We start from the raw sequence: 143,856 nt of genomic DNA on the forward strand, positions 1-143,856 counted from the left end.
ACATTCCGATGTCTCAAAGCGAAAGGCGTCAAGCTCAATCCCGAGAAGTGTGTCTTCGGGGTGCCTCGGGGCATGCTCTTGGGGTTCATCTTCTCCGAGCGAGGCATCGAAGCCAACCCGGAGAAGATCGCAGCTATCACTAGCATGGGGCCCATCAAGGACTTAAAAGGCGTACAGAGGGTCATGGGATGTCTCGCGGCCCTGAGCCGCTTCATCTCACGCCTCGGCGAAAGAGGTCTGCCTCTGTACCGCCTCTTAAGGAAGGCCGAGTGTTTCGCTTGGACCCCTGAGGCCGAGGAAGCTCTCGGGAACCTGAAGGCGCTCCTTACAAAGGCGCCTATCTTGGTGCCCCCAGCTGACGGAGAAGCCCTCTTGGTCTACGTCGCCGCGACCACTCAGGTGGTTAGCGCCGCGATTGTGGTCGAGAGGCAAGAAGAGGGGCATGCATTGCCCGTTCAGAGGCCAGTCTACTTCGTCAGCGAGGTACTGTCCGAGACCAAGATCCGCTACCCACAAGTTCAGAAGCTGCTGTATGCAGTGATCCTGACGAGGCGAAAGTTGCGACATTACTTCGAGTCTCATCCGGTAACTGTGGTGTCATCCTTCCCCCTGGGGGAGATCATCCAGTGCCGAGAGGCCTCGGGCAGGATCGCAAAGTGGGCGGTGGAAATCATGGGCGAGACAATTTCGTTCGCCCCTCGGAAGGCCATCAAGTCCCAGGTGCTGGCGGACTTCGTAGCCGAATGGGTCGACACCCAGCTGCCGACGGCTCCGATCCAACCGGAGCTCTGGACCATGTTTTTCGACGGGTCGCTGATGAAGACGGGAGCCGGCGCGGGCCTGCTCTTCATCTCGCCCCTCGGGAAACACCTACGCTACGTGCTACGCCTCCATTTCCCGGCGTCCAACAATGTGGCTGAGTACGAGGCTCTGGTCAGCGGGTTGCGGATCGCCATCGAGCTAGGGGTCAGACGCCTCGACGCCCGTGGTGACTCGCAGCTCGTCATCGACAAAGTCATGAAGAACTCCCACTGCCGCGACCCGAAGATGGAGGCCTACTGCGATGAGGTTCGGCGCCTGGAAGACAAGTTCTACGGGCTCGAGCTCAACCACATCGCTCGGCGCTACAACGAGACTGCGGACGAGCCGGCTAAAATAGCCTCGGGGCGAACAACGGTTCCCCCGGACGTCTTCTCCCGGGATCTGCATCAACCCTCCGTCAAGATCAACGACACGCCCGAGCCCGAGGCACCCTCGGTCCAGCCCGAGGTACCCTCGGCTCAGCCCGAGGCGTCCTCGGTTCAGCCCGAGGTACCCTCGGCCCCCGAGGGCGAGGCACTGCACGTCGAGGAGGAGCAGAGCGGGGCCACGCCTGATCGAAATTGGCAGACCCCGTACCTGCAATATCTCCGCCAAGGAGAGCTACCCCTCGACCAAGCCGAGGCTCGGCGGGTAGCGCGACGCGCCAAGTCGTTCGTCTTGCTGGGCGATGAGGAGGAGCTCTACCACCGCAGCCCCTCGGGCATCCTCCAGCGATGCATCTCCATCGCCGAAGGTCAGGAACTCCTGCAAGAAATACACTCGGGGGCTTGCGGCCATCATGCAGCGCCTCGAGCCCTTGTCGGGAATGCTTTCCGGCAAGGCTTCTACTGGCCAACGGCGGTGGCTGACGCCACTAGAATTGTCCGCACCTGCGAAGGGTGCCAATTCTATGCGAAGCAGACCCACCTGCCCGCTCAGGCTCTGCAGACGATACCCATCACCTAGCCCTTTGCTGTATGGGGTCTGGACCTCGTCGGTCCCTTGCAGAAGGCGCCCGGGGGCTACACGCACCTGCTGGTCGCCATCGACAAATTCTCCAAGTGGATCGAGGTCCGACCCCTGAACAACATCAGGTCCGAGCAGGCGGTGGCGTTCTTCACCAACATCATCCATCGCTTCGGGGTCCCAAACTCCATCATCACCGACAACGGTACCCAGTTCACCGGCAGAAAATTCTTGGATTTTTGCGAGGATCACCACATCCGGGTGGACTGGGCCGCCGTGGCTCATCCCATGTCGAATGGGCAAGTAGAGCGTGCCAACGGCATGATTCTACAAGGGCTCAAGCCCAGGATTTACAACGACCTCAACAAGTTCGGCAAGCGATGGATGAAGGAACTCCCCTCGGTGATCTGGAGCCTAAGGACAACGCCGAGCCGAGCCACGGGTTTCACGCCGTTCTTCCTGGTCTACGGGGCCGAGGCCATCTTGCCCACTGATTTGGAATACGGCTCCCCGAGGACGAGGGCCTACAACGATCAAAGCAACCAAGCTAGCCGAGAAGAATCGCTGGACCAGCTGGAAGAGGTTCGGGACAAGGCCTTACTACACTCGGCGCGGTACCAGCAGTCCCTGCGACGCTACCACGCCCGAGGGGTCCGGCCCCGAGACCTCCAGGTGGGTGACCTGGTGCTTCGGCTGCGGCAAGACGCCCGAGGGAGGCACAAGCCCACGCCCCCCTGGGAGGGGCCATTCGTCATCGCCAAAGTTCTGAAGCCCGGAACATACAAGCTGGCCAACAATCAAGGCGAGATCTACGGCAACGCTTGGAACATCAAATAGCTACGTCGCTTCTACCCTTAAGATGTTTTCAAGTTGTTCATATACCTCGCACCCACGCAAAGTTTAGTCATCAAGGAAGGGTCGGCCTCGCCTCGGCAAGGCCCGACCCTCCCTCGGGGGCTAAAAGGGGGGGGACCCCCTCTGCGTCGAAATTTTCCTCGAAAAAAGATCTCTTTTAGCAGAATATCTTTTGTGCTTTTTGACTACTTCGAAAAGCGGATCCTGAAAACGACGGAGTACACGTAAGTAGCCAAGGCTGACCGAGCCGAGGGACTCCTACGCCTCCGGGATACGGATACCTCACTCATCACCTTCTGCGATAAGTAACTCGCGTTCGGATAAAGTGATTCCGCGGACCGAACAAGTCTTTACGTTCGGAAGCTCTTCTGCCGAAACGGTCCTTCAAGCCTTCTCGACTGAATCGGTGACAGGGCCTCATGGACGGGTGAAAATACGCATAAGCGGCAAGGCCGACCGAGCCGAGGGACTCCCACGCCTCCGGGATACGGATACCTCACTCATCACCTTCCGCGAGAAGCAACTCTCGCTCGCACAAACATCCCTGTTACCGACAAAAAGTCCAGATGCTCGAAATAAGAGGAAAGGAGACGCAGATTTACAACGCAGCGAGGGTGTGTTTTCTAGCCTCAGCGGCCGCAGAAGGCACACGCTACAAGACAATCTGATCCTGCAGGCTCGGGTCTTCACGCTGGAAGGGGGCTGTAGCACCCTCGGCATCAACGACACCTTCAGCGAGGTCCGACCTAGCCTCGGACGGCGACGCGGTCCAGGGACTTCTCCGGGAATCCGGCCCGAGCAGGCGGCTCGGCTGGTTACCCCAGGGGCCTCGGCTAACCATCTTCCAAGGGCGCCAGCCCGGTCCGAGGCCTCGGCTGGTCAACTCCGGCGTCGGTTCCGCTGACGGGCAACCCGGCTAGGCTCCGGCCAACCAGGTTTTCATTTTCGAGCCAACTCCGCCTCTGTTCATGCTGATATCGCTAGCCCTGGCCTCGGCTCGTCGAAGAGCGGCCAAGGGGTCTCTTTAACTAAGCTAGAGGAGCCTCAGACAACAAGGCCGATCGAGCCGAGGGACTCCTACGCCTCCGGGATACGGATACCTCACTCGTCACCTTGACACGGGGCGACTCATGCTTGGTGAAGCGGTTCAGATAATCAACAGGCGAGACTTAGTGCTCGAAAATGAGGAAAAAACACGGCTCCACGCCAAGATTACATACATGTTCAGGCCTCGACAGCCACAATGAACAAAGACACTGGCATTCGAAGTGCCCTTACAAACGGAACTCCGGTTCCGTCCCCGCGGGTATGAGCGACCTCGAGCCTGCGGGGCGACGAACATCGGGAGGCTCGCCAGCGACCTCTGCAGCAGCAACCATGGACCGAGGTGGACGCGGCCACCGGAGGGCTCTTGTTCGCGGTCCCGCTCAAGGGACGCGAACCAGCTATCAAAGCCAAAGAGCGGGCCGCTCCCAAGCGCACCGGCAGATCCTCGCTGCCGTCCTCGCCGCGAATGCGAGGGAAAGGACAGAATGTTGCATCCTAGCTAGGCAGCAACAGTTCGCCTTCCCCGGCATGACTGGAGGACGTCTCCGTCGCGGCGCGGGAGGACGATTGCCACCACCAGAAGCTGGAAGAGGAGGTGGTCCGCCGCCCCGGGCAGGAGGTAGAGCCCCGGCTCGCCTCGCTCCCCGCCCCAGCGAGGATGACGAACACCCCCGATGCTGAGGGCGGGATCACAGCCTGGCTTGCCTCTCCCCATCCAGGAGCTGGAGGTCACCGTCTTGGGTGACCACCAGCGGAGGGGAGCAACCGGGCTGTGTGATGAAAATCCTTGAAGCCGAACGATGGCTGAAAGGTACCAACTCCCCCGGAGTTGCGTTCCTCCAACGATGAGGCGGAAAGACGGCGGGTACCCCCCATCCAGGGGCTTGGAAGATGGAAAGACACGACGCATAAGGGAGGAAGAAGACATGGTCGCCTTCCGAAAGGGGTCACCCTCCTTTTAAAGGCAACTCTCCCTACGTGCGCCCCCAAACGTCACGGGCTGAGTCTTCTCCAACACGCTCCAAGGCCCTCCCCTGCGGCGCGGGGGCTGGGTCCCGCATGTCATGCAAACCGGCTCAGAGCAGAAGAAGCCAAACCGCCGCGCGTGGCGCACACAACCGCCCAGCAGTTACAAGCGACCCCCCACTTTTGCCCAGACCAACGGGCGGAAGGGGCAGGCAGCCATGCAGGCGGCATGCAACCGCGCCAGGTGGACGCGCTTCTCCGACTCCCAACACGCCAGCATGGAGGCCCAGGCCCACGCGTCACGCAACCGGCGCGCCAGATGCTGCGTGCAAGCAACTGCACCGCCACTTGCGCCACCACCGCGCCTCTTCGGTTGCGGAACCAATACCGCGACTCGAGGCGGCCCAGCGCACGACCCAGTAGCGCCGGTCTGGCGCGACGGTCAATGCAGCCGAAAGTGGGCCGGCAGTAATGACGGTGGCAGGCGGGCGGGAGTGGCGGTCACGTCGTCGGCCAGACTCATGTCCCATCCAGGGGCAGCAAGAGAACCCTCTCTCACGGCGTGAAGATAGGGCGCCCGTGATCCGTTCCTCGAACGGCTCGCGCACGCGCAACGGCCGCCCCGCCAACCACTCGCCCCGTCGCATTAACTCCGCGGCAGGACAGGCGACGCTTCTGGCAGGAGAAGCGGGCGACGCTTCGCCTTCGCCGTAATAACCGCGCCAAAAAAGGTACGCCACGTCGTTCGATTTCGTATCCTTTTCCTTTTTTCCTCTTTCTCTATCTCTTGCAACAGGGACCGGGAAAGGGGGATACCCCGAAAAGGATCCTTCCCTGTGAAGGAACCGGGCTCCGAGCCCCCCCTACTGATCAGAGGTTCGAAGGCTGGCCCTCCGAGGGGTTCAACAGTCGCCTCAGATCGCGTGGGCCCTACACCCACTACTGGTCAGAGGTTCGAAGGCCGGCCCCCCGAAGGGCTCCACGGCCGCCTCAGGCTACTCGGGCTCCGCGCCCATTACTGATCAGGGGTTCGAAGGCTGGCCCCCAAAGGGTTCACAGTCGCCTCAGACGCCGAGCGAGGGATGACAAGGGGTACGTTCGATACATAACCGAGGCTCGGGCTGCGCTCCCGAGGTACCCTAGGACATTTCCGAGACCAGCGGGAGCGATCTTGTAACGGAATCCCATCAGAGGGAGGCATCGAGCCCTCGGACCCCGTCGCCAGGGGACCGGGTCCGGCAGATCACCCGCAGGTACTTTTGGGCGTGCCTCTGGGCCCCTAGCCGACCCCCAACGAACGGGGCACGGACGTCCACTCGGATTACCCGCTTGCAGCTCACCGGAGACACCATGTTCGGTGCCCATCGAGGGTAACATGGCGCTCTCCCCCCTCCTCCTTGCGGAAAGGCGACGTAGGGGCGTATGTAAAAAAGCCGAGTCTGTCCCTGATCGCCCTCTCGCCCTGTGCGGAGGCTCGGGGGCTGCTCTCGCAAACCCGGCTCCGGCCGAACCGTTGACAGCGTCAACATACCAGCCCGAGAGCTTGGGCCCCGACCGTGCACCCGGGCTACGGCCAGTTCGCATGAGGGAACAACCAGACCAGCCAAAGCATTACGCAAGGCATTAAGACCTCGGGGGAGTGAAACCACTCCTCCGAGGCCTCGGGGGCTACACCCGGCGGGTGCGCTCGCGCGCACCCACCGAAACAAAATGCAACCGAGAAAGGCTGGTCCCCTTGCAAAAAAGTGCGACGAAAGCCTCCAAGTGAGTGCTAACACTCCCTTCGAGGCTCGGGGGCTACTGTCGGGGACCATAATTAGGGGTACCCTCAAGACGCCTAATTCTCAGCTGGTAACCCCCATCAGCATAAAGCTGCAGAGGCCTGATGGGTGCGATTAAGTCAGGGATCAGTCCATACGAGCGGCTCGATCACGCCTCTCCCGAGCCTAGCCTCGGACAAGGGCAGCCGACCCCGAGGGATTTCCGTCTCGCCCAAGGCCCCCCTTTAACGGCGGACACATCTCCGGCTCGCCCGAGGCCTTGCCTTCGCTGAGAAGCAACCCTGACTAAATCGTCGCACCGACCGACCGAGTCGCAGGAGCATTTAACGCAAAGGTGGCCTGACACCTTTATCCTGACGCGCGCCCCCGGCAGAGCCGAAGTGACCGCCGTCACTTCGCTGCTCCACTGACCGGTCTGACAGAAGGACAGCGCCGCCTGCGCCACTCCGACTGCGGTGCCACTTGACAGAGTGAGACTGACAGGCAGTCAGGCCTTGCCAAAGGCGCCATAGGAAACTCCGCTCCGCCCGACCCAGGGCTCGGACTCGGGCTAGGCCCCAGAAGACGGCGAACTCCGCTCCGCCCGACCCAGGGCTCGGACTCGAGCTAAGCCCCGGAAGACGGCGAACTCCGCTCCGCCCGACCCAGGGCTCGAACTTGGGCTAGGCCCCGGAAGACGGCGAACTCCGCTCCGCCCGACCCAGGGCTCGGACTCGGGCTAGGCCCCGGAAGACGGCGAACTCCGCTCCGCCCGACCCAGGGCTCGGGCTCGGACTCGGGCTAGGCCCCGGAAGACGGCGAACTCCGCTCCGCCCGACCCAGGGCTCGGACTCGGGCTAGGCCCCGGAAGACGGCGAACTCCGCTCCGCCCGACCCAGGGCTCGGACTCGGGCTCAGCCCCAGAAGATGACGAACTCCGCTTCGCCCGACCCCAGGGCTCGGACTCCGCCTTGGCCTCTGCCGAACAACCTCCGCCTCGCCCGACCCAGGGGCTCGGGCTCGGCCTCGGCCATGGAAGACAGACTCGACCTCGGCTTCGGAGGAGCCTCCACGTCGCCCGACCTAGGGCACAGGCCCGCCACGTCAACAGGAAGCGCCATCATCACCCTACCCCGAGCCGACTCGGGCCGCAGAGAACAAGACCGGTGTCCCATCTGGCTAGCTCCGCCAGATAGGCAATGATGGCGCCCCGCTAGCCCTGTGACGACGGCGGCTCTCAGCTCCCTTACGGAAGCAGGGGGACATCAGCAAGGACTCAACCGCTCCGACAGCTGTCCCTTCGTCAGGCTCCGTTGCTCCTCCGACAGCCACGACATCACACCAGCAGGGCGCCAAGATCTCTCCGGCTGCCACATTGGCATGTACTTAGGGCGCTAGCTCTCCCTCCACTAGACACATAGCACTCTGCTACATCCCCATTGTACACCTGGATCCTCTCCTTACGCCTATAAAAGGAAGGACCAGGGCCTTCTTAGAGAAGGTTGGCCGCGCGGGGATGAGGACGGGACAGGCGCTCTCTTGGGGGCCGCTCGCTTCCCTCACCCGCGTGGACGCTTGTAACCCCCTACTGCAAGCGCACCCGACCTGGGCGCGGGACGAACACGAAGGCCGCGGGATTTCCACCTCTCTCACGCCCGTCTCCGGCCACCTCGCTTTCCCCCCTTCGCGCTCGCCCACGCGCTCGACCCATCTGGGCTGGGGCACGCGGCACACTCACTCGTCGGCTTAGGGACCCCCCGGTCTCGAAACACCGACACAACCGAAACACCTTGTGTCAACCTAATGCATGATTAAAAGTGAGTTTTTGGAGAGAAAAAAATCATACAATGAAAATGCAATAAAATTAAGAACTTACCATGTACTTTAAAGTGGTGCTAAGTCGGTCTCCACACTTCTCTTGCATGCATCTAGGAGAGTTGTCCTTGCCTTTTCACTCGACGGACCTTTATAATCTTTTGGACCATTTTTTATTGCCATTATCATTTGTGAAAATTGAGGGCTCCTCAACACATTGAATGGAATACAGTTGGCACATAAAAATTTGGTAATTTCCATATCGACAGATTCCCTTTGGGCTACTCCAAACGATTTTGCCAACGGATTCGGAATGGACGTCCCTGATGTTGATCTCATATGGTATCCTTTACTATCAGCTTCTTTCACCTTTTCCCGCAAAGCTTTGCTCTTGTTGGGATCGTTTTGCAATGACATACAACGTGCAATTTGTGCCTTTTTACCAGCTGGTAATGGACCAAGCAAATGAACACGAACTCTAGTTAAACTACCTTTGTACGATTTCTTGCAATGTTTACACTGCCACTCCTTTGTTCCACCAACATTTTTTCAACTCGGAACACCAATAATATTAATTTCATCTAGTAGTGGATGTCTCATACCAGTAGCCGCAGCCGTAGCCCCATCTTCGTCACCGTTGTCTGCGTCACCATCTTGGATATCTACAGGCACCTCTTGGATGACTTGCACATCATCATCTTCTTTTTCATCCGCACGCTTCCTTTTGCTTGAAGAACCGAAAACCATGTCTGCGTTGAGGTTTCAGACTTTGAGTTGGGCTGCTGTGGCACTGTGCATCGATGAATTGAGGAGGTCTATTTAAATAACAGCCAGTACGTGTCCCTGCCTAATCGCTTCCAATGCCTCAGCTTCCTACGCGGCGGCGGCTGTCCATTCCTCTTCCTCTTCCCCACTGCAACGCAGCGGCGAGCGACCTCCTAACCCTACGCTTTCTCTTCTACCGACGATGCGCGAACAGACCACTCCTCTTCCTCTTCCACGGGCGGCCAGTCCACTTCTCTTCCTCTTCCACGGGCAGCCACGCGGTTCAGAGGCTCCTCTTCCACGGTCGACGCGCGAACGGTCAGTCTCAGTCGATTCCTCTCCCCCTTCCTCTTCCCTTCCTCTTCCCCTTCCTCTTCCACGGACGACGCGCTAACGGTCAGGCGAACGAGTTTGGCGGCGGCGGTCGGTCCCAATGCGGCGGTCGGACGACGGCAGCGCGGCCGCCGGACGACGCATCGTCCCAGTGCGTCCCAGCGCGACACGACATCCAAGCGCGGCGACCAGACGACACATCACCCAGCGCGGCGGACGGAGTCGGACAACGGCAGCGCGGCGGCGCGGCTTCCTCAAGGTAAGCATTCCTAACTTTGATAAGCTACGTTTCGCGACCGTTTCTTGCAATGTTCCGCGACGTTCCCGTTCCTCGTTTCGGGACGAAGTTCCCGGAACGCGGAACGCGCCGTCGTTCCGCGTTCCCTGTCACTAAGGAGTAACACCTGAATTTGGTGAGTATTAAAAAAGAAAAAAATTCTACCCCCAAATTCAGGACGTTACACAAGGCCAGTCAAAACGATATGGAGAAGTTTAGCTCAAAAGAGCTAAAGTTGTGTTGGTCTGGGGCTCACCGGACCAGTGGTGTACCAGATCGAGTTACCAGAGAGCTCCTCTAGAAGATTTTGGGGCTTGGGGCATTGGACCCTCGGTCCGGTGCACTGATCCCCCTATGTACGAACTTCTCAACCTCTGGAAAAGGCTTTAAAATCATCGAACCATGGTTCGGCGGTGCACTGGACCTCTTCAATAACTGCTACTTCGGGCTTCAACGGGCGGCCAACGGCTAGCTAACATGGAAGACGTTCTGGTGGTGCACCGCACCGGTCTGGTGCGCCACTGCATGCGCAGAGCAGTTTTTGGAGGCAAGTCAACGGCCATGTGGAGACTCAAAGCTATAGATATATCCTTATTTGGACCTCCATATCACACCAAGCATACCAAGAGCAATTACTTCACTCATACACGTTTGAGAGACACCGAAGAATCCGAGCACCCGTTCTAGTAAGAGCCAGTTTTTAGAGGCATAGGTAACGGACGTCGGCACAAGTGAATTAGAGGGGATCCATTACTATTCAATTTTGAATAGTATGATATTTCTTTCCCCATATATCCCTTTTAAATCCCCGGTCATCAAAACCAACCCACAAAGGTCATTGTAAATCTAAGTGCAATTAAGTGCTCATCTAAGAGCTAGGTGTTTAATGGCGAGCTAGGTATGCGATTAGATAATGTGTTTAACCCTAATAAGTTCTAACAGCATGCACTGCGCCTGCCTGCGTATATATGCATATGCATGTACGAGTGATACGCAGATGAAGCTACAGCATATAACCGCTAGTTTCGCTTGGTGAGATGCCATGCCCATGCCTGAACAGAGCAGTGATGGATGGCCACATTCAGAATCTTCAGTTTCCAGAAGACCAGAGCACTTCTTGTGACGTACGCAACAGCCATCGCATCCGGCATGCATGAGCACCCTGGCCGAACTCTCTGAAAACAACTGCTCGTTCCTGGTCTCAGCCGGCTTCTCCGATCCCTCAAGCTCAAAGTACAACGACAGTGAAACCATTATAGACGACGGCGATCGAACCATCGCTGTCGTTGCACGTACAGCGCGTGATACGATACGATACGATGCTTGTTATTTGGAAATGAGCCATGGTTTCGAGCGCATGCGTGTTGCTGTGTGTGCATGGAGGCTAAGCTAGCTAGATTTCGCAGACACCATGCTCAGATCTGATTCCAGTCAAAAGGGAAGAAGGTGGTGTGTGCGTGACACTGCCATGCATGAGATGACTGATGAAGATCGAGAGAGCCACAAATATGCTAGCTACTGTGTAATCATCACCCCCATTTATTTGCCCGTGCCCAAGTTGCAGCACAGAAAACTGAAAGCAGCAAAGTTGGAAACCACCGGTCCGGCCCCTTTTGCCCGTCGATCTGTTCTCTAGAATCTAGATCTATCCTCGGATTATCAGTTGAAATCAGAAGAATCTGGCTAGCATCAGCATCAGCAGCAATGATATGCATGCTTCTTTAGTTTCTTCACAGTATCATATCTGTACAATGGCATGGTATATGTAGGAATACGATGCTCGCGCGCACGCGCACGCGCACGCATCGAGCAATCCTCGTCACCCGGCCCGGCGCAGCGACGAAGAGCGCATCCATTAGTTTCCTCAACTGACTGACTATAGGCGACGAGGCGAGCATCATCAGGCGCTATTATTATTAGCTTTCCAGTGCAAGTGCATCTCTGCAAAAGGCGAGGAATGTGTGCAAAGCCAGACGACGATGGCCGAAAGACGGAGGAATGTATGTGAAGTTGGAGTAAACTAATCCTCGCCGGCGCCGCGGCGGCAACTTTTTTTTTCCATCGTCGACTTGCTAGCTCCTTGCTCCCATCCAAATGTGTGCGTGCAGTGCAGCCTAGCTAGCTAGCTAGTCCAGGTTTACTTAGGTCTCAACGTTTCAGAACAACAATAATGGAAGAAGAATCTGCTGCTCAAGCTGGGAGACGGAAGAGACGCGCCTAGTATCGCAGAGATCTGGTTTCGATATGCTGACGATATGATGAAAGATACATATCCTACTAGCTATAGAGATAACGGGCCGCTCGGTCCGGACCCGTTGAAGCACAGCTCACTAAAACACGGCACGATTAGACCTAGATAGTTATTCTGGTTAGGCCGGGCTCCTCGATGGGCTCAAATCTCTGAACGAGTCCGACATGGTACATGTCTAACTACCCAATAAGCCCGACCTAAAAAATTTGGTCACCATAAAATATTGAACAAATTTACAAATCATTGAAAGATATAACTAAACACGATAACATATATTACAAATAACACACATATCATAAATAAATGATAAACCTTAAATTAAATATAGTCATTTTTTGCAATGTTTGCCTTATTAAACGGGCCGAATCCTAACCCGTTTAGGAATGTGCTGTGCCCAGGCTATTCCGACGAGCCAAAAACTCTAAACGAGCCCGGTACACCGTCCATACCGGACTGGGCCCGCATTGAGCCATGCTAGGCCAGGATCGGATCGAGTCTAAATAGCGAGAGGCTATCAATCCGTTTGGATGTTGATATTGGAGAGGATGGAATTGAATTGGTTTGAATACTAAATCAGACATGGTATTCAAATGAAATATAATTCCAATTTTATTGTTTGGATGTCACTGAATTGGAGTTTAGAATTGTGTGATCTAATTCTATGCAATACTGATGAGTGAGGCTTTGTATTAGGCGAGGAGGTTTCTAGTTACAGACCAATTTCAGAGAATTAGACCTCTGATTCCAAATCTCAATTCCACATGCAACCAAACAACAAAATTTAGGAAAGCTGATTCCTATTTTCAATTTTGTGCTCCAATATCTACATCCAAACGGGGTATAAATGTTGAGGTAGAGGAGAGGGACTGTCGGCTTGGACACAAGAACCAAAAAGTTCTATAAGAGAGACAGGTGGGGTCCTGCATTCATAATGAAGATCTAACTAATATACAATTGGGTTAAATGGCAGGTTATAAGGTTCCTTACATGTAGCAGACAATTGTATTATTGAACTTGCTCTTATCTTCACTATCCATATAGAGATAGATCACATTTGAGGTATGCGTCTGAGAAAAAGTTATAACAAGCATTGATTGTGTTGTAAAGAAAATGGACCCTAGCCCATTTGATAATGTAATTTTGGTGTTTGATGATTAACATAACCTATGGACTTATATGTTTTGATGAAGACATCCACACTACTGATACATCTATACCAATACAAGTACTAATTTCTGGTCCCATTACTCGCGCTCGTGCTCGTCAACTCAACCATCAGGTGAATACACTCTTGAGTTCATTTCCATCATATTTAGACCATGGAGACCCGTGCACTCTTGTTTTTCTTAGGAACCAGGGAGAAGAACGAAAGGCAAAAGGATTTGAACATGCTGGATTCGGACTGCAGAAGAACACCAACTTGTGACGGTCACATGCGGGCTCGGATTGGAATGTTCAAGCACAACATGGAAAGCTTATCAAGTCTACTTTCATATGGATCCGGAATTATAGTCATATCTGTTCTGAGGCCGCCGTAATCATTGTTTCCTTACCGAGACATTTCCTGCCTTTTCTGCCCATGGTGCTGCGTCACCCTATTTTGGCCCAATGGGTCGTGTATCGAGTTGGGTCCATTAGGGACGCATCCTAGGGTTGCAGCACGACCCCAATACCCTTGTGGTCATCCTCCCATGTTTATAAACCTCCTGGCCACCACCAAGAATAGCGGGTTTTGTTTAGATCAAGTTTAGCTCTCGCTACTTGCTTGTAAGCGCGCGTGTTGGTTCAGCCGCCCATCTTCTTGTCTTCGGAACCCCACCATATTGGAGTTTGATTTTTAAACCTACATTTACATCTGGTAATTCAGTACTTGTTCTTCTTGTTCTTGCTAGTTCTTCGATTGCTTGCAGAACGAGTGCCCTAGTGGCCGGGGTGTCGTGCTCCACAAGATCGTGACAGCCATAGGAGGTGGTGTATCGGTTGCTAAGGCGCAGCGTCTTTGAAAGGCTGTAGTTGGGCCGTGAACGTCGTCTCCTCCACCAATTGAGTTATTCCACACCCTCTCATCGAAAGATCGAGCATTCACCCAACGGAGTGTGTCATCAAGGAGCGTTCATGTCGTTTGATCATTGATGGAGGTAGCTGCAACAACTTGGCTAGCAGTGACATAGTGGAGAAGCTTGCACTTACGACCAAATCGCACCCGCATCCATATCACATTCAATGGCTTAACAATAGTGGTAAGGTCAAGGTAACCAAGCTGGTACAAATTAATTTTGCTATTGGTTCATATCATGATGTTGTTGACTGTGACGTTGTGCCTATGGATACTTGTAATATTCTGGTAGGTAGACCATGTCAATTTGATTCAGATTTTATGCATCATGGTAGATCAAATCAATATTCTCTCATACACCATGATAAGAAAATTATTTTGCTTCCCATGTCCCCTGAGGCTATTGTGCGTGATGATGTTGCTAAAGCTACCAAAGCTAAAACTGAGAACAACAAGAATATTAAAGCTGTTGGTAATAACAAAGATGGGATAAAATTGAAAGGACATTGCTTGCTTGTGACAAAATCTGATGTTAATGAATTATTTGCTTCCACTTCTGTTGCCTACGCCTTGGTATGCAAGGATGCTTTGATTTCAATTCAAGATATGCAACATTCTTTGCCTCATGTTGTTGCTAACATTTTGCAGGAGTATTATGATGTATTTCCAAGTGAGATACCAGAGGGGCTGCCACCTATACGAGGGATTGAGCACCAAATTGAACTTATTCCTGATGCATCTTTGCCAAATCGTGCGCCATATAGGACAAATCCAGAGGAAACAAAAGAAATTCAGCGACAAGTGCAAGAACTACTCGACAAAGGTTACGTGCGTGAGTCTCTTAGTCCGTGTGTTGTTCCGGTTGTTTTAGTGCTATTAATAATATCACCATACGGTATCGACACCCTATTCCACGTTTAGATGATATGCTTGGTGAATTGAGTGGTGGTATCGTGTTTTCTAAAGTTGATTTGCGTAGTGGGTACCACCAGATTCGTATGAAATTGGGAGATGAATGGAAAACTGCTTTCAAAACTAAGTTCAGATTGTATGAGTGGTTAGTCATGCCTTTCGGGTTAACTAATGCACCTAGCACTTTCATGAGATTAATGAACGAGGTTTTGCGTGCCTTCATTGGAAAATTTGTGGTAGTATACTTTGATGACATATTGATCTACAACAAATCTATGGATGAACATGTTGATCACATGCATGCTGTTTTTAATGCTTTACGAGATGCACGTTTATTTGGTAACCTTGAGAAGTGCACATTTTGCACCGATCGAGTGTTGTTTCTTGGCTATGTTGTGACTCCACAGGGAATTGAGGTTGATCAAGCCAAGGTAGAAGCGATACACGGATGGCCTATGCCAAAGACTATCACACAGGTGCAGAGTTTCCTAGGACTTGCTGGCTTCTATCACCGTTTTGTGAAGGACTTTAGTATTATTGCAGCACCTTTGAATGAGTTTACGAAGAAGGGAGTGTATTTTAGTTGGGGCAAAGTACAAGAGCACTCTTTCAACATGCTAAAAGATAAGTTGACACATGCACCTCTCCTCCAACTTCTTGATTTTAATAAGACTTTTGAGCTTGAATGTGATGCTAGTGGAATTGGATTGGGTGGTGTTTTGTTACAAGAAGGCAAACCTGTTGTATATTTTAGTGAAAAATTGAGTGGGTCTGTTCTAAATTATTCTACTTATGATAAGGAATTATATGCTCTTGTGCGGACATTGGAAACATGGCAGCATTTTTTGTGGCCCAAAGAGTTTGTTATTCATTCTGATCATGAATCTTTGAAATATATTCGTAGTCAAGGAAAACTGAACCGTAGACATGCTAAGTGGGTTGTGAAAGTCGCCTAGAGGGGGGTGAATAGGCAAATCTGAAATTTATAAAGTTTAAGCACAACTACAAGTCGGGGTTAGCGTTAGAAATATAATCGAGTCTGAAAGAGAGGGCGAAAACAAATCACAAGCAAATAAGAGTGGATGACACAGTGATTTGTTTTACCGAGGTTCGGTTATTGCAAACCTACTCCCCGTTGAGGTGGTCACAAAGACTGGGTCTCTTTCAACCCTTTCCCTCTCTCAAACGATCACTTAGACCGAGTGAGCTTTTCTCTTCAATCAAACGGGACACTTAGTCCACTACAAGGACCACCACAACTTGGTGTCTCTTGCTTTGATTACAATGATCTTAGGAACAAGAAAGGAGGAAGAAGAAGTGCAATCCAAGCGCAAGAGCTCAAAAGAACACGACAAAACTCTCTCTTCTAGTCACTATTGCTTTGAGTGGAATTGGGACTTGGAGAGATTTTGATTCACTCTATTTGTGTCTTGTATTGAATGCACTAGCTCTTGTATTGAATGCACTAGCTCTTGTATTGAATGTGTTGGCTGAAAACTTGGATGCCTTGAAGTGTTGGTGGTTGGGGGTATTTATAGCCTCAACCACCAAAGTGGTCGTTGGGGAAGGCTGCTGTCGAAGGGCGCACCGGCCAGTCCGGTGCGCCAGCCACGTCACCCAACCGTTAGGGTTCGACCGTTGGAGCTCTGACATGTGGGGCCACTGGATAGTCACTGTTCACTGTCCGGTGCACCTTCTGGCGCCTGCTCTGACTCTGCGCGCGCAGTCGTGCACTGTTCACTATTCCTGTAGCTTTTGCAGACGACCGTTGGTGCAGACAGTCTTTGCTCCGCTGGCACACCGGACAGTCCGGTGAATTATAGCAGAGTGGCTCCCAGAAAACCCGAAGGTAGCAAGTTGGAGTTGATCCACCCTGGTGCACCGGACACTGTCCGGTGGCACACCAGACAGTCCGGTGCGCCAGACCAGGGCAGCCTCGGTTTTCTTTGCTCCTTTGGTTTGAACCCTTTCTTTTATCTTTGTATTGGTTTGTTGTGAACCTTTGGCACCTGTAGAACTTATAATCTAGAGCAAACTAATTAGTCCAATTATTTGTGTTGGGCAATTCAACCACCAAATCATTTAGGAAAAGGTGTGACCCTATTTCCCTTTCAGGTTGAATTTATCAAATCTTTTCCTTATGTTATTAAGCACAAGAAAGGAAAAGATAATATCATTGTTGATGCTTTGTCTAGGAGATATACTTTGCTGAATCAACTTGACTACAAAATCTTTGGATTAGAGACGATTAAAGACCAATATGTTCATGATGCTGATTTTAAAGATGTGTTGCTGCATTGTAAATATGGGAAAGGATGGAACAAATATATCGTTAGTGATGGGTTTGTGTTTAGAGCTAACAAGCTATGCATTCTAGCTAGCTCCGTTCGTTTGTTGTTGTTACAGGAAGCACATGGAGGTGGATTAATGGGACATTTTAGAGCAAAGAAAACGGAGGACATACTTGCTGGTCATTTCTTTTGGCCCAAGATGAGAAGAGATGTGGCGAGATTGGTTGCTCGTTGCACGACATGTCAAAAGGCGAAGTCACGGTTAAATCCACACTGTTTGTATTTGCCTCTACCCGTTCCTAGTGCTCCTTGGGAAGATATTTCTATGGATTTTGTGCTGGGATTGCCTAGGACTAGGAAGGGACGTGATAGTGTGTTTGTAGTTGTTGATAGATTTTCTAAGATGGCACATTTCATACCATGTCATAAAACTGACGATGCTACTCATATTGCTGATTTGTTCTTTCGTGAAATTGTTCGCTTGCATGGTGTGCCCAACACAATCGTTTCTGATCGTGATGCTAAATTTCTTAGTCATTTTTGGAGGACTTTGTGGGAAAAATTGGGGACTAAGCTTTTATTTTCTACTACATGTCATCCCCAAACTGATGGTCAAACTGAAGTTGTGAATAGAACTTTGTCTACTATGTTAAGGGTTGTTCTAAAAAAGAATATTAAGATGTGGGAGGACTGTTTGCCTCATGTTGAATTTGCTTATAATCGATCATTGCATTCTACTACAAAGATGTGCCCATTTTAGATTGTATATGGTTTGTTGCCTCGTGCTCCTATTGATTTAATGCCTTTGCCATCTTCTAAAAAACTAAATTTTGATGATACTAGGCGTGCTGAATTGATGTTAAAACTGCATGTAACTACTAAAGAAAACATAGAGCGTATGAATGCTAGATATAAGTTTGCTAGTGATAAAGGTAGAAAGGAATTAAATTTTGAACCTGGAGATTTAGTTTGGTTGCATTTGAGAAAGGAAAAGTTTCCTGAATTGTGAAAATCTAAATTGTTGCCTCGAGCCGATGGACCATTTAAAGTGCTAGAGAAAATTAATGACAATGCATATAGGCTAGATCTGCCTACAGACTTTGGGGTTAGCCCCACATTTAACATTGCAGATTTAAAGCCCTACTTGGGAGAGGAAGTTGAGCTTGAGTCGAGGACGACTCAAATGCAAGAAGGGGAGAATGATGAAGACATCCACAGTATTGATACATATATGCCAATACAAGTACCAATTTCTGGTCCCATTACTCGCGCTCGTGCTCGTTGAGAGCACCTAGAGGGGGGTGAATAGGTGATCCTGTAAAATCAAACACTAATAGCCACAAAAACTTAATTTAAAGTGTTAGTACGGCTAAGTGGTTGAGAGACGAGCTCTTGTGGACAAAACAATCATAGAGAGAGCAATCACAAGAGACACACGATTTTATCCCGTGGTTCGGCCAAGTAACACTTGCCTACTTCCACGTTGTTGCATCCCAATGGACGAGGGTTGCACTCAACCCCTTTCAAGCGATCCAATGATCAACTTGAATACCACGACTTTCTTCCTTAGTCTTTCTCCCGTTTCCGAGGAATCTCCACAACTTGGAGCCTCTCACCCTTACAATGATGATCACAAAAGAAGCACAGAAGTAAGGGAGGGGAGAGCAACACACACAAGACTTAAATCCACAGCACAACCACGCACACAAGTCACAACTTGAGCTCGAAACACAACGCACGGAGTTCACTACTCAAATGGAGCTCAAATCACTATCACAAAGAATCGAATGCGTGAAGTTGGAGTCTTGGAGTCTTAGGATGCTTAGTGAATGTTTGGTTGACTCCTCAATGCACCTAGGGGTCCCTTTTATAGTCCCAAGGCAGCTAGGAGCCGTTGGAGATCAACATGGAAGGCTGTCATTGCCTTCTGTCGAGTGGCGCACCGGACAGTCCGGTGCGCCACCGGACAGGTCCTGTAGATGGTCCGGTGCTTGATCTCCTTCCAAATTTGGCATATCCGACCGTTGCTCCCCTGGGCTGATTGGCGCATCGGACACTGTCTGGTGCACACCGGACAGTCCGGTGCACCAGCCGACCGTTGCAGCAGTCCACGTGTCGCACGAAGATTGCGCGGCCGACCGTTGGCACTGGCGACCGTTGGCTCACCGGACAGTCCGGTGCACCACCGGATAGTCCAGTGAATTATAGCCACGTCGCTCCTTTGCTTTTCCCGAGGGCGACGAGTTCGCCGCAGATGACTCACCGGATAGTCCGGTGCACCATCGGACGGTCCGGTGAATTTTAGCCGTACGCCGCCGTCGAGTCCTGAGAATGGCGAGTTCACGCGGACCAGCCTGGCGCACCGGACAGTCCGGTGTGCCAAGCTGAGCTAGAGTTGGCTGCACCGAGCCAAGTCATTTCGGTTTCTTTTCTTGCTGTTTCTAGCACTTAGACAACCTCATTAGTATTCAAAAACAAATGTATTAAGTCTAAAATCATATCTTGTCTTTGATTTGCACCTTTTGCTTGTTTAACACATAAAGAGTTCAAAACATTTATGTTGGACACTTAATCACCAAAACACTTATAGAAATGGCCCAAGGGCACATTTCCCTTTCAATCTCCCCCTTTTTGGTGATTTATGCCAACACATCAAAAAGCAACAAAAAGAAGTGCAACATCAATGCAATTGAAGACCAAATTGTTTTTGACTATAATTTGGCATATTTGGATCATTCTTTGCCACCACTTGGTTTGTTTTTGCAAATCAAATTCATTTTCTTATCTCTAAGTCAAACACACTTGTTTGGGCACATAAAGAGTTATTCCAAGAGTAAAATTGATCAAGTGCCGAAACTCCCCCTTTTCCCATAATCAAAATTCTCCCCCACAAGAGACCAAATTTTGCAATAAGAGTACTTTGGATAAATCAAAAATTCTAACTCTATTATTTTTGAAATTCACAAGTGGTAGCTGATCCATTTGCTTTGGCCTTAATTTCTCCCCCTTTGGCATTAAGCACCAAAATGGGATCATTCTTGGCCCTTTAACCCCATTGCCTCACAAAAAATGTCACTTAAGAGCAAAAAGGCAATGAGAGCATAAGTATGAACTTGGAGGTGAGTACACTAATACCAGAGTGCAGTGGAAGTCTTTGCATGGTCCAAGTTCACCTTTCCCTTTCAATGCACCTTTGAGACTACATCAAGTAAACTCAAACACAAAGGTTAGTCTCAAGGGGTCAAGTTGTAGCACTTCTCCCCCTAAATATGTGCATCATTCACACATGGATTTGTGAGGTCCGAGGATCCCTTGCACAACTTGAGCACCATACATAAAGCAACAATTCATATAAATGCATGAAGTAACATGATCAAAGGCATAGAACACATGTATGCTATAGATCAATCCAAGTTACGCGAATCTAAGACATTTAGCTCACTACGCAACCTGCAAAAAGTTTTCTCATCCAACGGCTTGGTAAAGGTATCGGCTAGCTGGTTCTCGGTGCTAATATGGTACACCTCGATATCTCACTTTTGCTGGTGGTCTCTCAGAAAGTGATGCCGAATGTCTATGTGCTTAGTGCGGCTGTGTTCAACAGGATTATCCGCCATGCAAATTGCACTCTCATGGTCACATAGGAGTGGGACTTTGCTCAGATTGTAGCCAAAGTCCCGGAGGGTTTGCCTCATCCAAAGTAGTTGCACGCAACACTGTCCTGCGGCAACATACTCGGCCTCAGCGGTGGATAGGGCAACAGATGTTTGTTTCTTGGAACTCCAAGACACCAGGGACCTTCCTAGAAATTGGCACGTCCCTGATGTGCTCTTCCTATCAACCTTGCACCCGGCAAAATCGGAGTCTGAGTATCCAATCAAGTCAAAGGTAGACCCCTTTGGATACCAGATCCCGAAGCAAGGCGTAGAAACTAAATATCTAAGAATTCGCTTAACGGCCACAAGGTGACACTCCTTGGGGTCAGATTGATATCTAGCACACATGCATACACTTAGCATAATGTCCGGTCTACTTGCACATAAATAAAGCAATGACCCTATCATAGACCGGTATGCCTTTTGATCAACGGACTTACCTCCTTTGTTGAGGTCAACATGCTCGTCAGTTCCCATAGGTGTCTTCGCGGGCTTGGCGTCCTTCATCCCAAACCGCTTGAGAAGATCTTGAGTGTACTTCGTTTGGGAGATGAAGGTGTCGTCCTTGAGTTGCTTCACTTGGAACCCAAGGAAGTAGTTCAACTCGCCCATCATCGACATCTCAAACTTTTGAGTCATCACCCTGCTAAACTCCTCACAAGACTTTTGGTTAGTAGAACCAAATATTATGTCATCGACATAAAATTGGCACACAAAAAGATCACCATCACAAGTCTTAGTGAAACGAGTGAGATCGGCTTTCCCAACTTTGAAAGCATTAGCAATTAAGAAATCTCTAAGGCATTCATACCATGCTCTTGGGGCTTGCTTAAGTCCATAGAGCACCTTAGAGAGCTTGAACACATGGTCAGGGTACCTGTCATCCTCAAAGCCAGGGCGTTGTTCCATGTAAACCTCCTCCTTGATTGGCCTGTTGAGGAAAGCGCTCTTCACATCCATTTGAAACAACCTAAAAGAGTGGTGAGCGGCATAGGCTAATAATATGCGAATAGACTCTAGCCTAGCCACAGGAGCAAAAGTCTCCTCGAAATCCAAACCTGCGACTTGGACATAACCTTTTGCCACAAGTCGGGCCTTGTTTCTTGTCACCACCCCGTACTCGTCTTGCTTGTTGCGTAACACCCACTTGGTTCCCACAACATTTTGCTTTGGACGTGGCACCAGGCTCCAAACTTCATTCCTCTTGAAGTTGTTGAGCTCTTCCTGCATGGCCAACACCCAGTCCGGATCCTGCAAGGCCTCTTCTACCCTAAAAGGCTCAATAGAAGAGACAAACGAGTAATGCTCACAAAAATTAGCTAAACGTGAGAGAGTTGTTACTCCCTTGCTTATGTCACCCAGAATCTGATCGACGGGGTGATTTCTTTGGATCGTCGCTCGGACTTGAGTTGGAGGGACATGTGGTGCTTCTTCCTCCATTACTTGTTCTTCCTGTGCTCCCCCTTGATCCTGTCCCTCTTCTTGAGGTACTTGTTCACCGTCTTGAGTTGGGGGATGCACCATTGTGGAGGAAGATGACTGATCTTGCTCTTGTTGTTCCTGTGGTCGCACATCACCTATCGCCATCATGTGTATTGCGGTCGTTGGAACATCATCTTCATCTATGTCATCAAGATCAACTTGCTATCTTGGAGAGCCATTAGTCTCATCAAATACAACGTCGCTAGCGACTTCAACCAAACCCGATGATTTGTTGAAGACTCTATACGCCTTTGTATTTGAGTCATACCCTAGTAAAAACCCTTCTACTGCTTTGGGAGCAAATTTAGAATGTCTACCTTTCTTCACCAGAATGTAACATTTGCTCCAAATACACGAAAGTAAGAAACATTGGGTTTGTTACCAGTAAGGAGTTTGTAGGAGGTCTTCTTGAGAAGGCGATGCAGATAGAGCCGGTTTATGGCGTGGCAAGCTGTGTTCACAGCTTCCGACCAAAACCGCTCGGACGTCTTGAATTCTCCAAGCATTGTCCTCGCCATGTCGATAAGTGTCCTATTCTTCCTCTCTACCACACTGTTTTGCTGTGGTGTGTAGGGAGCGGAGAACTCGTGCTTGACGCCTTCCTCCTCAAGATACTCCTCAACTTGTAGGTTCTTGAACTCGGACCCGTTGTCGCTCCTTATCTTTTTCACCTTTAGCTCAAATTCGTTTTGAGCCCTCCTTAGAAAGCGCTTTAGGGTCCCTTGGGTTTCTAATTTATCCTACAAAAAGAACACCCAAGTGAAGCGGGAAAATCATCAACAATTACTAGACCATACTTACTTCCCCCGATGCTAAGGTAGGCAACGGGTCCGAAGAGGTCCATGTGAAGAAGCTCCAGAGGTCTTGATGTTGTCATCACATTCTTGCCGTGATGAGTGCTTCCCACTTGTTTCCCTGCCTAACATGCTGCACACGGTCTATCTTTCTCGAAACAAACATTGGTTAGTCCTAACACATGTTCTCCCTTTAGAAGTTTATGAAGGTTCTTCATCCCAACATGTGCTAGACGGTGATGCCACAACCAGCCCATACTAGTCTTAGCTATTAAGCATGCATCTAGATCGGCCTCCTCTTTCGAAAATTCAACTAAGTAGAGTTTGCCATCTAATACACCCTTAAAAGCTAATGAACCATCACTCCTTCTAAAGACAGATACATCAACGTTTGTAAAAAGATAATTGTAACCCATGTGACACAATTGATTTATAGACAGAAGGTTGTAACCAAGCGACTCTACTAGAAATACATTTGATATGGAGTGCTCGTTGGTGATGTGAAAGGGAAATGTGCCCTTGGGCCATTTCTAGGTATTTTGGTGATTAAGTGTCCAACACAAGTGCCTAAGTGTTAAATTGTGCCAAGGACTCAAGAAGTGCAAATCAAGATTAAAGGTATGTTTCTAGACTTAGTACATTATTTTGAAGACTAATGCATTGTGTCTAAGTGCTAGAAACTGGAGAAACAATTTTGGAGAAGTTGGCTGTGTACAACCAAAAGGCTGCTCGGTCTGGGTGCACCAGGCTGGCATCTATCAACTGGCTGCTCTCGGGACTTCGACGGCGGTGTACGACTATAAATCACCGGACTGTCCGGTGGTGCACCGGACTGTCCGGTGAGCCAACAGTCGGCCAGGCCAACGGTTGGCCGCGTAATCCGCGCGCGACGCGTGGCAGAGCCAACGGTCAGAAGGGGGCACCGGACTGTCCTGTGTGCACCGGACAGTGTCCGGTGCGCCAACGGCTCTGAATCTCCAACGGTCGTCTTCACCAAAGAAGGAAAGAAATCCGCACCGGACAGTGTCCGGTGGTGCACTGGACTGTCCGGTGCGCCAGGCGATAGAAGGCAAGAATTGCCTTCCTGGAATGCTCTCAACGGCTCCTAGCTGCCTTGGGGCTATAAAAGGGACCCCTAGGCGCATGGAGGAGCACACCAAGCATTCTCTACGCATTCCTAAGCACCAAGACTTCAATTCCACGCATTCGATTCTTTGTGATAGCAACTAGAGCTCCATTTGAGTAGAGAACTCTTTGAGTTGTGTTGAGAGCTCGTGTTGTGACTTGTGTGCGTGTGTTGCTCTGATTTTGTGTCTTGTGTGCATTGCTCATCCCATCCTTACTTCCGTGCTTCTTTGTGAACATCTTTGTAAGGGCGAGAGGCTCCAAGTTGTGGAGATTCCTCGCAAGCGGGAGATAGTAAAGTGAAAGCAAAACACCGTGGTATTCAAGTGGGTCTTTGGACCGCTTGAAAGGGGTTGAGTGCAACCCTCGTCAGTTGGGACGCCACAACGTGGAGTAGGCAAGTGTTGGACTTAGCCGAACCACGGGATAAACCACTGTGCCATCTCTGTGTTGATATTCTTGTGGTTATCGTGTTATGCAAGAACTCTTCTCTAGCCACTTGGCTTTATTGTGCTAACTCTTAATCAAAGTTTTGTGGATTAAGTTTCAAGTTTTTACAAGGATCACTTATTCACCCCCCCTCTAGGTGCTCTCAATTGGTATCAGAGCCGTTCTCTTCAAGAAAGGCACTAATCGCCCGAAGAGATGGATCCTAAGGGCAAGGGGATGATGGTCAATGATAAGGAGAAGGAGTCCTTCGTCAATGATCCAAAGGATGACAAGCCTACTGACTCAGGCTTGGGCCACAAAAGAAAAGACGGGAGGAAGAAGAAAACAAGGCGCATCAAGGAGATAGTCTACTACGACAGCGACGAATCTTCCTCTTCCCAAAAGGACGACGACAACGACTATGAGAAAAAGAAGACAATTAATTCAAACTTTTCCTTTGATTATTCTCGTATTCCGCAAAGTTCCAATGCTCATTTGCTTTCCATTCCCCTCGGTAAACCCCCCCCCCCACTTTGATGGAGAGGACTACGAATTTTGGAGTCACAAAATGCGTAGCCACTTGTTCTCTCTCCATCCAAGTATATGGGAGATAGTAGAAAATGGAATGCACTTTGATAGTACGGATAGTCCCATGTTCATTAATGAGCAAATTCACAAAAATGCACAAGCTACTACTGTTCTTCTAGCTTCATTGTGCAGGGATGAATACCATAAGGTGAGCGGCTTGGATAACGCCAAGCAGATTTGGGACACCCTCAAAATCTCACATGAGGGGAACGACGTCACCATGCTCACCAAGATGGAGTTGGTGGAGGGAGAACTTGGGAGATTCGCAATGATCAGGGGCGAGGAGCCAACCCAAACATACAACCGGCTCAAGACCCTCGTCAACAAAATAAGGAGCTATGGAAGCATGTGATGGACGGACCACGACGTCGTCCGCCTAATGCTAAGGTATTTTACTGTCCTTGATCCACATCTTGTGAACAATATTCGTGAGAATCCTAGGTACACCAAGATGACGCCCGAGGAGATACTTGGAAAGTTTGTAAGCGGGCGGATGATGATCAAGGAGGCAAGATACGTTGACGATGCATTGAACGGCCCAATCCACGAGCCTCAAACCGTTGCTCTCAAAGCAACGAGGAGCAAGGAAGTGCTACCTAGCAAGGTAGCACAAGTTGAGGCGGCGGGACTCAATGAGGAAGAGATGGCCCTCATCATTAAGTGTTTCAAGACGGTGCTAAGGGGTCGCAAGGAGCATCCCAACAAGACCAAGACGAAGGGGAAGCTCTCATGCTTCAAATGTGGTAAGATTGGTCATTTTATCGCTAATTGTCTCGATAATGATAGTGACCAGGAACAAGGGAACAAGAGGGAAAAGAAGAAGGCTTACAAGAAGGCTAAGGGCGAGGCACACCTTGGAAAGGAGTGGGACTCGGATTGTTCGTCGTCCGACTCCGACAACGAAGGACTCGCCGCCACCGCCTTCAACAAGTCGACCCTCTTCCCCAATGAGCATCACACCTGCCTCATGGCAAGGGAAAAGAAGGTAAGCAATCATAATACTAGTACTTACGCTTCCTCAAGTGATGAAGAATCTAGCGATGATGAAATAGACTATTCATGTTTATTCAAAGGCCTAGATAGAACTAAGGTTGATAAGATTAATGAATTAATTGATGCATTGAATGATAAGAATAAGTTATTAGAAAAGCAAGAGGATCTTTTGTATGAAGAACATGATAAGTTTGTAGAGGCACAAAAATCCCTTGCTTTAGAAATTAAAAAGAATGAAATGCTTTCTTGTGAATTGTCTACATGCCATGACTCTATTTCTAGCTTAAAGAGCATAAATGATGATTTGAATGCTAAGTTAGAAATAGCTAATAAATCAACATCTTGTGTAGAACATGTTGCAAGTTGCAATAGGTGTAAAGATTTTAATGTTGATGCTTGTAGTGAACATCTAGTTTCAATTTCTAATTTGAATGATGAAGTGGCTAGTCTTAATGCCCAACTTAAGACTAGCAAGAGTGAATTTGACAAACTAAAATTTGCAAGGGATGCCTACATGATTGGTAGACACCCCTCAAATAAGGATGGTCTTGGCTTCAAGAGGGAAGTCAAGAACTTAACAAGCCATAAGGCTTCCATCTCCACCAAGGAGAAAGGGAAGGCCCCTATGGCTAGTAGTGCTCAAAAGAACCATGCTTTCATGTATCATGATAGGAGACATTCTAGAAATGTTTATAGAAGTTATGATGCTTTTGATTCTCATGCCATGATTGCTTCTAGTTCTTCTATTATGCATGATAGAAATTTGGCTAGGAAAAATGCTATGCCTAGAAGAAATGTTGTTCATGTTCCTAGGAAAGTAAACTATGAATTTTCTATAATTTTTCATACTTGTAATGCTTCCTTCACTATTTGTAGAAAGGATAAGAAGGTGATTGCTAGGAAGTTAGGGGCAAGATGCAAGGGAGATAAAACTTGCATTTGGGTCCCTAAGACATTTGTCACTAACCTTGTAGGACCCAACAAGAGTTGGGTACCTATGACCCAAGCCTAAATTTTCCTTGCAGGTTTATGCATCCGGGGGATCAAGCTGGATTATCGACAGCGGATGCATAAACCACATGACGGGGGAGAAGAAGATGTTCTCTTCCTTTGTCAAGAACAAAGACTCCCAAGACTCAATCATATTCGGTGACGGGAATCAAGGCAAGGTGAAAGGGTTAGGAAAGATTGCTATTTCATCCGAGCACTCCATTTCCAATGTGTTTTTAGTTGAGTCGCTTGGATATAACTTGTTGTCTGTTAGTCAACTTTGTAATATGGGATATAATTGTTTATTCACAAATGTAGATGTGTCTGTCTTTAGAAGAAGTGATGGTTCATTAGCTTTTAAGGGTGTACTAGACGGCAAACTTTATTTAGTTAATTTTGCAAAAGAGGAGGCCGGTCTAGATGCATGCTTAATTGCTAAGACTAGCATGGGCTGGTTGTGGCATCGCCGTTTAGCACATGTAGGAATGAAGAACCTTCACAAGCTTCTAAAGGGAGAACACGTGATAAGTCTAACTAATGTAACTTTCGAAAAAGATAGACCTTGTGCAGCTTGTCAAGCAGGTAAACAGGTGGGAAGCTCTCATCATGCAAAAAATGTGATGACCACATCAAGACCTTTGGAGTTGCTTCATACGGACCTCTTCGGACCCGTCGCCTATCTAAGCATAGGAGGAAGTAAGTATGGTCTTGTTATAGTTGATGATTTTTCCCACTTCACTTGGGTATTCTTTTTGCAGGATAAATCTGAAACCCAAGGGACCCTCAAGCGCTTCCTAAGGAGAGCTCAAAATGAGTTTGAGCTCAAGGTGAAGAAGATAAGGAGCGACAACGGGTCCGAGTTCAAGAACCTTCAAGTGGAGGAGTACCTTGAGGAGGAAGGAATCAAGCACGAGTTCTCCGCTCCCTACACACCACAACAAAATGGTGTGGTAGAGAGGAAGAACAGGACGCTCATAGACATGGCGAGGACAATGCTTGGAGAATTCAAGACGCCCGAGCGGTTTTGGTCGGAAGCTGTGAACATGGCTTGCCACGCCATAAACTGGGTATACCTTCATCGCCTTCTCAAGAAGACTTCATATGAGCTCCTAACCGGTAACAAACCCAATGTATCTTACTTTCGTGTATTTGGGAGCAAGTGTTATATTCTAGTAAAGAAAGGTAGAAGTTCTAAGAAACAAACTTCCGTTGCCCTATCCACCGCTGAGGCCGAGTATGTTGCCTCAGGACAGTGTTGCGCGCAACTACTTTGGATGAGGCAAACCCTCAGGGACTTTGGCTACAATCTGAGCAAAGTCCCACTTCTATGTGATAATGAGAGTGCTATCCGCATGGCGGATAATCCTGTTGAACACAACCGCACTAAGCACATAGACATCCGGCATCACTTTTTGAGAGACCACCAGCAAAAGGGAGATATCAAAGTGTTTTATGTTAGCACCGAGAACCAGCTAGCCGATATCTTTACCAAGCCTCTAGATGAGTCGACCTTTTGCAGGCTGCGTAGTGAGCTAAATGTCTTAGATTCGCGGAACCTGGATTGATTTATAGCATACATGTGTTTTATGCCTTTGATCATATTCCTTATGCATTTTGTTGTTTATGTATGGTGCTCAAGTTGTACAAGCACTCCCCGGACCTCATAAGTCCATTTGCAAGTGATGCACATATTTAGGGGGAGTTATGCTACAACTTGATCCTTTGAGACTAACTGTGTGCTTGAGTTTGCTTAATTTAGTCTCAAAGGTGGATTGAAAGGGAAAAGGTGGACTTGGACCATGCAAGACTTCCACTGCACTCCGATGAAAGAGTAACTGATTCCAAGTTCATCTTTGTACTCTTATTGCCTTTTTACTCTTAGTTGAAGATTTTGGTGAGGCAATGGGGTTAAAGGGCCAAGATTGATCCCGTTTTGGTGCTTGATGCCAAAGGGGGAGAAAATAAGGCCAAAGCAACAAATGGATCAGCTACCACTTGAGAAATTTGAAAATAGTAGAATAGAGCTTTTGGTTAGAATAGAGCTTTTGATTTGTCAAACTTCTAAATGTCTTTTTTGTCAAAAGTTGATCTCTTGTGGGGAGAATATTCGATTATGGGAAATAGGGGGAGTTTTTGAAATCTTTGATCAATTTCTCTTTGAACAACTCTCTTTATGTCTCAACAAGTGTGTTTGACTTAGAGATAGGGAATTGAGTTTGATTTGCAAAAACAAAACCAAGTGGTGGCAAAGAATGATCCAAATATGCCAAATTTGAATCAAAACAAAATTGTGTTTTCATTTGCGTTGATATTGCACTTCTTTTAGCTGCTTTATGTTGTGTTGGCATAAATCACCAAAAAGGGGGAGATTGAAAGGGAAATGTGCCCTTGGGCCATTTCTAGGTATTTTGGTGATTAAGTGTCCAACACAAGTGCCTAAGTGTTAAATTGTGCCAAGGACTCAAGAAGTGCAAATCAAGATTAAAGGTATGTTTCTAGACTTAGTACATTGTTTTGAAGACTAATGCATTGTGTCTAAGTGCTAGAAACTGGAGAAACAATTTTGGAGAAGTTGGCTGTGTACAGCCAAAAGGCTGCTCGGTCTGGGTGCACTGGACTGTCCGGTGGTGCACCGTACAGTGTCCGGTGGGGTGCACCAAGCTGGCGTCTGTCAACTGGCTGCTCTCGGGACTTCGACGGCGGTGTACGGCTATAAATCACCGGACTGTCCGGTGAGCCAACAGTCGACCAGGCTAACGGTTGGCCGCGTAATCCGCGCGCGACGCGTGGCAGAGCCAACGGTCAGAAGGGGGCACCGGACTGTCCGGTGTGCACCGGACAGTGTCCGGTGCGCCAACGGCTCTGAATCTCCAACGGTCTGCTTCGCCAAAGAAGGAAAGAAATCTGCACCGGACAGTGTCCGGTGGTGCACCGGACTGTCCGGTGCGCCAGGCGACAGAAGGCAAGAATTGCCTTCCTGGAATGCCCTCAATGGCTCCGCCTTGGGGCTATAAAAGGGACCCCTAGGCGCATGGAGGAGCACACCAAGCATTCTCTACGCATTCCTAAGCACCAAGACTTCAATTCCGCGCATTCGATTCTTTGTGATAGCAACTAGAGCTCCATTTGAGTAGAGAACTCTTTGAGTTGTGTTGAGAGCTCGTGTTGTGACTTGTGTGCGTGTGTTGCTCTAATTTTGTGTCTTGTGTGCGTTGCTCATCCCATCCTTACTTCCGTGCTTCTTTGTGAACATCTTTGTAAGGGCGAGAGGCTCCAAGTTGTGGAGATTCCTCGCAAGCGGGAGATAGTAAAGTGAAAGCAAAACACCGTGGTATTCAAGTGGGTCTTTGGACCGCTTGAAAGGGGTTGAGTGCAACCCTCGTCCGTTGGGACGCCACAACGTGGAGTAGGCAAGTGTTGGACTTAGCCGAACCACGGGATAAACCATTGTGCCATCTCTGTGTTGATATTCTTGTGGTTATCTTGTTATGCAAGAACTCTTCTCTAGCCACTTGGCTTTATTGTGCTAACTCTTAATCAAAGTTTTGTGGATTAAGTTTCAAGTTTTTACAAGGATCACCTATTCACCCCCCCCCTCTAGGTGCTCTCATGATGGCTATCGTTCCCAAACCCTTGACCTTGCCTTGGTTCCCATCTCCAAAAATAATCGTATCCTAGGAATCCTTGTTCTTGACGTAGGAGGTGAACATTTTCTTCTCCCCCGTCATGTGGTTTGTGCATCCGCTGTCGATAATCCAGCTTGAGCCCCCAGATGCATAAACCTGCAAGGAATTTAAGCTTGGGTTTTAGGTACCCAACTCTTGTTGGGTCCTACAAGGTTAGTCACAATAACTTTTGGAACCCAAATACAAGTCTTGTCTCCCTTGCATTTGGATCCCAATTTCCTAGCCACTACTTTTGCATTCTTACATGAAAGAACAAACGAAGTGTTGCAAGCATGAAAAATAGTAGTAGATTCATTACACACTTTCCTAGGCCCATGATGCATAACATGATTTCTCCTAGGCCTACTTCTACCGTGAACAAAAGTAGAACTAGAGGCAAACATAGCATGTGAATCAAAAGCATCATGATCATAACTCCTATCATAATTGGAGTGACTAGCAATTTTCCTATTATAAATGAAAGCATGATTCCTTTGAATACTACTAGCCATAGGGGCCTTCCCTTTCTCCTTGGTGAGAATGGGAGCCTTTTGGCTTGTTAAGTTCTTAGTTTCCCTTCGAAAACCAAGTCCATCCTTAATTGAGGGGTGTCTACCAACAGTGTAGGCATCCCTAGCAAACTTTAATTTATCAAAATCATTTTTGCAAGTCTTAAGTTGAGCATTAAGACTTGCCACTTCATCATTCAATTTAGTAATAGCAATAAGATGTTCATCACAAGCATTAACATCAAAGTCCTTGCATCTATTGCAAATAACTACATGTTCTACACAAGATCTAGTTGCATTTGCCTCCTCTACCTTAGCATTTAATTCATCATTTAAATTCTTTAAACTAGAGACAGATTCATGGCATGCGGACAACTCAGAGGATAGCATTTCATTTCTTTTAATTTTTAGAGCAAGAGATTTTTGAACACTAACAAATTTATCATGTTCTTCATACAAAATATCCTCTTGCTTTTCTAAAAGTCTATCCTTTTCATTTAGAGCATCAATTAATTCATTAATTTTCTCTACTTTGGCTCTATCTAAACCTTTAAATAGACTAGAGTAATCTACTTCATCATCGGAGGAATCCTCATCACTAGAAGTAGAGTACTTAGGAGAATCTTGAACACTTACCTTCTTCTCCTTGGCCATGATGCAAGTGTGGCGTTCGTTGGGGAAGAGCGACGACTTGTCGAAAGCCGAGGCCGCCAGTCCCTCATCGTCGGAGTCGGATGAGGAGCAGTCAGAATCCCATTCTTTTCCAAGATGAGCCTCGCCTTTCGCCTTCCTATAGCTTTTCTTCTTCTCCTTCTTCCCATGTCTTTCTTGCCCTTGGTCATTTTCATTATCGGGACATTGAGCAATAAAATGACCAGTCTTACCACATTTGAAGCGGGAGCGCTTTCCCTTTGTCTTATTCTTGTTGGGGTACTCCTTGCGTCCTTTAAGTGCGGTCTTGAAGCGCTTGATGATAAGCGCCATCTCATCTTCGTTGAGGCCAGCAGCCTCAACTTGAGATACCTTGCTTGGTAGTGCCTCCTTGCTGCTAGTTGCCTTGAGCGCAACGGGCTGCGGCTCGTAGAAGGACAGAGGGCTGTTTAAGGCGTCATCTACATACCTTGCCTCCTTAACCATCATGCGCCCGCTTACAAATTTTCAGAGTATCTCCTCGAGCGTCATCTTTGTGTACCTGGGATTTTCACGGATAAGATTCACAAGATGGGGGTCAATAACTGTAAAGGACCTGAGCATGAGTCGGACGACGTCGTGGTCCATCCATCTTGTGCTTCCATAGCTTCTAATCTTGTTGACCAGGGTCTTGAGCTTGTTGTAGGTTTGTGTTGGCTCCTCTCCCCTGATCATCGCAAATCTTCCCAGCTCGCCTTCCACCAACTCCATTTTGGTGATCATGGTGGCGTCGTTTCCCTCATGTGAGATTTTGAGGGTGTCCCAGATTTGCTTGGCGTTGTCCAAGCCGCTAACCTTGTTGTATTCATCCCTGCACAAAGATGCTAGCAAAACAGTGGTAGCTTGTGCATTCTTATGAATTTGTTCATTTATCATCACAGGGTTATCTGTACTATCGAAATGCATTCCATTTTCCACAATCTCCCAAATGCTAGGGTGGAGAGAAAATAGATGACTACGCATTTTATGACTCCAAAATGAGTAGTCCTCTCCATCAAAGTGTGGAGCTTTTCCTAGAGCAATATAGAGTAAATGTGCATTCGAATTGTACGGCATGCGAGAATAGTCAAAAGAGTAGCTTTGATTAATCGTTCTCTTTTTCGATGAAGAGTCGTCGTCATTGTCTGTTGGTGAAGAACAAGATGCATCGTTGTCGTAGTAGATGATCTTCTTGATGCGCCTCTTCTTCTTCCCATCCTTCTTCTTGTGACTCGAGCCTGAGTCAGTGGGCTTGTCGTCCCTTGACTCGTTGAAGAGGGACTCCTTCTCCTTGTCGTTGACCACCATCCCCTTTCCCTTAGGATCCATCTCTTCAGGCAGTTAGTCCCTTAGATGAAGAGTACGGCTCCGATACCAATTGAGAGCACCTAGAGGGGGGGTGAATAGGTGATCCTGTAAAATCAAACACTAATAGCCACAAAAACTTAATTTAAAGTGTTAGTACGGCTAAGTGGTTGAGAGATGAGCTCTTGTGGACAAAACAATCACAGAGAGAGCAATCACAAGAGACACACAATTTTATCTCGTGGTTCGGCCAAGTAACACTTGCCTACTTCCACGTTGTGGCGTCCCAATGGACGAGGGTTGCACTCAACCCCTTTCAAGCGATCCAATGATCAACTTGAATACCACAGCTTTCTTCCTTAGTCTTTCTTCTGTTTGCGAGGAATCTCCACAACTTGGAGCCTCTCGCCCTTACAATGATGATCACAAAAGAAGCACAAAAGTAAGGGAGGGGAGAGCAACACACACATGACTTCAATCCACAGCACAACCACGCACACAAGTCACAACTTGAGCTCAAAACACAACGCACGGAGTTCACAACTCAAATGGAGCTCAAATCACTATCACAAAGAATTGAATGCGTGAAGTTGGAGTCTTGGAGTCTTAGGATGCTTAGGGAATGCTTGGTTGACTCCTCAATGCGCCTAGGGGTCCCTTTTAAAGCCCCAAGGCAGCTAGGAGCCGTTGGAGATCAACATGGAAGGTTATCCTTGCCTTCTGTCGAGTGGCGCACCGGACAGTCCGGTGCGCCACCGGACAGGTCCTGTAGACGGTCCGGTGCTTGATCTTCTTCCAAATTTGGCATATCCGACTGTTGCTCCCCTGGGCTGATTGGCGCACCGGACACAGTCCGGTGCACCAACCGACCGTTGGAGCAGTCCATGTGTCGCGCGAAGATTGCGCGGCCGACCGTTGGCACTGGCGACCGTTGGCTCACCGGACAGTCCGGTGCACCACCAGATAGTCCGGTGAATTATAGCCACGTCGCCCCTTTGCTTTTCCCGAGGGCGACGAGTTCGCCGCAGATGACTCACCGGACAGTCCGGTGCACCACCGGACAGTCCGGTGCACCACCGGACGGTCCGGTGAATTTTAGCCGTATGCCGCCGTCGAGTCCCGAGAGCAGCGAGTTCACACGGACCAGTCTAGTGCACCGGACACTGTCCGGTGCACCACCGGACAGTCCGGTGTGCCAAGCTGAGCTGGAGTTGGCTGCACCGAGACAAGTCTTTTCGGTTTCTTTTCTTGCTGTTTCTAGCACTTAGACAACCTCGTTAGTATTCAAAAACAAATTTATTAAGTCTAAAATCATACCTTGTCTTTGATTTGCACCTTTTGCTTGTTTAACACATAAAGAGTTCAAAACATTTGTGTTGGACACTTAATCACCAAAACACTTATAGAAATGGCCCAAGGGCACATTTTCCTTTCACTCGTCAACTCAACCATCAGGTGATTACACTCTTGAGTTCATGTCCATCATATTTAGACCATGGAGACCCGTGCACTCTTGTTTTTCTTAGGAACCAGGGAGAAGAATGAAAGGGAAAAGGATTTGAACATGCTGGATTCGGACTGCAGAAGAACACCAACTTGTGACGGTCACCACGGTCACATGCGGGCTCGAATTGGAATGTTCAAGCACAACATGGAAAGATTATCAAGTCTACTTTCATATGGATCCAGAGTTATAATCATATTTGTTCTGAGGCTACCGTAATCATTGTTTCCTTACCGAGACATTTCCTGTCTTTTCTGCCCATGGTGCTGCGTCACCCTATTTTGGCCCAATGGGTCGTGTATCGAGTTGGATCCATTAGGGACGCATCCTAGGGTTGCAGCACGACCCCAATACCCTTGTGGTCATCCTCCCATGTTTATAAACCTCCTAGCCGCCACCAAGAACAGCGGGTTTTGTTTAGATCAAGTTTAGCTCTCGCTACTTGCTTGTAAGCGCGCGTGTTGGTTCAGCCGCCCGTCTTCTTGTCTTCGGAACCCCATCATATTGAAGTTTGATTTTTAAACCTACATTTACATCTGGTAATTCAGTACTTGTTCTTCTTGTTCTTGCTAGTTCTTCAATTGCTTGCAGGACGAGTGCCCTAGTGGCCGGGGTGTCACGCTCCACAAGATCGTGACAGCCATAGGAGGTGGTGTATCGGTTGCTAAGGCGCAGCATCTTTGGAAGGCTGTAGTCCAGCCGTGAACGTCGTCTCCTCCACCAATCGAGTTATTCCACACCCTCTCATCGAAAGATCGGGCATTCACCCAACGGGTGCACATCATGTTTGCTAGTGCTTATGTTTATAGTTTACAGGATGCAAAGAACTAAGTCATTGAGGGAGCAACACCTCAAAGAAAGACGTTGGAAGACTCATTGAAAACTTACCAACATCAAGCAAAGTCCAAGGCATAAGACTAGAAAAGCCCAAGTGAAGAAACTTGTAGAAACGGAGACTGGACTATTTTGGGTGCACCGAATCGTCCGGTGGTGCACCGGACCAGAGATCGAACCGAGTATGTAGAGAGCATATTCTTCTATGTCCTGAGCCTAGCATACCGGACCAGTCCGGTGAAACACCAATGGTGTGCCAGACCGAAGGCTCTATAGTCATCGATAAACTCCAACGTCTATTTGATGTGGCGGGCACCAGCCTAACGTGGCGCAAAGAATATGTCAGAACAGTAACATGCAGTTGACGTGGAAGCAGTCCGGTGTAACAAAGTTGGTGCACCAGACCAATCTAGTGTGACACAGAAAAGTTGTCAACCTTCTAACGACTTTGTTGGGCTTGGGGCTTTATATATACCCACCCAACCGACTATTTGAATGTGTGGAGAGATAAGCAACATTGCCATTGAGTTAAGATACTATTCCATAACTCTTAGACCATGTCCAACAGTTCACTCATATGGTCACCCAAAACACTGTTTTGTACTATTTCGCATTGTAGGATGCACTCCTCGCATAGTGGGGTTTGAATATGGGTATGAGCAAGCTGCTAGATATAGCCTTAGACACCAAATGCTAATAAAATTACTCGGTGATTAGCGTAGGTGCTTTGTGAAGTGCTTAGTTTAGTTAGACCGCTTATTATGCTTGCTCTAGGTTAAGTCCTAGTTGTTTGAGTGAGGTTAGACAACCCGTAAACACACTCGACTGATCACACCAACCACGTTTGTGGTGTGGCCACCACCGTATACTAGAGGGAACGAGGCCGTTAGCGTTTTGGTTGGAAGCTCAATAGTTGAGAAGACGGGGAGCATCTAAGAGAAACTAGAAATGAAGCACTACTGGTGCGTGGAGAAGGCCCGTAGATATCTATTCGAGATGCTTATGCCTCGTGTGGGCTTCCCTTCGCGTAGGGGCACCAACAAGAATTAGATCATAGACGTTGCTTCCTTTGGTTCCCTTATAGCTTAGATCATAGACTAGTTGATAGGATTAGAATCTAGGTTGCATAACTTCGTTTTGTTGTACAGATCACAATACTTAAACAAAATCGTAGGTGCACCAACTTGTTTAGTTATCGGTATAGGGTTTGTTTAAGAGATTAATTTGAGGCCTAGATTAGTGGGAAAAATAAAAGTCCTAATTCACCCCTCTTAGACGTCCATGTTCCTTTCACACTTGTCATCCATCTTGTTTTATACATCACTCTTAGGCGTCCATGTTCCTTTCACATGTGTCGTCCATCTTACTTGGTTTATATATCAGTGTGAAAGGGTGATGTAACCAAAAAGTTATTATACCCCTGTCAGAATGCAGGAGGTGAGTGTGACACGGTACCTTGACTGAGCCAGATGAGATAAACCTAATGTTCTCCTTTTATATCATACTTATTGTATTATGCTAAAAACTTAGTTTCTTACCTGCTTATTTTCTTAACTTACAATCTCACTCTTCAATAGATTAGTACATCAAGACCAAGACATTACAACAATCAATCATACGCTACTGAACTCGATGGATATAGTATACCTTTCTATCTTAAAGCAGATAACTTAATCTTAAGGAATATGATTGTATTAATGACCCATTAATCTAAATTTATAGGTGCTTCGTTAAACCTATGTCAACTATGTGTTTTTTGAACATATTGGGTGGGAAGAACACCGGGTGGAAGCCCTTTAGTGAGCGGATTTTCTCTGTGATTATGTGCTTAAGTTCAATTATTTGACCCCAAACTTTCTTATCTATAACATAATACTTAATGTTAATGTGTTTGACAACAACACTTGACTTATTGTTATAGGAGTAACATACCACTAGTCTCTCCCGCTTAAGGTGTTCGAGATCATACGACATTGTTAAGGCTACATTATTAGCTCCCTCAAACATTATATTACCAATATAGGGCAACAACCTTCGGTTATCAATGCTATAGTCTATTTCAGACAATACTAGTGTCATGTCTATCCTCTCCATCCAAGAGGGATGATTAGAGGCATTTAGTGGCTCAAGTCCAAAGATTACGCTCAAACTATTTGAATTCTTAGGTGATGCTTCATAAATGAACAAACTTAAATTAGTATTGTCGGCGTTTCGACCCCGGGGGGTCCCTGGACCGACGAGTAAACTGTCGCCGCGTGTCCCAGCCCAGATGGGTCGGCGCGAGACGGAGCACGAAGGGGGGGGAAGGAGACAGGCAAAAGGGGAAACTCGCGGCCTTCGTGTTGTCCTGCGCCCAGGTCAGGTGCGCTTGCAGTAGGGGGTTATAAGCGTCCGCGTGGGAGAGGGCGAGAGACTTACGCATCGGCCCGTTCTCCCGCGCGGCCAACCTTCTCGTACGAGAGCCCTGGACCTTCCTTTTATAGGCGTAAGGAGAGGGTCCAGGTGTACAATGGGGGTGTAGCAGTGTGCTAACGTGTCTAGCAGAGAGGAGCTAGAGCCCTAAGTACACGCCGTCGTGGCAGTCGGAGAGGTTTTGGCACCCTGTTCATGTGATGTCGTGGCCGTCAGAGGAGCGCTGGAGCCTTGCGGAAGGACAGATGTCGAGGCTGTCGAGTCCTTGCTGACGTCTCCTTGCTTCCGTAAGGGGCTGAGAGCCGCCGTCGTCATGGAGCACGCGGGCGCCATCATTATTTGTTTACCGGGGCGAGCCAGATGGGACGTCGGTCTTGTTCCCCGTAGCCTGAGCTAGCTAGGGGTAGGGTAATGATGGCCCCCCTGTGACGTGGTCGGTCCGAGCCCTAGGTCGAGCGAGGCGGAGGCTCCTCCGAGGTCGAGGTCGAGTTTGTCTTCCAAGGTCGAGGTCGAGTCCGAGCCCCGGGTCGGGCGAGGCGGAGACCGTCTTCCGGGACCGAGGCTGAGTCCGAGCCATGGGGTCGGGCGAGGCGGAGTTCGTCGTCTTCTGGAGCTGAGGCTGAGTCCGAGCCCTGGGGTCGGGCGAGGCGGAGTTCGTCGTCTTCCGGAGTCGAGGCTAAGTCCAAGCCCTAGGGTCGGGCGAGGCGGAGTTCGTCGTCTTCCGGAGCCGAGGCTGAGTCCGAGCCCTGGGGTCGGGCGAGGCGGAGTTCGTCGTCTTCCGGAGCCGAGGCTGAGTCCGAGCCCTGGGGTCGGGCGAGGCGGAGTTCGTCGTCTTCTGGAGCCGAGGCTGAGTTCGAGCCCTGGGTCGGACGAGGCGGAGCTTCCTAGGGCGCCCGAGGCTGGACTTAGTTGCTGTCAGCCTCACTCTGTCGAGTGGCACAGCAGTCGGAGCGACACAGGCGACGCTATTTTCTTGTCAGGACGATCAGTGGAGCGGCGAAGTGACTGCGGTCACTTTGGCTCTGTCGACTGAAGAGCGCGCGTCAGGATAAGGTGTCAGGCGATCCTTGCATTAAATGCTCCTGCGATACGGTCGGTTGGCGTGGCGATCTGGCCAAGGTTGCTTCTCTGCGAAGACTAGGCCTCGGGCGAGCCGAAGGTGTGTCCGTTGCTTGAGGGGGCCCTCGGGCGAGACGTGAATCCTCCGGGGTCGGCTGCCTTTGCCCGAGGCTGGGCTCGGGCGAGGCGAGATCGTGTCCCTTGAGTGGACTGAGCCTTGACCTTAATCGCGCCCATCAGGCCTTTGCAGCTTTGTGCTGATGGGGGTTACCAGCTGAGATTAGGAGTCTTGGGGGTACCCCTAATTATGGTCCCCGACAGTAGCCCTCGAGCCTCGAAGGGAGTGTTGATACTCGCTTGGAGGCTTTTGTCGCACTTTTTTGCAAGGGGACCGACCTTTCTCGGTTGCGTTTCGTTCCGGTGGGTGCGCGCGAGCGCACCCGCCGGGTGTAGCCCCCGAGGCCTCGGAGGAGTGGTTTGACTCCTTCGAGGTCTTAGTGCGTTTCATGATGCTTCGGCCGGTCTGGTTGTTCCCTCATGCGAACTGGCCGTAGCCCGGGTGCATAGTCGAGTCCCAAGTTCTCGGGCTGGTATGTTGACGCTGTCAACGGTTTGGCCGGAGCCGGGTTTGCGAGAGCAGCCCCTGAGCCTCCGCACAAAGAGAGAGGACGGTCAAGGACAGACTCGGCTTTTTTTCATACGCCCCTGCGTCGCCTTTCCGCAAGGAGGAGGGGGGAAAGCGCCATGTTGCCCTCGGAGGGCGCCGAACATGGTGTCTCCAGTGAGTTGCTAACGGGTAATCCGAGTGGACGCCTGTGCCCCATTCGTTAGGGGTCGGCTAGTGGCCCGGAGGTGCGCTCCAAAAGTACCTGCGGGTGATTTACCGGACCCGGTCCCCTTTTGACGGGGTCCGAGGGCTCGATGCCTCCCTCTGGTGGGATTCCATTACAAAATCGTTCCCGTTGGTCTCAGAAATGTCCTAGGGTACCTCGGGAGCGTAGCCCGAGCCTTGGTTATGTATCGAACGTACCCAGGGTCATCCCTCGCTCTGCGCGTCTAAGGCGGCTATCGAACCCTTCGGGGGCCAGCCTACGAACCCTGATCAGTAGTGGGCGCGGAGCCCGAGTGGCCTGAGGTGGCCGTTGAACCCTTTCGAGGGCCAGCCTTCGAACCTCTGACCAGTAGTGGGCGCGGAGCCCGAGTGCTCTAAGGCGGCTGTTGAACCCTTCCGAGGGGCCAGCCTTTGAACCTCTGATCAGTAGTGGGCGCGGAGCCCGAGTGCTCTGAGGCGGCTGTTGAACCCTTCCGAGGGGCCAGCCTTCGAACCTCTGATCAGTAGGGGGGCTTGGGGCCAGCTTCCTTCGCGGAGAAGGATCCCTTTCGGAGTATCCCCTTTCTCGGTCCCTGTGGCAAGAGAGAGAAAGAGGAAGTGGAAAAGGATACGAATCGAACGACGTGGTGCATCTTTTTTGACGCGGTCATTATGGCGGAGGTGAAGCGTCGCCTGCTTCGCCTACCAAAGGTGCCGCCTGTCCTGCCGCAGAGTTAATGCGACGGGACGAGTGGTTCACGGGGCAGCCGTTGTGTGTGCGCGAGTCGTTCGAGGAACGAAACCCGAGCGCGTCGTCTTCACGCCGTGGGAGAGGGTTCTCTCGCTGTAGGAGGGGACGTGAGCCTGTTGACGACTTGACTGCTGCTTCCGCCCGCCTGCCACCGCCATTACTGTCGGCCCATTTCTGGCCGTATCGACCGTCGCGCCTTCTCCCACGGCTGACTGACCCATGACCGATGTGCTCGGTTGGCACTGTTGGGCCGTGCGCAGGGTCGCCTCGAGTCGTGGCACTGGTTCCGCAGTCGAGGAGGCGCGGTACTGGCGCAAGTGGCGGTGCAGTTTCTTGCACATAGTAACCGGTGCGCTGGTTACATGACGTGTGGGCCTGGGCCTCCATGCTAGACGCGTTGAAGTCGAAAGGGTGCGCCCCCTTGGTGCGGTTGCATGCCGCCTGCATGGCGGTCCGCCCTTTCACCCGTTGGTCCAGGCGATAGTGGAGGAATGCTTGTAACCGCTGGGCAGTTGCGCGCACCGCGCCCGGCGGTTTTGGCTCCTTCTGTCCTGGGCCAACTTGCATGATGCGTGGGACCCAGCCCCCATGCGACGGCTTAGGACGCAAGTGGGGAGAGTCGCCTTTAAAAGGAGGGTGACCCCCTTGGATGGCAACCATGTCTTCGCACTCCCTCCATGCATCGCGTCCTTCCACCTTCCGAGCCCCCGGATGGGGAGCACTCGCGTCGTTTTTGTCTTGCTCTCGTTGGAGGGACGCAACTTCGCGGAAGTTGGTACCTTTCAGCCATCGTTCGGCTTCAAGGATTTTCATCAGGCAGCCCGGCTGCATCCCCTCGCCGGTGGTCACCCAAGACGGTGACCACAAGTTTCAGGGTGGGGAGAAGCAAGCCGGGCTGCGGCCTCTGCCCCTCCCTCAGCTTCAAGGATGTTCATCATCAGTGCTAGGGAGGGGACTGCACCGAGTTGGGGCCGGTCTCCGCGCGGGCAGTGGCCCGCTCCTTCCCTCAGTGATCGGGGGGAAGGGTGTTCGCCGTTCGTGGCGCTGGCAGCTGCCGCGTGTCTGGCTCTCCGGCCTGAGTGGCTTCGGCGCTGCTTCCGGTGCCACCTCCCACTGAGGCAGCCGGAAGAGGTTTCTCCGCCGACGAGATAGTCGGCGCCACCCGCGGACTGACCTTCAACTCTACGGCCTTCCGCATGTCCTCGCCCCTTGGGCGGGGACGTGGGCGAGGGCCTTGTCGCAGCAGCGTCTGCCCTGAGGTCATCGCTGCTGCTGTTTGGCCGCCCGGAGCGGAAGTCGTTGTCGCTGCTGCCGGAGCGGGCGGCGGTGAGCCACCTGGAGTCTCGTCGCCCCGCAGGCCCTCCAATGTGGGGGGTTGTTCGTACCTGCGGGGGTGGAACCGGAGTTCCGTTTGTAATGGCACCTTGAATGTCGGTGTCTGTTCATTGTGGCTGTCGGGGCCTGAACATGTATGTATTTTGGCACGAAGCCGTGTTTTTCCTCATTTTCGAGCACTGGAACTCGCCTGTCGGCTAGCCGAACCGCTTAACCAAGTGTGAGTTGCCTCGTGCGAAGGTGACGAGTGAGGTATCCGTATCCCGGAGGCGTAGGAGTCCCTCGGCTCGGTCGGCCTTGCCGCCCGAGGCTTCTCTTGCTTAGTTAAAGGAACCCTCGGCCGCTCTACGGTGAGCCGGAGCCGGAGGCAGTGGTGTCAGCATGGACAGAGGCAGAGTTGGCTCGAAAAGAATACTTCATCGGTCGGAGCCTGGCCGGGCTGTCCACTGGCGGGACCAGCGCCGGAGTTGGGTTGCCGAGGCCATGAGCTGGGCTGGTGTCCTCGGGGGACAGCTGACTGAGGCTTCGGGGCGGCCGGCCGAGCCGTCTGCTCGGGCCGGGCCCCTGGAGGAGACCCTGGTGGTGATGGCCCGGGCGTGGTGCTGACGTCGTCCTTCGGAGCGGAGATCCTCTGACCGTGTTGCCGTCCGAGGCTCGGTCGGACTTCGCCGAAGGTGGAGTTGACGCCGAGGGTGTTGCTGTTCCACCTTTCATCGACGTCTGAGCCTGCAGGATCGGTTCGCCTGTAGTATGCATATGTTTTTTTGCGGACGCAGAGGCCCAAACATACTGTCGTCGCGTTGTAAAGCTGCGTTTCTTTTCCTCTTGTTTCAAGTATCTAGACCTATTTGTCGGTAACAGAATTGTTTGTCCGAGCGAGAGTTACTTTTCACGGAAGGTGATGAATGAGGTATCCGTATCCCGGAGGCGTAGGAGTCCCTCGGCTCGGTCGGCCTTGCCGCTTACGTGTACTCTTACTCGTCCGTAGGATTCTGCTATCGATATAGTCGAGAAGGCACGAAAAATCGTTTCGGCAGAAGAGTTTTCGAGCGTTAAGACTTGTTCGGTCCGCGGAATCGCTTATCCGAGCGTGAGTTACTTATCGCAGAAGGTGATGAGTGAGGTATCCGTATCCCGGAGGCGTAGGAGTCCCTCGGCTCGGTCGGCCTTGGCTGCTTACGTGTACTCTGTCATTTTCTGGATCCCACTTTCGAAGTAGTCGAAAAGCACGAAAGACGTTCTGGCAGAAAGACCTTTTCCGAGGAAAATTTTGACGCAGAGGGGGTTCCCCCCTTCTAGCCCCCGAGGGAGGGTCGGGCTTTGCCGAGGCAAGGCTGACCCTTCCTTGATGGTTAGACTTCATATGCAAACGAGGTATATGAACGGCTTGAAAACATCTTAAGGGTAGAAGCGACGTAGCTGTCGGATGTTCCAAGCGTTGTTGTAGACCTCGCCTTGACTGTTGGCCAGCTTGTACGTCCCGGGCTTCAAAACCTTGGCGATGACGAACGGCCCTTCCCAGGGAGGCGTGAGCTTGTGCCGCCCTCGAGCGTCTTGTCGTAGTCGAAGCACCAAGTTGCCCACCTGGAGGTCTCGGGACCGAACCCCTCGGGCGTGGTAGCGTCGCAGGGACTGCTGATACCGCGCTGAGTGTAGTAAGGCCATGTCCCGAGCGTCTTCCAGCTGGTCCAATGAGTCTTCTCGGTTTGTTCGATTGCTTTGGTCGTCGTAGGCCCTCGCCCTTGGGGAACCGTATTCTAAGTCTGCGGGCAAGATGGCCTCGGCCCCATAGACTAGAAAGAACGGTGTGAAGCCCGTGGCTCGGCTCGGCGTTGTCCTCAGACTCCAGACCACCGAGGGGAGTTCCTTCATCCATCGCCTGCCGAACTTGTTGAGGTCGTTGTAGATCCTCGGCTTGAGTCCTTGCAGAATCATGTCGTTGGCACGTTCTACCTGCCCATTCGTCATGGGGTGAGCCACGTCGGCCCAATCCACCCGGATGTGGTGATCCTCGCAGAAGTCCAGGAACTTTCTGCCGGTGAACTGGGTGCCGTTGTCGGTGATGATGGAGTTCGGGACCCCAAAGCGATAGATGATGTTGGTGAAGAATGTCACCGCCTGTTCGGACCTGATGCTGTTTAGGGGTCGGACCTCGATCCACTTGGAGAATTTGTCGATGGCGACCAGCAGGTGCGTGTAGCCCCCGGGTGCCTTCTGCAAGGGACCGACGAGGTCCAGACCCCACACAGCAAATGGCCAGGTGATGGGTATTGTCTGCAGAGCCTGTGCGGGCAGGTGGGTCTGCCTTGCGTAGAATTGACACCCTTGGCAGGTGCGGACAATTCTAGTGGCATCGGCCACCGCGGTCGGCCAGTAGAAACCTTATCGGAACGCGTTTCCAACAAGGGCTCGAGGCGCTGCGTGATGACCGCAAGCCCCCGAGTGTATTTCTTGTAATAACTCTTGACCTTTGGCAATGGATATGCATCGTTGGAGGATGCCTGAGGGGCTGCGGTGGTAGAGCTCCTTCCCGTCCCCCAACAAGACAAACGACTTGGCGCGCCGCGCCAGTCGCCGAGCCTCGGCTTGGTCGAGGGGCAGCTCTCCTCGGTGGAGATATTGCAGGTACGGGGTCTGCCAGTCTCGATTAGGCGGGACCCCATTCTGCTCTTCCTCGACGCGCAGTGCCTCACCCTCGGGGGCCGAGGGTGCCTCGGGCTGAGCCGAGGGTGCCTCGGGCTGGGCCGAGGCCTTCTCGGGCTCGGGCGTGTCGTCGGTCTTGACTGAGGGTTGATGTAGGTCTCGGGAGAAGACGTCCGGAGGAACCGTTGTCCGCCCCGAGGCTATCTTAGCCAGCTCGTCCGCAGTCTCGTTGTATCGTCGGGCGACGTGGTTGACCTCGAGCCCGTAGAACTTGTCTTCCAAGCGCCGAACCTCATCGCAGTAGGCTTCCATCTTCGGGTCACGGCAGTGGGAGTTCTTCATGACTTGGTCGATGACAAGCTGCGAGTCACCGCGAGCGTCGAGGCGTCGGACCCCTAGCTCGATGGCGATGCGCAACCCGTTGGCCAGAGCCTCGTACTCAACCATGTTGTTGGACGCCGGGAAATGAAGGCGCAACACGTAGCGGAGGAGCTTCCCGAGGGGCGAGATGAAGAGCAGGCCCGCCCCCGCCCCTGTTTTCATTAGCGACCCGTCGAAAAACATGGTCCAGAGTTCCGGTTGGATTGGAGTCGCTGGAAGCTGGGTGTCGACCCATTCAGCCACAAAGTCCGCCAAGACTTGGGACTTGATGGTCTTCCGAGGGGCGAACGAGATCGCTTCGCCCATGATCTCCACCGCCCACTTTGCAATCCTACCCGAGGCCTCTCGGCACTGGATGATCTCCCCCAGGGGGAAGGACGACACCACAGTCACCGTATGAGACTCGAAGTAGTGTCGTAACTTCCGCCGCGTCAAAATCACTGCGTACAACAGCTTCTGAATTTGGGGGTAGCGGATCTTGGTCTCGAACAGTACCTCACTGATGAAGTAGACCGGCCTCTGGACGGGCAATGCATGCCCTTCTTCTCATCTCTCAACCACGATCGTGGCGCTGACCACCTGAGTGGTAGCGGCGACGTAGATCAAGAGGGCTTCTCCGACTGCGGGGGGCGCCAAGATGGGCGCGTTCGTGAGGAGCGCCTTCAGGTTCCCGAGGGCTTCCTCGGCCTCGGGGGTCCAAGTGAAGCACTCAGCCTTTCTTAAGAGGCGGTACAGAGGTAGACCTCTTTCGCCGAGGCGCGAGATGAAGCGGCTCAGAGCCGCAAGGCATCCCATGACCCTCTGTACGCCTTTCAAGTCCTTGATGGGCCCCATGTTGGTGATGGCCGCGATTTTCTCCGGGTTGGCCTCGATGCCCTACTCGGAGACGATGAACCCCAAGAACATGCCTCGGGGGACTCCGAAGACGCACTTCTCGGGATTGAGTTTTATGCCTTTCGCCTTGAGACACCGGAATGTCGTTTCAAGGTCGGAAAGGAGGTCAGAGGCTTTCCTCGTCTTGACTACGATGTCACCGACGTAAGCCTCGACTGTGCGACCAATGTGTTCGCCGAACACGTGGTTCATGCACCTTTGGTACGTCGCACCCGCATTCCTCAAACCAAATGGCATAGTAACGTAGCAGTACATGCCAAAAGGTGTGATGAAAGAAGTCGCGAGCTGGTCGGACTCTTTCATCCTGATTTGGTGATACCCTGAGTAGGCATCGAGGAAAGATAGGGTTTCGCACCCAGCAGTGGAATCCACGATTTGATCGATGCGAGGAAGAGGGTAGGGAACCTTCGGACATGCTTTGTTTAGACCAGTGTAGTCTACACACATCCGCCATTTCCCTCCTTTCTTTCTCACAAGCACAGGGTTGGCAAGCCATTCGGGATGGAATACCTCTTTGATGAACCCTGCAACCATCAGCTTGTGGATCTCCTTGCCTATGGCTCTGCGCTTTTCTTCGCCGAATCGGCGCAGAGGCTGCTTCACGGGTCGGGCTCTAGATCGGATATCCAGCGAGTGCTCGGCGACATCCCTCGGTATGCCAGGCATGTCCGAGGGACTCCACGCAAAGACTTAGGCGTTCGCGCGGAGAAAGTCGACGAGCACTGCTTCCTATTTGGGGTCGAGCTTGGAGCCGATCCATATCTTCTTGGAGGTGTCATTGCTGGGGTCGAGAGGGACGGATTTGACCGTCTCTGCTGGCTCGAAGTTGCCGGCATGGCGCTTCACGTCTGGCGCCTCCTTGGAGAGGCTCTCCAGGTCGGCGATGAGGGCCTCGGATTCGGCGAGGGCCTCGGCGTACTCCACGCACTCCACGTCGCATTCGTACATGTGTCGGTACGTGGGGCCGACGGTGATGACCTCGTTGGGGCCCGGCATCTTGAGCTTGAGGTAGGTGTAGTTGGGGACGGCCATGAACTTGGCGTAGCATGGCCTCCCCAGCACTGCGTGGTAGGTTCCTCGGAACCCGACCACCTCGAACGTGAGGGTTTCCCTTCGGAAGTTGGAGGGAGTCCCGAAGCAGACGGGCAGATCGAGTTGTCCGAGGGGTTGGATGCGTTTTCCGAGGATGATCTCGTGAAAAGGCGCCGCGCCTGCCCGGATCGAGGACAGATCGATCTGCAGGAGCCCGAGGGTCTCGGCGTAGATGATGTTGAGGCTGCTGCCTCCGTCCATGAGGACCTTGGTGAGCCTGACGTTGCCGATGACGGGGTCGACAACGAGCGGATATTTCCCCAGGCTCGGCACGCGATCGGGGTGGTTGCCCTGGTCGAAGGTGATGGGCTTGTCGGACCAGTCTAGGTAGACTGGCGCCGCCACCTTTACCGAGCAGACCTCCCGACGCTCCTGTTTGCGGTGCCGAGCCGAGGCGTTTGCCACTGGCCCACCGTAGATCATGAAGCAGTCGCGGACCTCGGGGAACTCCTCTGCCTTGTGATCCTCCTTCTTGTCGTTGTTGTGGGCCCTGCCACCTTCCGCAGGTGGCCCGGCCTTGTGAAAGTGGCGCCGAAGCATGACGCACTCCTCAAGGGTGTGCTTGACGGGTCCCTGATGATAGGGGCACGGCTCCTTGAGCATCTTGTCGAAGAGATTGGCACCTCCGGAAGGTTTCCGAGGGTTCTTGTACTCAGCGGCGGCGACAAGGTCCGCGTCAGCGGCGTCGCGTTTCGCTTGCGACTTCTTCTTGCCTTTCTTCTTGGTGCCGCGCTGAGTGGACGCCTCGGGGACATCTTCCGGCTGGTGGCCCTGGGGCTGCTTGTCCTTCCGGAAGATGGCCTCAACCGCCTCCTGGCCAGAGGCGAACTTGGTGGCGATGTCCATCAGCTCGCTCGCCCTGGTGGGGGTCTTGCGACCCATCTTGCTCACCAGGTCGCACCAAGTGGTGCCAACGAGGAACGCGCCGATGACGTCCGAGTCGGTGACGTTGGGCAGTTTGGTGCGCTGCTTCGAGAATCGCCGGATGTAGTCCCGGAGAGACTCTCCCGGCTGCTGGCGGCAGCTTCGGAGATCCCAGGAATTCCCAGGGCACACGTACGTGCCCTGGAAGTTGCCGGCGAAGGCTTGGACTAGGTCGTCCCAGTTGGAGATCTGCCCCGGAGGCAGATGCTCCAGCCAGGCTCGAGCGGTGTCGGAGAGGAACAGGGGGAGGTTGCGGATGATGAGGTTGTCATCGTCCGTTCCACCCAGCTGGCAGGCCAGCCGGTAGTCCGCGAGCCACAGTTTCGGCCTCGTCTCCCCCGAGTACTTTGTGATGGTAGTCGGGGTTCGGAACCGGGTCGGGAACGGCGCCCGTTGTATGGCTCGACTGAAAGCCTGCGGACCAGGTGGTTCGGGCGAGGGGCTCCGATCCTCCCCGCTGTCGTAGCGTCCCCCACGACTGGGGTGGTAGCCTCGGCGCACCCTCTCGTCGAGGTGGGCTAGACGGTTGTGGTGGTGGTGCTCGTTGCCGAGGCGACCCGGGGCCGCAGGCGCCGTGTTGCGCGTGCGCCTGGTGTGGACCGAGGCTTCCCGCATGAATCGGGAAGTCGCGGCGTGATGCTCCGAGGGGTACCCCTGCCTTCGGGAGGCAGAGCTTTCGGCCCGTCGGACCATGACATCCTCCAGGAGATTCTTGAGCTCTCCCTGGATACGCCGCCCTTCGATGGTCGATGGTTCCGGCATCGCGCGGAGTAGTATTGCTGCTGCAGCCAGGTTCTGGCCGACCCCACTGGAAGCTGGTGGCGGCCTTGCCCTGACATCGTCGGCAATGCGGTGCTGGATGCCCTGGGGTAGATGACGCGCTTCTCCGGCTGGAGCTTGGTCTGCCCATTCCTGCCCGATGTTCCGTCGGAACGACTCAAGTGTTCCTGCTCCCTCGTCGAGCCTGGCCTGCATCTCGCGGATTTGCTCGAGCTGTGCGTCCTGACCCCCCGCAGGGACTGGGACCACATCTAGCTCCCGAAGGATGTCAACGCGAGGCGCAGGCCTAGGGGGATCGCCGTTTTCCGGCATACTAAGATGGTCGCCTTCGCCGGGACCCCCTAGATCGACGTGGAAACATTCACAACTTGGGCCGCAGTCCTCGTCGCCGAAGCTGCGGCTACCATCAAAACAATCGGAGAGGCAGTAGTCGCATGCGGTCATGAAGTCCCGCATGGCACTAGGGTTACCGAGCCCGGAGAAATCCCAACAAAGGTCGGGCTCGTCATCTTCCTCGGAACCCGAGGGTCTGTAGGTCGAGACGGCCGTCAGTCTGTCCCAGGGCGACCGCATACGGTACCCCGGAGGGTTTGGACATGCCTCTATGAAGGCTTCCACCGAAGCGAAGTCGCTTGGTGGGTCGAGGCTGAATCCAAAAGGCACGAGATGAGAATCGGTCGGTACCTCTTGGTCGACGGGCGGTGACGAAGTCGCGTCAGGGGCGGACTGCACTGTTGTCTCAGGTACGAGGGCGACGCCCAACAAGTCCTTCGCGAGCGTGCTGGCGTCATTCGTCTGCTCGGAGTTGGCGTGTTGCGGGGAAACGACGCTCGTCTTCGTCTCAGACGCAAGGTCGAAGCCCGACGTGTCCCCCGCTGGGGTGCCGGCGTCGTCGACTTGCTCGACAGCCGACGAGGTGTCGCCTCCTGCTTGGCCACGGTTGCCCCGCCTCCTCCTCCGTCGGCCGGGGAGGTGACGGGACAAACCCGGATGTTGTTCTTCCGCCATGTGGGGAAGACGTCGTCGATTCTGCCACCGGCGGGCGAGCTGACGGCCGCCATTGTCGCTGTCGCGCGGCGGAGGAAGGAGTATCATGTCGTAGCTGCCGTCGAGGGACATGAACTCAAGACTCCCGAAACGGAGCATCGTCCCGGGCTGGAAAGGTTGCTAGAGACTACCCATCTGGGGCTTGACGGGAAGCTATTCGTTAACACGCAGCAGGCCCCTACCTGGCGCGCCAACTGTCGGCGTTTCGACCCCGGGGGTCCCTGGACCGACGAGTAAACTATCGCCGCGTGTCCCAGCCGAGATGGGTCGGCGCGAGACGGAGCACGAAGGGGGGGGGGGGGGGGGGGGGGAAGGAGACAGGCAAAAGGGGAAACCCGCGGCCTTCGTGTTGTCCTGCGCCCAGGTCGGGTGCGCTTGCAGTAGGGGGTTACAAGCGTCCGTGTGGGAGAGGGCGAGAGACTTACGCGTCGGTCCGTTCTCCCGCGCGGCCAACCTTCTCGTACGAGAGCCCTGGACCTTCCTTTTATATGCGTAAGGAGAGGGTACAGGTGTACGATGGGGGGTGTAGCAGTGTGCTAACGTGTCTAGCAGAGAGGAGCTAGAGCCCTAAGTACACGCCGTCGTGGCAGTCGGAGAGGTTTTGGCACCCTGTTCATGTGATGTCGTGGCCGTCGGAGGAGCGCTGGAGCCTTGTGGAAGGATAGTTGTCGGGGCTGTCGAGTCCTTGCTGACGTCTCCTTGCTTCCGTAAGGGGCTGAGAGCCGCCATCGTCATGGAGCACGCGGGGCGCCATCATTATTTGTTTACCGAGGCGAGCCAAGTGGGATGCCGGTCTTGTTCCCCGTAGCCTGAGCTAGCTAGGGGTAGGGTAATGATGCCCCCCCTGTGACGTGGTCGGTCCGAGCCCTAGGTCGAGCGAGGCGGAGGCTCCTCCGAGGTCGAGGTCGAGTCTGTCTTCCGAGGTCGAGGTCGAGTCCGAGCCCCGGGTCGGGCGAGGCGGAGACCGTCTTCCGAGGCCGAGGCTGAGTCCGAGCCCTGGGGTCGGGCGAGGCGGAGTTCGTCGTCTTCCGGAGCCGAGGCTGAGTCCGAGCCCTGGGGTCGGGCGAGGCGGAGTTCGTCGTCTTCCGGAGCCGAGGCTGAGTCCGAGCCCTAGGCCGAGCCCTGGGGTCGGGTGAGGCGGAGTTCGTCGTCTTCCGGAGCTGAGGCTGAGTCCGAGCCCTGGGGTCGGGCGAGGTGGAGTTCGTCGTCTTCCGGAGCCGAGGCTGAGTCCGAGCCCTAGGGCCGGGCGAGGCGGAGTTCGTCGTCTTCCGGAGCCGAGGCTGAGTCCGAGCCCTGGGGTCGGGCGAGGCGGAGTTCGTCGTCTTCCGGAGCCGAGGCTGAGTCCGAGCCCTGGGGTCGGGCGAGGCGGAGTTCGTCGTCTTCCGGAGCCGAGGCTGAGTCCGAGCCCTGGGGTCGGGCGAGGCGGAGTTCGTCGTCTTCCGGAGCCGAGGCTGAGTCCGAGCCCTGGGTCGGGCGAGGCGAAGCTTCCTAGGGCGCCCGAGGCTGGACTTAGCTGCTGTCAGCCTCACTCTGTCGAGTGGCACAGCAGTCGGAGCGACGCAGGCGGCGCTGTTCTCTTGTCAGGCCGGTTAGTGGAGCAGCGAAGTGACTGCGGTCACTTCGGCTCTGTCGACTGAAGAGCGCGCATCAGGATAAGGTGTCAGGCCATCCTTGCATTAAATGTTCCTGCGATACGGTCGGTTGGCGAGGCGATCTGGCCAAGGTTGCTTCTCTGCGAAGACTGGGCCTCGGGCGAGCCGAAGGTGTGTCCGTTGCTTGAGGGGGCCCTCGGGCGAGACGTGAATCCTCCGGGGTCGGCTGCCTTTGCCCGAGGCTGGGCTCGGGCGAGGCGAGATCGTGTCTCTTGAGTGGACTGAGCCTTGACCTTAATCGCGCCCATCAGGACTTTGCAGCTTTGTGCTGATGGGGGTTACCAGCTGAGATTAGGAGTTTTTGGGGTACCCCTAATTATGGTCCCCGACAGGTATGGATGTAAAATTCAATGTTGGTTTAAATTAAACATCCACAATACTAAAATAATATTTTAATTCTAAATCACATATGAGCAGAATTATAATAAAATAAAAGTCTTTACTTTTGATCAAATGTCTATGTTGGTTTCAATGTAATGGTGAAAAAATATTTACAATAGAAAAACTCATCTAAAACTTTCAAACTTAAAACATGCTAACTTAATTTCTTAGCAAGCGTAAAATTTAAAAATAGTGCTTAAGATTAATAAACAAATATTTATAAAATTTATTGATCTTAAAAAATACAATAAAAATAACAAAACATTTTCATTGTGAAGTATTACCTCCTTTTTAAAATTTTATCGTCAACTAATTTATTTTTAAACTAAAACACAACAAATTAAAAAGAATTTAGGAATTACTATTCTTCGGCCAAAAGTAGTCCAGATGAGGCACCTGAGTACCTGACTGGCCTGTAAGTAGCTCCCCACCCACCCCACCGTGCACACCAGACCATCACCCAGGCTTAGGCTGCCAATCCACGCTCCTGCCTGGGCCAAAAGAAGCCCAGCGCCCCGCCCGTTCGATCGAACAGTCAGAAAACCTTTGTATCGAAATACGTTGATTATAAAAGACAAAAAAAACCATCAAGACGCGAAAAACCCGTCATTTGTTTCTCCTCCGTGCACAGCTCTCTTCCTCTGTCCTCTTCTACGTCAGTGACAGTGAAATCACGGCTGAGTGGCGCCACCGCCCGTGGGGCCCATCACCGGTGCGCGCGCTCAATAACGAGTGAGCGCGCCACCGTCGAGCGGCCTTTCGGCGGTGCGCACAAGGCCAGCGGTCGAGGCGCCATTTCCTTAGTCGACTAGGGTCTCCGTCTCTCCGACTGCTAGGTAACACTAATAACCCTTTCACCTTCCTCTGTGTGCTCGGGAGTCGGGAGTCGGGACTACCAGTTAGGGTTACGATTTCTAGGATTTGAGAAAAACTGGGTAAGGGTTGAATCTTCCCTTCTTATTTATGCTATTCTAATGGACGGGAACACGAATTCGAGTCTTGTAGGGGGTTTTGCTCAAATTCGTCGCTAAAATGAAGGTTATGTTAGCATCTAGGGTTAGGGTCAGAGCTTAAAACCATGTATTCGCTACCATTGTAAGTTTCTACTAACGTAGCTCATAAACTGTAGCCACTAGATACGCTAGAACAGAGAGCTATACCTTCGAGTTTTTGGGACGACCGGACGAGGCCATTAGGGCGATGACTGTACACGAATTCCTTGATTGTGAATGCAAGCACATGTGATATGATGGTATAAATATAGTGAAAATTTAGCTTATTACCACTATATTTTTATTTTTGCATGAGTGTGACCACAGCATGTAGTTCCACCCCTAACAAGAACACACCTTATGAGGATGTATTTATTTAGTGACCAAAAATTGCTGAGGTGTGGTTATGTTCCCTCCATGGCAATTAGTAGCCTTGTGTTCAAAGCTGCTTGTGGTTGTTATTTTTGTAATGGACACGTGTGTGTTAAGTCGGTCTTAAGCCTACACCAACTCGCTTGGTACTAGGGGGGCATGTGGCTAAAGTTGAGCCCTGTGCAATTCCAGGAGACGAGGACATACATCATACATGATATAATATTGCAGAATGCATACTCTGTGCCAGCAATTCCCATCTAGCAAATCCAAGTGCATTGGCATTAAAACGTCTCTTGATTGGTCTTAGCTAATATTATAGTTTCTCTTTTGAACGCTGACCTCAGTTGTTTGTCTCGTATTTGGAAGAGATAATGTTGTTCTTGTTCCGCAGGGATCAGTACCTTTCTTCATTGGTTTGTTTCTTCATTGGTTTATTTCTTCTGTTTGTCTGTTGGCCTGCTGCTGGTATAATCATGGAACTATATGGATCGTGTTTATTTTTCCTTTTCCTTTTCTTTTTGGGCTTGTCTTTCTTGCTGAACCCCATTTGGGCCCCATTGGGGCAAGGGGTGGGTATGTTGTATGCTGTTTTGGCCTATCTCCTTTCTTAATGAGTTAATGCAATGATATGCAGTTTTCCTGCATATTCGAGAAATATATGGATCTTTTCTGCTCTTCAGGTCCTTCTCTGTAAGTCCAACGGATCATACCTAGTTTGATAGAAGATTGGTTTTTTAGTCTAATTGTTATTGACTTGTCCTTCTATTACATTTTTTTGTAGTGGTTATAGGCCTCCTATAGTCCTATCCAGGCCTTCCTGTATCAAATACCAATCATAGGTTGGATTATGCAGTACCGATTCGAGGTAAGTTTATAGTTTTTAAAACTGCAACGGACTTTTATGACAGAATTTCTTATACCTCAACGTCAATTCTCTACGAACCTTTTTTTTGGGGGGCGGGGGGAGCCCCACACGAGCCTTACACGAGCCTTAAATTCTATAATAGTCAATCTAGATTATAAGGGCTAGTTTGAAAACTTAAATCCTCTTGGAATACCTCTCTTTTCCTAGGATGAGCAATCTTTAGGAATGTCATTTCAATAAGATATTTAGGGCCTGTTTAGGAGCAAGGAGATTGGAGGGGTTGAAGGAGCTAAAGTCCCCTTATTATTCAATTAGGGCTGATTTGGAGACCAGGGATCACGAGGGGATCCATGAGGAGGAATCCTCTTGCCTCCCCCATGGATCCTCTCGTGATTCATGATCATCAAACCAGCCCTTACAGGTTTTAGTCCCTTCAGTCCCCTTACTCTCAAACAAGCTGTTATGAGGTTTTTTCTCCCTGAGGCCTGGGTTTGGCTCCCCTTAGTGCTAACTGATGCATCAGAACTCTGATCAGTACAGCTGTTTGGTCAGTTGAGGCGTAAGCGCACCTGAAAACTTCTGCAACAGATTGTGTAAAATAGCGGATTTATGCTGTAGATTACACTGTTTACAGAATGAAGTTTGAAATAAAGAATAATATATAATAGTTGCTGCAGACAGCCTTACAGTGGAGCTTGGTAACTCACTGACTAACATGCATACGGTGAGGTGCCATTGGTATTTGAATTTCGTTGCGGATGGTGACAATCGGCTGAAGGGTGATGCCTTTTCCCTTTGTGCCTTTGTGTTTGTCTCGTTCAGATTAGGATAATAGTTGATTAGGATAATGATAAGCAGTGGCAATCATTTCCACCGTTGAACCTAGTTTCGTGGGCATGACATGCTGCGCCATTAACGTCTAGGAGTATTTAGGGCGGTTTTGATTTGTCGATCCTTATCCTTATCTACAGTAATGATGCACTACTGGCATGTCCCCGTCGTATTTTACTAACTGACATTGATTTGTTGCTGGCTGGCCAGATTCAGAAAAGGAGAAATTTCAAAATTTTCGGTTTCTCATCATTCTGGTGTTGAACATCTGAAGCAGCGAATCTTGTGACGCCATTTCAGGTGCCTGTCATCGTTGACAAGTAGCAAAAGTGCAGGCTTGTTCAATGCACCTAATGAAATCACTGCCAACTAGTAGAAATTTTATTTTTAATCACAAACTAATGTTTTATGACAGCATATCCTCGGCTATAAGTTTCTATGAATAAGTCAAGCGTCAAAGATCACGGCACAACTCGCTACGCCATATGTATTAGTGTGACTAGGTGAATATGTTTTAAAATCACGGTACATACATAGGCAGACGCTCATGCATGCATATGCTCACCTCTACTCTAGGTAGTACTCCTTCTATTTCTTTTTAGTTATCGTTGGATAGTTTAATTTTGCACTATCCAGCGACAACTAAAAATAAAACAGAGGAAGTATGTAGGTACTATCTTTATGAACACCTTTAATACATCTCATCGACGATAGATATGTCGTCTAAAAAAACAGTATTATTAAATTCTAGAAATAATTTAAAAAACACATGTGCCTGCGTAAGTTGAGGACTTAAACATGGCTGGATAAGCTACACACTAAGGAGCCCAATTAAGGGTGGTAATCGATCAAGATCTAAATGTTTCTTCACAATTTATTTGAGTCTTTAATTAATTTTAGTTCACAATTAAATAAAAATAAATTCTGATAACCGATCTTAAATTTTATAGTGTAAAATTTAGAGCACATTATCAACCCTAAGCCCAATCAACTAATTTACGCTCAACTCTTACCAAAGGAATCATGATGTTTAAGAGGAAGCATGAGAGCACTAATTAAGCTTCTCTATTTTTTACGTAAATTATGTCCTAAATATAAGTTCAACTTCACTGAGTGTCTAATGTGTGATGAAACTTTTGCACCTTAATTTCTAACCCTATACTAGGACAACAATTCTAGGAACATAAATGTTTGAATTAAATTTCTCTTGGTGTTTCCAAGCACTAGTTCTCACAAGTATTGTAACACCCGGTTTTAAAGGGACAAAACCGGGTGCATCTCATACATGCGCCAAGAAGACAACATATATAATAACAGAGTGTATAGAGATAAATGTCATAAAACATCAGAGTACTTATTACATAGCGGAAGTCTTATTACAAAATAAAATAATAAAGATAAAGCGAACTAAGGATCGTCGGCGCCAATGTCGACCGAGACACGCCACCTAGATCAGATCGAACTCCTCAGTGTTAGGCGGCTCCTCTTCGACCACCTGTTCTTCTCCTGTGGGGGGGGTGTGAGACAGCAAGAGTGAGCTCACATACGTTCATAGCTCAACAAGTCGTGGGGAATAATGTGGCATGAACTCACCAAAGGTGGGAGTTCATGTAGTGTAAGGCTGATCAATGAAATAGAGGTTGAGGCTGAGCATTGCTTTTATAAGTTGGTCAAAATTTTATTAGCAATTACTAAGTGTAAGTAAATACCAAACCTTAATAATAATAAAGAACAGTAATAGTAAAATAATCCCAAATGCGATGCAAATGTCAAATTGAATTTAAGTTCCATAATTAATCATGTGAGGGTCCGAGCCGCTCTTGACCGTGAGCACGGCTAGTATACTAGTTTTACACTCTGCAGAGGTTGCGCATCTTTACCCACAAGTCGTGTATCCCATGTCGCCTGGGTTTGCAAGGCCCTTAGACACTACCGAGGTGAATGGCTAGGGATCCACTACGAGGCCTTTACAAAGTTCCACTAGCTTCCGAAAACCCGCTACAGTTTATAGGAAGATCCAGTACAGGGTTCCTGGCTGACAGCCATCGCAGCAAAATCAACCAGGGACCTCCCCGCACTGACCTCTCCCCTACTGCCCTTGCCCCTTTCGGGTAAGGTAGTCTTCCACTAGCTTTCCTAATTAGTCAGCCAAGGGCGTCCCATTATACCCTTGTGGTAGCACTGTTTTCCCGGGTGGTCGCTCCATGTTCCCATTAATTTAATGATCTTAACATGAACAATAATAATAACAAGTTAATAACAGAATAATCATGAATAGTGTATCTCCATACCCAATCCACATAAAGCAATAGCAAGTACTACCCAAAAATATTTCAGGGGTGAACAAGGTATAGAGGTAATCAAAACTGGGGTAACATAAAGGCTCCCATCAAAATTATCCTATGCAGATCATTAAAATTAATAAGAACATGGCTGGGAAAGTAAGTGATCAAGGGCACAACTTGCCTTCAATGAGCTCCTGCTCAGCTACTTCAATCTGCTGCTCACCAGGATCCTCAGCAACGGGCTCTTCTACTCGCCACAATACAAACAAGCACAGTGCATATAGAGAAATTAACATTACACCAAGCATATAAACAAAACACACAGTAATAATCTACATATTAAAATAAAATCCTAGGAACAGAAATCACTAAATTTGGAGTTATATAACTCAAGTTATGAATTTCCTAATGTTTAATATGATTGAAATAGGATTAAATGAGAAATTAATTTTCTTACTGAGTTCATGCCAAAACAGTGATACTAAATGATAGAGAATATTATTACAAAATTTTAGAAATTGGAATGGTTCAATTTGGACCAAAAATGGAATTTCTATGAATTTTACAAGTTTCTAGATTTGTTTTTGTATTAAAAATGAATTTCTAATATTATTTCTCTGTTTTTAAATGTCTCTGGACTGGGCCTCGAATTCCAGAAAGCCCAAGGTTCTCGGTGTAAGTTTCCTAAGGCACAGAGCACAGACAGGGTGGACGGCGGGTTGATTTACTAATTTTAGGAGGGCTCTTATGCAAAGTCGTCGGCCGAAGGGGTATCGGTGGAGATGAGCCATTGGATCCGATTTGGATGGCTCAGATTAGATCAGGACTTAAGTGAACCGGTACACGATTACTACCGTCGGATCGGAGACCAACGGTAGAGATCTACCTTAATCCCAGACTCGTTTCAGCCGCCCGATTGAGATCAACGGCTAGATCTACGCGTTGAACCGGTATAAGCCCGTGACCGCCAGATCTTGATCCGACGGCCGCGGGAGCTTCGTCTTCAACTCAGCCCACGCCGTGCAAACAGCCACAGCGAGCGGCGGCAGGGTCACCGGAGCCCACGAATCCGGCCAACCCGAGCGCCGGACCCAAATTCGTTCGACCACCACGAGATTGACGACGCTATAAACTCGTTTCCCCCATCAATTTGTACTATCATCGAGCACAGGGCTCGGCCCACGGCGCACGGCGGAGATCCAACTCCGGTGAAGCGGAATCCGGTTACCCCGAGCGCCAATCCCAAATTAAAAGGCGCTATACGAACAGGGAAACGACGCGAGCACGATGACCAAGAACTCACCAGCACGGAAGACACGTCGGGTTTGGTCCACGGCGCAGAGCGGAATTGCGGCGGCGGTGACGAACTGGAGGCGCCTAGATCGCTCCCCCTTCTAGATTCCACCGCGAATGCGATTCGGGTGACTGGGCGGACCCCCCTCAACTACACTCCGAGTCTTCGCCGGCGATGTTGACACACGGCGGCTGCCCCTTTCCTTCACGGCGATCCGCGCGGACGGGACAATTCTCCCCCTTTCTCTCAACGGCAGTGGTTCTCGAGTTGTTGGTCAAGTGCGCAAAGCGCCCAGGATAGAGCCGCTGTAGAGGCTTTATGCGCAGGGAGAAAACGGAGCTCCGGGTCAGCCGGCGACGTTCTCTCGCGCACGGTTGCGTCAGCGCTGAGAGCTCGAGGAGACGATAGCGCTGATAGAAGGGGCCCACATGCCAGTGTAACGGACGCCTGGCGCACGCACGGGAGCGGATGACTGGTGTGGCCCACCGGTCGGCGCACGATGGTGAGCGGTGGGCTGCGCGGGTGGGTTTGCATATTGGGCCGAAATGGAGGTATGGCGGCCCAGGTAAGGCTTTTTCTTTTTCCCTTTTTATTTTCTGTTTTCTTTTCTTTTACTTTTGAATCTAAGTTTTAAATTTCAAATTTGTGATGAACTTGTACTCAAATTTTTCTAAGTATATGATTTGGATAAAGCATTGTGGAACAAATCTATCCATTTATAAGTTTTATTTCTTTGTATTACATAGCATTTTTCTTTCTTTCTTTCCCAATTTTAGCATTTCTTTTAGGATTTAATTTCTCATTTGGATATTTAATATTTTTCTTGTCACAAAATGCACACAAAAATAAAAATATCCAGCATGATGCAACAATTCAGTAGCATATCTTTTTATTAATTGTTCTTTTGGGTATGATGTTCACATAGGATGATGCTTAAAGATCAATCTTCACATAAGGAGAGAAATTGTTTTCTCTATTGGTGTTTTAACTAGCAATTACAAAGTGGGTGTTACAAATCCTACCCCCCTTAAAAATAATCTCGTCCTCGAGATTTAAGATGAACTAGAGAAAAGGTGGGGAAAATCTATACGAAGCTCTTCTTCTCTTTCCCAAGTTGCTTCATCTTCACTGTGGTGACTCCATTGGACTTTGCACATCTTTATCACCTTATTTCTTGTAACTCGAGTCAATGTATCCAAAATCTTGATCGGGTACTCCGTGTAAGTCAAATCACCTTGAACACTGAGCTCTTCCAAGGGTAACTGTTCCTCGGGAACACGGAGACACTTCTTAAGTTGAGACACGTGGAACACATTATGCACATCTGATAGACTAGCAGGTAACTCAAGTTGGTATGCCATCTCCCCAACTCTTCTAAAGATCAAGAATGGTCCAATGTAGCGAGGGGACAATTTGCCCTTAACTTTGAATCTCCTCATTCCACGAAGTGGTGACACCTTGAGGTACACATAATCTCCTTCTTCAAATTCCAGTGGTCTTCTTCTATTATCAGCATAACTCTTTTGCCTGGTTTGAGCCACTCTCAAATTCTCTCGAATCATACGGACTTGTTCTTCTGCTTTTTGAATCAATTCAGGCCCGAAGAACTGTCTTTCTCCAGTCTGATCCCAATACAAAGGAGTTCTGCACTTTCTGCCATACAAAGCCTCAAACGGTAACATCTTCAAACTGGCCTGATAGCTATTATTATATGAGAACTCAGCATATGGTAGGCTCTTATCCCAACTACCACCATGCTTAAGGGCACAAGCTCTTAACATATCTTCCAGCACTTGGTTGGTCCTCTCAGTCTGCCCATCAGTCTGGGGATGGTAAGCCGAACTAAAATTCATTCTTGTATCCAAGGACTCGTGCAACTTCTTCCAATATCGAGAGGTAAACTGTGATCCTCGATCAGACACGATCTTCTTTGGCACACCATGTAGGCAGACAATCCGTGCCATGTACAACTCTGCTAACTTGGCTCCTGAATACGTGGTCTTCACTGGAATAAAGTGGGCTACTTTAGTTAGCCTGTCCACAATCACCCATATAGAATCATATCCAGCAGACGTGCGGGGTAATCCAACAATGAAGTCCATGTCAATCTCTTCCCATTTCCACTCAGGTATCTTCAGTGGATGCAGTAGTCCGGCTGGCCTCTGGTGTTCAGCCTTAACTCTTTGGCATACATCGCACATAGCCACATGTGCAGCCACATCTCTCTTCAATCCATACCACCAATATTTCTGCTTCAAATCTTGATACATCTTAGTACTCCCAGGGTGGATAGAATAAACTGAGTCATGTGCTTCCTTCAATATAGTTTCTCGAAGACTATCGATATCGGGAACACAGATCCGATTCTTGAACCATATCGTGCCTTGCTCATCTTCTGTGAACTCCGGGCCTCTACCCTCTGTTATCAGATCCTTGATCTCCTGGATTTTGGCATCACCAATCTGACCTTTACGAATTTCTTGCTCCAAGGTAGGTTCCAATTCAATAGTCACTCCTTCCGTATGTGTAACAATTCCCAGGTTGAGTCTCTCAAAATCTTTTGCTAATTCATCAGGTAGCTGGACAACGAAAGCGGAGTGAACATGCTCCTTCCGACTCAAGGCATCTGCAACCAAATTTGCCTTGCCTGGGTGATAGTGAATCTCCAAATCATAATCCTTAATGAGCTCCAACCAACGGCGTTGCCTAAGATTGTGATCCTTCTGAGTGAATATGTACTTCAAGCTCTTATGGTCCGTGTATACTTGGCACTTAGTTCCCATAATGTAGTGTCTCCAAATCTTAAGTGCATGCACAACCGCTGCCAATTCCAAGTCATGAGTGGGGTAGTTCAATTCATGCTTCCGCAACTGACGAGATGCATAGGCAATCACATGACCATCTTGCATAAGCACACATCCAAGTCCTTGGCCACATGCATCACAGTAAATGTCAAATCCCTTCTGCAGATCTGGCATAATCAATACTGGCGGAGACATCAATCTCACCTTCAATTGATCAAAACTCTCTTGGCATTTCTCATCCCACTTGAATTCTCTTCCTTTCTCCAAAAGCGAGGTCATAGGCTTGGCAATCTTAGAGAAACCTTCAATAAATCTCCGATAATATCCTGCGAGTCCCAAGAAACTCCGAATCTCCGTAACTGTAGTGGGCACTCTCCACTCCATTATCTCCTTCACTTTAGCAGGATCCACTGATATTCATCCATTAGAAATAATATGACCAAGGAATGGCACCTTGTCAATCCAAAACTCGCATTTGCTAAACTTGGCGTAGAGTTGGTTATCTTGTAGCTTCTGTAGCACCAATATCAGATGTTTCTCATGATCACTATCACTCTTGGAATAGATAAGGATATCGTCGATGAATACTACAACGAATCTGTCCAAATACTCCATGAACACCTTATTCTTCAGATCCATAAAATAAGCTAGTGCATTTAGTTAATCCAAACGACATAATAGTGAACTCATATAATCCATATCGGGTTGAGAAAGTTGTCTTAAGAATATCCGATGGCCTAATCTTCATTTGGTGATAACCTGATCGGAGATCAATCTTCGAGAATACCCTGACACCTCTCATCTGATCAAATAAATCCTCAATACGGGGTAATGGATACTTGTTCTTCACCGTAACATCGTTGAGAGATCTATAATCCACACACATTCTTTGTGATCCATCCTTCTTCTGCACAAATAACACCGGTGCTCCCCAAGGTGATGAACTTGAACGAACGTATCCAACTTCTTGTAATTTCGTTAACTGCTTCTTCAGTCCCTTTAACTCTTCTACAAACATCCTGTATGGCTGTTTGAAAGTAGGGGCAGTCCCAGATAAGGGATCAATGACCAACTCAACTTCCCTATATGGTGGCATCCCTGGTAACTCCTCTGGAAAGACATCCGGAAAATCTCTAACCACACGGATGTTGTCACCCACCAACTTCTCATCTACTAAGGATGACGCTAGTCCGACGGTGGTAGTTACTGCAACTTCAACTTTAAATCTTTGTCCTTTGGAACTGGTGAGTTCTACAGCTCCCTTAGCACAGTGTATATACTGCCTTTGCCTTTCTTAACCATGACATACCAAGGATCACGTCTATAGTGCTCTCTTCTAACACTATAGGGGTAGTTCATCTGGGTTAGAAATACAGGGTAAGAAAGAAAGAATTGTAGACAAGGCGAGTAATTATGAGGAATGTTACTGCGGTTGATTTATTAGCTAAGTAGATTAGTATGTTATCCACTATAGCACATACAATACCTTATGGTGGTACATGCTAAGATGCCCAACTATAATGTTGCAATCAATCAAAGAAGCAAATCAAGCATTTATCATCAGAACAATCAACCAACATTTTTTTTAAATAGAGAAAATAGTTTTAATTTTGTCTTAGGTCTCCTATCTCTTAAAAAGGTCTTAAATGTAGGATTCCAAAGTGTGAAATCCATCTTGTCTTAGAGCAGAAAAGATAAGAGTAATCAGAGTATGACAGCAAAAGGTGAGACAGGATCAAGATAAGATAAGTATAGAATGAATCAGAGTAAGGTAAGTAGGTAAGGGTTTTGTCCATTTCTATCTAGGTTTCGTCCTACAGTCAACATTTGCTCTGATACCACTTCTGTAACACCCGGTTTTAAAGGGACAAAACCGGGTGCATCTCATACATGCGCCAAGAAGACAACATATATAATAACAGAGTGTATAGAGATAAATGTCATAAAACATCAGAGTACTTATTACATAGCGGAAGTCTTATTACAAAATAAAATAATAAAGATAAAGCGAACTAAGGATCGTCGGCGCCAATGTCGACCGAGACACGCCACCTAGATCAGATCGAACTCCTCAGTGTTAGGCGGCTCCTCTTCGACCACCTGTTCTTCTCCTGTGGGGGGGGGGGTGTGAGACAGCAAGAGTGAGCTCACATACGTTCATAGCTCAACAAGTCGTGGGGAATAATGTGGCATGAACTCACCAAAGGTGGGAGTTCATGTAGTGTAAGGCTGATCAATGAAATAGAGGTTGAGGCTGAGCATTGCTTTTATAAGTTGGTCAAAATTTTATTAGCAATTACTAAGTGTAAGTAAATACCAAACCTTAATAATAATAAAGAACAGTAATAGTAAAATAATCCCAAATGCGATGCAAATGTCAAATTGAATTTAAGTTCCATAATTAATCATGTGAGGGTCCGAGCCGCTCTTGACCGTGAGCACGGCTAGTATACTAGTTTTACACTCTGCAGAGGTTGCGCATCTTTACCCACAAGTCGTGTATCCCATGTCGCCTGGGTTTGCAAGGCCCTTAGACACTACCGAGGTGAATGGCTAGGGATCCACTACGAGGCCTTTACAAAGTTCCACTAGCTTCCGAAAACCCGCTACAGTTTATAGGAAGATCCAGTACAGGGTTCCTGGCTGACAGCCATCGCAGCAAAATCAACCAGGGACCTCCCCGCACTGACCTCTCCCCTACTGCCCTTGCCCCTTTCGGGTAAGGTAGTCTTCCACTAGCTTTCCTAATTAGTCAGCCAAGGGCGTCCCATTATACCCTTGTGGTAGCACTGTTTTCCCGGGTGGTCGCTCCATGTTCCCATTAATTTAATGATCTTAACATGAACAATAATAATAACAAGTTAATAACAGAATAATCATGAATAGTGTATCTCCATACCCAATCCACATAAAGCAATAGCAAGTACTACCCAAAAATATTTCAGGGGTGAACAAGGTATAGAGGTAATCAAAACTGGGGTAACATAAAGGCTCCCATCAAAATTATCCTATGCAGATCATTAAAATTAATAAGAACATGGCTGGGAAAGTAAGTGATCAAGGGCACAACTTGCCTTCAATGAGCTCCTGCTCAGCTACTTCAATCTGCTGCTCACCAGGATCCTCAGCAACGGGCTCTTCTACTCGCCACAATACAAACAAGCACAGTGCATATAGAGAAATTAACATTACACCAAGCATATAAACAAAACACACAGTAATAATCTACATATTAAAATAAAATCCTAGGAACAGAAATCACTAAATTTGGAGTTATATAACTCAAGTTATGAATTTCCTAATGTTTAATATGATTGAAATAGGATTAAATGAGAAATTAATTTTCTTACTGAGTTCATGCCAAAACAGTGATACTAAATGATAGAGAATATTATTACAAAATTTTAGAAATTGGAATGGTTCAATTTGGACCAAAAATGGAATTTCTATGAATTTTACAAGTTTCTAGATTTGTTTTTGTATTAAAAATGAATTTCTAATATTATTTCTCTGTTTTTAAATGTCTCTGGACTGGGCCTCGAATTCCAGAAAGCCCAAGGTTCTCGGTGTAAGTTTCCTAAGGCACAGAGCACAGACAGGGTGGACGGCGGGTTGATTTACTAATTTTAGGAGGGCTCTTATGCAAAGTCGTCGGCCGAAGGGGTATCGGTGGAGATGAGCCATTGGATCCGATTTGGATGGCTCAGATTAGATCAGGACTTAAGTGAACCGGTACACGATTACTACCGTCGGATCGGAGACCAACGGTAGAGATCTACCTTAATCCCAGACTCGTTTCAGCCGCCCGATTGAGATCAACGGCTAGATCTACGCGTTGAACCGGTATAAGCCCGTGACCGCCAGATCTTGATCCGACGGCCGCGGGAGCTTCGTCTTCAACTCAGCCCACGCCGTGCAAACAGCCACAGCGAGCGGCGGCAGGGTCACCGGAGCCCACGAATCCGGCCAACCCGAGCGCCGGACCCAAATTCGTTCGACCACCACGAGATTGACGACGCTATAAACTCGTTTCCCCCATCAATTTGTACTATCATCGAGCACAGGGCTCGGCCCACGGCGCACGGCGGAGATCCAACTCCGGTGAAGCGGAATCCGGTTACCCCGAGCGCCAATCCCAAATTAAAAGGCGCTATACGAACAGGGAAACGGCGCGAGCACGATGACCAAGAACTCACCAGCACGGAAGACACGTCGGGTTTGGTCCACGGCGCAGAGCGGAATTGCGGCGGCGGTGACGAACTGGAGGCGCCTAGATCGCTCCCCCTTCTAGATTCCGCCGCGAATGCGATTCGGGTGACTGGGCGGACCCCCCTCAACTACACTCCGAGTCTTCGCCGGCGATGTTGACACACGGCGGCTGCCCCTTTCCTTCACGGCGATCCGCGCGGACGGGACAATTCTCCCCCTTTCTCTCAACGGCAGTGGTTCTCGAGTTGTTGGTCAAGTGCGCAAAGCGCCCAGGATAGAGCCGCTGTAGAGGCTTTATGCGCAGGGAGAAAACGGAGCTCCGGGTCAGCCGGCGACGTTCTCTCGCGCACGGTTGCGTCAGCGCTGAGAGCTCGAGGAGACGATAGCGCTGATAGAAGGGGCCCACATGCCAGTGTAACGGACGCCTGGCGCACGCACGGGAGCGGATGACTGGTGTGGCCCACCGGTCGGCGCACGATGGTGAGCGGTGGGCTGCGCGGGTGGGTTTGCATATTGGGCCGAAATGGAGGTATGGCGGCCCAGGTAAGGCTTTTTCTTTTTCCCTTTTTATTTTCTGTTTTCTTTTCTTTTACTTTTGAATCTAAGTTTTAAATTTCAAATTTGTGATGAACTTGTACTCAAATTTTTCTAAGTATATGATTTGGATAAAGCATTGTGGAACAAATCTATCCATTTATAAGTTTTATTTCTTTGTATTACATAGCATTTTTCTTTCTTTCTTTCCCAATTTTAGCATTTCTTTTAGGATTTAATTTCTCATTTGGATATTTAATATTTTTCTTGTCACAAAATGCACACAAAAATAAAAATATCCAGCATGATGCAACAATTTAGTAGCATATCTTTTTATTAATTGTTCTTTTGGGTATGATGTTCACATAGGATGATGCTTAAAGATCAATCTTCACATAAGGAGAGAAATTGTTTTCTCTATTGGTGTTTTAACTAGCAATTACAAAGTGGGTGTTACAAGTATGCACCACCACACCTAACTAGACCCACCTAAGTCAAATTACACATCTCATGCGCCCTTTATAGTATGACTAAATGTAAATAAATGTTATATCACTATTCTAAATATCCAATATATTCACTTACACTTAGAACTAGTTGTTCTTTAACCTTTTCGTCTATTTCTTTAAAAGGTGGATGTTGATCTCTTTCAACATGGGCATGAATACCTTACAAGCTAAATTATCTTGTATTATTACGAAATAGCTTACCTTATTTCTACAAAAGACATGTTAATCACAATAACCTTACATTTAGCACATGAAATCTAGATGCTTTCATGTGCTAAATGTTAGTTTGGTAGAACACGATCTTAGCCTCTTTAGAGCAAATTTTGTGAAATCCCAAGTAGTTATTATGCAACTAGATTTTGACGAAGGGTCAATTTGGTAAGGTTTCACTTCTAGCTTATTTGTAGCAAATTCTATGAGCCCTAACAAATAATTAAAATGTTATAGGATTCTGGTGGAGAGTTGACAAGAATCATTTCTCTATTTACAATATAAGCTAGGAGGAAAAAACTGCTCTCCACTCTCCATTCACAACATTGATGTTTTCATCAAAATTCTAGGGACGGAGGGATTACATGCTTTGGCTTAGGCTGGTGCTAGCAACAGTTGGTATCGACCGCTGGCGTGGCATCTCGACGCTCGGTATCGACTCGGGCGAGTGTATCGGCAGGCGGCACGACCAACTGATCGACTGGGGTACCGACCGATTGGCACATGCGACACGGGTTGCGTTGGAGAGGACACAATTGGTACCGATCGACACGTTGGGGCCGCGACCGCTATCGACCGAGCGTGGTTGGTATCGACGTTTAAAGTTGACATGGCCACCTTTTATTGGTCCAAGTTGTTTCATCTGTCTGAATTTAAAAAAATCCTAAAAAATTATAAATCCACCCTATAAATAGATGAATGTGCTTGGATTCATTCACACACTTTCACCTTCAATTCTAAAGCCCTTTCCTTCATCTACACACTTACATCTTCATTTAGGGTTTAGAGTCTTTCGAATCTTCGTTGACCCAGTTGACAATAACGCTAAAAATAAATTGTCCTTTTGGGGCCAAATAGCGGCCACATACAACTTCATCGAGCCTCCACACTAGCATACCACCAAGTAGCTCAAGGATCAATAATCGACAAGCAAGATAAAGGTTACCTTGTTCAATGGCATCTACAACCGCTTGTGCGGCCTGACCAAGTGGATCAGATGATGACTAGTTGCTCCAAGCTACAAAGGATAACTTATGCAGCAAGCCTGACAAAACTAAATTCAAGCTAGAGCACAGCTGGCGTGCACTTCGTCACTAACCAAGGTGGTGCGTGCAACACCGTGACTCTAACTTTGATGATGTGAGAAAACAATCGCCTAAACATGGATGGATATTATAGCTCCACATCACCCGATAATGTTGAACCACCACACCATATTGTTCGCGATAGGGCTAGAGCGCAACACAAGGGCAAATGGCCAGCAAAGAGAAGCAACGAGAGCCTCGGTCAGAAGAATGTCATAACGAGCATCTCTACACGGACAACAAGAAGTTAAATTATGCAAATTTGTACGAGCAGTTCACCAAGCTAATGGATCAGAACACCAACCACATGAATAATGATATGAGAAGGCTCCACATGTTGATTGTTAAAAAATTTGCCAAACAATTAGAAATAGATAGTCAAGGAAATGAGGAAGAAGTTGAGGAGGACAATGATGACTTTAAGGAATATTTTTCATGAACTATGTAATTCTATTGTTTTTTAAATTTGTTTTTGTAGTTTTGTTTTGCTTAACGAGCTATGTATTTTTATATCTATCACATTTTACGTGTTTTATTTGATTATGGGTATCTAAACGAAAATTTGTTGTATCGCTGATATGGTTGTAAGCTGACGATAAATATTGTGCCGATGTGGAGTAGGACGTTATGATAGATATAGAATGACGATTGTCGATAGTCGATAGTAAGACCAACCGGCCTGACAGACATTCAGTTAATTGGCTGCTGGAGCTGCGGGAAACATGCCAAACAAGAGAGCCAGGTGGCGAGTGAGCAGTGACGACACCTGTCCTTATCCAGCTGCGCTTGGTGGACCTGCTCTGCAATTGCTTGGTTGCCCCCACTCATGCCGCAACGCGTCAAAAGCAACCATCATCGCCAAAGCAATGGAGGGCCTGCAGGCCAATGGAAGACCAAGCCAAGAAGCCCCCTGTGTTCTTCCCTCCGTCTGCTGCCGCACCCGCCACAGCACCAGAAAGATTCCTAGTCCTCCACTCCTCCTCCACTTGAGAGTGCCCCACGCAGCCCACTGCTGGGCAGAGGCCGCGCGCGGCGCCAGCGCCACCACCCCTTTCTCTTCTCCCCTCTCCCGTCACATCCTCCACCCAATGTGGCATATAAATCCCAGATCCAGATCTCCCACCTCCCTCTTGTTTGTATAGCCAGGCAGCCAGCCTCACCATGTGATCTCTCGCAGGTGTTTCTTGTGTTGTTCCATCCTTATTTTGCATTGATGTCAAGGTTTTTTTTTTTTTGTCAGACCCATCTACGGGTGGTGTCTGGGCGCAGTGGTTTATCGATCTCTTCCTTGCCTTGTGCTGGTCCGGCCGGGAGTGGTGGTTCAAGCGTTTTATTGTTGCAGCAGCTCGCAAACAACGCGGGAATCGGTCGATAAACCTCTGCATCCAGCTCTCACTGCGGTTAAGGGCATGAGCTAGGCAGCAGTGACTGACTGACTGCTGCTTCTTCTTTGCGTTCTGGGTTCCTGCTCCTTCTGAGTTTATTATGTCTAGTGTCTCCAAGTTATGCTTGATATTACTCTGCGCGTGATTTGACCATCGAAATACCGTCGTCTTTGTCTTCATGTACCCTGGCGTTTGCTTGGTCCACGTATTCTTTTATTATACAGTCGATGCTTACACAGTAACCATAAATTAGATATCTAGCGTCGCTTTATGTTTTCTTATTGTTAATGGCATCTTAATATTTTGTGGTTCTGATTAGATGATGCTTGCGTATTTTGGGGGGTATAGCTAGAGGTATCTTGGGTAGTGGGGATAAGTTCCTTCTTCCTTGCTCCAGAAATTATGGTTTTGATTGGAATTAGGGGGTGGACGCCTAGCGGATCTTGCTTGCTGCCGTCATGCCCTTCGAATAGATTCCAGTTTGTTGTGGCGGTGAGTCACATTCAGGACATGTCTTTTTGTGCTCAGTGTTGGGTGTGTCCTTTACAGCTGGTCGTTAGTGAATGGACTGGTCTAAACCCAACTATCTATCTCTTTAAATAGGCCCTTGATTGGGAGGGCCCACGATAACCTCGTTTGGAGCCCCAGTCACACGACACTATAAATATAGGACTAAGGGGTCGCAGGAAAAACTAACTCTAGTACCTCGCCCCAAAACCTTAGTCCCCAGAGGCCCCCATCGTCTAGGCGTCGTAGTGTCTGGAAACGCGACAACCTACAGCGGCTCGGATCCCGATGCCAGCTGCTTCTCTGCAGGGCAACGGTATGAAGATAGCAACAACAACAAAGAGGTGTGTTTGCTCATTCCTCTCAGTAGATCAGATCTACTCGTCATCGAGGTTTTACTTTCAGTTACGAATTAGTATTCTAGAAACTTAGTAATCGATCCTAGGCAGTATAGATTCTAACACTCAGGAGTATACCAGCATACTGAGCAGCTATGTCTTTTTCTGTTATATGCTGAAAATTGGGTTAGCAGCCATCTTTGGGTTCAACAATATTCAAGAGTCTTATTGCGGGCAGCCAAACGCAGTCTTTATTCGAATAACTGGTGGTCATTGCATTGCGCTGCCATTTCATTCCTTTTTATTTAATCTGGCATCATAGTTTTTGTAGTTTTGTGGTTTGTTCTCTGTTTAAGTGAGAGCTAATTTGAGAGCAAGTGAATTGTAGGATTGAAGGGATTAAAATCATCTTCCTATTCAAAATTAAATAGAAAGAGGATTTTAGCCCCTCGTTTCCTTCCAATTTTCTTGCTCCTAAACTTGTCTTAAGGGCTTGTTTGGGAGTAAGGATAATGGAAAGGGCTTGTTTGGGAGTAAGGATAATGGAGGAGATTGAGGGGATATAATACCTCACTATTCATTTTTAAATATTGAGGGATTTTAGCCACCTCTATTCCACTTGCTTCCAAACATGTCCTAAAAGATTATGTATTACTCTCCCGGACGAGTTTTTTATGCATAATTTTGTATTGTTTACACCACAGTTAGAATCTTCAGAGTAATTGCTATTCTTATTGATGTGCATAGCGCCACAAGGCTTCTGTTTGCTGCCAGAATATGTGTGATCGAGTAGGGCAGTAGGCAAACATGTCCATACAAAATGTGTTATTATAGGACATGCTGATTTCCAAAGACATGTTACGACTTCGTTTGGCTTTAATACATACTGGCTTCTACTGCTTCTATAATATAGTCCGAATAACTAGCTTTAATCCGAAGCGGACAATTAATTTATGTTATGGCTTGACATTCGTGGTGCATGGAATAACGGAGTAAGAACTTTGAGGAGACACAAGATGGTCTCAAAAACTGTAACTCAAGATCTTTTTATCTCTTAGACGTATTTCCTTTTCAACCAAGATAATTTATTTGCAGACCCCTTTCAACCTTGTTTGGATATTCTTGTATTCACCCTAATCTATATGTATTGAAGTAGATTAGGGTGAATACGAGAGCATATGCCTTTGATGTGACATTTGAAATGCCACTCATTTACCCGTTTCTTTTGCTGTAAACAATTGCATATATTTGGGTCAGAGACCTTGACCTGGCAATTATCAATTATTTTAGTTTCTTTTTTTTACGTATCAATTATTCTAAGCTACTGTCAGGTACTACTTTGGTGCAGTTAAATCTACGGAGGCAAAGAGAAAAGAGGTTCACTTGAGGAATAGTCTATAGGAATATATGAAGGCCCTTCTCTGCCTTTGCAATTAACCTTACTTATCTTGTGTACATTTGTAATTATGAGATATAAGCAGCAGATTACTTCATTTCGGGCGTTGAATGCTTTTTGAATGGCTGAGAATTGGTGACTGCTAAAGTTGTAGTAGCTGTATCGATTGAGCTGATAGCTCTTCTGGTCAGCTCCTTTCCGTGATTCCGTCCCCAAAACAAGTAACCCTCTGATAATTTAAGCATTTTTAATTTTAACGAAATATATAAAAATATTAATATTTATAGTACACAACTAGTATTATTAAATAGATTGTCAAAATCTATTTTTATAACAAAATTTAGTTTGAGATATAACTGTAGCTATTTTCTAAAAAAATTGTTAAAATTTTAACAAAAAAATGATAGGCACAAATATTATAGCAACACTTATTTTGAGATGGAAGGAGTATTTGATAGAGCTGCTTCCAGAATCTTTGAATGAAGTGATTTTGTAAGGTCATGTGGCTTAAAAGTGTTTTTTCTGAGTCTCTGCCATTGTCGTTTCTCTTGTTCCGCGAGTGGTGTTACTATACGGCGTTGTGACATTTTATCTCCACGTTTGTGGATGTTGTCGATATGTTGCTATTGTTATTGCGGTAATGATTGACAATGAATATGAGTGGCATGGTTGAACGTGTCATGATTGTTGGCATATGAGGACGTATAGTTGTTTCTATTATATCATTGTACTCTTTTTTTATTGTGTTATACAACTAGTGGTAATGATCAATTATTCTTTACTCGTGTGTTATCTTGGTTGAACCTATTAGATATGCTAGTGCGTAGCGTATCCATTTTCCTACAGTGGTACTCATGCATAGTTTTTATCTCGATATTTGCACATAGGTGATTTGCCTTATGAATTGGATCTATTTTTGCTTATGTTGAAGCACATATTAGGACGAATGAGATAGTTGTTGGTATAGTCACACAACTTATTTATCCCTACCGAATAAAATCACTATTGAGGCATAAGATCGGTTTGCTTTTCCTCCTAACCACTTGCACAACTTGTTCTTGTTGGATTCACCATCAGGGCTAACCGTGCGTGTACCTTTTAGGTTGAGAAAGGCAACAGATCCAAGTAAGGTTGGGTGCATTGTTATCGTTCTACCTCGTACAATTGTCAATATGATTGATGATGAAAATAGAGACATTTGAAATGTCTCAGAATCAGTTTGATTTGATCAATCTGATGAGATTTCCATATCGATTTCATTGGTGTGATTAATGAAATTCTAAGAGGTTTGGCCAATCCCTTTTTGCATCACATGCTACTATCAGGTTCTTTGCCTAAGTTTGTTTTGTAGGGAATGTTGTGAATAGTATGATCTAGATGTATATGAGATGCACATGTGTATTTTTGGCAGTATGTGTGTCATATTTATCGCAACTAGGTTGAGGTTACTCTTTTATTGTGTAATGACCTATGTGTTGATCTATGATGTTTGATATTTTACCAGCTAGTGATATCATAGTTCTTGATGTTATCATGGAAGACTCAAGTATGAAGGCTCGAAGGATGAGGAATTAGTGATACAGATCATCATGACATGGGGCCATACTCATATTTAATATGATTATTCGTGGTGTTTTATTTTCTTGTTATACTATTCACCCATGTATTGAATGTTACAGTATAGCTTCCTTTGAAAAAATTAGGAGATCACTTTGATTCTCTTCCAATTGGTTGGTCTACAAAAGTAGACTGGCATCAATTACCTTGATCTAATATGATGGATGTCAGACATCTTTATGCATAATGTTGGTTTGCTTAACAAGGCTACCAAATAGGATTTAGGTCTTGGGCTTGTTGGGAGCTAAAGCATTGGATGTTATCCAACAAACAGGAGTCACATAGGATATGATTAAAAAATGTTGCTTACCTATGTTATTATGTTTCTACCCGTGATGCCAAAGCTCATTAGAACTTAGTGAACATGGATATTCTCCATTATATGTCATTAGATGGGATACAATTGCAAAGCATATATTAGGAGAATCTTTTCTTAGATTGTTTAATGAAATATTAAAGTAAATATAGTGATGAACTTTGCTTCTATTTTGTTATAGATGACACCTAATGCTTTTACCAGTTTTAATTTGTTAAAAAATTGACAAAGAAAAACTCACTCGAACAAACTTTATTGATTGATACCATAATTTAGAATTGTTCTTAAGCAAAATAAAAAAGAATATATTCTTGAGACTCCTGATCCTAATGAGCGAGTCAACAAAGAATGCAAGTGATGCTGATTGAAGTGCTTATGAGAGACATATGAATGAATAGGGCTAGAAAAAATCTCAATGCTCTCAAGATGGTTTGGGATAGATGCGTATTGGCTCGGCTCTTGAGCCTCTGATAAGCTGAGTTGAGTTGAACTAGCTCATTATTACTAACAAAAGATTCTCAACCACCAAATAGGAGACATGAGGATTTGTTTTCGGAACTCGGCTCCTTCCAAAAAGAACATATGTCGTCACCGAGAAAGCTTCAAGTGACCCAAAGATCAAGCTTAAGATGAGTCCATTTCAACTCCTTTCATTATCTACTATTTTGATCTCTTCCACTACAGAGGTAAGATTAGGGCCTTCACAAACTTTCCACGGCTCACCAAAAAGCGTGAGAAATCGCTAGACAATGTCATGTTGTTTATAAGTTTTTTCTATCAAAAGTAGTAAATGCTTCATGAGCGATTGATGAAGCCCGCAAGTGTTTAAGGATTTGATTTGCTCACTTTTAATCTCGATAACTAAATCTCTCAAACAAATTTACTAAATCTCACATAAATATCATGAAGAGAGGTTGGGAAGAGCTAGAGAGGCTTTTGTGGACATAGGGGTGTGGCATTAACTCCTCAAACTGAGGAAGGGGCTATAAACATCGTACACTCATGAACTTGTTCGTTATGTCTAACATAACTAGGAACTTACAGAAAATATTCGGAACTTCCAGGCCAGAATAAAAGTTGTCGTTTGAACAGTAAAACTAGGCATTGACCTAGAATGAGTGTACAATCTAGAACTTCTAGAAAACATGTCCAAAACTTTGAAAATTTTGAATAAGTAGTACATGTAACTTCACAAAAAAAACATCATAACTTCTAGCTCCAAGCTCCAATTTTGACCATCTTGGATTCTACAAAAGGGTTATTTAGAGGGATAACCATCACAACTAAAACACAATCTCCATGACCAAAAAGTACAATTGTTGGTATGTGTTTCTCTTGGTTATTATTCGAGTTTTGGTTATTTTGAGCACTTATGACTTATCAAACTATGTTTGTTCTATCTCTCTTAATAGTATGACATACATATATATACTGAAGATCAAAGGTTATGTCTCTCTCACTCACTTGAGTTTTCAATATCTTCATATGCCATTTTTTCTCAAAGTATCTTCAGAAGGGTTTGCAACACCCTTTGTCACATTCTTTGAGTAACACGACATTGGGTTTGTAACATAAACCATTTAATATATGTGAGTTTAATTCATGGCTTCAAGTGATTTCTACTTATGATACAACAATGATTTAAATCTCCACGTAATTTGACTAGTAGTTCATCAACTTAGTGCAATGATTCTCTCTCAGCCGAGCGCGCCTAATCTTGCCAATTGAGCAACGTATAACCAATTTGGCTAGCTCATATTAGCAAAGAAAAAACATCTTTCATGTCAATCAACATAGCAAGGCAAGGAAACAAAACCTAGGTGGTGTTTGGCTCAGTGGGTGATCCGGTAACGACAATGGAATTGACTCCCAGCGTAATCCGTTACGGCGGAACAATTATTTGACTTTGTTTGTTTACCGGCCACAGCGAGGTCCGTAAACTGATAATGATGGGGGAGGACGGTATCACTGCTGCTCTAGACCGTATTCGATCCCTCCGCTACTCATTACGTTATGACCCAACCAAACTTACAGTAATGAGATTGGATGGCATTGGGAAACGATCACGGAAGAAAATCAACCAACCAAACAGCTCCCTATTGTCTTCCTCACTCAGTTTCCTGCCATTTGGTAAGGTGAGGCTAGCTCCAGCAAGGGACCCTAAAGAGTTCTGTACCCTAAATATAGAGGATCAAATGGTACTCTACGCTCTCCAGCAGCGTCCTCTAAACGGTCCTCTAAATTTAGAGGACGATGCTGGATTCTCTATGTATAGAGTTTCTCTAAACGGTCCTCTATTCATTTGAATACTTTAAATAACCGGTTTAGCAAAACTAAAATATGTACAATACATTTGAGAGTATGACAAATACGTATGTACAAAAAATAAAAATAAAAAATGTCTCTAATATAGATATTTGAGTATAGAGGACGTCATTTAGAGGATGTTGTGTTGGAGAGGAAGGAGATATAGAGGATGAAATCTTTTAGAGAAGACTGTAAATGATGGATATAGAAGATGAATATAGAGGACGTTGCTGGAGACAGCCTGAGGCTCGCCTAGGGAACCAAATGTGCCCTTAGTTTAGTCTTTTATTTTTTTGTACTTGTACGAAGCAAGGCATCTATGCAAGCAAATGCATACGTACATGCATAAGGATGTATATATTTGAGTACATTTAGGTAGTTTCGGGGTTTTTTTTGAAAGTACAGTTACGTAGTTTCTACTAGTGCAGAAATAGGTAAATAGCTAACCGAAACTCAGAAGAATATGGAGAAATCGTCATCTGTCCCTCCGTCGCTGCAGACATCCATAAGGCTCGTCTCGCCGGCACCACTGGAGCCGAACACTTCATGTACGACCTTCTCCACGTCCAGCGCTTCGGCCTCCACCACCGCGCCGGAGTTAGCATCGTTTTCATCAGGCGACGGGATGAACGGCGGGCGCGCCACGTCGAGGACGCGGTCCCAGTCGACGCCTCTAAAGAAGGCGTGGCGCTTGACGCCGCGCGCGCCTAGTCGCTTCCCGGGGTCCTTCTCGAGGAGCCTGGTGATGAGGTCGCACAACGGCGTCGCTTCGCCGGGCAGCTCCGGCGGCGCGGTGAGGACGCGGTGAAACGTCTCCCGCCGGCTCCGGCCCCGGAATGGGGTGCATCCGTACAGCATCTCGTAGATCACCACGCCGAGGCCCCACCAGTCCACGGCGTAGTCGTGCCCGCTGCCGGCTACGATCTCCGGCGCCACGTAGTCCTCCGTGCCCACGAACGAGTTCGACTTGGCTGGCGTCCGAACGCCCGGCGGCGAGCAGCATGACGACGAAGACGCGGACGGGGCAGTCATGGAAGTGAACAACGGGGACTGGGGCGAAGCTACGTGGCGGCGGGAGAAGCACGCGAAAACCGTAGATGCCTTCGTGTTCTTGTTCCTGCGCCTGTGGCGATGTGAGGAAGGTAAAAGCGAGCTGGCGCGTGCTGGGGCCGCGTCCGGCGGCGGCGGGGGCAGAGGCGGCGGCAACGTGGTAGAGAGGTCGAAGTCGACGAGCATGACGTGGCCTGATTCCTGGATGAGGACGTTCTCCGGCTTGAGGTCGCGGTACACGACGCCGAGGCCGTGAAGGTGCTCGAGCGCGAGCACCAGCTCCGCCGCGTAGAACCGGATGACGGATTCCGGGAACGTGGTCTGGGCGCGCCAGCGGCGCCGGAGCGACTTGAGGTCGCCGCCGGGGCAGCGGTTGATGACGAAGCCGACGACGGCGTCGGTGGCCACGACGCCGCGGAGGGACGGGAGCAGCGGGTGGCGGAGCGCGAGCAGAACGTCGCGCTCGAACCAGATCCTCCGGTGCCCGTCTCCGCCGCACGTGCCTCCTGCTGGCCCCGCCGCTCCCTTGTGCCGCGCGGCGGCGCGGGACATGGCCTTGAGCGCCATGGGCTCGCCCGCGCCTGCAGCGGTGCTGTCCCCGCCTGCGGCGACGGGCACGACGTGGAAGACCACGCCCCTGGCGCCCTGGCCGAGCACGGACAGTGCCTTGAGGTCCGCGAGGGCAAGGTTGAGCTGCTGCGGCAGTGAAGGCGCCATGCTCGTTCACCACGGACGACGTGCCAAGAGGAAGAAGCTACTCCGGGTGCTGTTATGTTGAGCGGCAGGGTCTGGCCTGGGTTTCCCTTTTTAGATTCTTGAGGTGATAGCTCTTCTGTGGGTTCGGTTTGCTTCTCCACGTCGATCGAAAATCCCCCTGCTCCTCTCGTTGAAAATTCGTCCAGTTCAAATTCACGTGTTACGTACGTGGCGTCCAAGACAAGACGCTGTCGCATCTTCCAGATCCAGCCACGCTTTTACCAACAGGAAATCAATGGCAGTCACAGGGCAACCAATATGGAACACACCTGAAATGGATTCACGTGATGAGACGCGTCAGGGTCAGGGCCAGGTCAGGTGCGATTTGTCGCCCATGATCCATCCACCTCAGTAAAGAGCTGTGCACACGTCCTTCTTGTGATCTACTGCTGCCAAGTGCCAAACTCTTGACTGAACGTCAACTGCCACATGAAGTCATGAACTTTGTCCAGGCCAGACGAGCTAGTTCCTGGACAGAGACCAGCTATCGCCAGTTGTTTTCGTCCAGGTCACCTTATCTAGATCCAAGACAGCTTAGGTGTAACGTACGCATGCAGTACGACTAGTACACAACGTCATCGGCTGGAACTGGAATTCAGCTTGGCCATGGTCGCCACGGTCCAAACAACATTCTCGTTGCTAAAGGCCAGCAGTTGGTGCTGTCTAGGGTTCGGTTATTACAAAATTTTGGCATAAACCAAGCCGCCGAGAGCTCTGCACATTGATAGCTTTAGGGGATCTGTTTGGTTCCTGGAACTAATCTTTAGTCCCTGCATTTTAATCTCGTTTGATCTCTAATTTGTCAAACGGGTAGACTGTCCCTCAAGGAGTCACTAAAAGGAACTAAAGCAGTTTTTTTTTTGCACCGGTTGCCCTCGCATTCATCTCCCTCTCCCACACTACACTCCGAAGGTTCGACATGTTTCTCCCCTTGTCGCCGCCGCTCGATCCGCACAGCACCGCCCCCACGTCAATCCACCCCGCGCCGCCCCTCAACGTTCATCACATCCCAGCTAGCAGTTTACTAACATCTTCACTAAGACTAAGAGTCTTCCCTCCTTGTTGCTCTCAGAGTTCCGGTTCAGTTTCAACATCGATCATAGCTAGAGTTTCGACAGTCATAGGTGTTAGACTATCTTATTTCTTTCTAAATGTTATGGGCCTAGAGCCCAGGCCATGCGACTCGGATATATGTAATACTCAGCCCACTCAATGAACTAGGGTTTCATTTTTTTCCCAAAGATATTTTGGCCCTCCTCATCTACTTATGTTACCACACAAATGTACCTTCCTACCATCTTTACTTAAACACTTTTCACATGGTACCTTTGATTGTGAGGCTTCAGATTTTAGGAATAGATGGCTCACATAATCTGCAAACACCATGTTTTTTCTAGAAATCATAGAACCAGTGTCTTGAATTCACTAGTCACATTTTTCACTCAAGTAAAATCAACAAGTGACTATCTAAGGATGTAAAGGTCACATTAGAAGCAATCTAGAGAACAAAAAAAGGAGAGGTTATGAAACATGTTGTTTTTTCATTAGAAGTGTACCACCATTCAAGTGTTTGGTTAAAAGCAATGAAATTCTGTGGTTCACTGTGAAACTGGACCAACTTTACAAGTGGTAAGTATTGCAGGAAGTTCAGGGGGAAAGTTAAAATTGAAAAGGAACCTGGTTCCTGCATGGGTCTGACTGATTATGCACAAGTGCCCTATCCTTCGAAAAGCTACTGATGCTTATTCTTCACCTTCTCCAGCTGAAGAAGCTACGCAAGCTACGATCACAGGAATTATCATTATGCAATTACATGTTGGGTTAGTTTGGTAATGAACAAAACAAAGATACGTGTGTTTCATTGTCCTTGTTGCAAAGTGTGTATTACTTTGCAACTGAAACGTTTGTTGATCAACTGCACACAGATACGTTTGTTTGATCATTCTGCAATCACAAACATTGTGTCTCTGTTGCAAAGTATTACAGTACCAAAAACAGTTGCTATCTTGCTTCAGACAGCAAAATTACCATTGACCTATAAAACTATAGGTGTTACTGGACCAGAACCAAGAAATAGTCAAGCACATTTGCAGTCTTAGTCTCACTACACACTATAGCAGATGATATACACAACAACAACAAAGGTGTTTACCCCCAAACCAAGTTCAGGTAGAAAGATGATATACATAGGACTAAGAAGAAATATAAGCAAGTTTGTAATCTACATGACTAATCCACTGGATTAGACAATTGTTATCAAATGATCTTCCAGCAAACTGACATAATATAACATCAAAAGGTAGCTCAACAACATTCATGTCCAGTTTTAAACTAGATCAGAACTAAAAAACAAAGAAAATATTTACATCCAAGTGGTTCACAGTACCAGCACTCCAAATTATGTGCACCCTTGGTGTCCAATCCTCCAAACACGCCAGGGCTACAACCAAGCACCAGCAGGTGATTGCATTCTATAACATATGGGAATATAAGCTGTTGTCATGACAATTGTAAAACCATGGTTATCAAATAGGCCCTAAGCTGTTGACGAGCGTCATCAACGGTAACCGGAGCTCGGTAACCATGGAGATGACCCTGTGCTTGCTACCCCATTACTCAAACGGAGTCCTCCCGTGAGAGTGCCGAGTTCAGAATCTGGAGCGTCGCGTCGAGGTCCACCTGCTTGCGCAGAGCGGCGAGCGAGGAGCCGGACTTGGTCGGAGATGGCGTAAACCCGAAGGGGCACGGGACGGGGCCGACACCGGCAAGGCTGAGGCTACAGCGTGGGTGGCCGGGCGTCACCATGGCACAGGCACGCAACCGTCGCCGCTGGTGCCGATGAAGCTCGAGAGCCCGTCTGTCATGAACCATGTGTAGCCTGGTTTAATACCACCTCGCTTGCAGGAGGAGGCTGTGGCCGGCTTATATGGGCGAGCTTCCCTCCTCTCTCAGGCTAGGTTTTGAGATATGAGTGAGGGTCTCGCTGCTGAAGGCCAGCCCACGAGCGTATGAACACCCGAACGCATGTAAGTGTGGGTTTTTCGGTGGACTGGTAACAAATGGTAACGGAGCCCAGGCCCGCCTGTTAGGGGATGGAAGAAATATCACGAACTATGTGTAGCCTGGGTTAGTACCACCTCGCTTGCGGGAGGGGGCCACGGCCCCCTTATAAGGGCGAGCTTCATTCCTCTCTCAACCCGGGTTTTGAGATGTGAGTGTGGAGCTCGCTGCTGAAGGCCGACCCACGAGCGCATAAACGCCTGAGACTGACCCAGGTACGCTAACAAATGGTAACGGAGCTCAGGCCCGCCTGTTTAGGGGATGGAATGTCACGAACTATGTGTAGCCTGGGTTAGTACCACCTCGCTTGCGGGAGGGGGTCGTGGCCGGCTTATAAGGGCGAGCTTCATTCCTCTCTCAACCCGGGTTTTGAGATGTGAGTGTGGAGCTCGCTGCTGAAGGCCGACCCACGAGCGCATAAACGCCTGAGACTGGCCCAGGTTGTCGGCGTTTCGAGACAGGGGGGTCCCTAAGCCGACGAGTGAGTGTGCTGCGTGCCCCAGCCCAGATGGGTCGAGCGCGTGGGCGAGCGCGAAGGGGGGAGAGGCGAGGTGGCCGGAGCCGAGCGTGAGAGAGGTGGAAGTTCCGCGGCCTTCGTGTTCGTCCCGCGCCCAGGTCAGGTGCGCTTGCAGTAGGGGGGTTACAAGCGTCCACGCGGGTGAGGGAAGCGAGCGGCCCCAAGAGAGCGCCTGTCCCGTCCTCGGTCCCGCGCGGCCAACCTTCTCTAAGAAGGCCCTGGTCCTCCCTTTTATAGTCGTAAGGAGAGGATCCAGGTGTACAATGGGGGGTGTAGCAGAGTGCTACGTGTCTAGCGGAGGGAGAGCTAGCGCCCTAGGTACATGCCAATGTGGCAGCCGGAGAGATCTGGGCACCCTGCTGGCGTGATGTCGTGGCTGTCGGAGGTGCGGCGGAGCCTGGTGGAGGGACAGCTGTTGGAGCGGTCGAATCCCTGCTGACGTCGTCCTGCTTTCGTAAGAGAGCTGGGGGCCGCCGTCGTCATAGAGCTTGTGGAGCGCCATCATTGCCCTCCGGCGGAGCTGGCCGGATGGGACGCCGGTCTTGTTCTTCGTGACCCGAGTCGATTCGGGGTAGGATGATGATGGCGCTTCCTGTCGACGTGGCGGTCTGTGCCCTAGGCAGGGCGACGTGGGGGTTCCTCCGAAGCCGAGGTTGAGTCTGCCTTCCGTTGCCGTGGCCGAGCCCGAGCCATGGGGTCGGGCGAGGCGGAAGTCGTTCGGCCGAGGCCAGGGCGGAGTCCGAGCCCTGGGGTCGGGCGAGGCGGAAGTCGTTCGGCCGAGGCCAGGGCGGAGTCCGAGCCCTGGGGTCGGGCGAGGCGGAAGTTGTTCGGCCGAGGCCAGGGCGGAGTCCGAGCCCTGGGGTCGGGCGAGGCGGAGTTTCGTCGTCTTCCGGGTCTTAGCCCGAGTCCGAGCCCTGGGGTCGGGCGAAGCGGAGTTTCGTCGTCTTCCGGGTCTTAGCCCGAGTCCGAGCCCTGGGGTCGGGCGGAGCGGAGTTTCGTCGTCTTCCGGGTCTTAGCCCGAGTCCGAGCCCTGGGGTCGGGCGGAGCGGAGTTCGCCGTCTTCCGGGTCTTAGCCCGAGTCCGAGCCCTGGGGTCGGGCGGAGCGGAGTTTCGTCGTCTTCCGGGTCTTAGCCCGAGTCCGAGCCCTGGGGTCGGGCGGGGCGGAGTTCGCCGTCTTCCGGGTCTTAGCCCGAGTCCGAGCCCTGGGGTCGGGCGGGGCGGAGTTCGCCGTGGCGCCTTTGGCAAGGCCTACTGCCTGTCAGACTCACTCTGTCGAGTGGCACTGCAGTCGGAGTGGCGCAGGCGGCGCTGTCCTTCTGTCAGACTGGCCAGTGGAGAGGTAGAGTGACGGCGGTCACCTCGGCTCTGCCGGGGGCGCGTGTCAGGATAGAGGTGTCAGGCCACCTTTGCGTTAAATGCCCCTGCAATTTGGTCAGTCGGTGTGGTGATTTAGTCAAGGTTGCTTCTGAGCGAAGCCAAGGCCTTGGGCGAGCCGGTGATGTGTCCGCCATAAAAAGGGGGCCTCGGGCGAGACGGAAGTCTCTCGAGGTCGGCTGCCTTTGGCCGAGGCTAGGCTCGGGTGAAGCGTGATCGAGTCACTCGTGTGGACTGATCCCTGACTTAATCGTACCCATCAGGCCTTTGCAGCTTTATGCTGATGGGGGTTACCAGCTGAGAATTAGGCGCCTTGAGGGTACCCCTAATTATGGTCCCCGACAGTAGCCCCCGAGCCTCGAAGGGAGTGTTAGCACTCGCTTGGAGGCTTTTGTCGCACTTTTTTGCAAGGGGACCAGCCTTTCTCGGTTGCATTTCGTTCCGGTGGGTGCGCGCGAGCGCACCCGCCGGGTGTAGCCCCCGAGGCCTCGGAGGAGTGGTTACACTCCTTCGAGGTCTTAATACTTCGCTTAACGCTTCGGCTGGTCTGGTCGTTCCCTCATGCGAACTGGCCGTAGCCCGGGTGCACGGTCGGGGCCCAAGCTCTCGGGCTGGTATGTTGACGCTGTCAACGATTTGGCCGGAGCCGGTTTTTGCGAGAGCAGCCCCCGAGCCTCTGCACAGGGCGAGAGGACGATCAGGGACAGACTCGGCTTTTTACATACGCCCCTACATCGCCTTTCCGCAAGGAGGAGGGGGGAGTGCGCCATGTTACCCTCGATGGGCACCGAACATGGTGTCTCCGGTGAGCTGCAAGCGGGTAATCCGAGTGGACGTCCGTGCCCCGTTCGTTGGGGGTCGGCTAGGGGCCCAGAGGCACGCCCAAAAGTACCTGCGGGTGATTTGCCGGACCTGGTCCCCTGGCGACGGGGTCCGAGGGCTCGATGCCTCCCTCCGATGGGATTCCGTTACAAGATCGTTCCCGCTGGTCTCGGAAATGTCCTAGGGTACCTCGGGAGCGCAGCCCGAGCCTCGGTTATGTATCGAACGTACCCCTGGTCATCCCTCGCTCGGCGTCTGAGGCGACTGTGAACCCTTCGGGGGCCAGCCTTCGAACCCCTGATCAGTAATGGGCACGGAGCCCGAGTAGCCTGAGGCGGCCATGGAACCCTTCGGGGGGCTGGCCTTCGAACCCCTGACCAGTAGTGGGTGTCGGGCCCACGCGATCTGAGGCGGCTGTTGAACCCTTCGGAGGGCCAGCCTTCGAACCCCTGATCAGTAGTGGGGGGCTCGGAGCCCGGTTCCTTCGCGGAGAAGGATCCCTTTCGGGGTATCCCCCTTTCCCGGTCCCTGTTGCAAGAGATAGAGAAAGAGGAAAACGGCAAAGGATACGAAATCGGACGACGTGGCGTACCTTTTCTGAAGCGGTTATTACGGCGAAGGTGAAGCGTCGCGCGCTCCTCCTGCCAGAAGCGCCGCGTGTCCCGCCGCGGAGTTAATGCGACTGGGCGAGTGGTTGGCGGGGCGGCCGTTACGCGCGTGCGATCCGTTCGAGGAACGGGTCACGGGTGCACCGTCTCCACGCCGTGAGAGGAGGCTCTCTTGCTGTCCCAGGATGGGACGTGAGCCTGGCTGACGACGTGACCGCTGCGCCCGCCCGCCTGCCACCGCTATTACTGCCGGCCCTCTTTCGGTCGCTTTGACCGACGCGCCAGGCTGGCGCTGTTGGGTCGCCTCGAGTCGCGGCATTGGCTCCGCAACCGAAGAGGCGCGATGGTGGCACAAGTGGCGGTGCGGTTGCTTGCATGCAGCAACTGGCGCGCCGGTTGCTCGACGCGTGGGCCTGGGTTCCCAAGCTGGCGTGTCAGAAGTTGGAGAAGCGCGTCCATCTGGCGCGGTTGCATGCCGCCTGCATGGCTGCCCGCCCCTTCTGCCCGTTGGTCTGGGCGGAAATGGGGGGTCGCTTGTAACCGCTGGACGGTCGTGCGCACCACGCGCGGCGGTTCGGCTTCTTCTGCCCTGAGCCGACTTGCATGACATGCGGGACCCAGCCCCCGAGTCGCAGGGGAGGGCCTTGGAGCGTGTTGGAGAAGACTCGGCCCGCGGCGCCTGGGGGCGCACGTAGGGGGAGTTGCCTTTAAAAGGAGGGAGGCTCCTTTCGTAAGGCAACCATGTCTTCTTCCTCCCTTAAGCGTCGGGTCTTCCCGTCTTCCAAGCCCCCGGATGGGGGGTATCCGCCGCCTTTCCGCCTCCTCGTTGGAGGAACGCAACTCCATGGGAGTTGGTACCTCTCAGCCGTCGTTCGGCTTCAAGGATTTTCATTACGCAGCCTGGCCACGCTCCGCCACCGGTGGCCACCCAAGATGGTGACCTCTAGTTCGACGGTGGGGAAAGCGGGCCAGGCCGCGGCCTCTACTCCTCCCTCGGCCTCAAGGATTTTCGTCATCCAGGCCAAGATGGAAGATGAGGCGAGTCGGGGGGCCGCCCCCGCGTGGGTCGGCTGCCCTTTTCTTCCCCCCGCGCCCGGGGGTGAAGGGCGTCCTTGAGCCCCACGGAGACTTCCTCCAGCCATGCCGGGATATGTAGGGCGCTAGTGGCCCTGGATCTCCGTCTCCCTGCCTGAATGGCTGGTTCTCGTCCTCAGCGGGGGGAGTCCTCCTGCCGTGACACCTGCCCCAAAGCTGCTGCCTAAGCCGCTTCGCTGTCTAGGGCAGGGGTGGTTGTCGTCGCGGTTGGAACGGGCGGCAGTGAGCCGCTCATCGTTCTTCAGTTACTCCGCAGGCCTTCCCCCTCGGAGGGGGGTTGTTCGTACCTGCGGAGGTGGGAACCGGAGTTCCGTTGGTAGTGGCATCTCGAATGCCAGTGTTTTTCGTTCATTGTGGCTGTCGGGGCCTGAACATGTATGTAATTTCGGCACGGAGCCGTGTTTTTTCCTCATTTTCGAGCACTAAGTCTCGCCTGTTGATTATCTGAACCGCTTTACCAAGCATGAGTCGCCCCGTGTCAAGGTGACGGGTGAGGTATCCGTATCCCGGAGGCGTAGGAATCCCTCGGCCCGTTCGGCCTTGTTGTCTGGGGTTCCTCTAGCTTAGTTAAAGAGACCCCTCGGCCGCCCTTCGGTGGACCGAGGCCAGGGGTAGCGATATCAGTATGAACAGAGGCGGAGTTGGCTCGAGAATGGGAACCTGGTTGGCCGGAGCCTAGTCGTGTTGTCCGTCAGCGGAGCCGACGCCAAAGTCGATCAGTCGAGGCCTCGGGTCGGGCTGGCGCCCTTGGAAGCCGGTTGACCGAGGCCCCAGGGGTAACCGGTTGAGCCGCCTGCTCGGGCCGGATTCCCGGAGGAGCCCCTGGACCGCGGCGCCGCCCGAGGCTGGGTCGGGCTTTGCTGAAGACGTCGTCGATGCCGAGGGTGCTACGGCTCCCTTCAGCGTGAAGACCTGAGCCTGCAGGATCAGATCATCTTGTAGCGTGTGCTTTCTGCGGCCACCGAGGCCAGAAGAACACGCCCTCGCCGCGCTCGCGAAGCTGCGTCTTTTTTCCTCTTGTTTCGAGCATCTGGACTCTGTCGGTAACAGGGATGTTTGTGTGAGCGAGAGTTGCTTTTCGCGGAAGGGACGAGTGAGGTATCCGTATCCCCGAGGCGTGGGAATCCCTCGGCTCGGTCGGCCTTGCCGCTTACGCGTACTTTCACCCGTCCATGAGGCCCTGTCCCCGACTTAGTCGAGAAGGCTTGAAGGACTGCTTCGGCAGGAGAGCTTCCGAACGTGAAGACTTGTTCGGTCCACGGAATCGCTTTATCCGAGCGCAAGTTACTTATCGCAGAAGGTGATGAGTGAGGTATCCGTATCCCGGAGGCGTAGGAGTCCCTCGGCTCGGTCAGCCTTGGCTGCTTACGTGTACTCCGTCGTTTCCAGGATCCGCTTTCCGAAGTAGTCAAGAGGCACGAAAGAAATCCTGCTAAAAAGAGATCCTTTTTCGAGGAAAAATTCGACGCAGAGGGGGTCTCCCCCCTTTAGCCCCCGAGGGAGGGTCGGGCTTCGCCGAGGCTAAGCCGACCCTTCCTTGACGACTAAACTTTGCGTAGGTGCGAGGTATATGAACAACTTGAAAACATCTTAAGGGTAGAAGCGACGTAGCTGTTTGATGTTCCAAGCGTTGCCGTAGATCTCGCCTTGATTGCTGGCCAGCTTGTATGTTCCGGGCTTCAGAACTTTGGCGATGACGAATGGCCCTTCCCAGGGGGGCGTGAGCTTGTGCCTCCCTTGGGCGTCTTGTCGCAGCCGAAGCACCAGGTCGCCCACCTGGAGTTCTCGGGACCGGACCCCTCGGGCGTGGTAGCGTCGCAGGGACTGTTGGTACCGCGCCGAGTGTAGCAAGGCCCTGTCCCGAGCTTCCTCCAGCTGGTCCAGCGATTCCTCTCGGCTGGCTTGGTTGCTTTGTTCGGTGTAGGCCCTCGCCCTCGGGGAGCCGTATTCCAGGTCAGTGGGCAAGACAGCTTCAGCCCCGTAGACCAGGAAAAACGGCGTGAAGCCCGTGGCACGACTCGGCGTCGTCCTTAGGCTCCAGACCACCGAGGGGAGTTCCTTCATCCATCGCCTGCCGAACTTGTTGAGGTCGTTGTAGATCCGAGGCTTGAGCCCTTGTAGAATCATGCCGTTGGCACGCTCTACCTGCCCATTCGACATGGGATGAGCCACGGCGGCCCAGTCCACCCGGATATGGTGATCTTCGCAAAAATCCAAGAATTTTTTGTCGGTGAACTGGGTGCCGTTGTCGGTGATGATGGAGTTCGGGACTCCGAAGCGATGGATGATGTTGGTGAAGAATGCCACCGCCTGCTCGGACCCGATGCTGTTCAGAGGTCGGACCTCGATCCACTTGGAGAATTTGTCGATGGCGACCAGCAGGTGCGTGTAGCCCCCGGGCGCCTTCTGCAAGGGACCGACGAGGTCCAGACCCCATACAGCGAAGGGCCAGGTGATGGGTATTGTCTGCAGAGCCTGAGCGGGCAGGTGTGTCCGCTTCGCATAGAATTGGCACCCTTCGCAGGTGCGGACAATTCTAGTGGCGTCAGCCACCGCCGTTGGCCAGTAGAAGCCTTGCCGGAAAGCATTTCCAACAAGGGCTCGGGGTGCTGCGTGGTGGCCGCAAGCCCCCGAGTGTACTTCTTGCAGCAGTTCCCGACCTTCGGCGATGGAGATGCATCGCTGGAGGATGCCCGAGGGGCTGCGATGGTAGAGCTCCTCTTCGTCGCCCAGCAAGACGAATGACTTGGCGCGTCGCGCTACCCGCCGAGCCTCGACTTGGTCGAGGGGTAGCTCTCCTCGACGGAGATATTGCAGGTACGGGGCCTGCCAATCCTGGTCTGGCGCGGCCCCGCTCTGCCCTTCCTCGACGTTCAATGCCCCGCCCTCGGGGGCTGAGGGTACCTCGGGCTGGGCCGAGGGTGCCTCGGGCTGAACCGAGGGTACCTCGGGCTGAGCCGAGGGTACCTCGGGCTGAGCCGAGGGTACCTCGGGCTGAGCCGAGGGTACCTCAGGCTCGGGCGCGTCGTCGAGCTTGACGGAGGGTTGATGCAGATCCCGGGAGAAGACGTCCGGGGGAACTGTCGTTCGCCCCGAGGCTATCTTAGCCAGCTCGTCTGCGGTTTCGTTGTAGCGCCGAGCGATGTGGTTGAGCTCGAGCCCGAAGAACTTGTCTTCCAGGCGCCGAACCTCGTCGCAGTAGGCCTCCATCTTCGGGTCGCGGCAGTGGGAGTTCTTCATGACTTGGTCGATGACGAGCTGCGAATCACCGCGGGCGTCGAGGCGTCTGACCCCTAGCTCGATGGCGATCCGCAATCCGTTGACCAAAGCTTCGTACTCGGCCACATTGTTGGACGCCGGGAAGTGGAGGCGCAGCACGTAGCGCAAGTGCTTTCCGAGGGGCGAGATGAAGAGCAGGCCCGCGCCGGCCCCCGTCTTCATCAGCGACCCGTCGAAAAACATGGTCCAGAGCTCCGGTTGGATCGGAGTCGTTGGCAGTTGGGTGTCGACCCATTCGGCCACGAAATCCGCCAACACTTAGGACTTGATGGCCTTCCGAGGGGCGAACGAGATCGTTTCGCCCATGATCTCCACCGCCCACTTTGCGATCCTGCCCGAGGCCTCTCGGCACTGGATGATCTCCCCCAGGGGGAAGGATGACACCACAGTTACCGGATGGGACTCGAAGTAGTGTCGTAGCTTCCGCCTTGTCAGGATCACAGCATACAGCAGCTTTTGAACTTGTGGGTAGCGGATCTTAGTCTCGGACAGCACTTCGCTGATGAAGTAGACCGGCCTCTGAACGGGCAATGTATGCCCTTCCTCTTGCCTTTCGACCACAATCGCGGCGCTAACCACTTGAGTGGTCGCGGCGACGTGGACCAAGAGGGTTTCTCCGTCCGCCGGCGGCACCAAGACTGGCGCCTTTGTAAGGAGCGCCTTCAGGTTGCCGAGGGCTTCCTCGGCCTCGGGGGTCCAAGCGAAACACTCGGCCTTCCTTAAGAGGAGGTACAGAGGCAGACCTCTTTCGCCGAGGCGTGAGATGAAGCGGCTCAGGGCCGCGAGGCATCCCATGACCCCCTGTACCCCTTTTAAGTCCTTGATGGGTCCCATGCTGGTGATGGCCGCAATCTTCTCCGGGTTGGCTTCGATGCCTCGCTCGGAGACGATGAACCCTAGGAGCATGCCTCGGGGCACCCCGAAGACACACTTCTCAGGATTAAGCTTGACTCCTTTCGCCTTGAGACACTGGAATGTCACTTCAAGGTCGGAGAGGAGGTCGGAAGCCTTCCGTGTCTTGACTACGATGTCATCGACGTAGGCCTCGACTGTGCGACCGATGTGTTCGCCGAACACATGGTTCATGCACCGCTGGTACGTCGCGCCCGCATTCCTCAAGCCGAACGGCATGGTGACATAGCAGTACATGCCGAACGGTGTGATGAAAGAAGTCGCGAGCTGGTCGGACTCTTTCATCCGAATCTGGTGATACCCCGAGTAGGCATCGAGGAAGGACAGGGTTTCGCACCCAGCAGTGGAATCCACGATTTGGTCGATGCGAGGCAGAGGGTAGGGAACCTTCGGACATGCTTTGTTGAGACCAGTGTAGTCTACACACATCCGCCATTTCCCCCCTTTCTTCCTCACAAGCACAGGGTTGGCAAGCCATTCAGGATGGAATACCTCTTTGATGAACCCCGCCGCCATTAGCTTGTGGATCTCTTCGCCAATCGCTCTGCGCTTCTCCTCGTCGAATCGGCGCAGAGGCTGCCTGACGGGTCGGGCTCCGGCCCGAATATCCAGCGAGTGCTCGGCGACATCCCTCGGTACGTCGGGCATGTCCGAGGGACTCCACGCAAAGACGTCGGCGTTTGCGCGGAGAAAGTCGACGAGCACTGCTTCCTATTTGGGGTCGAGCCCGGAACCGATCCGGATCTGCTTGGTGGTGTCGCCACTGGGGTCGAGGGGGACGGCCTTGACCATCTCCGCTGGCTCGAAGTTGCCGGCATGGCGCTTCACGTCTGGGACCTCCTTGGAGAGGTTCTCCAGGTCGGCGATGAGGGCCTCGGACTCGGCGAGGGCCTCGGCGCACTCCACGCACTCCACGTCGCATTCGAACGCGTGTTTGTACGTGGGGCCGACGGTGATGACCCCGTTGGGGCCCGGCATCTTGAGCTTCAGGTAGGTGTAGTTGGGGACGGCCATGAACTTCGCGTAGCATGGCCTCCCTAGCACGGCGTGGTAGGTTCCTCGGAACCCGACCACTTCGAACGTCAGGGTCTCCCTTCGGAAGTTGGAGGGTGTTCCGAAGCAGACTGGGAGGTCGAGTCGCCCGAGGGGCTGGACGCGCTTCCCAGGGATGATCCCGTGGAAGGGCGCAGCGCCTGCTCGGACGGAGGACGGATCGACGCGCAGAAGCTTGAGGGTCTCGGCGTAGATGATGTTGAGGCAGCTGCCCCCGTCCATCAGGACCTTGGTGAGCCTGACATCGCCGACAACGGGGTCGACGACGAGCGGGTATTTCCCCGGGCTCGGCACATGGTCGGGGTGGTCGGCCCGGTCGAAAGTGATGGGCTTGTCGGACCAGTCTAGGTAGACTGGCGCCGCCACCTTCACCGAGCAGACCTCCCAGCGCTCTTGCTTGTGGTGCCGAGCCGAGGTATTCGCCGCATGCCCTCCATAGATCATGAAGCAGTCGCGGACCTCGGGGAACCCCCCTGCTGGGTGATCTTCGTTCTTGTCGTCGTCGTGGGCCCTGCCACCCTCGGCGGGTGGCCCGGCCCTGTGGAAGTGACGCCGAAGCATAACGCACTCCTCGAGGGTGTGCTTGACGGGCCCCTGATGGTAGGGGCACGGCTCCTTGAGCATCTTGTCGAAGAGGTTCGCACCTCCGGGGGGCTTCCGAGGGTTCTTATACTCGGCGGCGGCGACAAGGTCCGCGTCGGCGGCGTCGCGTTTCGATTGCGACTTCTTCTTGCCTTTCTTCTTGGCGCCGCGCGGAGCAGACGCCTCGGGAGCTCCTTCCGATGGGCGGCCCTGGGGCTGCTTGTCCTTTCGGAAGATAGCCTCGACCGCCTCCTGGCCGGAGGCGAACTTGGTGGCGATGTCCATCAGCTTGCTCGCCCTGGTGGGGGTTTTGCGACCCAGCTTGCTCACCAGGTCGCAGCAAGTGGTGCCGTCGAGGAACGCGCCGATGACATCCGAGTCGGTGATGTTGGGCAGCTCGGTGCGCTGCTTAGAGAATCGCCGGATGTAGTCCCGGAGCGACTCCCCCGGCTGTTGCCGGCAGCTTCGAAGGTCCCAGGAATTCCCGGGGCGCACGTATGTGCCCTGGAAATTGCCAGCGAAGGCTTGGACCAAGTCGTCCCAGTTGGAAATCTGCCCCGGAGGCAGGTGCTCCAACCAGGCGCGAGCAGTGTCGGAGAGGAACAGGGGGAGGTTGCGGATGATGAGGTTGTCGTCGTCCGTTCCACCCAGTTGGCAGGCAAGGCGGTAGTCCGCGAGCCACAGTTCCGGTCTCGTTTCCCCCGAGTACTTTGTGATAGTAGTCGGGGGTCGGAACCGGGTCGGGAATGGCGCCCGTCGGATGGCCCGACTGAAGGCCTGCGGACCGGGTGGTTCGGGCGAGGGACTCCGATCCTCCCCGCTGTCGTAGCGCCCCCCCACGCCTGGGGTGGTAGCCTCGGCGCACCCTTTCGTCGAGGTGAGCCCGACGGTCGCGTCGATGGTGCTCGTTGCCGAGGTGGCCCGGGGCCGCAGGCGCGGTGTTGCGCGTGCGCCCGGTGTAGACCGAGGCTTCCCGCATGAATCGGGAAGTCGCGGCATGAGGTTCCGAGGGATATCCTTGCCTCCGGGATGCAGTGCTCTCGGCCCGCCGGGCCGCAGCGCCTTCCAGGAGATTCTTGAGTTCTCCCTGGATTCGCCGACCCTCGGTGGTTGACGGCTCCGGCATCGCGCGGATGAGCATCGCTGCGGTTGCCAGGTTCTGACCGACCCCGCTGGATGCGGGCGGCGGCCTGATCCTGACATCGTTGGCGACGCGGTGCTGGAGACCTTGGGGCAGATGACGTATTTCTCCGGCCAGGGGTTGGCCCACCCATGCCTGTCCGACGTCCCGACGGATCGGCTCAAGCGCTCCTGTTCCCTCGTTGAGCCTGGCCTGCGCCTCGCGGACTTGCTCGAGTTGTGGGTCGTAACCCCCCGCCGGAGCGGGGACCACAACTAGCTCCCGTGGGATGTCGGCGCGAGGCACCGGCCTGGGGAGATCACCATCCTCCGGCATGCCAAGATGGTTGCCTTCGGTGGGATCCCCTAGCTCGATGTGGAAACATTCGCGGCTTGGGCCGCAGCTCTCGTCGCCAAGGCTGCGGCTTCCATCGGAACAGTCGGATAGACAGTAGTCACATGCGGTCATGAAGTCCCGCACGGCACTGGGGTTGCCAAGTCCGGAGAAATCCCAACCGATGCTGGGATCGTCATCTTCCTCGGACCCAGAGGGCCCGTAGGTCGAGACGTCCGTCAGTCGGTCCCAAGGCGACCGCATACAGAACCTCAGTGGGGTTGCACTCGCCTCAATGAGAGCGCCCGCCAAAACGAGGTCGTTTGGCGGGTTGAGGCCGAGTCGAAATGACGCAAGATGGGAGTTAGTCGTTACCTTTCGGTCGACGAGGAGCGACGTAGTCACATCGGGGACTGGTTGCGCCGTCATCTCTGGTTCGAGGGCGACGTCCTGCAGGCTTTCCGCGAGCGCGCCGGCGTCGTCTTCTTGCTCAAGGTCAGCGTGCCGCGGGGGGACGGCGCTCGCCTCCGTCTCGAACGCGAGGTCGACGTCCGGCGTGCCTTCCGTCGGGGCGTCGGGGGCGTCGATTCGCTCGACGGCCGACGAAGCGCGGCCTCCCGTCTGGCCTTGACGGCTCCGCCTCCTCCTCCGTTGGCGGGGGAGAGAACGGAGCGAGCCCGAATATTGCTCTTCCACCACGCGGGGAAGACGTCGTCGATTCCGCCGCCGGCGGGCGGGTTGTCGGCCGCCATTGTCGTAGTCGCGCGGCGGTGGAAGAAGTGTCATGTCGTAGCTGCCGTCGAAGGACATGAACTCGAGAGTCCCGAAACGAAGCACCGTCCCGGGCCGGAGAGGTTGCTGGAGACTGCCCATCTGGAGCTTGACGGGGAGCTGTTCGTCAGCACGCAGCCGTGCCCCTACCTGGCGCGCCAACTGTCGGCGTTTCGAGACAGGGGGGTCCCTAAGCCGACGAGTGAGTGTGCTGCGTGCCCCAGCCCAGATGGGTCGAGCGCGTGGGCGAGCGCGAAGGGGGGAGAGGCGAGGTGGCCGGAGCCGAGCGTGAGAGAGGTGGAAGTCCCGCGGCCTTCGTGTTCGTCCCGCGCCCAGGTCAGGTGCGCTTGCAGTAGGGGGGTTACAAGCGTCCACGCGGGTGAGGGAAGCGAGCGGCCCCAAGAGAGCGCCTGTCCCGTCCTCGGTCCCGCGCGGCCAACCTTCTCTAAGAAGGCCCTGGTCCTCCCTTTTATAGTCGTAAGGAGAGGATCCAGGTGTACAATGGGGGGTGTAGCAGAGTGCTACGTGTCTAGCGGAGGGAGAGCTAGCGCCCTAGGTACATGCCAATGTGGCAGCCGGAGAGATCTAGGCACCCTGCTGGCGTGATGTCGTGGCTGTCGGAGGTGCGGCGGAGCCTGGTGGAGGGACAGCTGTTGGAGCGGTCGAATCCCTGCTGACGTCGTCCTGCTTTCGTAAGAGAGCTGGGGGCCGCCGTCGTCATAGAGCTTGTGGAGCGCCATCATTGCCCTCCGGCGGAGCGGGCCGGATGGGACGCCGGTCTTGTTCTTCGTGACCCGAGTCGATTCGGGGTAGGATGATGATGGCGCTTCCTGTCGACGTGGCGGTCTGTGCCCTAGGCAGGGCGACGTGGGGGTTCCTCCGAAGCCGAGGTTGAGTCTGCCTTCCGTTGCCGTGGCCGAGCCCGAGCCATGGGGTCGGGCGAGGCGGAAGTCGTTCGGCCGAGGCCAGGGCGGAGTCCGAGCCCTGGGGTCGGGCGAGGCGGAAGTCGTTCGGCCGAGGCCAGGGCGGAGTCCGAGCCCTGGGGTCGGGCGAGGCGGAAGTCGTTCGGCCGAGGCCAGGGCGGAGTCCGAGCCCTGGGGTCGGGCGAGGCGGAAGTTGTTCGGCCGAGGCCAGGGCGGAGTCCGAGCCCTGGGGTCGGGCGAGGCGGAGTTTCGTCGTCTTCCGGGTCTTAGCCCGAGTCCGAGCCCTGGGGTCGGGCGAAGCGGAGTTTCGTCGTCTTCCGGGTCTTAGCCCGAGTCCGAGCCCTGGGGTCGGGCGGAGCGGAGTTTCGTCGTCTTCCGGGTCTTAGCCCGAGTCCGAGCCCTGGGGTCGGGCGGAGCGGAGTTCGCCGTCTTCCGGGTCTTAGCCCGAGTCCGAGCCCTGGGGTCGGGCGGAGCGGAGTTTCGTCGTCTTCCGGGTCTTAGCCCGAGTCCGAGCCCTGGGGTCGGGCGGGGCGGAGTTCGCCGTCTTCCGGGTCTTAGCCCGAGTCCGAGCCCTGGGGTCGGGCGGGGCGGAGTTCGCCGTGGCGCCTTTGGCAAGGCCTACTGCCTGTCAGACTCACTCTGTCGAGTGGCACTGCAGTCGGAGTGGCGCAGGCGGCGCTGTCCTTCTGTCAGACTGGCCAGTGGAGCGGTAGAGTGACGGCGGTCACCTCGGCTCTGCCGGGGGCGCGTGTCAGGATAGAGGTGTCAGGCCACCTTTGCGTTAAATGCCCCTGCAATTTGGTCAGTCGGTGTGGTGATTTAGTCAAGGTTGCTTCTGAGCGAAGCCAAGGCCTTGGGCGAGCCGGTGATGTGTCCGCCATAAAAAGGGGGCCTCGGGCGAGACGGAAGTCTCTCGAGGTCGGCTGCCTTTGGCCGAGGCTAGGCTCGGGTGAAGCGTGATCGAGTCACTCGTGTGGACTGATCCCTGACTTAATCGTACCCATCAGGCCTTTGCAGCTTTATGCTGATGGGGGTTACCAGCTGAGAATTAGGCGCCTTGAGGGTACCCCTAATTATGGTCCCCGACAAGGTACGCTAACAAATGGTAACGGAGCTCAGGCCCGCCTGTTTAGGGGATGGAATGTCACGAACTATGTGTAGCCTGGGTTAGTACCACCTCTCTTGCGGGAGTGGGCCGTGGTCGGCTTATAAGGGCGTGCTTCATTCCTCTCTCAACCCGGGTTTTGAGATGTGAGTGTGGAGCTCGCTGCTGAAGGCCGACCCACGAGCGCATGAACGCCCGAACGCATGTCGAGTGTGGGTTTTTCGGTGGACTGGTCCAGGTACGCTAACAAATGGTAACATAGCTCAGGCCCGCCTGTTTAGGGGATGCAATGTCACGAACTATGTGTAGCCTGGGTTAGTACCACCTCGCTTGCGGGAGGGGGCCGTGGCCGGCTTATAAGGGCGAGCTAATTCCTCTCTCAACCCGGGTTTTGAGATGTGAGTGTGGAGCTCGCTGCTGAAGGCCGACCCACGAGCGCATAAACGCCTGAGACTGGCTCAGGTACGCTAACAAATGGTAACGGAGCTCAGGCCCGCCTGTTTAGGGGATGGAATGTCACGAACTATGTGTAGCCTGGGTTAGTACCACCTCGCTTGCGGGAGGGGGCCGTGGTCGGCTTATAAGGGCGAGCTTCATTCCTCTCTCAACCCGGGTTTTGAGATGTGAGTGTGGAGCTCGCTGCTGAAGGCCGACCCACGAGCGCATGAACGCCCGAACGCATGTCGAGTGTGGGTTTTTCGGTGGACTGGTCCAGGTACGCTAATGTCGGGGACCATAATTAGGGGTACCCTCAAGGCGCCTAATTCTCAGCTGGTAACCCCCATCAGCATAAAGCTGCAAAGGCCTGATGGGCACGATTAAGTCAGGGATCAGTCCACACGAGTGACTCGATCACGCTTCACCCGAGCCTAGCCTCGGCCAAAGGCAGCCGACCTCGAGAGACTTCCGTCTCGCCCGAGGCCCCCTTTTTATGGCGGACACATCACCGGCTCGCCCAAGGCCTTGGCTTCGCTCAGAAGCAACCTTGACTAAATCACCACACCGACTGACCAAATTGCAGGGGCATTTAACGCAAAGGTGGCCTGACACCTCTATCCTGACACGCGCCCCCGGCAGAGCCGAGGTGACCGCTGTCACTCTACCGCTCCACTGGCCAGTCTGACAGAAGGACAGCGCCGCCTGCGCCACTCCGACTGCAGTGCCACTCGACAGAGTGAGTCTGACAGGCAGTAGGCCTTGCCAAAGGCGCCACGGCGAACTCCGCCCCGCCCGACCCCAGGGCTCGGACTCGGGCTAAGACCCGGAAGACGGCGAACTCCGCCCCGCCCGACCCCAGGGCTTGGACTCGGGCTAAGACCCGGAAGACGGCGAACTCCGCCCCGCCCGACCCCAGGGCTCGGACTCGGGCTAAGACCCGGAAGACGGCGAACTCCGCTCCGCCCGACCCCAGGGCTCGGACTCGGGCTAAGACCCGGAAGACGACGAAACTCCGCTTCGCCCGACCCCAGGGCTCGGACTCGGGCTAAGACCCGGAAGACGACGAAACTCCGCCTCGCCCGACCCCAGGGCTCGGACTCCGCCCTGGCCTCGGCCGAACAACTTCCGCCTCGCCCGACCCCAGGGCTCGGACTCCGCCCTGGCCTCGGCCGAACGACTTCCGCCTCGCCCGACCCCAGGGCTCGGGCTCGGCCACGGCAACGGAAGGCAGACTCAACCTCGGCTTCGGAGGAACCCCCACGTCGCCCTGCCTAGGGCACAGACCGCCACGTCGACAGGAAGCGCCATCATCATCCTACCCCGAATCGACTCGGGTCACGGAGAACAAGACCGGCGTCCCATCCGGCCAGCTCCGCCGGAGGGCAATGATGGCGCTCCACAAGCTCTATGACGACGGCGGCCCCCAGCTCTCTTACGGAAGCAGGACGACGTCAGCAGGGATTCGACCGCTCCAACAGCTGTCCCTCCACCAGGCTCCGCCGCACCTCCGACAGCCACGACATCACGCCAGCAGGGTGCCCAGATCTCTCCGGCTGCCACATTGGCATGTACTTAGGGCGCTAGCTCCCCCTCCGCTAGACACGTAGCACTCTGCTACACCCCCCATTGTACACCTGGATCCTCTCCTTACGACTATAAAAGGGAGGACCAGGGCCTTCTTAGAGAAGGTTGGTCGCGCGGGACCGAGGACGGGACAGGCGCTCTCTTGGGGCCGCTCGCTTCCCTCACCCGCGTGGACGCTTGTAACCCCCCTACTGCAAGCGCACCTGACCTGGGCGCGGGACGAACACGAAGGCCGCGGGACTTCCACCTCTCTCACGCTCGGCTCCGGCCACCTCGCCTCTCCCCCCTTCGCGCTCGCCCACGCGCTCGACCCATCTGGGCTGGGGCACGCAGGACACTCACTCGTCGGCTTAGGGACCCCGCTGTCTCGAAACGCCGACAGCTAACAAATGGTAACGGAGCTCAGGCCCGCCTGTTTAGGGGATGGAATGTCACGAACTATGTGTAGCCTGGGTTAGTACCACCTCGCTTGCGGGAGGGGGGCGTGGCCGGCTTATAAGGGCGAGCTTCATTCCTCTCTCAACCCGGGTTTTGAGATGTGAGTGTGGAGCTCGCTGCTGAAGGCCGATCCACGAGCGCATAAACGCCTGAACGCATGTCGAGCGTGGGTTTTTCGGCAGACTGGCCCAGGTACGCTGACAGTGTCCTGGCGAGGCCGAGGCCGCAGCGTGGATGGCGGGGCGTCGCCATGGCACAGGCTCGCCGCTACCGCCGCTGTCGGTGCCAATGAAGCGCAGGAGCCCGTTCCGGCGAGGTTGAGGGCCGCCGCCGGCGTAGGTGCTGATAAAGCACGGGAGTAGGAAGCTAGGTACGATAGGGGTCATTGTGGCAATGTTGCAAACATTTGGTGCGTGTTCTGGGATGCAAGGGATGGTGAGGGGTGAGCTCAAAGGGCGGCCGTGCAAATGAAGCAAATGGGTCAATGGGATTGTTGTAGTTGGGACCTTGGGTCTTGGGAGCAGCTGACAAGAAGGCGGTGCGAGGGAAAGAAGATGAACAAATGAAAGCTTTCACTTCCAGCACCAGGGCGCTGGACCGCTGCGCGCTGGCGAACAAAAGGAAAGAGGAAGAAGCAGTGCGGCACCGTGGCGGTGGAGGATCCATTGCCGACGAGGTAGAGCCGGGAGCGAAACACATTGTTCTTCAACAGCAGCAGCAGCTCAGGGGCACCTTCGTCCTCTGTGGGTATGTCCACGAGCAGTTACCATTGATGGCTGTCGAGAGCTGTTAAACTTGCGAGGTCCTCGGCCCCTCACCCCCTCCACGACTCCATCAGGCACTCTCACTCGTCGTCGCCGTCCAGCCCACAGGCCACATACCTCCGCTAGTCTGTCTGCATTGCACTCGTCGGCTGGGTGCCCCTATGCCCTCCACGGCTCCGCCCCGCCCAAAGGCCTCCGCCGATGTCGCAACGAGCGACGGTCTTCACCTGCAGCCTACACGGCTGCGCCCGCCACTGGTCGCCCGCACATGCCCACCTCCGCTTGGCGGCAGCTGGACTCTGCCCGTCCACCTTTCGTCCTCCACCTTCTTTGCGGCTGGGAAGGAGGGAACTGGGCAAGCTAACTCGTCGTGAGTTGCAATAGAGAACCGAGAGTAGGTCTGGACATAAAAAACGAAAACCAAACTCCGGAACCGAAAAAACCGGAACTAATCAAACCATAGTATTTTTCGGTTATCATTTTTCAGAAAACCGATATTTAGTTTGGTTTTCGGATTCTAGCTCAGTTTAAACTAAAAAATCGAGCTTTCAACATACCAGCTAAGGTTTCCCTTTTTGGCCCAAGTGTACACCTCCATTCCGCTTCTGCGCGTGGCCTGCTCTTCTCAATCGCACCAGTCGCCAGTGCCTCACGCTGCCAGGGCCTAGTGCCAGTCACTGAAACTCAACTGTGCTGTGCTGCCTGTGCATGCCAAAGCGACTAATGAATTCCCTCACGGTCATGGCCCATGTCGCCATGCGAAAGCGCACACGCTCCCTCAGCTCAGCGCAAGTCGCCATTAGCTGCCTTGTTGGGCGCTGCAGTAGATGGTCATGACGCGACGGCTGGTCGGGATGGGGAGGAGCGATGCCACTTCATCAACTTACTAGGTGAGTGTCCATGCGTTGCAACGGAACCGTATAATAACACGATAACTTATTTACATATGTGTTGTATTGTTATAGGTATATGGCCGTGTGTTGCGACAGAAGTAAAAAGTTTGTATCAAACATTGATAAGGATGAATCTCCCATGACAATGCCACAAAACAAAAGGTTCTCGATGTAAAGACCAACTTTGAAACCAATTAAATTGAGTCATTGTGTGTTATACTTATACTCTGTTCTATGTATGAGTATCTCTCGAGCTTGAAGTAGAATATAGCTGTGGGCATGATTGCTTCTACGTTAGTTAGTTTTCAGTTTGAAGTAGAATATAATTGTGGGCATGATTGGTTGATGTACATATATTGCAGCACATCTCTGCCAAAACATGCCCCAGTTTGTTTGCCACGCCCTAGGGCACCGTTTGACAAAGGCCCTAGGGCAGCCTAAACTTCAACTACCACGTTGTCAAGAAATGGAACTGAGCGGGAACGTGGTCCGGAAGCTGGTGAAGAGGGCCATGACGACGCAGACCAGCATGATGATGAGCACCTCCGACGAGAAGTCCCACGTCAGGTTCCTGAAGTAGATGAGCGCCAGGAACACGCCGAGGCACAGCGTGTTGTTCATCATCACGCAGCCGTACACCTGCCCCAACAATCATTAGAAGAAAGCCCGTTGCAGGCGTACGCTAGTGTTTTGTCAGCGGGGCAACATTAACTAACTACCCAGGCGCATACCTCGGAGAAGGTGAGGGAGCAGGTCCTCTGCTTCTTCCTGCTGGCAAAGATGATGGCGGAGACGGCCTCGCTGGAGTTGGTGGCGAGCGGGAGGGCGATGAAGGAGATGAAGAAGGACGGGATGCGCGTGGCGTTGGAGAAGTCGTGGACGACGTCCACAAGCGGGTCGGAGAACGCGGCCGCGGCGGCGGAGCCCAGCAGCAGCAGCGCCACGGCCTTGGCTATGCACCACCTGGGGTTCTCCACGCTCTCCACCGCCTCGTCGGACCTATCGACCAGCTCGTCGTGCTCCTGCCTCGTCCTCTGCACAGTCCCATTCCATTCCATTCAGTCAGTGCATAGTTCCTAATAACCCACTGGAGGCTGTCCTCTCCTGTACCTCGTGGTACTCGTGGATGAACTTGCTGGAGAAGGCGCCGCCCACGGGCACGCTACGCCTGGCCTCGTCCAGCCACTTCCCCATCCCCTGCACGAACTCCTCCTCCTCGACGACGTCGTTGCGGGACGTGTCGAAGTCGTCCATGACCTTGTCCACCGCGTCCGTCCTGTCGAAGTCGACCTCCTCGAAGTTGATGCCGACAATGAGGGCGTGGAGCTCGGCGCGGGACAGGGACCGGCTCTCGTCCATGACGATCTTGCGGAACAGCCTGCACGATCGAAAACATTGTGCTAAGCTCCTAGCTAGGGGCACGCAGCAGGCAGCAGTTGAGAGAGGGAAGGATCGCACTTTCTGATGACTTGTTCATTGGGCGTGCCGTCGTCGTTCAGCAGGCGGCCGAGCGTCTGCATCTAGGCGTGCCTCAGTATTCCGGAGATCACGTGCTTGTGCTTCGCGTACACGAGCTTCCTCCTCTGAATCCAAGGCTGGAAAACCTGGTGCAGGGATTTCAGAGGATCCAGTTTCACCGTCTTAAAGTTTTTTTACCCTTAACAATCTAGTAGAGTCGTCGCTCCCTGTCAGAAACGTATATATCTCGTTTACTTGGTACAGGCAGTAGGCAAGCACGAGCGCGAACGACACAACAAGGGCCAGCAGCATGGTGAGGCGCTGCCCGTGGTGCGTCTTCAACATCTTGGGGAACTGAGCGATGATGAAGGGGATGACAAATAGCCCCATGATCCGTGCCGCGTAGCTGGTCTGCACGTCGGTCGTAACACCAGTGCCTGCCACCGATCTTGGCAGTCAGTAAAAAAGAACGCAATTGTTCATAATTACCAGCTTTAGCATCCTCTCTTTGGAAATGGAGAGCTGAAACCTTTGTTGTCAGCGTCCTACTTCGAAATCACATGATAAACAACCAACGGATATAGAGATGAAGCAATGTACCAGTCAAGCTGAAGCCCTTGGTGTCTGTGACATCTACTGCCTCATGGCCTGGCGAGGTCACACTTGCCAACGACGACACAGGTTCCCCAGAGCAGGGTGAGGAGGAAGACGGTGGAACCGGCGAGCAGCCCCATCCCGATCAGCACCTGGCTCTACGCCTCCTCTTTGCTCCCGGAGAGGTCGGACACTGCAACACGTGATCAACAGACAGATGAGGACAAACCATGATAATGATCTGATCAGGGATCCGGTCGTTGTTGAACAAGGCAACAAGGTACACTGGCTGCGATACTTGGATCGCAGATCGCAGCAGCGAGATCTGATCTGCTGTGCTTAGTTCTGATCCACTGTGTTAGTACTGTGACAACGTCAGAATCTGCACATACACATAACCTTCCCCATACTACTGTTTCGCAGCACAAGAAGCTTTATGGTTTGGTAAATAAACGTGTACTGCTTGCTGTAGTAATTTTTTTTAAAAATGGACAATTATGCAAAGGCACGTAGAAGTGAAAGGGAAAAAGTCAAAAGGCTTTGCTGGATTGGATCTTGCTTTCAGCCTTTCAGAAAGCTAAAAACTAACCAACTGACGAATTTCAGAAAACAAACAGGGTAAGAGAGAAAAAATGTAGAATAGCCAAAAAAAGCTTATACCCTGGTGATGTGCCCATGCGTTGCTTAGTGATGGTGATGAAATGCGTCCTTGGGAGAGACAACTCTTGGTTTCAACTGCCTCATTCAAATCCAACAGTTGTTTTCAATGAAACCTTGTTAGCAATGAAGTTTTGAAAGTAATATAATGAAAGAACGAAATTGATTCTTTACACAAAAAATGCAATAGAAGAACAACTAGCAGAAATATAGCATGTTTTCACGACAAATACACCCTTTTCACTTTTATTATAGGATAAAAAACCCTGGCACCTAAAAAGACCGATGAAATTCCAAGCAGCGGCTCAATGTAGGATCCAACATTTGTTTCCTGACAATGAACTAACCAATTTTGATGCACAATTTATACCAGCACATGTAAATCAAGATGAAATTGTTAATGAGAGGCACTAAGTTATCAAGATGAACTGGACCGATCGACTAATCCCACCGCTCAGATCCCTCGACGCGCCCAGATCAATCAAACCAAGCAGCGGCTCAGGAACCGGAGCACTCGAAAAACAAAAGCGCGGGGTGAATGGAGATGGAGGCATGGAGCAGACAGACGTACCAGTGGATGCGTCGCTGGGTACGGCCCCCTCGCGTAGCTGCCGTCGCTGAGGCCCACGTCCACCCTGCGCGCAGCCGCACAGCACAGTCAATCCAGATCCAACATAAAATACAAAACCTGAGGTGAGGAGGTCTTGAGCACATCGACACGCTGAACCGGGACACAGGCAAACGCTAGAACTTCCGATTTCTAATAAAGTTGGGATGAGCCTTTGATCTAAACAGAAAGAAAAAAGAGGCAAAACCAAATTTACGGCCCCTGGAAGACTCGGCAAAGCAAAATGTCGAACCTCGACGGTGGGGTTGCCGCGGCTGATGAAGATCTGCCTTGCCTTCACCCACGTGATCGTGACCGCCATCTCCTCTCAAATGTTAAGCCAAAAGCTAGATAGTAACATTTAGTCAACTCAAATTTAGAGCATATCCTTCAAATAAGTTACCAAATCAATTATCACAAATAAAAGGGAGGAGGATACATGTTAATTTCTATTATATGAGTTAACCATGACCACTGGATGCATGAATGACTATGATGCATGCAATTGCATGGCAAATACAGCTAGTATTATACCCTTAGACTGAAATGGAAAAATTGGCTGGTTAACTAACCTTAAGAACACCCTTGCCAAGATAATCAGATCCTCCATCCCTCAACTCCAAGGCCTCATATATTCCTGAGAGATCAATTGTTCAAAGATATAGTGTCAAAATTTTCTATTCATAGATGTCGAGCGTATGGAATTTGAGGCAACTACAGAAGGCGGCATTTTTCAAAAAGTAAAGGTGTCTGGACCACAGACTGAAATATCACAAAAAGACATTCCAAACGAAATAGTGAATCAAACTGCACAATAGCACAAGCCATTTCTAAGTCATTTTAGAAGTTAATAGAAACCGACTGATCCAATTGAACTCAGTGGAGGTAGTTATCGCAACGCGCGGTTCTCCGTATCTGCAACGTACAAGATATTCCTTTTGGAATTGTAAGAAAGACCCTGTAATAGGTGGCAAGGAATAGTTGTATGACTTTACATGCATGACAAGAGAAAGTCCAGATCATGAAGATTTAAATAATTTTGTCTCAAGAAAGATAGGCATAAGAAAAAGAACATTAGTTCATAACTTCAGAGCATGCAGACTCAGGACATGACAACACACAACACACTCATTCAATTTAGCAGCAATTGCATATGGATGACTACTATTGCCAAGTTATCTCAAACGTTAAGAGCTCATAGCATGTTTTTGTAAGAGCTATTATTATTGCATGGAAATAATAGTTGTTTCTTCCCTTGAGGGTGGTCAAATAGGGCAGCATCAAATTGGCCATTAAACAATCCTTCCTCAGAACTCCCAACTTGACATATGAACTGCCCTTCCAAGTTGGTCACCACTTTAATCACAGAAGAGAGAAGTAAGGCTTTAGTAGTAAAAAGAACAAAAATCAATTTTCTAAGATAAGCAAACAGTCTAACTGATGTGCCATATTGATTCGATTGAACTTGAGGTCACCAGTGTACTTTGCTTTCCCCCAATTTTTCAGCGCTAATCCCTACTATGAACATCTAGCTACATGCAATCCGGCATCAAACACATGAATTTTGGAACAACGATGTACATACCTGCATCACATGGCGCTCGCTCTAACCTTTAGATCGGTTGCAGGCAAACTCTCGTCATCCTATCCTCCAAACATATAACAACACAGGAAAAAGAAGGGGACAAAAACAAGAATCAATTTGTTACCATGCGTTATCCCTAGGTGTGGTGTCTTGGACGTAATCATCTACTTCCATGTTAATTAACCTCTTCTCTAGCCCTCCTCTTCTTTTAGCTTCTTTAGAGGCATCTTTTTTAGCCTGCAACATAGTTCCAGATCTCACGTGCCCAACCAAACTTGCAAATTGAGTCACCAAAATCGAGATGGGCACAAGATCTGAGGAACATAAGAAGCAGCACGAAGGGAGAGAAGAAATGAACCAAGAGCAAAAAGGCACACCTCCTTCCTAACAAGGTTCCAGATCCTTCAGATCATGCTCTCCACCTACGTGTTCTTCTCCTGCGAGCTTCGCATCGCATTGACCTGCGCGCACCACAAGCAGATCGATCAGCACATACCGCGGTTCACCAGCGAAGAAGGACGTAAGTGAGAAGCAGCACCAGGGCTCTTGTCCATGGCCGTCGCCGCCGCTACGGATCCTTGAAACTCGTCGAGAGCCGAGATCCACACTGGGAGAAGCAGGTAAGAAGAAGAATCAGTCAGATTTACCTGGCTACCGACGACACGCGATGATCGACCAGCTCCAGATCCGCGACGCGCCGCCACCCTGCGTGCCCGGAGATGGAGCTGTGCCCACGCGATGCCCACCCATTTCGCGTAGGGAGGAGGCGGAGCTAGAGGTGGGCAGCGGTTGTAGAGAAGGTGGAGGAGAGCGATAGTGTGGGGCTTGAGGTGGTCGAGCACGTCGGCTAGGGTTTCGTCGGAGGCCGCCGACGCTTCCATCTGCGTCTAAATCAGTTGCGGCTAGGCGACGGAATAGTTCGTCGTAGCCATACCTCGAGGGGCGCGTGGGCTTGAAGCTTCGTCGCTGCCTCAAGATCTACACTAGGGGCGGCGCTGCGCTCACCGCCACGGCCGAGGAAGAGGCGGAGGCGATGGCGAATCCCCCGGGGCGGCGCGTGCTCGAGCGTGTGGGCCAGGGGGGTGCTCGAGCGTGTGGGCCGGGGAATTGCGCTGGATTGCGTGATGCGGAGCAGGGTGCAGCCGCGAGCGGGACGAGATGCAGGAGTGATGCGCGGGCAGTAGAACACTCTGGGGTGTGGACGCCTACATTAGGTTTATAATTAGTGTATATATGTATATATATTAATATATATATATGTGATAACTATTAAGTTAGCAGTGTAGACCGCCCCCGCCCGCCCGCAAACCCCGCCGCGCTTCACGCCGCCATGTCCCCGCGAAGCCCGCCCCTGCGCCCACCTCATCCCCATTATTTGGCAGCGCCGCCGGCACGTACCGACGTACGCCCCCTGCCCTGCTTGTGATGCCCTCCCCCACTCCGAGAGCACCGCCCAGGAACCACCCCACCGCCGCGGTGACACCTGATCAAATCTCGTGGAGCCCTCTAGCAGATCGCGCGCAAAATAGGAAGGAAGGGGAGGACTAACTCTAATCTAGCGCTGCAGGCTACTCGTGTCCACGGATCTGCGCCCTCTGATACTGTTGGTCGTCGTGGAGCTGTTGTGCCACAATGGGAGCGTCGTAGCAGCCCCAGGCGCTCCACAGGCCGGCGCCGCCCTCCGACCGCGACCGCCCGGGTACCAGCGGCCTCACTGCCGAGGAGACTGCCGCGTGGTTCCCGGACACCCTCGACGACCCGCTGGAGAAGGACCTGGAGAGCTACGCCTTGCCGAGCAACGGCCGTGCGATCAGAGGTGCGCACCTGGGCATGTCGCTTGATGTCATGTTGATTGAGATTGATGAGAGGTTCAACGCCCTGAAGCTGCTCATGGGCTCCGTGTTCCGGTAGGCCAAGGAGATGCTTGGTTCTAGGGATGAAAACGGTCGGAAACGGTATTTATTCGGTAATCAGTTTTTTAGTCGTCTTTCTTTGATTGCGAATAAATAAGATATATAATCTACAATACAAATTTGTATTCTTGTTTTTAACGTCCAGCTTGTAAAGATTCATGAAAGGTAAACCTCAAATTCATTCTATATTTTCTTAAATAATAGATATAAACTTCGGTATGGATTCGGAAATAAATTCGGTAATTTTTTCAACGTTTCGTGTTGTAGGGAGCAAATAATACATAAAATAATTTGTGTAATATTTTATTCATATGTGTACTAATGTGCTTGATAACATAAGAAAAGATCAAAATTAAATTTTATATATATCTATTTTAAAATATTAAATTTGTTCTAACAGTTCGGATTACCGTTTTCATCCCTACTTGGTTCGGTCAACTCGTCGGTGTCTGATCAGCAGTCGGAGAATGAGCTGCAGCTGGAAGTGTTCGGTGCCATCATCGGAGAGTGCGCCAATGGCCTGCAGGAGGAGCTAGAGAGGAATCTGTACGCGCAAATGAGCATCACAAACACCATGAGCAGGAACTGGAAGGAAGCCATAACTCAGTTTGCCGCCATGCGCGAAGACCTTGGCGCTCTTTGTAAGCTACTACTGCCTTTAGCACCAGAAGCTCATATTTCTAACGGCAAGAATGAAAGTCCAGGCAGCAAGAGTAACAGATGGAAGTACAATTTCTTTGGAAAGAAATCCAGAGATGATCGTTCTCCACGCGCTGAGGACAACAAGAGTTTCAGGAAGCAAAAATCATTTGGTGCAAAGGATGTCATCTCAGAAAAGTCTGACTTTCACCATCTCAATGGTATGACTAGAGAGCAAGTGATAACCTACTTTAAGTCTGAGATCAGCAAAATGAAAAGGATGCACAAATCAGCTTTGCAAGAGAAGACCGAAGAACTGTTCAGGCTCAAACGAGAGAAGGGGTCACATTCTCTCAAGAATGACATCGAATTTGAACCTTTGAGAAAGAAAATTCCAGAGCTTGTATTGAGAATGGACCAAATCATTTCCAAGAATATAAAGGTACCTGCAATCTGCATGACCCATGATGAACTCGATGAAAGATGCAGATTGATGAGCAGAATCGATGCTTTGTTCTATGAAAATCAGCATTTTCGAGGGTTGCTTGCAGACAGGATGAAGGACATTAAGGCATTATCATCCCGGCTATCTGAAGCCAGTATAGAACTGTCAATGCAGATGCTGTCGGAAGAAGAGCTCCTGAGACAAATTGATAAAGTTAGAGAAGACTGTGAGGACCTCAGAATTGAATGTGATATTAGAGAAGGAATGTACCAAACTGTTACAAAACATTTGCTTGATGACTATAAGGACAATATGGATGGTGCTGCTCTAAATCTTAGTGCAAAATTGTCTTCACTTGAATCTGCAATATCTGAAAAGGATGAGGCATTATGCCTATATAACGAAGAAAATCACAGGTTAAAGGAGAAGTTAGCTGAGTTAGAAAAGGAATGATTGATCCACAGTGACCAGGAAGTTCCAGAAGCCATAAAACAAGATAGCACAGAAATTGTTCTGCGTGACATTGAGGTTGAGCCTTGCATGTCACCGAGAAGATCAAATGCGGACGATTCAAGGTATGACGAACTTGTGAAACTAGACTCAAGCTTAGAGCAAACGTCATGTGTCCTCAAAGAAATGAACAACAAAAATATGGATCGCAGTAGTAGCCTCAGTAGGAATGAGCAAGAGAAGCAGCTGGAGTGCATTTTAGTATCTATCATGAAACTATCAAAAATATGTCAGCGGAAAGAACCGAGAACAGGTTTGTTTGTGTTCATCTTCATTACATTTTGCTTCCCAGGCATTTTTATTTCTTTTTTTTTCAAAAACACGATTCCAATGTCGTGCATTGGCCGTTTCAGGTCAGAGGAACTTAGCGATCACTGCAACCACATGGTCAGACAAGCCATGGTACTAACAAAGATAGGGCTTTGGTATAAACAAATGATTGAAGCGAGGCGTTCTGAGCTCCAAAAGGCTGAAGCCAAGGTAGTTCTAGAATTGAATTTTTGTTTTGACTACAAGAACAGCACATGATATATGATTATATAAATCGATCATGTAGGAACTCTGAAAAGTTTTCTAGGTGGCCAGGTTATGGTATTGGGCGATAAGATCACCACATAGTTGAGCCTTCTCCGAAAGATATATTTAGCTCTCGATCATTACTCTCCTACCTTGCAGCAGCATCCTGGTGTAAGTATCTCAGCTGGAGATAGCATGCATGCTTTGCGTCCATCCATGTATTTTGCAATGGTCCAGTATAGTTAATGTTTAGAACATCACAAAAGTTAGCATGGTTTCCTTTGTATGCAGCTGCTAGACGCTTTCATGAAGACGTGCAAGCTTGTTGCAGATCTGAGAAGTAAACAGAACGAAGGCGATGCAACATGAACGAGGAGGCGGTATGGTGGGATCTCCCTTGGTATAGCTAATGTTTCTCATGTGCTTATCCGTGTTCCACGCCTGCAGCTGCAGACCAAGTGAAGGATCCTATTGAACTGAGGTTTTAGAATTTCCAGATCCTGACCTGCAGTATATCTTAGTGCCAAGTGAACCAATAGCTGCCTTGCTGATCTTATGCGATGCAAGTGGTAGCTGTTTTTATCTGCAATGATGACTAGAAATCTGAAACTATGTACATATGGCATTGTGCTCACGTTGTCACGTGCTTGTTGGTTAGAGAATAGGGTTGTTACTTGCTTAGTTAGCAGCCTAGGCCATGGAATAGAGAAAATGTTAACTACATTGTAAGCATAAAATTTATTTATCCCCACTCTGTGTTGATGAGTATCTTTCCTCCATCTAGATTGATCATATTGCTACTCATTGGACGCGATCATGGTCCACCCACTGTGAAATGAACATGTCGAATGCTGGAGACAAAAAAATAGAGCTGGGCTCCGCCGAAACGCAAGTATTTCCTTTGGCTGGCCGCTTTGAACTGTACCTGGACGCCTGACTGCCTTTCTCGTCGTGGCCTTGAGCATCCAGAGAGCTGCCTACTTTGTGACCATGTCGATGAAACAATCCAGCAAGCAGCCGTCATCCACGCGCAAATCCTACAAGTCGTCGTCTTCCATGATGCGCGCACCCCCTACTCGACTGGGGTGGAGGTGAGGCGAGGACGAGGAGGCCTCACCACGGGGATGCAGGAAGGCACCGAATCCCTCGCAGGCGGTCTGCCGGGATCGAACGACGCAGGCGAAGCCATGGAGGTCGCGCTTACGTCGACCACGGAGGCAAAGAAGTGGAGGGTTTCCCGTCTCCTGATCTCATCCCATGCCATGATTCAGCACCACCTCCCCATCCTCCTATGTCCTCGTATAAAGCACGACAGCCCACTATAGCGCTGCCGCCCATGGCAGTTGCAGCACCAGCACACACCGATATCGCAGCTCCGTGTCGCGAAACCTACCCTACCGCCTCACGGTCGCCAAGTCATGCGACTGCCGCGACGCCTCGCCCCCACCGCCTCCCTCCGCTGGCAACAAATGTTGCCTATGCCGGTTCCGCAACAACAACCTCCCACTCTAATCATTTTTGGATCAGACTGCCTCTCCGCCATCGAGCATCAGCACGGTGAGTCCTCTGTCCGCCTCCCCCTGATTGTTTTCCCACCTCCCCATCTTTTTTGGCGTAGACTACCTCTCCGCCATCGAGCATCGAGTATCAGGATGGTGAGTCCACCACCTGCCTCCCCTTGATCGTTGTTTTTGGCTCTAGCAAGCAGCTCGCCCTCTGAGGTCCTCAATCAAACACTTGGTGGTCGACCGCTACTGTCCGTGCACAGGCTGTTCCGGCGCGTCGCGTGACAGAGTGACCACGATGGGGCTCGTGATTTCTACATTGTGAACTAATTCTTCAATCCCGCTAGCTTTTAGTTGCAGAAATTTATGGATACAAAAAAACATCCTCTACAGCCTTGTACATTTGGTTTTCTATGCATATTTCTTCTTAAGGTTTGTAGCATAGCCTACTAATTGATTGGAGCAGTTTCAGAAGCTTCTTTTAGGTATATATTCTTAGCCTTTTTTGAGAAAAGTACCATAGCCTATTAATAGTTGTTTATCACTATTTTCTTTTGTTCCAACTTTCCTTGATATGCCATATCTCCCTCCTAATGCATGTGGTCGCCTAGATCTTGTTTCTTTCTTCGTTCCATCTCATTTTTCATTAGTGATTAGAACTACAATCATCAAATGATGGATTTGACTAGACTTGTTCTACTTGTACTTTTCTGTGTGTATTGCAGAACATGGAGGTGCGGTTGAGAGGAGCTTGCAGAATCTGTCAAGCGGTAGGGACCGATGGATGGGCTGGAGGCGCTAGCTGACAGCTTGTGTGTGCTATATAGTCGTCCGTTAGCTCCTTATATATATGTACAACACTAGCAACTCAACTTAAATTCGCTGAAAGATTGTATTTATATGTGCAACCATTAAAACAGTGTATGCTAATGTCCAATTCTGTTGTATTCTATTTTTTATAAACTTGCAAGCTATTATTTGTATCATGGCCATTGTACACATGTATGCTTTTTTGTACGGTGCACTTGCATCTGTCTCTATTTCACTCTCTCACTCATCTGCTTTTTTATGCTTCTCTTTCGGATATACTATTGAACACATAGATAACCAGACATTTTATCCAATATTTTGTATTGCGTTGCAACGCACGGACACCTAACTAGATGGGCTTCCGAGCAAACTTTCTCTAGACCCCTAAGAAAAATATAAGATCCGATCAGATATATATCGATGTTCATCCCAGCGTACTCCCGTTGCAACGCACGGGCACACAACTAGTATATATATGAAGGGAGGAAGGAAGTAGTAGTAACCAGATACTCGAACCAAGTCAGGTAGGTACGATGATATGGATACATACATCATACATGCGGGTCCGGCCTGAATCGCGGTCGTCGTTGCCCGCGGCCCGCCCGGCTGGGTGCATGAACCTGGCGAGGATCGAATCGAGGCCGCCGGCAGCCCGGCACCTCCTGCATGGAACTTGGCCAAGTTGCGCGATACTTTTATCCCTCCCATGACGGCCGTCGTCGGGCGTCCGGGCGTGCGTACGGAAAAAACCGAATGGTGGTGCCGCTTCGCCCCAGCCAAACCGTCCGGGCTGCTGCGTTGTAGTGCGCGCGCGGCGGGAGACCGACGGTCGGCTGGGGCGGCGGGTCGTCTCCGTCCAACACAGTCAGCCGTTACTACTGTAGTCTGTAGTACGTATTAGCTTAGCTGCAAATAGAAGAAAAGTTCAGGATCGAAGACCAGCAGCGTAAAGAAGCACGAGAGGCTGCGTGCGCAAGGGAGGAACAAAGAATAATAATCGGAGCGACGGCATCGCGTGATTCCGATCCTACGCGATGCTCGATGCTACAGCTACACTGTCGACGGCCGGACCGAGCTCGAAAAAAGAGCAAAATAATGCCGCCAAAATAAACGCTTTTTTTATATACATCTCGACTATTTGGTTAATTGGTTCGCTCGCCGCAGCGGTTATCGTCCATCGCTACGTTTAGATACATGTGTTGGAACCGGACCGCCGACACATGGCGTGTCCGTCGGGGCCGCCCGCACACACGGCGCGCCCACCCAGGCTGTCGGGCCGCGACACACGCGCCCGCACGTATAGCAGCGGGCTTTAGGTCTCTTGGGCCAACACTCACCCTAAAAAGCTAGCCTGATAGGGGTTGTCACCCTCAACCTTATAAACCATGCTTTCACACTCTCACCAGACAATGTGGGACTATTCCCAACAATCTCCCGCTCACACATTGTGAGCCGAGATTTGTCTGAGAATGCACTGGGCCAACCTGGCTCTGATACCAATTGTTGGAACCGGACCGCCGACACATGGCGTGTCCGTCGGGGCCGCCCGCACACACGGCGCGCCCACCCAGGCTGTCGGGCCGCGACACACGCGCCCGCACGTATAGCAGCGGGCTTTAGGTCTCTTGGGCCAACACTCACCCTAAAAAGCTAGCCTGATAGGGGTTGTCACCCTCAACCTTATAAACCATGCTTTCACACTCTCACCGGACAATGTGAGACTATTCCCAACAACATGTTAGTTACAAGAGTGCATCCATAGTCAGGTATCTTGAACCATGCCTCGACAATTGCATACAGACAGATTCACTGATTGCATTTTTTGACGAAGACAACTTCCAACCACGTACTTGATGAGAAATGTCCAGAAATCATATGACAATCCACTGGTGTTCCAACTCATGACCCCCTGCACTAAAGAAGCAAATTTAAAAGTCCAAAGATATTTACTTAGTAGAATTTAAGTGTCAGACTATTTTTGTGATTTCAAGAGCATGGCTAAGTTCCATGTTCCTGCATATATATAATGCACCCAAAAGGGTTGGAATACCAAAGAAAAATGAAAGTTACCTATCGGCCTCGAAACAAAATAATAGAAAACCTTGCTTCTTAAACCCCCCAAGTACTTAGAGACGTCCCGAGAAAAGAAGGCAAGAGAACTTGCCATGGCCAATCATAAAGATGCCCCAAAAGAAGAAGGGAAACTGGTTAAAACATGGCACTAGAAATGAAGAAAAAAGAAAGAAATTCGAGAGCTAAACCTTTCTTTGAATGAAATAGCCACCCTAAATATGGGCACACACAAAGACGATGGAAAGCTAACTAGCCCTCGTGTCGAAAACAAGTAATGAAATGCAAGAAGCACCATGTAATAAAATGGCCATAAAATTCATGTCCATATGACAATGTATAAATAGGGCAATAGCCAATATAGATATATATTTCACAAAGATGGATGCTTTGATTATTGATCACAATCCTAAGCTAGTGTCTCTCGTGAAAAGCAAGAAAAGACCAGATTGGAAAGAATCGAAAGAGAAATAACCACATAATTAAATTCTCTAGACAAAAGAGAAGTGTTTGGACCTATAAGCCGCTCACCACCCCAAAGACATCCGATAGGTTATAAGTGGGTATTTGTCCCAAAAAAAGAAATGAAAACGATGAAATTGTAAGATACAAAGCAAAGCCAGTTCCTTAAGGTTTCACTCAACGCCTAGGAGTTGTTTATGTAGAAGCCTATTCTCTGGTCATGGGAAGAATACCTAGAGATACTTGATCTCATTAGCAATCAACTTAAATTTAAGCACAAAATTAATGGATGATGTTACAACCTATCTTTGTGAGAATCTAGATACCGACATTTATATGAAAATTCTAGAAGGGGTCCACGTACCAAACAAGGATGAGAAATATAGAGCTATAGTGTCAAACTAAGTAAATCACTATATGAACTCAAACAATTAGGAAGAATGTGGTATAATTGTTTGAGTGACTTTCTAAGCAAGAAGGCTACACAAATAACGAAGATTTCCCTTGTATCTTTATACAATGATCCTCAAATGGATTCCGTATAATCTTGGCCTACATCGATGACTTAAACATCATTGGAACACATGAAGAAATTAAAGAAGTTTGCTCATACTTAGAGTTTGAGTTTGAAATAAAAAATTTGTGGAAAACCAAATTTTGTTTAGGTCTACAACTGAACATTTTGAAAGAGGTATACTAGTGCACCAATCAACCCACACACAAAAAGTGTTGAAAGGTTTGGATTTGAAAGGGCATACCCTGCCAAGACCTATATGGTTGGAAGGCCATTTCAATAGACCAAGACCCATATAGATATAAAAAAGAGGAGGAAGTCTTAGGAGATGAATATTCATACATATGTGCAATTACAACACCCATGCATCTTGCGAATAGCACTAGAGCAAGCATCGTGTTCGCCATAATTTACTAGCAAGATATAGTGCAGAACCTCTTATAAGACAATGGAAGCATATGAAGGACATCTTCTGTTGTCTCTAAGGAAGCAAGGTTCTAGGCTTATTCTATCAGAAAAAACAAGATTTGAACTTGGTTGGATATGTCGATGTAGGTTATTTATTTGACTCACATGCACACAAGTCACAGATGGGGTATATTTTTCTCTATGAAGGAACCTAGAGATCATCGATAAAGACTTCAGATGTAACTTCGACCAATCACTCCAAAACTACCATACTATATAAAAGCCTCCTGTGAATGTGTATGGCTTCGAAGAATGACCAACCATATCCAGTCATCGTGTGGTTTAAATGTCAAACTAACCCCCACTATTATTTACGAAGATAATACAACTTATGTTGCGGGTATAGATGAGCTTTGTGAAGAGCAATCTTACGAAGCACATGAGTTCCAAGTTCTTGTATGCACATGAATTGTATAAGATGAATGAGATAAAAATTTGCACACTAAGTCATGTGAAAACTCACAGACTTGTTCACAAAATTCCTTCACGTATCCTCTTTTGAAAGATGAGCCTAAGGACTTGGAATGATGAGGCTTAGAGGGAATTCTACATCAATTGGGAAGAATCTTCGCATAGTCCTAAATAAATGTTAAAACACAAAATTGTACTCAAAACAATCTTAAAGACCGGTTAAAATTTGAGTGAGTTGTACTCTTCTCCTTTACGTGAATTTTCATATAACTTTCCAACTTAACATTTTTAACGAGGCAATTCGAACAAACTACAAAGCAAACAAACGTGGACTATGTACCCTTTTCTCCAAAAATTTCCCACTAGATTTTTACAAAGTTTTTGGAACATGAACATCACACAAGCATTAGGGCTAAGAGAGAGTGTTGAGAAACTTAATGGGCTAAACAAGGCCCACGTGGTCCATATACCTGAATCCTAATTTGAGCTATAAATAGAGGAGCCTTCACTATGTAAACTAATGTTATTAGAAAGGGTTAAATATAACCGGCAGCATTTTTCCTCGTTTGTCTTCTTATGTGCAGTTTTAATATAGTCATTAAACTACACTCAATAGCAAGTGGTTCTTAATAATTGCAATCTTATCGTCAGCAGGCGAGACAATCTCTTCATCAAATCCAGTCGGCGGCGTCGGCGGGGGCAGCCGGGCAGTCATTCCCTTCCCTTTCTCTGAGCAATCCAGCGATGGGTGAGGCTGACTAGCTGAGCAGGTCGGGCGGCCGGCCCTGAAGAGATGCCCGTGCCCCGGTCCCGGTCTTTCCACTTGCAGCTAGCTAGCAGCGGCAGCACCTACCCTAGGTACCCCACCCGGCCCAGTCCATGGCGCGCGGGCGGTCCCCTCCGCCTCCGCGGCACCACGCCACACGCCCCGAGAACCAATCACGTCGTCCGCCTGCCTGGCTCCTCACCCCCGCCCGGTCTTTTAAGCCCACCACGCCCACTTGCAGCAGCAGCACCACCACGCCACCCCACCGTGTTCCCCATATCGTCCAGTTGCCGTAGTTTTACGCGAGAACGCACGCGCGCATCTGCCAAAACAAACAAACCCACGTCCCGGCCACCGCGCGCGCGCGTGCCTCGTCGTCGTCCTAGCTAGCTAGCTCGATCGATCCTCCCTCGCTCAGCTGCCGTCGACCTCTCTCTCGCGGAGAGAGAGATAGAGAGAGGTTGGGGTTTGTCGGCACTCGGCAATCGACATCATGAGGCGCTTCCTGCCTGCTGGAGGCGGCGGCGGCGGCGGGGAGCCGTCGTCCTCCTCGTCGTCGGGCGGGCACCAGCACCACCAGCACGGCGGGCTCGCATCGGGCGAGAGGGCGGCGGCGGGCCTGCGGTACCGAGGAGGCGCCGACATATCGCTGGGGCACGGGCACGACGATGGTGGACATGGTCGTAGCATCGACGCGGCGGACAGGCGGAACGACGGGTCCATGGACATGCTGGCGCGGCACAGCAGCTCGCCGGTCGGCTTCTTCTCCAACCTCGTGGTGGACAACGGTGAGCTAGCGAGAGAAACCACACCACAGTTCCATTTCCATGTGTGCTTTCCTTTATCTTCACCAACTGCGGGGCACGAATTAGTCCTAGAGCATGCATGATTATTTTAGTTTGGAACTAGCAATTTGCATTGGCCAGTAGTAATGCCTAATAAATGGCCACAGTCATGCACCCAACCCTTTCGACAAATGGCCAATTCCCCCATGAAGAAGCAGGCCGAACAGAAGGCAGGGCGTGGTTTTTTGTTGCATTGATGATAGGCGCCGGCCGGCCGCCGCAAAGGAAATCTACTAAGCTAGTGCACCGGCCACTAGCTAACAAGTTTCTGCAACTTGTTGTCTTGTTCCGTGTCGTGCACTGGCCAGAACTTTACCTGCCCGTTTTGGTCGATTTAAAGCGGGGAGCCGGTACCGAAATTTTGCTACATGAGGCCGCACAAGCTAGCTAGTTTGCATAAACAGACGCGCGCGCGTGCGGCTTTTCGCTGGCTGTGCTGCCCCTTGCATGCCATGGCCCATGGCCCATGGAGAGGGCAGCGCCGGCATCTTTTACAGTTTCAACTTGCCATGGTTACTTTAATCGGTCTTAAATTTCTGCCACAAATACGTACTCACTCACATGGTGGTTAATATAAGGATTAACTTTTGTTCAGCATAAAATTACAGACCCTTTGCTACTGAACGAAGTTTGCATTAAATCTTAAACCACAATATGCATAAGTAGATTGTATATATAATACAAAAGCAACAGGTTTCTCCTCCACCCCTCAAAATCTTAGCTTATACATGTGGCCTCTTGCATAGTCCCCTAGTTTGCTAGGGGACGGGGAACAAAATGGTTATGTTTGCGACGGTCTCCTCGATAGTGAAATGTGATCGATGTCTAGGATTTTGAAAGTCATGGTTTTCTATATTGTTGTTAAACTCACATGTCCACAATATATATGTTTCATTTTCTAATACCAGTATATATAGCTAATGTTAATTGAAAGTTCTTTTTGCCACTTGCGCAATATGCTGACGTGTTGTGCGCCATTGCCTTCCATTTATCCATTCATTAATCTGCACCGGTTGTTGTGAAGTCATTATGCATGTACACTATGTCATTTGGTACTATATATATATCTAGAATCTCGAAAGTTAATTGAGAGGAGCAGAGTTGGCTCATGTTACGTTGGCTTCTTTCTCTAGTGGAGGATAAGAAAACAACCCATTTGCTGAAGTTTTCTAGAGTCAAACATATAAATGCTTTTGTATGCTCTTCCAACCTACTACCGCACACAGTTTTCCTTAGCGTCTCTATATGCTAATGTTTATTTCACCTTAGTTGCTGCTGAGCTATCTATACATATATAGTATGATGGAAAACGCTAATCTGTAGATAATCCTTAACTAGAGTACTATATATGGAAATAATAAAACGAATAACATATGATAGTGGAGGAGCACAACTTGATGTTGACATGACCTCTTTTTTTTAAAAAAAAAAAAGAAACAAGGCATATTAGCACACATCCTTGATTCGTCTGAAGCCAGCCAAACAAGTGCAATTTCTATTCTTAACTATATATATAGTAATGTAGTTAGGCTTTCTTAGCAAATTTAGCTTGTCCAAAAGTGGTGAAGCCGGAACAGGTTAGTTCGCTTAAGATTTAAGTCAGTTGTTCATATTGCTGCAGCTGCAGTTAATAGAGACAAAAATACTATAGAAGCAGTATCAAGCGAACAGGCTGTACATTTTTTGTGGCTTCGGCTTCTAGACCAAAACTGCTTCACTTCATCACTTTTTTTGCTTGATTTTGACTTCACAAGTTGTTCTCGCATGTGATTGTTTGGGAGACTTCTTCGAAAAGCCACAGAAGCTACATGTGAAACCTTTTACTAGAAGCCTTGCTAATTTGCTAAAGAAACCCTTACTATATCGATGGGTTTATAAGCTTATTTGTATGTCATAATCGGTGGTCTTTGCTAAAGTTTTTCATTTGAAATTAAAACAATTGTTTGTTTCTCCTCTCACTTTTTATTTATTAAATTAATGCTAATATAGTGTACTACTACTCCATCTACCCTAGAACCAAAGCAACTCGAATTTTGTCCCAAATTAAGATATTAGGTATTTGGATATATTAAAACATTCATTAAATACTCAACCTTATTTGGGTAAGGGACAATTAATATCCTGCGTGACTTGGGCCAATCAAAGTATGTGTTGTCTTAGGCCATTCTTAATGCGAGTTTCATAAGGGTTTCATTCTTATTAAATGATATGACACATAAGCAAAGTAGACGACATGACATGTAACATGATGAAGAGAGATATGAGAGAGTTTCATGGTGATGAAACTCTGTTTACACTGTTTTCTAGATAAATATTGACATGGCACCTTGGAAACAGTGTAATGAAACCCCCATTGAGAATAGCCTTAGGGCATGTACAACACTGAGACACCAGTTTAGTTTTTCAAGTATAAGAGATGACTAAGAGATTGCATGGTACATCCCTGAGACACTGGATCATCAATGCAGCTAAAAGACAACGTGTATGGAAAGTCGTGAAGAGACGGGCTCTTCGCGAAGTGTCCATCTCTTGTATTTTTCACTTAGCCCCTTAGAGACTACTCAAGAAACCATATTAAATGGTGTTGTACATGCCCTTATATATGAAGGAGTACAAGCAAGCGACTTCTGTCATATCCCTTAAACTATCCTAGAAATCCTAGAGGAAGCTTATATTGGGATCCGAGGGAATAATCTCAAAGGAGATAAAGAGAAAACTCATGTAAACACTAGGATGCACATAGTAGAGAACACACTTGTGGTGCCAAATATACCGTCAGACCTTTATATATATGTTGCCTACACAATTTATCTCATACCCGTTTAGATGTAGATATTGGAGCATGGAATTAGAAATTGGAATCAGCTTTCTAGAATTCTATTATTTAGTTGTATATGGAATTGAGATTTAAAATCAGAGAGCCAATTCCCTAGAATTGGATTATAATTAGAAACTTTCTCTCCCAATATAAAGCATCATCCCTCTGTATTACATGGAATTAGACCAAACAATTCCAAACTCTAATTCAGTGACATCCAAACAATAGAATAAGAATTATATCTCATTTCAATAACATGGCTGATTTGGTATTGAACCCAGTTCAATTCTATGCCTTCCAATATCGACATCTAAACGGAGCATTATTGAATTGAAAACCAGAACTTGTCTCAAGCAAACCAATTCTGCTACTACAAAGGTGCATGACATCATCACGGTGCATGCCCTAACTAACGACGATACTTCTTTCGAAACGGAGGTCAATACTACCAAATGGATCCCACATGGCAGGGTTGGCTACTGCTTTCTCTGGAGGGGCTAGATTCTGGTCTAGGTTGGCCAAGTTGTGAATTATATGAGGCTCACACTAATTAATGGGGGTGTTAATTAGTGCCTCAAACCCTAACCAAGGCAGCCACTTGTGTTAATCAAAGGTAGGGGACCACATGGCACGCCCACTTGGCTGCGGTGGGCCCGGCGGTGTCTGCAGTCCAGGTTCAGCTGACGGCTCCACCATGACGTCACCGCCGTCTTGCTAAAAACAGTAGCCTATATATGCAAGTTGCAAAGTGTCTTGGCACTTTGTGCGATCCTCCTCCTAACGGCCACACCGGATCTTGTATAGTTTGGCCGACGTCTTCCGTTATTCTGATCTCCGTGTTTAAATTAGTTCGACAAGAGCTAGCGTCAGATTTCTTCTTCGTCATCAGGAAGAGCTACCAAATGGACAGTCAAGTTTGTAAATTAGCTAGTTGCCCACTGGTTCAGTCCATGCATTAACCATCTTGGCAAGTTGACAGCTTATTTAATCTCTCGATCGAAAAAGCTGACAGTTAGATAATATAGTGCGCGGCTGGTTGGAATTAATGGGAATAAACTACGCAGGGTATCCACGCTCAAATAAAGCCGGAGGCGGTGGTGGCGTCGAAGGTCAGCAGCATGATCCATCAACGGCCGCCAATGCCAGTGGCAGCAGTGCCCGGAAGATGAAGACGCCCGAGTTCAACTTCACCGGTGCGCAGCAGGGCCAGCAGCTGGGCGCGGCCGCGGGCCACCTCTCGCGGATCTCCGAGGACGGCGCCTTCCCGGGCGGCATGATGGGCGACCGCGCGGGCCGCGGCTCTGCTGGCGAGAGCAGCGGTGCCGCCGCGGCGGCGCGCTCGTACTCGGCCGGCGGGTTCTCCATCGTTGGGCCGTGGGAGGAGTCCAGGGACATCATTACCACCCTCGGCGCATACGACCCTCAGGTATGCATGGAAGACTAATTAAGTAATTAAGCATCTACGCGTCGTCGTCGTCCGCGTTCTCTGTGTCTGATCGATGGATCTGCGTGCGTGTAATGGATACTGCGTGCAGTTTAGCGGCGCCATGGCGGGTACGGCGCTAGAGATGGCGGGCATGGACAGGTACGTGCAGCTGCAGCAAGACCAGGTGCCGTTCAAAGTGCGCGCCAAGCGCGGGTGCGCCACGCACCCCAGGAGCATCGCCGAGAGGGTGCGTGCGTTCGTTCGTTCGTATATGCATGCCCAAACATTATCGTCATGTTTTCGCAGCCGCAAGCAGGAGCGGTTATGTTGTTCACCGGTCGTTTAGTTACATATATATATGGTGGTGCAGGAGAGGAGGACGAGGATCAGCGAGAAGCTCAGGAAGCTCCAGGACCTCGTGCCCAACATGGACAAGGTATAACTACTACACGTGAGTAGTTCATCTATGAGACTATGGCGTCGCAATTTGCAAAGGTTTTCTTGCGCGTAATGCATAGATTAATTCTAAGAGATCGAGGCGGCGTCGTCAGACCACTCAGATGATACATATATAGAATGATGATCACTGTGCAAAGCAGCAGTTCTAGTTTGTGCATCTAGCTAATACCTGCAGTCCTGCACGAGGCAGAGCAATAATGGAGATGCATGGGATCGGAGTATCTAATTAAGCAAACTATCTTACTGAACACTAACTAGAAGCGAAAGAAATTTTAACTGAAGGCGATCTTGCTTATCATATGCATGTGTGTTGATGCCACAGCAAACGAGCACCGCGGACATGTTGGACCTTGCAGTTGAGCACATCAGGGGCCTGCAGAGCGAGCTGCAGGTAATAATAATCTACGTACGTACGTACGTGCGTGCGTGTGCATGTATATGTATGTAGGAATATACGTACGTTAATGCCTTTTCTAGAGAGAGTACACTGATCTGAAGACGAATGCGTTTCAGTTTCGACTGATCACAAGCTGGTATTATATTATAATTATATTCTTGCCAGCAGCACACAAGAGGCCATCTAACTTGATGCCTTTTCCTTGATCCGCAGGCTCTGAAACACGAACAGGAGAAGTGTACCTGCTGCCGAAAGCGATAGCGATTCACGACGGCCGGGGGATCGGACCAAGAGAGCAGAAACACGTACGTCGTCTATCATATCTGTAGCGGTTCATAGTTGATACGTGCCCTTACCTTCAGTGTCCTTGATGAGAGGAATGTACATGGATGAAGACATGACAGACAGCCATCTAATTTTAGTTACAACAACATGTCGGATTACCTACTGCTCCACCTTTTCCGAAGACCGAAGCAACGAAGACCCATGTGAGCAACTAGCTAGCCAGTAGCCAGTGCAGTGCAGTGCTAAAATGGGCGGCCCTCCTAGTCTGATCCGATGATCCTTGGATTTCTTCTGTTCCTGCTTGATGTTCAACTCCAATTTTAGATCTCTTTTAGGATCTGAAAACAGTTTTGCTATTTATTTAAACAAGCTGCTTAATTTTATTTTGATATTTAGTATAATTAATATTTGTTGACTGACGTCAGAAGAAGAGGCTCCTTTTTTTTTTCTTTTGTATAAGGTAAAAGAAAGGGCTTTTAGGCTTTTATACAGATATAAAGGCTTTGGTGATGTTTTTGTATATATTTCTTAAACTTATAATTGTTTCAATAGGCATTATAATAGATCTGTATTATTTCAGAAGAGGGTATTTGCATATAGACTCAGCACAATACTTCTTTATAAGATAGGGGAAGTTTTGCCGTGAAATTTAATAAACTTTTTTTTTGAATGTGTCATGTGTTTCATTAAGGATGGCTCTAATGCACAGGGGTTGTATCTAATAACGTCATATCACTATTGACCAGCCGGTCTGTATCTACCACTGTCAACATTTATCTACCAGAACTTTTCAGTGTGCAGTCTATACTGTCAGCCTATAGTCATATCAACGTCATGTCAGCTTTTATTTTCAGACTCGATGCACAACGAAACATGGGTTTTAATTCAAATATCAAAAAACATTAAAAACATATAGCTAGTTCAATAAATAATATTGTATAAATCAAACAAAGTTCATTAAATCTAAAAACAATAAAAGGACAACGTTTTCGTTCAGTTCGATGATCATGATTCTATTCAAGAACTAGTTTCTATTGTACCACTTGGTGTTCTTGTACTGGCTACAAGATCAACCCATGTGGTGTAATAGAAATTGATTCTTCGATGGAGGCGTAAGTTCCATAGTTCGGATTCCACCTAAATAGAGATGGAAATGTATGAACATGGTTGAATATGAATGAAAGAAGGAAATGTGAATGTGAGTGAAAGAAGGGAAGGAACCCCCCTTATTTATAGGTGTGACTTCAGGATTTTTTAAATTCTCTTTCAAATTCAAACGCTTGAAATTGAATAGGACAATCAGATGCTGACACGTGTACAAATGGCGAGCGATACCGACCGTGTCCAATTGGTTTCGGTCGCAGCCTCAACGCGTCGGTCAGTATCGACCGCGTGAGCTCCAACGAAGGCGGTACCGCTCGGATTGACTAGTCGACAACCCAACCAACTGGCCAATCGAGTCGACCGATGCTGTGATCGTCTCGGTCAGTACTGACTGCCTAGATTACCACGCCAACGGTCGGTATCTGAAAGGGAATTAGGCTTACACCTATTTTCCTAATTGATTTTGGTGGTTGAATTGCCCAACACAAATAATTGGACTAACTAGTTTGCTCTAGTCTATAAGTTATACAGGTGCCAAAGGTTCACAAAAAGTCAATAAAAAGACCAAGAAAAGGGTTCAACAAAAAGAGCAAGGGATAACCGAAGTGTGCCCTGGTCTGGCGCACCGGACTCCAAGCTAAACTTCGCACCTTCGGGAATTCTCAGAGGCGCATCGCTATAATTCACCGGACTGTCCGGTGTACCACCGGACTGTGTCCGGTGCCCCAGAGGAGAGCGACTCTGAACTCGCCAGCTTTGGATTTTTGCTCCGCTAAAATTCACCGGACATGTCCGGTGCACACCGGACTGTCCGGTGAGCCAGCGGAGCAACGACTACTTCGCGCCAACGGTCGACTGCAACGCATTAAATGCGCGCCTGCGCGCGCTAAAGAGCAGTGCACGCGCGGGTGGCACACCGGACAGTCTACAGGACATGTCCGGTGCACCACCGGACAGCCAGGCGGGCCCACAAGACAGAGCTCCAACGGTCGGAACCCAACGGCCTGGTGACGTGGCTGGCGCACCGGACAGTGTCCGGTGGCGCACCGGACTGTCCGGTGCGCCCGTCGACTGCAGCCTTCACCAAACGGCTAGTTTGGTGGTTGGGGTTATAAATACCCCCAACCACCCCGCATTCAAGTCATCCAAGTTTCTACACTTCTACACCTTACAAGAGCTAAGCATTCAATACAAGACACACCAAAGTGATCAAATCCTCTCCCAATTCCACACAAGGCTTTAGAGATTAGTGAGAGAGATTTGTTGTGTTCTTTTGAGCTCTTGCGCTTGGATTGCTTCCTTCTTTCATTCTTTCTTGCGATCATCTCAATTGTAAGCAAGGCAAGAGACACCAATTGTGTGGTGGTCCTTGCGGGAAGTTTGATTCCCAATTGATTTGAGAAGAGAAGCTCACTCGGTCCGAGGGATCGTTTGAGAGAGGGAAAGGGTTGAAAGACACCCGGTCTTTGTGACCGCCTCAACGGGGAGTAGGTTTGCAAGAACCAAACCTCGGTAAAACAAATCCGCGTGTCACACTCTTTATTCGCTTGCGATTTATTTTGCACCCTCTCTCTCGGACTCGTTTATATTTCTAACGCTAACCCGGCTTGTAGTTATGATTAAGTTTGTAAATTTCAGATTCGCCCTATTCACCCCCCCTCTAGGTGACTTTCAGTATCGACCCACATTGTACCCGGCCTAAGAGAAAGATAATTAAACAAGCAACTACATGGTAGAATACTCGTAGCGCGTGCTACAAATAGCTAACGTAGTGGCAAACAACCAACTAGAACGAACAACAATAGCAAGAAAAGCAAGGTGCGATTACAAGCTTAAAATATGCCCTTGTGGTTTGAGTTTATAAGGAGTGATTGCCAACGTAGTAGCGTCTTAGTTTAAGTCTGATGGACTATTATGGACATGAGTGTGTGTAGCATGTCACTTGGTTGTGGTGTGTAAGTATGGAGTCTAAAGTCGCAGGTCGACGACGAAAGTGAAAGTCATGTGGTTCATTTCGATGGACCAAAAGCGGTGAAGGACGAGCATTAGGACTTGACCGAGGGACTAAAAAAGTCGAGTGACTAGATACGATGGCTGACACCTAGTGATACCGATAGACACAAGGACATGATGGAGCAGATAATGTCGTCAACACGGTCGAGAACGGGTGCGACATGTTTTTAGGATGTGAGGGCACATATGGAATACATTACCTACAATGGTTTGGTGGTTGAGCCTCAAAATCACCCAACGACAGTTTCATGGGTTTGACCTCAAAACTTGGAGCAAGGTTCTTATGGGAATCAGAGGCGACATGTAGAACCATTGTGGAGGTTGCGTCAAGACAAAACAAATCCTTGAAGGGAGCATGATCGTCATATCAATGGTTTGAGATTTAGACCATTATGCTCCTAGCTAAGTAGTTTAACACTTTAATTCTAAAATATCTAGAGGTGTATTAGGAATATAAAATAGCCTCTATAAATAAGAGGAGAGCTACCCCGAGCCAACCACATCTCATGTTTCTATCTAGTGTTTAGTTTTTAGGCTTTATCTTTCTTTAGAATACTATTTAGATCTATAAATGTTTTAGTAAACTATTCTTCATCTATGTATTTTTAGATATGGGAACACGACCATTACCATGTAGGTGTACGGTGAAATCCATTCTCATGCTCTTTTGACTTTATTAGGTTATCGATTTGGATTTTCCCTTTTGGTCTCTTCTGTTTTGATCTTTCAATGGGTCTTTTGAATCTGAGTTCTTAGGAACTTAAGGATTGAATATAAATGTGCAGGTACCTTCAAGGATCATTGCCACCAAATGGTTTGGGAAGATTCCACTTGAGCATGAAAATCCAAAATATTGATCGATTTTGAGAAAACCACGATTTAAAAGTGTTTGTGGTTGAAGATTTAATCTTATGAATCTTATTTTTTGACACTTTTAAAATATCATGCGAAGGTGTGTAAAAATTTAGCTCAATTGAAGTTTGTTTGAATCAATTTTGCCATTTAGAGCCTTGGTTTTGGACACTTTGGCAATAGGTTGAGCGACACTAGCACTCATAGAGTAGCACTGTCAAGGAGAAATAGTGTCACTCGTGGAGCAACATTGTCATGCTCATCTAGACAAATCTTTGTTTTGAGTGATTTCATAGTTCTAGGAGTTTGTTTTTTGATATGTTTGTTTGGGTTTGTGTGTTCCCCTATGAACTTTTCTAAAGTATTCAATCACTAGTTGGTTATATCTTCAAAGCATTGGCTCATGTGCTTGGAAGATATGTCTAGACAACACCTACGTGGTCCTTCATGTTCGAGCTGCTCCCTCCCAAGTAGAGATGACAATGGGTACCCAAAAACCAAATACCCGATGGTTTTTACCTGATATGAAGGCTGGTAAGGGATGATTTCTTTATTCGTGGATATGTTAATGGGCAAGAACCTCTACCCATAGGGTAGACATGTATGGGTATGGGTGGGTACTACCCACACTCATGTATTCGTGAGTAAAATATACCTGCATCATACCACTATTACCATCTAATAAGGCCCATCTTAATTAAAAGAAAACCCTTCTCTAGGTAGCCTTTGATTATCTATCAAGTTATGTAATCATATGATTTGTTATATTTAAAGTTGAACTTAATTTTTTTCGTGTTTGTTTGATATTTTGAGTGATTGGCATATTTATACTTTCTTAACGGATGTGGGTTACTCAACAGGTAAAATTACCCACGTGGTATGGGTAGGTTAAGATTCTATACATGTTTACATCCCCACTTCCAAGTGGAGAGCCATGATGAAAACAAAAGTGTCCATAATGTTTTTCTCATGTTTCTTACTTTTAAGTTTGATCAAGTTGGATATATCGGTACTACTCACGAGATCTGGTCTACCCTAAAGAAATTCCACGAGGGCAATGACTATATCAAGACCAGAGTCTTTGAGACATGCCAATCAGGGCATGAGAACATTGTTTAGTTGACTGGGGAGTCTATGGGTTCCATGTTTTCACGTTTATGTTGGTCGTGAACAAGATGCATTCAAACAAGGTGCAACTATCCTATTATGATCAAGTTGCTCCACACCCTAGATCAGAGTGTTTGGGAGATGAAAGTGTTGTCTATCATTGAGTCACGAAACCATGAGACCCTCGCTATGGATGAGCTATTCAACAAGCTCAAATCCACAACGATTGACCACCAAACTCAAGCCAAGATTGAGAATTTGGTGCACCCACCATAATCTTTGTCTCAAGATGTGGTAGTTAACCCTTCATCCATTATGTTTGATTTGTTCTCTTTGGTGTCTATTATAGAGGAGTAGATTGAGTTTCTTGGGAACGAGGAGTTAGCGCTTGTTGCCGGTAGATTTGTGTGGTTTCAGAACAACCACATGAACTTGTCAGTGTTTTGGGTCCGACCGCACACCCGGGGTTGCCCCTCAAGGTGTTTTTAGGAGTAGGACGGTGTCGCCGACTGTAGCTAAATGGTTCGTGCCAGATGCACGAGGAACAATGGACAGTGTTTACAGGTTCGGGCCGCTTTGAAATGCGTAACACCCTACGTCCTGGCGAGTATGCTTTGTGTATGGGTTACAAGATAGCTCGTAGAGAGTTGAGGTGGATGGCTGAGTAATAATGGGATCGATCGTTCTGAAGAGGTGCCCCCTAGGCCTTATATATTCGACCGTGGGGCAATACATGTGGATATGATAACAATGTGCACCTAAAGGATAGTGAACCGTTTTAGTCTATCTTCCTATGATTCTGCCGACTTATCCTCGCCTGGTTCCGTCGTACGGGGCTCCAGCGCGGGAAAGTCGGATCTTCTGTTGCGGTCGTTTGCTCAACGCTGTGGGGCCGTCCGGGCTTGCACCAACCCGGCCTTATGTCGATCTGCTTCACTGGTCGTTCCTCCCCAGGCCCATGAAGGAGTGACCTTACGATTTATTGGGCCCTTGGGCCTTCCGTGAGGTCTTTTATCCTTCTAGTGGACCCGGGGGATATCTGTCCCCCACAAGCCCCCGATCTTCGGGCTGATTTTGAGATAATCAGCCCAAAGATCCTAGGTCCAGCTTGTAGTCTTTGTTTATGACAAGAAATGCTTTCCAAGCAGTCTGGCAAAAACGATTTTTTACTGTCTCCTCCTGCTTTGATCACTCGTAAACTGGAGCCTTGTTTCATGCTTGTGCCTTAGAAGTCGGCATTTCATATTGTAGGACCCTGAACTTCATTGGGTGCACCGGAGGGGTGTAGCCCCCGAGCTTCGAGTGGATTTTGAAAAATAATCCACTCGAAGGTCTTCATCAGAAATCTTGCCTTCAGTCTTGCCTTATGCCTCAGAAACTGGCGTTGCTTTCTCTTGAAATGGTGAATCATTGGGTGCACCGGAGGTGCACCCAATGGGTGTAGCCCCCGAGCTTGGAGTGGATTTTTGAAGATAATCCACTCGAAGGTCTTCATTTCGTGTCTTTTTGCTGAGGGTCATCTTTTCTTTTTTCGGGTGCCTTAGAAGTCGGCATTATGACATCCATATTATGCTTTAGATGTCAACATTATGTCATCAATATTATGCTTCAGAGGTCAGCATGTATTTTGTCTTTTGCAGCCGAGTTCGTGATCCGCCCATATCTTGCTAGGTGGTGCAATTTATTTGCTCTGCGACTGATTGGACATTTGATGGACGTTCCCTGGCTAGTCTTCACGTCGCTTCTGTCGGTCAGATTTTGTACTTCACCGGCTATATTTGGCTTTCCTTTGATCCTTACTGATGTCTCATTTTTGTCTTGAGGTATTTATTGCATGCCCTGCACGGATGTGACAGTTTTGAAAAATATACTGATAATTCCTGGGTGTCCCCCCCAATGGGTGTGGGCAAGGGACGGCTTGGTACGCTGAGTGTTTTAGCCGGCTGCTTCTGAGTAGTTATGTGATGTGACGACGGGCGTAATCATATCATCCGCGCTGTTTGACTGGAGTCCCAATGGGTGTTGTGTTGCGTGAAACGGCGTCAGCCGCCTGACGTGTCTTCAGACGGGTTGAAGTGCGTATTGAATGCTTCGCGACTGTTCAGTGACCGTGGTTGGAGGTGAGCGGTTGCCTTCTTCTTCTATAAATAGTGCCTTTGCCTCTCTGGTTTTTTCACATCTCTTGTTGTTCTCCGCTGCTTGCCTTCTTCCTCTCCTTGCACTTCCACCATGGGCAAGAACAACAAGCGCAAGCGCGAGCCGACTCCTCCATCAGAGGACTTTGGCGACTCGGAATACTCGGAGGAGGAGTTATCCTCTGAGTCCGAGGGGTCTCCAGCTCCCGTCTCTCCCCCAGCGTCGTCCGATGACTCGGACGACTCTCAGGGAATTGCTGCGGAGGTCTGGACTTACATCCGAGCCATCGAGCGCTCCGGGCTCGAAGGCTCGGATGAGTCGGAGTACTCCTCGGACGAGGAGGACTCGCCCGAGGAGGACGACGATGGCGACGACGACGACGACGACGACGGAGGCGATGGCGGCGGTGACGGTGACGGCGGCGGCAGGGGCGGCAACAGCGACGACAAGGGCGGCAACGGCGGCAGCAGCAGGGGCGACAGCGGCGGCGGCAGCAGCAAGGGCAACAACAAGGCCAGTGGCTAGATGCCACTGGTCTTTAGATGTTAGTATAGTATAATGTAATAATGTAGTAGTATTAGTAGTGTAGAGTAGTATAGTGTAGCGTAGTAGTAGTAGTAGTAGCAGTAGGGAAGTATCAACTCATAATGAGTTGATTTGTAAGTACTGTTACTTCCCTTAATGAAGAATGACTTTGTCTCCTCCTGTGCCAATTACTTTGCTTCATAGTAAGTTGATCTCTTATTTGTGAAGTTGATTCATTCGGAATAGTATCTAAATAACTCGGGCATCATATCGCCGCTTCAGGGGTGATGGCCGAGCTATTATTGTCAACATTTATTGCATTTGAAATAGAGTCCGAGTGATGACGAAACCATGTCAGCGTCGGAATGACTGTTGACCACGTCGGCGCTCTTAGAGGTGACAGCCGGGTGACTTGTGACGACGCCAGCGTTTTTTAGAGATAACCGCCGAGCGACTGAGAACATCGTCGGCGCTTTAGAGATAGCCGCCGAGCGACTGAAGACATCGTCGGCGCTTTAGAGATAGCCACCGAGCGACTGAAGACATCGTCGGCACTTTAGAGATAAATGCCAAGCGATTGGAGATATCGTCGGCGCTTTAGAGATAGCCGCCGAGCGACTGGAGACATCGTCGGCACTTTAGAGATAAATGTCGAGCGACTGGTGGTAACGTTGGCGTTTTAGAAATAGCCGCCGAGCGACTGAAGACATCGTCGGCGCTTTAGAGATAAATGCCAAACGACTGGTGATAACGTCAGCGATTTAGAAATAACAGCCGAGTTAGAACGGGCCGTGTCGGCCACTTTGAGGATAATAGCCGAGTGACGATGTGGCACACCGGGGTTTTGGAAGTAGCTGCCGGGTGACGATGTGGCACGCCGGTGTTTTAGAAGTAACTGCCGGGTGCTGACTGGGCGCTTTTGGAAACGGTATCTGACTCGGGAATATCCCACATATACTGTGCTTTCAGCCGCCTCTGCTTTTTGTGCCCTAGTTCTTGCTTTCCTGCCTCCAGATCCTCTCTGCAATTTGGCTCTCGCTCTGTTCGCCAGTAGAGTTGAGATGGCGCCCAAGAGAAAGGCCTCGAGTTCATCCGCTGCAGTGATTCCCCCCATCGACCCCAACAACCAGTTGCCTTTCGCAGGTAACCATATGTCTGTTGTCTCCGAGCCTGACCTTCTCCACCTCGTGTCCGTCGGGGTCCTTCCCCCGAGGGAGCTTTGTTCTTGGCGGATTTGTCATGGGGTCACTATCCCGACAGAGGATACCCATGAATCCGTGATTTACGTTCCTTTTCTTCTCCGCGGTCTCGCTCTCCCCATTTCTCCCTTTTTCCGCGGCCTCCTTGATTTCTATTGTCTTAACTTGACCCATTTGAATCCCAATTCTATTCTGCAAATTTCCATTTACGTTCATTTGTGCGAAGCTTTTCTTGGCGTCATGCCACATTTTGGACTGTGGAAGTATCTGTATCACTGTCGTCCTGGAATGGCCGGGGGGCAGCATCAGCTGGTCGGGGGTGCTAGTTTAGAGATGCGCCATGGGAGGAAATCCGATTATCTTGAAATCCCTCTCAAGGACAGTATTAAGGGATGGCGTTTGGAGTGGTTCATCGTTGAGAACCACGAAAATTCTCTCCCCCCACGGTCGGGGAGACAGCCGGACGTTCGTACCCCGAGTTGGACCGAGTCCCCCACAAATCAGGAGGTTGCTGAGGCTGGGGCTTTGCTAGTTGAAGTTGGACTGCTGAAGGAGAGGGGCCTGACTGCAGAGGCTGTGGCTGCTGATTTTGTTTTCAAGAACATTCAGCCGTTGAAGGACAGGGCTTACCCGGCTTATCTGTACCGAGGCCTAGCTGACTCAACTCGGGTTACCAATAGGAGAATTCCCTCTGTGGACTTGGTGAACCGACTTGAGATGATTCTTAGAGGCAAGGTATCAAATGTTGGTGCCCCAGTGGCATACTCGGCCTGGAACCTGCCTCCTTCCAAAGCCTTCACTCATTTTGTTTCGAATCCACCTGTTGCTGATGGCAGTTTGGGCCTTAGAGTGCGACCCTCTGCTGAAGAAGTTAACGCCTTGGTTGCCTCACTCGGGGAAATTCCTGATGATGAACGGCAAGTCCACTTTGAGGTACCTTTGGATCCTAGTGACGCAGAAATAAGTGCTATGCTTGATTTGCTGGCTGAGGACTCTTCTGACGCTGCTCCTGTTGGGACATTGGTGGTGGCTGAAAGGGAAATAGGCTCAAACCTTTTCCTAAATGATTTTGGTGGTTGAATTGCCTAACACAAATAATTGGACTAACTAGTTTGCTCTAGATTATATGCTCTACAGGTGCCAAAGGTTCATCTACAACTATTCTAAATCGACTGTCCGGAATACCGTAGATTATTCCGGACAGGAGAAGCTTTTTGGAAAAACAGACTAAGCGCGGACCGTCCGGGCCCTTACGGCGAACCGTCCGCGATACCAGGATGATCCTCGGACAGAACCAATGCAAAAACATGTGTCTCTACTGCGGACCGTCCGATGGAAGAGCAAGCACCGTCTGAGACCACACGCGGACCGTCCGGGCCCTTGCGGCGGACCGTCCGCGACACCGAGTTGACTTCGACCAGGAACTACAAATCAGGGACAGTCCGACTAAACCGCGGACCGTCCAGCTACAACGTGCGGACCGTCCGGCTATAATTCGCGGACAGTCCGCATGTGAAGACCTGGTTCAGCCCGAAGGTGACAAGTTGAGCAAAAGGAATTATAGAGCTGGCGCGGACCGTCCGGGACCAAGGGCGGACCGTCCGCGTGGTGTCACCAAGGCAGATAGCCGTTGATCTAGCCGTTGATCTGTCAGAAGTATCCGTTGAAGATGTCAGAATCGACCGTTGGAGGGTCGCGGACCGTCCGGGCCCTAGCCGCGGACCGTCCGCCAGTGCAATTCCTGGCAGATGCGCCCCAACGGCTATATGGATAGTTGAGGGCTATAAATACCACTCCAACCGTCCACTTCAAAGTGAGGGAGCCCAAGCAACATTCCAAGTCACATAGTTGACATACTCAAGCCCTCCCAACCACCTATATTCATTGATCCATCCTATACACAAGATTTAGTCCACTACAACCAACACAAGTGCCACAAAAGAGAGAGCAAGCAATTGAGAGCTACTCAATTGAGTTTAGCCCTAGCGCCTTGTGAGATTCATTGAGAGATAGTGTGTGCTACATCTTTGTGTTCATTTGCGCGTGGAGTTTTTGACTCCCATTCGAACTTCCTCCAAAGTGTTGGAGGCTTGTAAAAGCTAGCAAGAGACACCAAAGATTGTGGTGGTCCTTGTGGGATCGAGAGTGATCTTTGAGAAGAAGAAGAGCTCGCCGATCCTTGTGTGATCGGGAGAGAGGGAAAGGGTTGAAAAAGACCCGTCCTTAAGTGGACTCCTCAACGGGGACTAGGCCTTCGAGGGCCGAACCTCGGTAAAACAAATCACCCGTGTTCATTGTGCTTTTGCTCGTGATTTGTTTGCTTTCCCTTACTCTAAGTTCTCTTGCACTATTCTTTACTCATATCATTTGGTGTTGCTTCAAGTTAAACTCTCATTTAAGTGAAGCAACGCTCCGCAAGAAAGAACTTGAGTTAGTGCTCTTTTCATCTAAGCTTTCTTGCTTTATTATCATAGACTTATTAGTTGTATTGATTTATCACTTCCGCATTATTTGAAAGCTATACTCTTTACTAGCAAGAACTTAGTTTTTATACTCCGATAATTGTTCATCTTGTTCTAACCACTAATCAAGGGATCTAGTTGGGGGATAAAGTTTTAATTTTCAGGTTCCGCCTATTCACCCCCCCCTCTAGGCGACTTTCAATTGGTATCGGAGCTAGGCACTTCATCTTGAGTCTAACAACTCGAAGTGATGGCTCGTAAAAGATCCCAAAAGAACAAGAAGACATCTTCCAAGGAAAACACGGAGGTAACTCTTGAAATATTACTTTCCGATTGTTCTAATTATGATTCATGGTCTACTAGAGTTATAAATGCCTTTAGAACCGTAGATCCACAATTAGAACAAATTTTAGACAAGAGTATTATCCCTCCCAACTATGATAGGGAAAATGTTTCCGATGAAGACCAAAGATGTATTCGCTTAAACTATCTAGCTTTTGACATCTTGGTTAATTCTCTTAGCAAGGAAGATTATCATGCCCTCATAATGAATCATTATGAACATATTCCCGATGCGCATGATATTTGGACTAGAATTAAAAGCAAGTCTAATAAGTCCAAAAATGATAGTTCATTTTGTGCTTCTACTTCCTTTGGTATTTGTGATACTAACCCTTGCAAGGGAGAAGAAGAAAATGAACGATGGAGACCAAACGATGAATCCACCTCTCCAAAAGGTTTGTCTTCCCATTTCGATTCCCACATGTGTTGTGTAGCTAATGAAAATGATAGCGGAAGCACAAACGAGGATGAGGAGGAAGAAAGAAGCTTTGTGCATCTCTACGCTCGCCTAAGCCAAGAAGATAAGGCGGTCGTGCTCAAACTTCTAGAAAGAGCGAGAGAACAAAGCGAAGCTCGTCAAAGGCTAGAAGATATTCTCTCCATAAAGATGCAACACTTTGACGAGTTGACTAAAGAGCATGAGGAGCTAAAGTGCTCTCATGTTGATTTGGTCCAAAGGTATGAAACTATTTCAATTGAGCAAGATAACGCTTTACATTGTATCGCTCAATTAGTAAATAGGAATACCTTGCTTAAGGACCAAATAGAAAAGCTAAAAGTTGAAAATCTAGTTTTTCAAGATAAATATGATATGCTTCTATGTTCTCATGAAAATCTTATAGATGATCATATCATATTAAACATTGCTCATGAGGTTGTGATAGAAAATTTAAAATCCCAACAACCTCACTCATGCACATGTATTCAAATTGATACTATATTACCATGTGCTAATGCTTGTTGTTCGTCGACAAGCAAATCTTCTTTTGAGCTAGAATCTACAGGAACAAATGATGATTCATATCAAAAGCTCAAAGAAGAAAATGAGAGGCTAAAGAAGAGCTTGACACAACTTAAAGGGAAATGCATTGCCCAACCTTCTCAAGATAACCGTGATCACATGGTGAAGAAGCTTGAGACAGGAACAACCGTGGCATGCACTACATCCCTTGAAGAAAATGTCAAGGATTTGAGGATTGCCATGAGGAGGAAACAAAAGATGGAATTTAACACCTCCTCCAAAAGCCTCAACCACGCCTCCACAAAAGGTAACATCCAAGGTAATGATCAAGCCACACGTCACATTAAAAGGTGTAGTGAATGCTTTAAAGAGGGGCACTTGATTAGGTCATGTCCCTACATCAAAAATGGCTTGATTATTAACAAGGATGATAGACTTTGTTTTAAATGCTCTAAGAAGGGACACTTGCTTAGATCTTGTCCCCATTTAAAACAAAAAGGCATAGGGTTAGAAAAGAAAGTTTTTACTAACTATGTAGCAGGGAACAAGCAAGGAAAGAAGAAAACTTCAAAACTTGAAAAACGCCTATGCTACACATGCCGAAGAAAGGGACATCAATGCAAAGATTGTCCCATTGGTAAAAATCTCACTCCTAACTTGTCATTTGATTCATATATAACTAGGCAACCCAAGATTGCAACTTGTGCTAGAAAGGTAACAAGTTTACCAAGCGCTAGCACAAAGGACACTTGGGTTCCTAGATCTTTGTTTACTAACCTTAACGGACCCATCAAGCGATGGGTACCAAAATGTGCTTGACAAGATTTGTAGGAGAAGGAGATGGTATGAACCTTTGGGGTGCTTGAGGGAGTTAATTCAAGTCTTATCAACTCAAGCTATCAATCTTCAAATGATCTACATATTCAAGATTGACCCAAGGTTACTTCAGTTTATTGCATTCAAAACTCATATCATCTCGGGAAGATATTAATGTTGTAGGAAATAAAGAATCATCATGTGCGGAATATCAAGGCCTACAACATGGAGGAAAGTCAAGGGGTGGTAACATTTATATTCTTAAGTGCAATTATCTTAATTTGTCATGTGTCTTGTGTAGTCACATAAAAATAGAAAGCATTTAAGGATGTTTTAAAATTATGTCATCATTCTTTGAAGAAATTCCTCTCATATGGTAGATTGTGTATTTATCAAATTCTATATTATGACAATCTACATGTCTTTAAATTGTTGCAAGTTCACATGGCATGTCTTTACATTAACTATTCTATTATTGCCATGTTCTAGATATAGAGAGATATTTCATGTTCTTAAAAGAATAAGGTGTCATGTAAGAAATTCAAATACTTAGGACACTTATAAAAGGAAAAATTCTCTCTATAGCTAGAAAAGTGAGACCAATATTTTTATCTAAGTAATTTAAGTAGTCTCACTTGTAGAGAATAAGTTTCTCTATGGAAATGCGTATCTCGTCATGTCTAGGAAATTCTATCCAATAATTCATGTTGTATCTCTTATTGCTTAAGTGGATATGATTCTTTCACATTTATCGCTTTCCAAATCATGATTTAGATTTATTCCTATAATCTCAAAGGATTATTTATGCTTGTTTTATGAGTTAAAATTGAGCATAACATCATCTATGAATAATCTAGTTCATGCTATGGAGTTTCCATGTTTTGTTAATCTAACTTCTCATTCTTTATCAAAATGATTACTAAATGGAAACTAGTGCTTGTGTTGCTAACGTATCTCTTGAGCTTACTTATAAATATGCATAGAAGGGAAAGTACACAAGCCTCATGGGTTGATCTTCACCCAAAAGAAGAAAGGTAAAAGCAAAGGTATGGGAACTCATCTTCTTAAGTTAAGTTTAGTTCCCATCTCAATGAGTATTTAATCTAAATTATCATACTCTACTCTTGAGAGGAATAGATTCTTTATTGGACCGAAATTAACTGAGTATGCATTCAAATATCATTTTCTTAATGCTTATGTCCATTAGAATCTATTTAATGCCTTTGCGATATTTATATACATGTTATCATATTGATTTGCTTCCAAGTGATGATTAACTAACTTCAATATGATAAAGTAAAATCTCCAATGATTATTAAAATGCTTAAAAGGTGCTCACTCATTTTTCTCAAATGAAATGCACTAATGTTAAGGATTTTACTTCATGTCTGTGTGACTTGTGGATGATGAATCTTGTATGCTAATTATCTAAAGTAATCATCCTTCACCATAGACTCCCTTGCGCTATTAACATGTCTCTTGAGTATTTTCAATAAGTTTGGAAGGTAAAAGAGACAAATATAAAGGGAGGACACTCAAATGAAAAAGAAAGAACATCAAGGACAACAACATCTACCTGGACAATAAGGTCTTCACAACAATCAATGATGTGGTTGTAAGCATTCTAAATCCTTTTTCATTATGAGATTACCAGGCTCAAGTTGTTTATTGCTAAATTTATGAGCCTTGATCAAAATGTATAATGCTTCTCCCTTTATGTTCTTAAAAGTGAATGCATCGAAATCAATTCTTTAAATTACTTGATGCATATCTGTAGGGGGAGTCCATTATTATATTTTGATTATGTTGAGACTATTGCCTTGTCTTAGTAATTTCATATAGTCTCTTGCATGAGAATAATGTTTCTCATATAGCATGCTACTGCATTTCAATCCATCTTGGTAAAATAATGTCACCTTTATCAAGGATTGTAGCTTTCAATGTTAAAATAGCATATTTATCGGATTCTCCTATTTATGAGCTTGTTTGAAAATCTAATGCCTATGTTGTTCTTTTGATCGCATCTAGTGTATGATCATTGAATAACTTCAATTATCACTCATGCTTCTTAGTGCTTCATGCAATTACAATTTGATTTCAATTGGTAATTTCAATCAACATCATCTTGATATGCACTAAGTTAAAAGGAGAATTCATGATGTATTTATGCAATTTGTGATCTACTTGGTATATAATAACATGACTTAGAAAAGGATCACTAGTTGTAGAACTCTCTCGTGTGCAAAATATTTTCATACATTGTCTTCAGTATAGGTCTTAAGCGACTAAGACTAAGGACAAAGCACAATGAAGAGAGCATCTCTATGTAAAGGTACAAAAAGGTAAAACTACTCTATCTCATTCATACATGTACCTAAAATCTTCCTACATTACTTGCATATCATTGTATAAAAGGAAGAAAAAGCATGTTCATGCATTAACCCTGCTTCATACCTAGTTTAACTTCTCAAACATTCATTTTTACATCTTTGTTTAAACTGGATGAAGTAATTTTATTGTCAAGGAGCTTAAAGCTTAACCTTGTAACGAGGATAAGCTGCCTTTTGTTCCAAAAGGTGGATGGTCCTTAGGTCTCTTTGAAATCCTTAAGGGTAAATGCTTGAGATATTTATAACATGCTTTCATAAGTGCATAAAATGTCATTAGCATCACACTTATACTATGACACAATGCACTTTACACTCTTTACGATATAGACATGGTCTCATTAACCTAATTATGTGCACTTGGCATTTTAAACCAAAAATTTGTTTTCCTCTCTATGCACATATTTAGGGGGAGCAATCTATATTGTATATAATTGTTTAAGCTTAATTGATATATCCTTTTTAATCATGACTCTTTCCTTTGGTACATTTGCATATTTCTTATCTTCATTGTGTGCCAAGGCTAAGACTAATATATTTTCATGAGCATCTCATGTATTAAGTCTTAGATTGAAAGGGAAATGGAGTATTCGGCAAAGACATCGCTTCCACTCAACTCCATTGGTATTATCCACTCTTTGCCGGTATCCCGCCGTCTCTCCGTATTTGGTATAATCTTCACTCATGTTTTATTTGCCAAAGGGGAGAAAGTAGTTATTTGAGGGCCTACATTTCACTCTGAGTATCCGTTTTTGGCGATTCATGCCAAAGGGGGAGAAAGTATTAGGCCCAAAGCAAAATGACCGCACCACCACCTCCTAATTTCAAATTGGTAAAACTAATGATTTTCAATTGGTGATTTTCAATTGGTAAATTTCAAATTGGTATCTTATTATGTTCAAAAGGGGGAGAAAGTAGTATTTTCAAAATTGATATCTTAAAACCCTCTTGAACACTAAGAGGAGGATTTCATTGAGGGGGAGTTTTGTTTAGTCAAAGGAAAAGCATTTGAAACAGGGGGAGAAAATTTCAAAATCTTGAAAATGCTTCTCAAAATCTTATTTATTTATCCTTTGACTATTTTGCAAAACATTTTGAAAAGAATTTCCAAAAGAGTTTGCAAAAACAAAACAATTGGTGCAAGCATGGTCTAAAACATTAAATGTAAATTGGTCTAATTTCAAAGTAACCTTTGCACTTACCTTATGCAAACTAGTTCAATTCTGCACTTATTTATTTGCTTTGGTTTGTGTTGGCATCAATCACCAAAAAGGGGGAGATTGAAAGGGAAATAGGCTCAAACCTTTTCCTAAATGATTTTGGTGGTTGAATTGCCTAACACAAATAATTGGACTAACTAGTTTGCTCTAGATTATATGCTCTACAGGTGCCAAAGGTTCATCTACAACTATTCTAAATCGACTGTCCGGAATACCGTAGATTATTCCGGACAGGAGAAGCTTTTTGGAAAAACAGACTAAGCGCGGACCGTCCGGGCCCTTACGGCGAACCGTCCGCGATACCAGGATGATCCTCGGACAGAACCAATGCAAAAACATGTGTCTCTACTGCGGACCGTCCGATGGAAGAGCAAGCACCGTCTGAGACCACACGCGGACCGTCCGGGCCCTTGCGGCGGACCGTCCGCGACACCGAGTTGACTTCGACCAGGAACTACAAATCAGGGACAGTCCGACTAAACCGCGGACCGTCCAGCTACAACGTGCGGACCGTCCGGCTATAATTCGCGGACAGTCCGCATGTGAAGACCTGGTTCAGCCCGAAGGTGACAAGTTGAGCAAAAGGAATTATAGAGCTGGCGCGGACCGTCCGGGACCAAGGGCGGACCGTCCGCGTGGTGTCACCAAGGCAGATAGCCGTTGATCTAGCCGTTGATCTGTCAGAAGTATCCGTTGAAGATGTCAGAATCGACCGTTGGAGGGTCGCGGACCGTCCGGGCCCTAGCCGCGGACCGTCCGCCAGTGCAATTCCTGGCAGATGCGCCCCAACGGCTATATGGATAGTTGAGGGCTATAAATACCACTCCAACCGTCCACTTCAAAGTGAGGGAGCCCAAGCAACATTCCAAGTCACATAGTTGACATACTCAAGCCCTCCCAACCACCTATATTCATTGATCCATCCTATACACAAGATTTAGTCCACTACAACCAACACAAGTGCCACAAAAGAGAGAGCAAGCAATTGAGAGCTACTCAATTGAGTTTAGCCCTAGCGCCTTGTGAGATTCATTGAGAGATAGTGTGTGCTACATCTTTGTGTTCATTTGCGCGTGGAGTTTTTGACTCCCATTCGAACTTCCTCCAAAGTGTTGGAGGCTTGTAAAAGCTAGCAAGAGACACCAAAGATTGTGGTGGTCCTTGTGGGATCGAGAGTGATCTTTGAGAAGAAGAAGAGCTCGCCGATCCTTGTGTGATCGGGAGAGAGGGAAAGGGTTGAAAAAGACCCGTCCTTAAGTGGACTCCTCAACGGGGACTAGGCCTTCGAGGGCCGAACCTCGGTAAAACAAATCACCCGTGTTCATTGTGCTTTTGCTCGTGATTTGTTTGCTTTCCCTTACTCTAAGTTCTCTTGCACTATTCTTTACTCATATCATTTGGTGTTGCTTCAAGTTAAACTCTCATTTAAGTGAAGCAACGCTCCGCAAGAAAGAACTTGAGTTAGTGCTCTTTTCATCTAAGCTTTCTTGCTTTATTATCATAGACTTATTAGTTGTATTGATTTATCACTTCCGCATTATTTGAAAGCTATACTCTTTACTAGCAAGAACTTAGTTTTTATACTCCGATAATTGTTCATCTTGTTCTAACCACTAATCAAGGGATCTAGTTGGGGGATAAAGTTTTAATTTTCAGGTTCCGCCTATTCACCCCCCCCTCTAGGCGACTTTCAGTGGCGCCTCCCCCAGAAACTGATGCAACCTTGGATATTCAGAGACCTGTCAGTGCTCGCCCAAAACGCCCTTGCCGAGCCAATCAAATTGATCCTTCTGCTGCTGAGCAGAAAAAGAAAAAGAGACGTCTTCGGCGAGTATCTAGTTTGGATCGGGACGTTGGTCCTTCAGTTCCTGCTGCTGAAGAAGTGCATGTGCCTGAATTTACTGACGTTGACCCCAATGGGTGTGCTCCACCTGCTGCTGACCCCAATGGGGGTGCTCCATCTGCCGCTGACCCCAAAGGGGATGCTCCATCTGCTGCTGACCCCAATGGGGATGCTCCATCTGCTGCTGACCCCAATGGGTGTGTTGCCTGTGTTGCTGACGAAAACGACGGGGAGGAAGAAGATGAGGTCCCTTTGACTCGGAAGAACAGTCGACAGTATGTCGCCAGTGGGGAAAGTAGTGGAGTTCCTTCTCCTGCTTTGTCTGCCCTCATTGGTCTACAAGAATTGTCCCTGGCAAACTTCGATCAGACCCTTGAAGATATGGTTCCAGAAGACCTGTTATCCAAGCCAGCGGATGATGGTGTGATGGAGGTTTGTGCTGATGTGCTCGACGCCGGGTTGGGATCGTCCCGGGCAGCGTCCCGCGCCTCATCGACCTTAGAGCGCGGTCTTGAGGGTCAGGAAACTGACTTGGATCGTCTTGGTCCCATGGAAGTAATTGAGGGACCATCAGCCTTAGAGGCGTCTACTGCAGAGAACTTGGTCCTCAAGGATGGTGTTGACACTTGCCCAGCCCCCGAGGATGTTGCCGGGGATGACTCGGCTCGGGTGGGAAACGCAAGCCACTGCCCAGCCCCCGAGGGTACTGCCGAAGATGATCCGGCTCAAGTGGGTAGCGCTAACCATAGCCCAGCCCCCGAGGGTGTCCGAGCGGGGTCTCCCTCTTGTACTTCCATGGATGTTCACGCAGGATCTTCTCCGCGCTCCGGTTGCATGGTGGTAGCCCAAGCTTTGGGCCAGGGAGTCGCTTTAGAGGCTAACGTTCTCGCTGACCAAGCTTTGGGCTCTGTTGATGGTGCCGAGTTGGTCCCTGCTGGTTCATTGCAAGCTGCTTCGGGTGGCGACCTTATGCCAGGTCATCAATTGATCTCTCACGATTTGGGAGTCCCTTCGTTTTTCTCCAATCTCTAGGTACTATGATATATTCTGGCCTGACTTTTACACCATATGAACCACTGTCATTACACTCATCTGTTCTCCATATCAGGCATTGGTGGATGGGATGGCTGGTCAGCTGAGGTTGCAAGGTGCTTCTGTTCCAGAAGGAGTTTCGTCTCTGGCACGTTGGAATCCGGTGTTGCTTCAACATCGTGTCTCTGGCTTGGAGGCGACAAATGCTGGTTAGTGCTCTTTTGCTTCTCTTCGTCCACCTTGCTGAACTGCCTTACACTTTGACCCTTTTTGCTTGATTGTCTCTTGCTAGATATGGCTCGGCAGATTTCCATTCTTGAAGAAAAACATTCTCAAGGTCGGGCTGAACTGGTCCAGCGATGTTCTGATTTTGAGGAAAAGTATTCTCAAAGCCAAACTGAGCTGGCCCAGGTCTCTGCCGCTCTAAATGACGCTAAGACGCTGAACTCTACTCTTTGCGCTCAGCTTGATTCTGAAAAGGTGACTTATGAAACTGTGCCTTGTATTGTTGTGTTCTTATTGCTCGCTTGATGTTTGAAGGAGTTGATTCTTGTTTGCAGGAAGAAAAAAGTGCCCTTGTCGCTTCTCGCGACAATCTTGATAGACTGTATCGTGATTCTAGCAACTCGTTGACCATCCTGGAAAGAAGCCATCGCTTTACCATGGAGGAGTTAGACAATCATCGTTGTAAGCTGCAGGAATCCACGGATGATGTGATCCGTCTCAGGCAGTTGATATCGGCTAAGGATGCTGCTATCAAAGAACTCCGTGCTTCCAAGAAGTCCATCGCCCAAGAGCTAGAGACCACTCAATTGGCTGTCAAAGTTGCTGAAGAAACTTCCATTACTCTGAGGGCCCAGCGCGACAGAGCCATGGATAAAGCCATTCGCGCGGGGCGAATCTTGATGAGGAGACCCGGCGTGGTTGTTCCTGAAGATATAAGGGCTGACGTGAACGCTGCTCCTGATTCCTCAAGTCGCCCTTCTTCGTCGGTTGCTCCTGAGAAACATATTGCGAAATAGAGAAATATTTTGCGTGCTTTGAGCACGTGGTTAGCATGATCGAATATTTGTTAGAGGACACCAGTTCAGCATTTGAATGATATTGTTACTCTCCTATTGTTTTAGAATTCGACAGTACGTAAATTTGCAGTAGTAAAATGCTATGTGGTGGTTTTGAAACTTGTTTACGGGATATAGAAGTCACCCCTATATGAGTATTCGTAAGCATGCGAAATCGCTTTAAGTCGTTGCTGACTTAAATCGATTTCTTTTGTTGGTAGGGCATAGTGGTCACCCTGAGTTAAGTAAGCGTGAGCATGTTGCACCGTCTCAAGTCATTGCCGACTTAAGCCGATTGCTCCGTTGGCAGGGCATAGTGGTCGCCCCAAGTTAAGTAAGCGCGAGCATGTCGCACCGCCTTAAGTCGTTGCCGACTCAAGCCGATTGCTCCGTTAGCAGGGCATAGTGGTCACCCCGGGTTAAGTAAGCGCGAGCATGTTGCACCGCCTTAAGTCTTTGCCGACTTAAGCCGATTGCTCCGTTGGCAGGGCGTAGTGGTCACCCCGAGTTAAGTAAGCGCGAGCATGTTGCACCGCCTTAAGTCGTTGCCAACTTAAGCCGATTGCTCCATTAGCAGGGCATAGTGGTCACCCTGAGTTAAGTAAGCGTGAGCATGTTGCACCGTCTCAAGTCATTGCCGACTTAAGCCGATTGCTCCGTTGGCAGGGCATAGTGGTCACCCCGAGTTAAGTAAGCGCGAGCATGTTGCACCGTCTCAAGTCGTTGCCGACTTAAGCCGATTGCTCCGTTGGCAGGGCATAGTGGTCACACCGAGTTAAGTAAGAATGCAAGTCAATCATGAACAATCTGAGTATTCTTGAAGCCTTTTTTATTGATGATATATTTCCCACTTTACAGAGTACATCGTCGTCCCGATAGCTTTTGAAATACAGCTAGGGATAAAACTTTCTGAGGTGTTCTATATTCCAGGAGTTCCCAATTTCTGTGCCGTCCATTTGAGTGAGACGATATGATCCCGGCCGAGTGACTTCTGCTACTATGAATGGTCCTTCCCATAAGAGCGATAGCTTGTGCCGTCCCTCCCCCGTTAGAATTCGACGGAGGACGAGATCTCCTGCTGAAAAGGATCGTTGTTGCATAGCCTTGTCGTGATAGCGTCTCAGAGTCTGCTGGTACCGTGCCAATTGAATTACTGCGTTCAGCCGCTCTTCTTCGAGTACATCGACATCTTCCAGCCTGGTTGCTTCGGCCTCTACTATGCTTTCAAAGATCAACCTTGGCGCCCCAAACTTGAGATCAGCAGGCAGTACTGCCTCTGACCCATAGACCATGAAGAAAGGAGTGTTTCCATGCAGAGCTCGGCTAGGTTGGGTTCTTAGGCTCCAAACGACGTAGGGCAATTCCCTTATCCACTTTCCTGCGAGCTTTTCATTTTTATCGAAAACCTTTTTCCTGAGTGCCTCCAATATCATCCCGTTAGCTCGTTCAACCTGCCCGTTGGCTCTCGGGTGTGCTACCGAAGCATACTTGACCTGAATG

The 143,856-nt window shown here is 49.5% G+C and overlaps 2 protein-coding genes, 2 long non-coding RNA genes, 1 other non-coding gene and 2 pseudogenes across 6 annotated transcripts; 5 read left to right on the forward strand and 2 right to left on the reverse strand.

Annotated features, from left to right (window-relative positions):
* The first annotated feature begins 52,439 nt into the window (after positions 1-52,439).
* On the forward strand, positions 52,440-55,332 carry LOC103627389 (uncharacterized). Its single transcript, NR_169298.1, has 4 exons — positions 52,440-52,636; positions 53,802-53,857; positions 53,949-54,032; positions 55,074-55,332. It is a non-coding gene; the product is annotated as an uncharacterized lncRNA (long non-coding RNA).
* A 13,403-nt stretch (positions 55,333-68,735) lies between these two features.
* Positions 68,736-71,515, forward strand: LOC109939977 (MIR162HG). Its single transcript, NR_157292.1, has one exon. It is a non-coding gene; the product is annotated as an MIR162HG (long non-coding RNA).
* On the forward strand, positions 69,053-69,182 carry MIR162 (microRNA MIR162). The gene has a single exon (NR_121040.1). It is a non-coding gene; the product is annotated as a microRNA MIR162 (primary transcript).
* Positions 71,516-75,746: 4,231 nt separating the features above from the next.
* LOC103627390 (serine/threonine-protein kinase OXI1) lies at positions 75,747-77,499 on the reverse strand. Its single transcript, XM_008647679.2, has one exon. It carries the CDS (start codon positions 77,424-77,426, stop codon positions 76,113-76,115), a length of 1,314 nt encoding a protein of 437 aa, XP_008645901.1. The 5' UTR covers positions 77,427-77,499; the 3' UTR covers positions 75,747-76,112.
* A 20,866-nt stretch (positions 77,500-98,365) lies between these two features.
* LOC103649272 (sodium/calcium exchanger NCL1-like) lies at positions 98,366-101,340 on the reverse strand (annotated as a pseudogene).
* A 5,172-nt stretch (positions 101,341-106,512) lies between these two features.
* On the forward strand, positions 106,513-108,851 carry LOC103627391 (WPP domain-associated protein-like; annotated as a pseudogene).
* Positions 108,852-114,995: 6,144 nt separating this feature from the next.
* LOC103627392 (transcription factor bHLH128) lies at positions 114,996-121,885 on the forward strand. 2 transcript variants are annotated; one of them, XM_008647681.3, is made up of 7 exons: positions 114,996-115,854; positions 119,794-120,155; positions 120,265-120,402; positions 120,526-120,591; positions 120,937-121,005; positions 121,225-121,316; positions 121,434-121,885. In XM_008647681.3, the coding sequence occupies exons 1-6, from the start codon at positions 115,560-115,562 to the stop codon at positions 121,270-121,272; spliced, it is 978 nt and encodes a 325-aa protein (XP_008645903.1). In that variant the 5' UTR covers positions 114,996-115,559; the 3' UTR covers positions 121,273-121,316; positions 121,434-121,885. The 2 variants fall into 2 exon arrangements, with proteins under 2 accessions (XP_008645903.1, XP_008645902.1); XM_008647680.4 differs by having other exon boundaries at positions 121,225-121,885.
* The last annotated feature ends 21,971 nt before the right edge of the window (positions 121,886-143,856 follow it).

Source organism: Zea mays, chromosome 5 (genome assembly GCF_902167145.1).
Source record: "Zea mays cultivar B73 chromosome 5, Zm-B73-REFERENCE-NAM-5.0, whole genome shotgun sequence".
Taxonomy (NCBI): Eukaryota; Viridiplantae; Streptophyta; class Magnoliopsida; order Poales; family Poaceae; genus Zea; species Zea mays.

Bases quoted from the DNA above. Each gene is read 5' to 3' on its own strand.
- LOC103627390 (XM_008647679.2), bottom strand. From the start codon at position 77,426: ATGGCGCCTTCACTGCCGCAGCAGCTCAACCTTGCCCTCGCGGACCTC.
- LOC103627392 (XM_008647680.4), top strand. From the start codon at position 115,560: ATGAGGCGCTTCCTGCCTGCTGGAGGCGGCGGCGGCGGCGGGGAGCCG. The intron at 120,156-120,264 runs GTATGCATGGAA...TACTGCGTGCAG, and splicing joins TCGGCGCATACGACCCTCAG to TTTAGCGGCGCCATGGCGGG. The intron at 120,403-120,525 runs GTGCGTGCGTTC...ATGGTGGTGCAG, and splicing joins CCAGGAGCATCGCCGAGAGG to GAGAGGAGGACGAGGATCAG.